A 144179-nucleotide genomic window follows, 5' to 3' on the forward strand; every position below is an offset into this window, starting at 1 on the left:
AGTTCCTGGACTGGATTTATATATGGGAAGTAGAATGACTCTGTGTAAACGAAAGACATAATTAGAAATGGGCTGCCTCAGATATAAACGAAGGCAGAGGAATTGTCTTTGGGCCTGAGTTCTGTATTTGGAAATCATGGAAGGAATCGTTAAAGATAAATTGTAGTTAGACTCTGCATTGCAAACTGGTGAAAGGCCAAACCAAAGTTAAAGGCTTTGGCATTGATGCTTCATGCAAGGTCTTGGTAAACCATCAGGACCCACACATACAAGTGTCTGGTATAATGAGGAGCAGTCTAGTACAGTGGGGTTAAGATGATAAATAATTATCAGAAAATACATGAAGAAACCCTGCAAGTCCTCAAAGGAAGCTAGCAACATTTCAGGATGTATTTAACCCAAGCACATATGAATTCTTCAAAGAGACACAGGAAGAACACAGGAAGAAAAAGGAATTAGAATATATAAGAAACAGTTTTTCATGGGACCACATACTTTCATGGCTAGCATTTTAGTTTTATCTTTAATCACTGAAAATTAGTATTCAAAAGCTGTGCTGGGGTGGGCTAAACTTTCCCAGACTTCCATCCTTAATCCTGTCTGACAGGTTAGTCAGAAGCAGGCACACTAAGAGGGTTGCCTTAAGTGTAGACCAGAACCTACTGGGATTCCTGCTTGGCCACAGGAGGCAGCCTCTCCAGGCTCCATATTCCCAATGCTTTGAGTCACAGCTAAGCACACCCCCATTGATTCTTATCTTAGGACTCTGTCTCTTCTGAGAGATACCTCTACCACCTCTCCCCAGGGAAGATTGTGAGGGAGGGATTGTGGGAAGGAATGAAGGGGAGGGGGGCAGTGAGAGAGATGTAAAGTGAATTAGTAAAAAATAAATTAGTTTAAAATAGAGGCTTTCATGATATAAGGGCGTATGGAAAGGCTGTACGAATGCTTCTGTTTACACATGGACCCTATCCCTAAGACTCCTCATAATGCACACTGGTGTTCCAGAATCCAGTGACTGACATGGTATTTCCTGTTACAATTTTAACCTCTGCATGGTGAATAACCGTTATTACATGTGAAGAATGCACATAATTGGAAGCAAATAGTTTTGATAGCCTGCTTTTTATTGCACCATTGAGCATTAGGCCAAGTTTTGAAATGTTTGCATATTACAGCGGGCGGAATCATTGGTCACCAAAGAGAGACCCTCCATTTCACTTGATGACATGATGTGCAGAATTCACAGTACAACTAATAGGAAACCAACAGTGACAAACATTCTTTTCTATATAATATAGTTTCAAATATGTGTAATAAGGAGTGTGGAATATTTAAGAGTGCAGTACATTCTTAATTGTGTTGTCTTAATCTTTAGGTGAATAACAATAAGCAGAGCTGATATTTATTGCATGGGAATTTTTTTCCTGTTTCCAATATTACAATATTTTTTTCATCTTTATTAACTTGGGTATTTCTTATTTACATTTCGATTGTTATTCCCTTTCCCGGTTTTTGGGCCAACACCCCCCCTAACCCCTCCCCTCCCCTTCTCTATGGGTGTTCCCCTCCCCATCCTCCCCCCATTGCCGCCCTCCTCCCAACAATCCAGTTCACTGGGGGTTCAGTCTTGGCAGAACCAAGGGCTTCCCCTTGCCTGGGAATATTTTAAGATATTGCTGTATAAGGTTAATTTTCTTATTCACAACAACCTTTAGACATGTGTCATATTTTTTTCAGACTTTAGGAATTAAACAGCTAGATAATATTAAGTAAAATCCACGGGAAGTATAAGTAATGGAATCAAACCCAGTGAATTCTCATGACTCCTTAGCCCTTCTAAATATAACTGGTAATTTAGTAAAAACCTAGCAACATCTGAATGAGTTAAATCTTCTACAGTGACTAGAAGAAATACTATGAGCAGTGCCACTCAAAATTCTTTATAAAATTTTACAATTAATATTTCCATGAAATTATTGTAATAGCATTCATTGTTCAATATTGTATTATTTGCAATAACCATTCAGTACAAGCCATATTCAGAAGCAGAAAAGTTATAATATGGAAGATAAGTAAAATACAATTTATATATACATTTGCTGTTTTAAGCAGTACTAACCTTGGATAATAAATACATCCTTAACTGAAAAGACTAAAGCCATTTAATAGACATCAAGGCAAAAGTAAAATGGACATTGCTTGTGATTACTAATGTGATTAAAACTTTTGAAAATTTTGGATTCCTCATGACCCTGAAAAGCATCCATTTACAGAATGTGTTTGCTCTGTGTATTATATATCAAAACACCCCCATGGGTATAGTTTATTTAAAACCACAATCTTTTGGGAGGTCTGAAATCTATACAGGAGCCTTTATGAAGGGCATGTGTTGTATTTATAAAGCACATGCACACATTCTTTCCTATGATCTGTGATCTGTGACTAGATCCCTTTATAGTAGTTTAATGACTCTGAAAAGCATTCTTTAGGCCTTTGAGTTTATTAAATGATGGAAAAGAGACTGATGGATTTAAGAGATTATTCTAGAAATAGGTGAGGGAGAGAAAGGAGAAGAGGGGAAAAGGAGGGTGGAATACAGTCAGTGGGGGAAGGGAGGAAGAGAAAGAGCAATAGAGAGAGGGAGAATTTTTATAAGGAAGCATCTTTGTTTTCTTTTTCATAATTGAACTTTTAAATTTTGGTGATTTCATTCATGAGTACTATATATATATATATATATATATATATATATATATATATATATCATTGCCATTCTATCTCCTCCCCTTTCCCTCCTCCTACATTTTTCCCACACTGTCTCTTGCATTCATGGACTCTTCTTTCTTTATTATTGTTACAGATATAAACATATATCTGTAAGTGTTCAGCCCACTGAATCCATTTAGTTTACTTACATGTACATGCGTTTAATGTTGACCACATGAGAATGGATAATTTGCTATAGGAAATATCACTGAAGAACTGATTCTCCTTTTACTTTTTCTTTTTTTTTAAAGTACCCATTTACTGCCTGTCACTCTTTATTATTTAACTTAATTACTAATTAATTATTAATCTTTATTAATTTTAACTTATTATTGATTCTTTGTGAGATTAACATCATGCACCCCAGTCCCACTCATCTCTCTGTCCCTTTGACTCAGCCGCCCATCCTTGAAACTTCCTTTTCCAAAAGAAAATAAAATAAGTTGGAATTAAAAAAAAAGTCTTGCCATGAAGCTGTAATGTGTCACAGCATATCCCACAGAATACCCTTTTATCTACAGATTTTTACTTGCAGATGTTCATTGCAATGAGTCATTGATCTGGTTTAAGGACTCTGGCTTCTGCTATACCATCAACACTGACTCCTCACTCACTAGGACTCTTGCTGGTTGCTCTTTATTTAGAGGTGAGTCCTTGTGAACACCCGAGTCCACTAATGTTTAATGTTTGACCTGATACTGTCATTGTGTTGTTCTTGTTTACTCAAGCATATTGGGGGTTTCATGTCTCTTATGTCTAGAAGTAATTATCTTGTAGCTGATATCCTGGTCCTCTGGATCTTCCAATCTACATTAACAATGCAACCCTTATACCTGAAGAAGAGGGGATGGGAAGCCTTTAAGTACCAGAGAACATGTGTTCATGAGGAACATGGTTCTTCAGTTCTCATGAGATAACATACAAATCCTTTGAAATGTGCATCGTGCCTATATATACCTTACCTGTCTTATTCACAGCATTTTCTTACAGAAAAACTAGCTCTAGTCATCAGAATCCTATTTGTTCTACACAGTCCTTGAAAAAGAATTCTAACTTCAACTTAATTTAAGATCCTATCTGTTTATCAATAGTCTATAAATTATGTAAACCAAGTCGGCCTTTTTATTTGTTGGACAAGCTTTCTGAAGTTTTTGTTGCTATGACTGTTATTTTCCCAACTATTTAAAGTTTCAGGTACACATTTTCTAGTTTGTTAGAAATTCCTTGATGCTGATCACTTGTCTCTGAATTCCAACATGAAAATATGAGGCAAAAATGAGATTAGAAGTAGACCTTTATTAAAGACATGATTATGCATATTTGCTTGGGAATAAAAGTAATTAAGAAATTCTAATAATTACTTTTTGGCGATTCTTGGAGGACCAGTAATAAAGGAGAAAAAAATACACTGCAGCAAAGTTAGCGGTCCTGTGCTCCTGCTTTGACTCTCACTATACCTCGATGTCCTTGGAGTAGACAGGAAGTTTCCTTGAACTAAAATTAAGTCCTTGATAAAATAAGGATGTTTACTTTGATATCTGAACCTTTGCTTTCTAGATGTAAAGTTAATGAAACTGGGGGCCTATAAACAATAACAAATGTAGGAAATAATTAATTTAACTGTATTCAAACAATTTCCTGTAAGCATTATTTGTGAATGAATAATTCAAAAGTATTATCAGAGGTTTTCACAACTCAAGAGTAGTGTCCTCTGTTTTCTTTTTCTTTCTCTCTCTCTCTCTCCCTCCCTTTCTTTCTCTCTCTCTCTCTTTCTTTCTTTCTTTCTTTCTTTCTTTCTTTCTTTCTTTCTTTCTTTCTTTCTTTGAGGCAAGCTTTTCCTGGAACTCACTCTTTAAACCAGGCTGGCCACAAATTCACAGAGATCTGCCTACCTTTGCCTCCTTGTGCTAGTATTAAAGGTATGCACTTCTGCCACCTGGCTAGATTCATATATTCTAAATCATGTCTTCTACTGTTCTCTCTGACATTTTATCTGAGATAGTTAAATCCTAAAGAAGAAAGACTTTCCTGGGCTCACAGTTTCAGAGATTTCAGTTTATGATCTACTGGTCTGTGGGTAGGCATCGTATCATGGCAGTGTGTGTGTGATGGGGCAAGATTCTCATCCCCTGAAGGCCCAGAAAGGAAAGGGAACAGAGTTCTCTTCTCCACCTCAGTACCTGCTCCCAAGTATACAACTTTCCTGCACTATAACTTGTCGACTGAAGGTTCCACGGCCTCCTAATAGAACCATTTTCAGGGCAGCCAAGTGTTTAGCACATGGTTTATAGATGACAGTTCTAAACTACAATAGTCACATACTAAGCTAAGACATCAATTCTGTAACACCTACCTTCTATTTATGTAAAATTGAAAGGTAGAAGCTTATAAGGCAAAATATTCAATTAGACTCTGGATTTCAACAAAGCTCTTTCCCCCAGTATTTTCATTTATTTCATTTGACAAGCTGTCTTAAATGTTTTACCCCTCTTTCCCACTTATATTCAGAAGCAATTGAGTCAAGAGGAAAGACAGATAAAGAGTAGAACACCCACTATATTATTATTAATATTAATTGTTGAATAATGCTTTTTAAAAATGTTTTCTCTCATATATTACATAGAAGCTCAGTTTCCCTCTCCATTGTCCCCTCCCACTACCCACCCCTCCCCCTTTCCTCAGATTCACTCCTCCTTTGCTTCCAGGGCCCCCAGAATATCAACCAAACAAGGAATATCATGGTTACAATAAGGCCAGACACATCCTTTCATATTAAGGCTAAACAGGGCAACTCAGTTGGAAGAAAGGGTCCCAAGAACAGGCAAGAGAGAGGGAGGGACAGTGAACTAGATTGTTGGGGGGGAGGGCGGCAAGGGGGGGAGGATGGGGAGGGGAACGCCCATAAAGAAGGGGGGGAGGGGGATGTTTGCCCAGAAACCGGGAAAGGGAATAACACTCGAAATGTATATAAGAAATACTCAAGTTAATTAAAAAAAAAAAGAGAGAGAGAGGGAGGGAGACAGCAGAGGGCCTTAGTCAGACCCATATAGGCTGCGTGATTGCCAGTTCATTCTCTGTGAGCTCCTATGAGCCCAGGTTAGCTGATTCTTTTGCTCATTCTCATGCAGTGTCTTTGACCCTTCTGGCTCCTACAGTCTTTCCTCCTCTGAAGTGGAAACTTCTAGTTTCTTTGGAAAGTCAGTTGTGCCAGATGGTGTTTCGCTGGAGAAAACATGTGAAGGAGTGTTTTCCTGAAATGGACGCAATTTGAAAAGATGTTTTACTAAAGCAAAAGAATGGGTGATGACATGTGTGTATTGACTCCCCTTACGTTCATTATTGAACTCCGTTTATTGGGACTCTATAGCCTATTGTTGCTTCCTCAGACTCTGGCCAATTGACAGAGTGATGTCAGCTGATACAGACTCACATGGAGTTTTTCTAAGGCAAACTCACATGCTGAGGCAAGACACATGGTGAGACAAGATCCATAGAGGGTGTGTGGTGTTTGGAAGAGTGTAAATAGGACTCAACAGACAGTGACAGAGGTTGACTTGCTTGTATAGCTAGCTTTGCAAGGCTTCATGATCTTCACTTTGCCGAGAGAAGCACAGCCCAGAACTTCTCCTGGTGTCCCTGGTGCTCCTAATCCTTCCTGCTGACTTATGTTGATTCAACTGAAACCTGACTGTCTCTGTTATGTAGTGCCATGACTGCTCTGTGTTTGGTATTCCAACACTACTGAACTGGATTGCCGGTCTATTTGTGGAGTGTTTGCAAGTGGATCAAGCTGCCATGCTGAATTTTTGTGAACTGAACTGCCGATTTTGTGACAAAGCAAATGGGTTTTGCTCCAAAGAATAATTTCTAAACAGGTCTACTTCCCCCGTATCCTAATAACCTTCCTTTTCTACTACCTGTGGTAGGTGGTGGACTTTATAGAGGTTAAAGGATTTAAGGACCATTATTAAAAGTAAGGGTGAGAAAAATCTAATAGTGTATGCCTCTTCCACAGGAGTAATGGCTTTATAGTCCTTTTAATGTTAGGCAAGTATCACCAGCATTCTAGAATTAATCAAACATTCTCAAAAATACATTGTTAGTGTTGGTAACCAGTAGCTTTTTTCTCTACAGAAATAGAGAAATGGTTGGGCCATTTCCTTCCTTATTTCTTCTCACAAAGATTCTTTAGTATTTATAATTCAGTCATATTCGGTTTATGATTCATGGGACATCACTGTGACATTGGCATGCATATGCAATTCTTCTTTGTTTCTATTCACCTCTGCCAATACCATTTCTTCCTTCCCTTTTCTCCTGCATGCAGAGATATGCAGAGACGAATATTTCTTGTTCCCCAAACAGCAACAATGAAGAAGGTAGGATGAAGTCCGTGTTTCACGCTGATAACCGTTCACATGGAATGAGCGGGAGGCAGTTAGAAATATAGTTGACCTGAAAACCGCCACCTTTGGCCACCAGATATGTACAAACATATTTATAAGAATTATTTTAAGAGGGTAAATCCAAGAACTTCTTTGCTTCTTTGCTCTTCATGAAAATAGAGTATGCAAAATATGATTGGGTAGCTTGATAGGGACCGATCTGAATTTTTTGTGAATTTTTTGTGAATTCTTTCTCTCCTGGTTCATGGTGCAGAATCAGGCAGCAAGAGATGACCCAGTAGCAACAGCAGTGGCCACACAGTACTCAGCGCCCTCCCCATCACTAGTCATCTTTACTCAAGAGTCTATGATTTTAGGACAGTTCTTGGGGGAGAAAATGTAAATAAGAATCTAAAAGGTAAAAACAAGCTATTAACATTCTTTTATTTTTGACGTTTGCTGTAGTAGTCTATGAGATTTTTTTCATTTATTTGCTCTTTGTATATTAGAAACAGAAAATTAGATAATCATATTTTTCATTCCATACCACACTATTATCTCATGTCCATGTAAAAATATTCTTCCTTTATTTATTTCCCTTTCCTTTTTCATAGTCTGTCTTGTCTCTTCTAACAAACCCAATGAGTTTGACTTATTTCACTCAATGCAAGTGGAACATTCTAGAAAAATTTGCTTTTAATGTAAAAGAATTTAAGTTTATATAAATAATATTAGATGGTAAATCTCATTTCACTTATCTTTTTTCAGCTCTGTTTTACAAGTGCATGTTGCTAGGCACCATGAGCTATTTTTATAACAGCGAATCCATTTCCAGCACTTACAGATTGGAACATTTTGGATTCAAATCTAGACTATTGGCTTCTCTTTTAGTCTACATTCCTGCATACCAAACAGTTGTGGGGATTTAATCCACTGTTGTCTTTATGGAGAAAGACACATTCTGTTCTACCTTTAGGGCCTGTGATTCCTTGCTTCTCTCCTGTAAGCATTTAGATTTTCAGTTAGTTGAAACCATGAAACGTGAACGTGGTCCATGGTCCACTGCAGCCTGTTAAACTTTTCCATTTCCTTTTCTCCAGCCTGTCATTTTCCACAACACTGAGCCTCCAGTGAAATCTCCAAGTGCCGATCGTTTTCTTCTGTTATTAACAAGTTTTTGTCAAAATACAAAAAAATGATTTTTTCCAAACTTGCAGTTTTAGTTAACTTTTCCTTTAACTTTACTCTTAGTTTATATAAATGTACGAATGTATCCTTTTGTCCTTATTTATGAGGCATGGTTTCCTTTGCAGTCTCATTTCCTTTATTTTCCATGAGTCCCCACTTTTCTTAATCCTCCACACCCTCAAATAGTAGTCATTTGTGGGTCAAGTGGCACTGTGTCACCAGACAGAAAAACTGGTAAGGTCGAGCAGATTAAGGAACCCTGGTAACTATCATAATTGAGAACGGTAGATGTTTGAATCTGCTCCCGACCTGGTTTCTGACCACGACACACCTCTAAGAGGATCATGAGAACTGGTCACATAGCATACAGCCCAAGTTGCCTAGGCTAATGAAGTATCTGGATGGGCCCTGAGGGTTTAGCCCATAAGTTTCCATTCCTGGGCGTCCTTTCCACAAAAGGTATTTAATCTCTGGTCCACCCTGGGTAAGTCATATGCATTGATTTTCCACCATGAATAAACAGTTTGGACAAGCAAGCACTGTCATCTTCCTCAAGGACTGCTGTGAGGGGAAGCCTTCTTCAGAGTCTAAGTCTCCTGCAAAAGGCCTTCCCACAGTCTGGGTACTCATCCCTGAGCTAAGCCAGATTACGCCCAGTCAAGGGTTCCTACCTGATTAGCACAGTAGTTTGGGAAACACAGCGTCGGTGGGGCCCCCATCTTAGGCTTCTTTTGCCGCCCCTCGGCGGTGTGTCCTTCCAGCTTAGCACCCCAAATGAGGAAAGGGAATGTAGCCAAGAGCTTTTGTGTCTCCCCTTCCGAGTGGTGTTCTGCATCCCTGTGGTGGTGAAACGAAGACACACAGTGCTTTCTAAAAACTTTTCCATAATCAAATACGCTTCTCAGACATTGGCTGTGTAGAGGAACTGGCACTCTCACTATAGGAATGGTTTATTTATCGGCTTCTAACCTTGTATCTCTGCTGTGCGGTTACATTTCACTTGGTTTGTGTGTGATCCCTTCTCCAAGAACAAAACTTCACTTTTTCTCCTCAGCTTCCAATCTGTTCAATCCCACCTTCTGGTGTTTTCACAGCTCTAAAGGCCTTAATCGTTCTTAGCATAAAATAGGGCTAATATTATATACTTGTTCAGAAAAGATACAGATAAGCCATTTCAACAGGAACTTGGATTTTATTGTCAATAATGCTTGATGTTCAAGAAAATAAAAATTTGACTTCAGGGCTGGAGAGATGGTTCACTGGTTAAAAGTGCTTTATCAAGTCTGATGACCTGCATAGACTTCCCTAGAATCCATATGGTGAAAGGAGAGAACTAACCTTTGGAATCCATCCTTTCACTTCTGCATGCATGTCTTGGTGTATGTGCCTACCCACTGCCCCACAAAATGAGTAAATAAACTCATAAAAATTGAACCTCAAACACTATATTTTACTTCATTAGTTCTCTAGCCACCTCTGAATACATAAATTAATTACTAATCAAAGGTTTTATACATTGGCCACTCCTCTTGAAGAATTTTCACAATTTTCATCCAAATGAAATTATTCTTATTCAGCCATTGGGTATGCAGGCCTTAAAAGGCAAACAGTAGACCCTAAAATATGGTGAGACATCGGATGGCCCATCATTTTCTTTAAAGAAACTTCTGGGGGTTTGATTTTCTTTTAGATTTAATTTGACTTATAAACCTTTTAACTTTTGTATAACTTTCTTCTTTCTTGGAATGAGAAAACTGTCAAACACTCAGCCATGAAGTGTAACGTAACTTAGCCAAGACAGTCTCCTGTGTCTTGGAATATTTAAAATCATTTAACATTTTCTCTGTTCTCCTGAGGTGATTGATAATGTTGGGTATGCACGGTTTCTTTTTTGAGATCCATCTGACCTTGAGATTACAAGTATCACAGGAACTGATGATATATCTGATAAATCTGGACTAAAAAGGAGAAGTTAAGAAAGGAAGGAAGAAAAGAGTGAAGCAAGGAAAAGAGAAGGAAAAAACAAGCTTAAGACATTAGAAGATTCTTTTTACTTCATTGGTGAGAAGTCTAGGGTAAATCTGATAGGTCTGCCTTTATATGTTACTTGACGTTTTTCCCTTACTGCTTTTAATATTCTTTCTTTGTTTTGTGCATTTGGTGTTTTGACTATTATATGACAGGAAGAATTTCTTTTCTGGTCCAGTCTATTTGGACTTCTGTCAGCCTCTTGTATGTTTATGGGCATCTCTTTCTCTAGGTTAGGGAAGTTTTCTTCTATAATTTGTTGAAGACATTTACTGGCCCTTTAAGCTGGGACTCTTAGCTTTCTTCTATACCTATTATCCTTAAGTTTGGTCTTCTCATTGTGTCCTGGTTTCCTGGATGCTTTGGGTTAGGAACTTTTTGCATTTTGCATTTTCTTTCACTTTTGTGTCAATGATTTCAATGGTATCTTCTGCCCCTGAGATTCTCTCTTCTATCTCTTGTATTCTGTTGGTGATGCTTGTGCCTATGACTCCTGATCTCTTTCCTAGGTTTTCTATCTCCAGGGTTGTCTCCCTTTGTGCTTTCTTTATTGTTTCTATTTTCAGTTTTAGATCCTGGATGACTTTATTGAAGTCCTTCACCAGTTTGGTTGTGTTTTCCTGTAATTCTTTAAGGGATTTTTGTGTTTCCTCTTTAAGGGCTTCTACTTGTTTACCTGTGTTGTCCTGTATTTCTTTAAGGGAGTTATTTATGTCCTTCTTAAAGTCCTCCATCATCATTATGAGATGTGATTTCATATCTGAATCTTGCTTTTCCGGTGTGTTGGGGTATCCAGTATTTGCTGTGGTGGGAGAACTGGGTTCTGATGATGTCAAGTGGCCTTGGTTTCTGTTGCTTAGGTTCCTGTGCTTGCCTCTTACCATCGGGTTATCTTTGGTATTAGTTGGTCTTGCTGTCTCTGACTGGAGTTTGTCCCTCCTGTGAATCTGTGAGCCTGTGATCTTAGGTGTGTCAGCACTCCTGGGAGACAGGCTGTCTCTGGGCAGGATTTGAGTATAGAGAGCTGTGTCTCAACCTTAGCTTTGTGGCATATGTGGAGACCAGAAGGATCCTGTCTCCAGCTGCTCCAAGGTTCCTGTGTCCTGTGGTCTCCTGGCAGGTCCCTCTTTGGCCAATTTTTGGAGCAAAAGTGGTGGTCTCCTCTGTGAACTTAGGAGTGACAGCACTCCTGGGAGACCAGCTCTCTCTCTCTTGGTGGGATTTGGGTATGGACTGCTGTGGCACAGCCTTAGCTCCAGGGTGCAGATCTCTTTTTTTTTTACTTTCTTAAGTGATTTCTATGGGATTGATCCTCCTATCTCAAAATTTTAATAATCTTTCAGGTCTGGTTTGATATGTCTCTCCACTAAACAGGCAATACACTGAGTAAAGCAGCTGAGGTTATAGCACAGTGATGGTGTGCTTGGCAAGCATGGGCAAGGGCCCTCAGTTCTGCAAAATAAAGAAAAGAGTAAAAGACATCAGATATATCTTAAAGTTGAAAACCCATGCCGTTCAGTACTTGTTGCCTTTCGTTCTCTGTTTGGTTGTGTCAGCAACACCTGTTGTAAAAGACTTCCCCTCATGTTCTGTCTCCTTTAGGGACTGTGCCCTCTATTTGTCACTGTGGGAAATGGGTCCGATCATCAAATCCCCTAAGGTATTATTTATGCTGATGCAGAGCATTGTTTTGGGAATATGGACATTTGACAAAAAATGTATAAAGTGCTAGCAGGTCTCAAGAATGACATCAATGGGATGTAGTTTAATGGTGGCCCCTCTGGTGAGGATTGCAGGGGCTATGATTTTTGTCTAAGTCTTCCCAGTACCCATCAAATCATACCAAGCTACCCTACCAGAGCAGACCAGCCCTGAGGCGAATAAAAGAAGCTGCCTCTTTCATGGAGCACAGTCGGTTTTTATGTGGGGGAAGGGTGAGGTCTGAAATAATATAAGCTCTCTGCCAAGCTCTGAACAATTGGCACCCTCTTTACAGCATGTGAGTATGGCTTTATTAAAATTCTCTAATTGTTGTTCGGCCATGTACTGTCTGAATAATCCTCTTTAGACTAGTTATTCTTTATGCAACTCATTCAATAAAATACCTTCAATTTAACACAAAATAGTTTAGATTATAAGCTAATTACATTCATAATTTAAATTATATATTGACTGATACATAGGGAGAGCCAATAAATATTAGATCTTGAAATTGTAGAAATCAATGTCATTTATATGCCTTGTCTTTTTGAAACGAGTATGCAAGTGTTATATTTACAAATGAAACACAGAAATAATACCAAGTGTACAACTATTTGTTTAAAGAATGAATAAAGGACCATCATGTATAACCTACAAAATTTTGAGAAATCAAATAAGATCTAAAGTGTATAAGATTTCGGTGTCAAGGGATTGTTTGTGTCTTAAATGGAACACAGGTATTAGCCTTAGGGAGGGAGCACCTGCCATCTGACCTCTGGCCGTCTCTCGTAGGCTGTTTCTTGGATGTTTAGCCTTGACATTTCCCGTCTTTAAGTTCCATTTTTTTCAAAGTACTGTTAAAGGAGAGATTGATGTGGATGTTACTTCTAACTCCATGTTAAAACCTGAAGAAGGAAAAAAGTGATTTCTACAGAGCACTACGGATTTTAATTTTTTTTCTTTTTAAATTAACCTTTTTTTCACAGTCCAGATTTTATCCCCCTACTGGTCCCACCCTCTGACTATTCCACACTCCATACCTCGCCCCCCACCAACCCCCTCCCCGTCCCCCTGAGGATGTCCTCATACTTCACTCCCACCCTAACAGACCTCCCCACTCCCTGTGGCCTTCATTCTCTTGAGGGTTACGTTCATCTTCTCTGAGTTCAAACCCAGCAGCCCTCTGCTGCATGTGTGTGTGTGTGGGGGGGGGGGTTCATATCAGCTTGTGTACGCTGCCTGGTTGGTGGTCCAGTGAGAATTTTATTTCTTAACCTGTCTTTAGGTGGGTTAAGTTCCTGGTGTGATGGCTGAAAGTTAAGGACTGAGTTCTACTCACTTTTCACCCGTTGCCTTAAGCTGGAGATCCTGTCTGCCTTTGCAAGCAGAGACTTGCAAGTTGCATGGACAAGAAGTAAAGAAAGGCAAGCATTCAGGTTTGTGAGCATCCTTATCAGGTCAGTATCTTGTTCTGGCAATCACAGACCTTCTCACAACAGCTGCCTCAGCATTGTGTGAGAGTTGGGTAAGAGGTTGGGCTGGATAAGAGGTCATTTCATAAAGTCAGACATGTACTCGGTCTGTCCTCACATGCTGGTGCATTAAGAAAATCATCTCACAGACTACCCGAGACTCTTTTCTTTTCCTACTTTTGATCTGCATTCACGTCCTCTAAGTTCATGAATGGCACTTTAGGAGTGCGGGTAAGATTGAAAATCTATGACACAGTGCTAACAAATGTGTTTGTTATTGCGACACTGAGCTTTTTGACTTTAAAAGCAGCAGTGTGCCTCTGGACACTGCTGCCATTTCTCAAAGCACGGATCGTGAAGTACCTGCCAGATTGTTGGCATGATTCTGTAACCACCATTGATAGACTTTCGTTCTTAGCCAGAAAATAACAGCCTTCAGCTAAGGTTTACAAATGCGAGCCTGACAGTAAATCTATTACCAAAGCCACCTGTAATTCAATGTGAAGAAACTTTCCAAGTTGATAGATGACCTCAGCAGAGCCACAGAGTGTCTCATAAGCTCATTCCATATTCTAAGAGAGAGAGAGAGAGAGAGAGAGAGAGAGAGAGAGAGAGAGAGAAGCGAAACAGTTTTATTCCTAGCTATTCTTCGTTGTAAAAGAAAGGCAAGAATCAAACATACTCACCTCAGTTTCAGAAATATCGGTAGAGCTTGTAAGTTAATGGTGGAAGCTGCGAGGACTCAGGCGATATTTTTTAATGGAGAACTGAGGGATTCTGGGAGTATGCTAACAGATGTCTAGTGACGATCTGTGGACAGTAAACAATCTAGCAAATTACATTACTAGTGAGGAGCAGCTGTTGAATGTGGTCACACGGAAGGCACGAACGGACCCTGGTAAGGACTTTGTGCTTTTGACTGGGATGTGATTTGCTCTCCTCCCCCTCCTTTCCCCCGTCATAACAACCAAGCCTCACTCCCTCTTTTTTTTTTTTTTTTTTTGGTTCTTTTTTTTGGAGCTGGGGACCGGACCCAGGGCCTTGCGCTTCCTAGGTAAGCGCTCTACCACTGAGCTAAGTCCCCAGCCCCTCACTCCCTCTTTAAGGCCTCTCCAATTTGCTCCCTTGCACCCCAAAGCTGGCCTCTCTCTCTTGCTACTTTTTCAGTATTCCTTTATGTTTAGCACATGTTGATTATAAAATTTTATTTAACTGACTCCACTTTTTTGGCAATTATCAGAAGAAGCAACACATTGCTTTTTTCTATTTACTGTGAAATGTTATAACATATGCTGCGGTACAGTATAAAACTTTTCATTACTATGATTTGAATTTCTGCTCTCCCTTCCCTCCAGACACCCATCTCTAATAATTAATTGGAAATTTCAGTCTCGAGATAATTCCTGCCCCCCCACCCAGTCTCCTTCTTTATTTCTTTTCCACATGAGAATACAGTGTTTCTTTCCTCCAGAGAATGTAAAAGAAGCATTGGTTTAAAAAAAAGAATTTTTGGTTGTCAGACTAATATAATAGTAATAATAGTAATAATAACACATATACATATAAATACAAAAAGAGAAGGCTTTCTTGATCACAAATGGGGAAAACAAAACAAAACAACAAACAAACAAACCAAACGAGTAAGTCGTCTGACACAAGCCACTTTGTCCCCATTTATCTACTTCAAGTATGGCTGTCACAGAGAGAACGCTTCTCATTCACTGAAAAGCACCATATGCTTTCCCATGCAAACTTCCAGAAGGTCAGCGTGCGTAGCACTTCCGAACAGTGCTGCTTCACATAGGGCTTCTTGTCCTGGAGCCAGGAAACCCGCTAAGTAAGGACCCAAGGGGACTGTGGGGCCTTTTCTGCTGGATCATACTCCTCCTATCAGTTTCACTGTTTCTGGTCTTGGCAAAACCCGGGACAGACTGAGGGCTGGAATGTGCTGGCAGGCGGGCACAGCACTGCCATCTGTTCCTCAAGTTCCTCCTCTGAACAGCTCGCATCTCACTAAAGTTAGGAAAAATATGGATGCTGGATAAGTTCATTTTCGATTTTACTCATCAGTCTTTTCAAGAGAAATTACACCATAGAACAACAATAAATGTTAAATTCAATTGTTATTTTAAAGGAATGGAGAAAATTATTGATATTAAATAACAAGGCACAGCTAGTTAACAAGCCAGTGAAAGTGAAAGTCTTGATAGCTTAATGAATGGACAAAAGGAAAAGAAGAAAAGAAAAAACAAAATTAGGTATTGTGAAGCTGCCTTTGAGAAGGCAGATGTGGACACTGCCAATCCTCGTGTCTCTTTCGTTAAATACTTTGGCTTCACATTGAAATACCTTGAAGGTATTTACTTTATACATATTACTTTCTAATTTGGACTATACTGCCTTGCATAGAAGCTGGAAAATGATAGCTCCATTCAGAGGAGAATCACTGTCCTTTCTCCTATCTAAAATAATTGCTAAAGCCTGAAAACATTTAGACATTTGAGAAAGGATATATTTACATGAACGTCATAATTATATTCCTGTCATTGATGACACAAATATAAATGCTACTCTTTAACAGATTTTCCCAGACCTCTTGAATGCTTGAAAAGAACTGCCTGATGGGTCATGTCTGATACACAGTCAGCAAAAAGGAGCAGAATGGCTGAAATAGTGACTTTTTCATAGGTGGAATCCAGAGATATGTGGAACATGGAACAAAGAAGTGTACTGGGAGACATAGAGCTGTACACAGGAATTCCCCCACAGCAGTCAGCAGATATTTCAAAGCATTAATGCGCCACTCCCTTGAACTGCTAGACAAGGACACAGGAACTGGCTTAAACCATTGAAGTAGGATGAGCCTGGGGCACACTTGGTGCCCATGAGAAAATCCTCATCACCATCAATTTTGTTCTCTCTCTCTCTCTCTCTCTCTCTCTCTCTCTCTCTCTCTCTCTCTCTCTCGCTCTCTCTCTCTCTCTCTCAAACACACACACACACACACACACACACACACATACACACACCCTTCTCTCTCACACCTCTCTCTCTCTCTCTCTCTCTCTCTCTCTCACACACACACACACACACACACACACACACACACACACAGAACATTTCAGGCTTATTACAAAGAATACCTTGTGGCCACAAAAAGCTCAGATTAAATTAAAAGGAGATAAAAATTCTGAAGGCAGTAAATGTACTTTTTCCATTTCTCTTGGAACTAAGAAGGGAAATGAGAAAAAGCACACTGAAGTCTCTTAGCTACTCTGACCATTCCTTAGCAATTGGAAGTAAGAGTTTACAATTTTGGCTTTAACCCCGAAGGCAACTGCCTATTGGAAATTCAAATATGGCTAATCCCTTCAATTCTTCTACTGGCTAACAGGCGTGGCAAGAACTGCATTAGAACTGCACATCTGTCTAATGACACGGTGTTTAAAACACGGTCACTCTACTTTTCTCTATTCTAGATACCATTGATTTCATTTTATTTTTCTCATTTCATGTCTGTGGAAGATGTAAGAGGATTGATGACTTGGAGGGGGCATTCCTAAAGGGTCAGATTTGAAAGCGGTGCCTGTACAACTCAATGAGATGGTCTAATACAAAAAACCCTGGCAAATCCAGGTTGAAAGAGAAAGAAAAGGCATGTTCCCTGCCACAGGTGCAATTCCTCTTTTCTTTCAAATTCTGGAGGATCTTCAGTCCGAGGGAGGGAATGACCAGTAATCAGCCTTGGATTGGACACTTGAGCCCTGGTAAACATTCTGCATCTCATCAAACATTGAAACTTTCACAGCTTACTATTTTCTTTAAAAGAGACAAATTATAAGAGTTAAACATAAAAATTTATAGAATATAAGTTCCAGATAACACATGGCCTTCAGAAAAGACACAAAGCAAGACTACAAAGGAATGGCAAGAGAAAAGCAGGCTAGGACCTGACAGAAATAGAGAGACCCAGCAGACTGTTCTGTTTCTTTTTGGCTTTGTTAGTTAGCCTTGCCCTCTGGATACAGGGCAGGACACTGGTCACCCAGGATATTTACAGAAGATAAGAAAATGAAGGCTAAGGATATTTTTCCCTATGGTTTGCTTCAGGACAAAAATGTAGAGGAGGAATCTTCCAGTTGAAAAATGCCCTTTTCAATAGCTTCAGGTAGGCTGTGTGTATGTTTGTGTCTTTGTGATATTATAGTTTATCTAGCTATCATCTTTGTATCATCAATCAATCAATCTATTTATCTATCTATCATCTATCTACCTATCTATATATCATCTATCCATTTTCACCTATTCATATGTATGTATGTATATATATATATGGAGTATGTATGATGTATGTACACATGCATATGGGATGCACCAATCTTGTGTGTGCATGTAGAAATCAGAAGTTGATGGTGTTGGGTGCCTTCTTCTATCACTCTCCACATTATTCTTTGAGACAGGATCTCTCTCTAAATCCAGAACTTTCTGTTTTAGCTACCTTGGCTAGCCAACACGTTCTCAACATCCAGCTGTCCCTGCCTTCCAGAGGTGAGGTTATTAATGAAAGTGACAAAGCCCTGCTCTTCCAGCTATGCCAGGGATATGCATTCAGGTCCTCATGTTTAAACATCTAGCACTTTATCCACCGAACAATTTCCCCAGCCCCAACATCCATAGTTTTTGTCATACTCAAGTATTCATTATGCTAAGGTGCCATGTTTGGGGGAAGTGTTTCTTATACTCCCTCAATATCAAATTAAAAGTACGGGTCACCTACAGGCTAAAATAATGAGTGGACAGCAGAATTGCTCTGAATCAGGATGCACATGACAGATGACTGTTCAGCCAAGATGTTTGTAATTGAAGGGTTCAAGTATGACACAATATCCTGAAAATGTGTTAAGGAAGTGGCCATGGTCCCTGAAGAGGACTCACTAAAATGTAGACTCTTTATTCCTCGAATTCTGCATAAGATCCCGTATGTGTATAGATTGCGGTTGCATCCCTCGAGGCTCGACAAAGCATCATCAATTTTTGAGCATCGCTGGGCATCCTGGTATCTCTTAAAATAACTAGCTTTCTATAAAATATACTGAATTCATTCTGATGATGAATCTTAAATATGTCATGTGGCCCCCAACAGCCAGGGAATGGGTCCTTATTCAAATCGTTTCCTCATTTTAATTAGCTATTACTGAATACACCATTTATACAAACAATAGTTAGCAGGATTATTTCTAGAATTTTCAGATTCTGTAATAAATCTTGTTATGCTCTATCATTTCACTTTACAATTATCATAAATATACAGAGTAAACAAAATGTATATATTCACATAATGCATATTTTTTTAAAAAATGACAGAGCTGCAAAGGAGAATTTCTGACAGTAAAGCATTATGAGGAATACATTAGAATCTATAATTACAGTGTTACAGTCAAGAAACACAACATACTAAACTTTCTATAGGAGCCAATTCATATATTCTTTTTGTGTTTCTTATGAAATAATTTGTCTGGACTTTCCCTTAAAAAAAATCACACCTTTATTTCACCAAAGAAGAGATTTTATGGGAATGCCTTTCATAGGCAATTTTACTGCAATCTGGAGTTTAGAGGAGACTATCTTATGAGTTCCTGGTGAGGTGCCCTGAGCATGTAAGGGCTAGGTGCTGACAAAGCACTTTAGTATCTCATAATCACTTCAGCCCTGTCTCTGAGTCCTGCTTCTGGATGAAGCCCTTTCCTCCTGTGCAGCCTACACTTTAGCCAGATTTATGCTTTTTGTCTGGGTGAGGCATTTTCTACTGTGTGCCACAGAGTCTCTCATACAGCTTCTAAGGATTTCACTCTCTTCAAAGCATCTCTGATTCTACATTCGATGAAGTTTCTTTCTTTATCTTATCTATCCTTCAATAAAACATTTACACAGAGATTCACACACACACACACACACACACACACACACACACACACTCTTGGGAAGGTGTAGGAGATACACAAATACACCATACACATCATACAATCAAAACAGTAATTGGGACTCTTTGCAAATCCCAGGCAGGAGATACTAAGAGCTCTGGCCTAATCATAATGACCAGAACTCAGTACCTCATTTTTCAGCCTCCTGAAAAATGCTTTTAATTCCAGCTCTTAAGAATCCAACACCTTCATCCGGCTCCTGTCCACTCCCAGGCATGCATCCTTCGCACATGCATGCATACACTCATACAAATATAAACATGCACACAAACACATACATTAAATTCCAGAGTGTAATTACTCCTCATAAGTACCTCTACTTCTCCAGAATTGAAAAGCTTTATGATACGTAGTAGTGACCGTGCTTTATCAGTTTTTAATGATGTTGCTCAGAATGTTTTCTTTCCAGATGATTGAGAAGCTAATTTAAAAAAAAAAAAAGGTGCCAGGTACCACAAGAGTAGCAGAGCTGTGCTGTTTTCTGGGGTTTTGTTTTTTTACTTTTTTTTTTTTTGTTTTAATGGAGTGTGCTGGATGTCTCTACAGTTTTGTTCAGATGACTGCAGAACCTGCAAAAGCTGTTGCTGCTGTTGATGCGTAACACACTGCTATTATTGGTCTTTTTATATAAAAAATATATATATATATATACAGATATATAATTTGAATTTTTGGAAACTTTAGCTGTGCTGTCAACTTTGGAAAAAAGTATCCCCATTTACTGTGTTGAGTTGGCACTGTACAGAAATTAACAGCCATATTGGTCTAGAAATGTTGAACTTAAGTTTTTTCCATTCTTACAGGGGTAAAATAATATATTATATATTATAATATATATTATAATAATATATTATATTACTGTATTAAATATGTAAGGTCTTATCTACGTGGGTTTGATTACAAAAAATAATAAGGTATTCTCTAAATAAAAAAAAGAAAAAGAAAAAGAAAAAGAAAAAGAAAAGGCTAGTTGAGCTCAAGTAAGTTCAGTTCTTCTGAGGTTTGTTTTAAAGCTCCAGAATGACTTTATAATTAACAAGCTTTCTCTTCCTTGGTCTTTTTCTTCTGAACTTCTTTCTTTTGTTTCATTATTTATATTTTTGTTTACTTCCATGTCTAAAAGTTATTATTTAAAAATAAGTGATGTAAACGCAGCCTAAGAGGTTAAGAAATCTGAAATGACAACTTTCCCATGCAATCTCACCTAGCAATTCTCATGCCCTACCGTCATTCTGAAAATTTTATGCTGTTCCTTTTATTCCTTAATAAAAACTGTAGGTCTGCACACATGAAAGATTTTAATTTTTTTTTATACATATATACAATTTTTTTATTCACTGAATATTTTCCAATGCCAAATATTTGCCAATCCCTCTTTTGTGTATAAACATAATAAACACAGAATCATTCCTCCAGTGTCATACAGTAGAGTGCAAAGAGATGACTCATGGGTAAAAATGCAAGCAGCAAGGCACAGTGGCAGGTGTGTGTAACTATGGTATTAAGGTGAGGGGACACAGACACATCTAGATCCCAGGCGTTATATTATATATGTGTATATCCTATCAAATGCATACAACACACACATGCACACGCCCCTCGCCCCACACAAACACACACAATCTTGTAGGATGACCAGAGGCATTTTGCTAACCACTTTCAAAGACACATTCTTTTTTCTTTTTCTTTTCTTTTTTTTTTTTTTTTTTTTTTGGTTATCTTTATTAACTTGGGTATTTCTTTTTTTTTTTTTTTATTAACTTGAGTATTTCTTATATACATTTCAAGTGTTATTCCCTTTCCCGGTTTCAGGGCAAACATCCCCCTCCCCCCACCCCTTCCTTATGGGTGTTCCCCTCCCAACCCTCCCCCCATTGCCGCCCTCCCCCCATAGTCTAGTTCACTAGGGGTTCAGATTTAGCAGGACCCAGGGCTTCCCCTTCCACTGGTGCTCTTACTAGGATATTCATTGCTACCTATGGGGTCCGAGTCCAGGGTCAGTCCATGTATAGTATTTAGGTAGTGGCTTAGTCCCTGGAAGCTCTGGTTGCTTGACATTATTGTACTTTTGGGGTCTCGAGCCCCTTCAAGCTCTTCCAGTTCTTTCTCTGATTCCTTCAACGGGGGACTTATTCTCAGTTCAGTGGTTTGCTGCTGGCATTCGCCTCTGTATTTGCTGTATTCTGGCTGTGTCTCTCAGGAGCGATCTACATCCGGCTCCTGTCGGTCTGCACTTCTTTGCTTCATCCATCTTGTCTAATTGGGTGGCTGTATATGTATGGGCCACATGTGGGGCAGGCTCTGAATGGGTGTTCCTTCAGTCTCTGTTTTAATCTTTGCCTCTCCCTTCCCTGCCAAGGGTATTCTTTTTCCTCATTTAAAGAAGGAGTGAAGCATTCACATTTTGATCATCCGTCTTGAGTTTCGTTTGTTCTAGGGATCTAGGGTAATTCAAGCATTTGGGCTAATAGCCACTTATCAATGAGTGCATACCATGTATGTCTTTCTGTGATTGGGTTAGCTCACTCAGGATGATATTTTCCAGTTCCAACCATTTGCCTACGAATTTCATAAACTCGTTGTTTTTGATAGCTGAGTAATATTCCATTGTGTAGATGTACCACATTTTCTGTATCCATTCCTCTGTTGAAGGGCATCTGGGTTCTTTCCATTTTCTGGCTATTATAAATAAGGCTGCGATGAACATAGTGGAGCACGTGTCTCTTTTATATGTTGAGGCATCTTTTGGGTATATGCCCAAGAGAGGTATAGCTGGATCCTCAGGCAGTTCAATGTCCAATTTTCTGAGGAACCTCCAGACTGATTTCCAGAATGGTTTTACCAGTCTGCAATCCCACCAACAATGGAGGAGTGTTCCTCTTTCTCCACATCCTCGCCAGCATCTGCTGTCACCTGAGTCTTTGATCTTAGCCATTCTCACTGGTGTGAGGTGAAATCTCAGGGTTGTTTTGATTTGCATTTCCCTTATGACTAAAGATGTTGAACATTTCTTTAGGTGTTTCTCAGCCATTCGGCATTCCTCAGCTGTGAATTCTTTGTTTAGCTCTGAACCCCATTTTTTAATAGGGTTATTTGTTTCCCTGCGGTCTAACTTCTTGAGTTCTTTGTATATTTTGAATATAAGGCCTCTATCTGTTGTAGGATTGGTAAAGATCTTTTCCCAATCTGTTGGTTGCCGTTTTGTCCTAACCACCGTGTCCTTTGCCTTACAGAAGCTTTGCAGTTTTATGAGATCCCACTTGTCGATTCTTGATCTTAGAGCGTAAGCCATTGGTGTTTTGTTCAGGAAATTTTTTCCAGTGCCCATGTGTTCCAGATGCTTCCCTAGTTTTTCTTCTATTAGTTTGAGTGTGTCTGGTTTGATGTGGAGGTCCTTGATCCACTTGGACTTAAGCTTTGTACAGGGTGATAAGGATGGATCGATCTGCATTCTTCTACATGTTGTCCTCCAGTTGAACCAGCACCATTTGCTGAAAATGCTATCTTTTTTCCATTGGATGGTTTTGGCTCCTTTGTCAAAAATCAAGTGACCATAGGTGTGTGGGTTCATTTCTGGGTCTTCAATTCTATTCCATTGGTCTATCTGTCTGTCTCTGTACCAATACCATGCAGTTTTTATCACTATTGCTCTGTAATACTGCTTGAGTTCAGGGATAGTGATTCCCCCTGAAGTCCTTTTATTGTTGAGGATAGCTTTAGCTATCCTGGGTTTTTTGTTATTCCAGATGAATTTGCAAATTGTTCTGTCTAACTCTTTGAAGAATTGGATTGGTATTTTGATGGGGATTGCATTGAATCTGTAGATTGCTTTTGGTAAAATGGCCATTTTTACTATATTAATCCTGCCAATCCATGAGCATGGGAGATCTTTCCATCTTCTGAGGTCTTCTTCAATTTCTTTCCTCAGTGTCTTGAAGTTCTTATTGTACAGATCTTTTACTTGCTTGGTTAAAGTCACACCGAGGTACTTTATATTATTTGGGTCTATTATGAAGGGTGTCTTTCCCTAATTTCTTTCTCGGCTTGTTTCTCTTTTGTATAGAGGAAGGCAACTGATTTATTTGAGTTAATTTTATACCCAGCCACTTTGCTGAAGTTGTTTATCAGCTTTAGTAGTTCTCTGGTGGAACTTTTGGGATCACTTAAATATACTATCATGTCATCTGCAAATAGTGATATTTTGACCTCTTCTTTTCCGATCTGTATCCCTTTGATCTCCTTTTGTTGTCTGATTGCTCTGGCTAGAACTTCAAGAACTATATTGAATAAGTAGGGAGAGAGTGGGCAGCCTTGTCTAGTCCCTGATTTTAGTGGGATTGCTTCAAGTTTCTCTCCATTTAGTTTAATGTTAGCAACTGGTTTGCTGTATATGGCTTTTACTATGTTTAGGTATGGGCCTTGAATTCCTATTCTTTCCAGGACTTTTATCATGAAGGGGTGTTGAATTTTGTCAAATGCTTTCTCAGCATCTAATGAAATGATCATGTGGTTCTGTTCTTTCAGTATGTTTATATGATGGATCACGTTGATGGTTTTCCGTATATTAAACCATCCCTGCATGCCTGGGATGAAGCCTACTTGATCATGGTGGATGATTGTTTTGATGTGCTCTTGAATTCGGTTTGCCAGAATTTTATTGAGTATTTTTGCGTCGATATTCATAAGGGAAATTGGTCTGAAGTTCTCTTTCTTTGTTGTGTCTTTGTGTGGTTTAGGTATAAGAGTAATTGTGGCTTCGTAGAAGGAATTCGGTAGTGCTCCATCTGTTTCAATTTTGTGGAATAGTTTGGATAATATTGGTATGAGGTCTTCTATGAAGGTTTGATAGAATTCTGCACTAAACCCGTCTGGACCTGGGCTCTTTTTGGTTGGGAGACCTTTAATGACTGCTTCTATTTCCTTAGGAGTTATGGGGTTGTTTAACTGGTTTATCTGTTCCTGATTTAACTTCGGTACATGCTATCTGTCTAGGAAATTGTCCATTTCCTGTAGATTTTCAAGTTTTGTTGAATATAGACTTTTATAGTAAGATCTGATGATTTTTTGAATTTCCTCTGAATCTGTAGTTATGTCTCCCTTTTCATTTCTGATTTTGTTAATTTGGACACACTCTCTGTGTCCTCTGGTTAGTCTGGCTAAGGGTTTATCTATCTTGTTGATTTTCTCAAAGAATCAACTTTTGGTTCTGTTGATTCTTTCTACGGTCCTTTTTGTTTCTACTTGGTTGATTTCAGCTCTGAGTTTGATTATTTCCTGCCTTCTACTCCTCCTGGGTGTATTTGCTTCTTTTTGTTCTAGAGCTTTTAGGTGTGCTGTCAAGCTGCTGACATATGCTCTTTCCTGTTTCTTTCTGCAGGCACTCAGCGCTATGAGTTTTCCTCTTAGCACAGCTTTCATTGTGTCCCATAAGTTTGGGTATGTTGTATCTTCATTTTCATTAAATTCTAAAAAGTTTTTAATTTCTTTCTTTATTTCTTCCTTGACCAGGTTATCATTGAGTAGAGCATTGTTCAATTTCCACGTATATGTGGGCATTCTTCCCTTATTGTTATTGAAGACCAGTTTTAGGCCGTGGTGGTCCGATAGCACGCATGGGATTATTTCTATTTTTCTGTACCTGTTGAGGCCCGTTTTTTGACCAATTATATGGTCAATTTTGGAGAAAGTACCATGAGGAGCTGTGAAGAAGGTATATCCTTTTGCTTTAGGATAGAATGTTCTATCAATATCCGTTAAGTCCATTTGGCTCATGACTTCTCTTAGTCTGTCGACATCACTGCTTAATTTCTGTTTCCATGATCTGTCCATTGATTAGAGTGGGGTGTTGAAATCTCCCACTATTATTGTGTGAGGTGCAATGTGTGTTTTGAGCTTTAGTAAGGTTTCTTTTACGTATGTAGGTGCCCTTGTATTTGGGGCATAGATATTTAGGATTGAGAGTTCATCTTGGTGGATTTTTCCTTTGATGAATATGAAGTGTCCTTCCTTATCTTTTTTGATGACCTTTAGTTGGAAATTGATTTTATTTGATATTAGAATGGCTACTCCAGCTTGCTTCTTCTGACCATTTGCTTGGAAAGTTGTTTTCCAGCCTTTCACTCTGAGGTAGTGTCTGTCTTTGTCTCTGAGGTGTGTTTCCTGTAGGCAGCAGAATGCTGGGTCCTCGTTGCGTATCCAGTTTGTTAATCTATGTCTTTTTATTGGGGAGTTGAGGCCATTGATATTGAGAGATATTAAGGAATAGTGATTATTGCTTCCCGTTATATTCATATTTGGATGTGAGGTTATGTTTGTGTGCTTTCATTCTCTTTGTTTTGTTGCCAAGACGATTAGTTTCTTGCTTCTTCTAGGGTATAGCTTGCCTCCTTATGTTGGGCTTTACCATTTATTATCCTTTGTAGTGCTGGATTTGTAGAAAGATATTGTGTAAATTTGGTTTTGTCATGGAATATCTTGGTTTCTCCATCAATGTTAATTGAGAGTTTTGCTGGATACAGTAACCTGGGCTGGCATTTGTGTTCTCTTAGGGTCTGTATGACATCAGTCCAGGATCTTCTGGCCTTCATAGTTTCTGGCGAGAAGTCTGGTGTGATTCTGATAGGTCTGCCTTTATATGTTACTTGACCTTTTTCCCTTACTGCTTTTAATATTCTTTCTTTATTTTGTGCGTTTGGTGTTTTGACAATTATGTGACGGGAGGTGTTTCTTTTCTGGTCCAATCTATTTGGAGTTCTGTAGGCTTCTTGTATGCCTATGGGTATCTCTTTTTTTAGGTTAGGGAAGTTTTCTTCTATGATTTTGTTGAAGATATTTACTGGTCCTTTGAGCTGGGAGTCTTCGCTCTCTTCTATACCTATTATCCTTAGGTTTGATCTTCTCATTGAGTCCTGGATTTCCTGTATGTTTTGGACCAGTAGTTTTTTCCGCTTTACATTATCTTTGACAGTTGAGTCAATGATTTCTATGGAATCTTCTGCTCCTAAGATTCTCTCTTCCATCTCTTGTATTCTGTTGGTGAAGCTTGTATCTACAGCTCCTTGTCTCTTCTTTTGGTTTTCTATATCCAGGGTTGTTTCCATGTGTTCTTTCTTGATTGCTTCTATTTCCATTTTTAATTCCTTCAACTGTTTGATTGTGTTTTCCTGGAATTCTTTCAGGGATTTTTGTGTCTCCTCTCTATGGGCTTCTACTTGTTTATTTATGTTTTCCTGGAATTCTTTCAGGGATTTTTGCGATTCTTTCAGGCATTTTTGCGATTCCTCTCTGTAGGCTTCTACTTGTTCTCTAAGGGAGTTCTTCACGTCTTTCTTGAAGTCCTCCAGCATCATGATCAAATATGATTTTGAAACTAGATCTTGCTTTTCTGGTGTGTTTGGATATTCCATGCTTGTTTTGATGGGAGAATTGGGCTCCGTTGGTTTCATGTAGTCTTGGTTTCTGTTGCTTGGGTTCCTGCGCTTGCCTCTCGCCATCAGATTATCTCTAGTGTTACTTTGTTCTGCTATTTCTGACAGTGGCTAGACTGTCCTATAAGCCTGTGTGTCAGGAGTGCTGTAGACCTGTTTTCCTCTCTTTCAGTCAGTTATGGGGACAGAGTGTTCTGCTTTCCGGCGTGTAGTTTTTCCTCTCTACAGGTCTTCAGCTGTTCCTGTGGGCCTGTGTCTTGAGTTCACCAGGCAGCTTTCTTGCAGCAGAAAAGTTGGTCTTACCTGTGGTCCTGGGGCTCAAGTTCGCTCGTGGGGTGCTGCCCACGGGCTCTCTGCAGCGGCAGCAACCAGGAAGACCTGTGCCGCCCCTTCCGGGAGCTTCAGTGCACCAGGGTTCCAGATGGTCTTTGGCTTTTTCCTCTGGCGTCCGAGATGTGTGTGCAGAGAGCAGTCTCTTCTGGTTTCCCAGGCTTGTCTGCCTCTCTGAAGGTTCAGCTCTCCCTCCCACGGGATTTGGGTGCAGAGAACTGTTTATCCGGTCTGTTTCCTTCAGATTCTGGTGGTGTCTCAGGCAGGGGTCCTGCCGCTCCTGGGCCCTCCCCCACGGGAGCCCAGAGGCCTTATACAGTTTCCTCTTGGGCCAGGGATGTGGGCAGGGGTGAGCAGTGTTGGTGGTCTCTTCCGCTCTGCAGCCTCAGGAGTGCCCACCTGACTAGGCGGTTGGGTCTCTCTCTCACAGGTTCTGGGGGCAGAGAGCTGCTGCGGGCCGGGATCCGCGGGTGTGGGACTTCCGGTAAACACAGAACGTGCCTGGTCCTAGAGGAATTCTGCTTCCCTGTGTCCCAAGCTTACCAGGCAGCTTTCTTGCAGCAGAAATGTTGGTCTTATCTGTGGTCCCGGGGCTCAAGTTCGCTCGTGGGGTGCTGCCCACGGGCTCTCTGCAGCAGCAGCACAAGATTTTAATTTTTCCTCTTCAACTTTATTTTAGTAAAGCAATTAAGGTTAACTTAGCTATGTAGTATTTTAATAGAGAAAGGAAAGTTAGAAGGATTAATTGCATAAAAGCAAATATACTAATATCAGCACAAAATATCAGCATATTTTGGCAAGTCTTTAATTTAATATAAAAGTTATTCTTATGAAGTTATTTCAACATGGATCATCATGACAGATTTCTATAAGAGCAAAAGGCCAAGCTTGTATCCAATTTCGCCTGATATTTAATCCATTTTTTTCTGCAAACAGGTATAACTGAAACATATGTCAATCAACTAATCTAGAGTGTTCTTTACTGGCATCTCAGAATGCTTCTTGGCACACAGAAGTATGTATGTCAGTAACAAAATACAGTAATGACAGACAGAATTTTGTCCCTCAAAAGCTTCTTAGATGTTTAAGATGTATTAATATTGCTAAAATACTTTGTTTTTGAGATTTGTAAACTAAGCAGAAGAGAAAAGAGGAAAAGGAAGGGGGGAAGGAGAGCTTGGAGGAAGAGGAAGAAAACATGGAAAGGGAGGAGGCAGATAAGGAGTAGCAAAAGGCAGAAGTGGAAGAAGGGAAGGAAAACAAGGAGGAGGAAGAAGAATTACTATTACTTGTATATGTTTTGCTAAGTAGACTTGATTTGGACCATTTCCTTTCTTGGGATATTTGAAGTTAGTCCTAACCTATCAAACAAGAAGAGTCTGGTGACTGCCTGAAAACACTGAAAAGTGTTTCTGCAAACTCCTAAAGTTTGAAATGGTGCTATTTTGTTATGATTATTTTGAAGTGGAAATTCTATTCTTTTCAAGACACTTAGTAAGTTATTATGTTCAGTCAGAGTAACTGGCATACCCATGGAACTGTTCTGAAGATAGGACATCCTTATGGACATCTAGAGACAGGGATTTTCACGATCAGTGAGGAATTTAACCAACACAGACCTGAAGTGGACATTTCTGGTTGTGTCATGGGATGCAGACTAACAGTGTGTTTTGCTGAGGCAGATTCATATGACGTTTTGCCAAGGCGGAGGACATGTGATGTTTGGAGAGAGTATATGTGGGGTTCAATGGACAGTGATGGGGAACTTGCATGACTAGCTCTGCACTTCTTTGTTGGTCTTGTGTCTGTGCTTCTGGAGAGAGGCATGGCAGCGATCTCCCGGCATCCTGAGTGGTTCCGGTTGCTACTGCTGACTCAAGCTAATTCGGTGGAGGCCTGGCTGTTTATGCTGAGTTATTATTGTTATTGCTGCTGTTTGTGTTTGATGACACTTCTCAACTGGACTGATGCTATCCTAACAATAGATATTGAAATTGGCCCCAAAGAACTACTTCTATCCCCGAGTACTATTTACCATCCTTTTTCCTCTACCTTTGGAGAGTGGGCTGGAAGAGGGGTCAAAGCATTTGAGAACCATGATCAAAGTAGGTTTTGAAAAATTTAAGACTACATAGACCATCTCTGTCCACTCTAGGTGACCTGTATGCTGATAGCCTTGAGATCTGTAAGCTATTGAGAATAATTAAATTTTTAGTCTCAGCATTCCAAAGGAATGTTTTTATATAAAAATAAAATCTGACAAACTATGGTCTATGCTTTTGATAGAACAATTCTTAGAAAAATTGTATAGTAGAGGAATTAATTTTGCTCTCTCAAGAGTATTACAGAGTGATAACTTATTCATTATAGGATGAGTGAGAATTATTGATGTACATTTTCGTTCACATGTAAACAGGAATCTTATATTCTTTCCTTCCTCTTGAATCATAGGATACATTTCCATATGTCAACTGCTAAAGAAAAGATAACTAACATCAAAGTTACCTTAGGATTTCATGTAGTAGACCTGGTAAGTATCCACCCATTATTTTTAGAAATATTCTTTTTTTTTCTTTTTTTTCCATCTTTATTAAATTGGGTATTTCTTATTTACATTTCAATTGTTATTCCCTTTCCCAGTTTCCGGGCCAACATCCCCCTCCCTTCTCTATGGGTCTTCCCCTCCCCATCCCCCCCCCATTGCCGCCCTTCCCCCAACAATCACGTTCACTGGGGATCCAGTCTTGGCAGGACCCAGGGCTTCCCCTTCCACTGGTGCTCTTACTAGGATATTCATTGCTACCTATGAGGTCAGAGTCCAGGGTCAGTCCATGTATAGTCTTTAGGTAGTGGCTTAGTTCCTGGAAGCTCTGGTTGCTTGACATTATTGTACTTTTGGGGTCTCGAGCCCCTTGAAGCTCTTCCAGTTCTTCTTCCTCCTCCTCTTCTTCCTCCTCTTCTTCCTCCTCCTCCTCCTCTTCTTCCTCCTCCTCTTCTTCCTCCTCCTCTTCCTCCTCCTCCTCCTCCTCTTCCTCCTCTTCTTCCTCCTCCTCCTCTTCCTCCTCCTCCTCCTCCTCTTCTTTTTGTGATAGGTTCTTACTATGCTGACCTGGTTGTGCTAGAACTCACTATGCACTCCAAGTTCGCTTTGAAATCACAAAGATACATGCATGCATGCATGCATGCATGCATGCATGCATGTATGTATGTATGTATGTATTCTTTTTCCACACAATGTATCCCAATCATAACCTTCCCTCCCTCCACTCTCCCCACCCCTCCGTATCTCCTTTCCCCCAGATCCACTGTTCCTCCACTTCCATTCAGACAAAAACAGTCCTCTCATGCTTTTGTCTGAACATGACGTAACAAGATGCAGTACCTATAAGTACCTAGGCACAAACCCTCATCTCAAGGCTGGACAAAGCAAACCAGTAGGAGGGAAAGGGTCCTATGACCAAACAAAAGAGTCAGAGACACTTCTCCGCCCACCGTTTGGAGTCCCCCAAGAACATAAGGCTACACAACCATAGCACATATGCAGAGCACCCAGCTCAGGCTCACATGGGCTCCCTCGTTGCCACTTCAGATGGAGCCCTGCTTAGTGGACTCTTTCCTTGTGACTCTACCCCTCTGGCTCCTAATAGCTTTCTTTCCCTTCTTTCATGGTAACTGAAATATTTGTAAAAATTTATTTTTATAATTTATCTGGGATACTTGCACATTATCCTTCCTTGTTTTGAGACACCGAGCTACTTCCTGGAAAATCATGCATTACTCATCACTTTCCTATTTACCTATTTACTCATCATTAAGCTTCTTAAATGATTTTATATCTTTGTTGATAAACCCTTTGATGTAAAAGGAACTGGAAGCAAGTCTCTCAATCGCCGTCAAAACCTTTAGTTTAGATTGGCATGGATCTGCCTGCAAGCATTTTATATACTTGTTCAACCCTGTAAGGATCCGCCGCATTGAATGATTCAACCCACAATCTTACACACACTCCACTAATGTTGCCACTTGGTTCCTTTTGATCAAAAGGGTTGTTTTTTTTGCTTTGAGTTAAAAGCATTAAATTTATTTTGTTCTGTTTAAATTTTCATTAATAATTTACTTCTGCAATAATTTCATATACCTGAGAGATGTTGTATTACTGTGCTGTATACTAGCCGTTGATTTCATGGATATATTCACGTGGTATGGCCCAATCTTCATAAATGCAAACTGATCCTACTGATCTACAAATTATTTTGTGAACCTTTTCTGTTAAATCATTTAGCAATTTTCATAAGACAGACATCGTATAGATAGTTCCTTGTTATAATAATCTCAAGTTTCCTTTTATTCTGAAAGTTTGAGACATAATTCTTTTTCTTGCCCCCAGGCTTAGGTAACAGATGAGTCTTCCAAAATCCTTCATAGATCATTGCAAAAGTTAAAGCAACACCGGATATTGGGGTTTCCTGTCAGATAGCTATTCTTGTCCAGGTGTCTCAAACTAATTCGTAGTGTGCATCGCTCAGTTCTCTAAGTTATAGATATGCTACAACATATATGATAATAAGAAGGGATTTATTAGGAGGGCTGACATGATCAGAGGCTTTATAAGTCTATAATGAGTGCTTCGAAGAGGGAGAGCCAAGAACGGGAGTAGCTTGCTCACCCCAACAGGCCAGATGCCTGGGATCAAGACGGTCACAATTATAAACGCCCTTTCTGAGTCTGAAGTCCAGCAAACTCCCCTGAGAATCTCTGTGGTTAGTCCACATTCACAGGCTACCGGAGCTGGTGTTGAATTCCCATGATGCTAACCACAGCAGAAATGCACTTGCCTGAGGAGAATTGAGCTTGCATACATGGATGCATGTGTTAGTCCTTGTACTTTCTGTGTTGTCTGAACTTGCAGTTCATATGGTGGTGGGAGGCTACTAACAAGGAGGGTAGACCTTTCCTCATGGCTCACTGACTTTCTTGGAAAATCAATCTCTGGACACCTTCAGAGAGACACATAGAACTACGTCTAGGTGTTTCTCAATGCGGTCAAATTGTTTATCGTGATCAACCATCACAGTGTCGAGATACCTCATACTTTGGACTTCAGATACCTCATACTTTGGACTCTGTCTCCTATCATTTCCACTGGGAAGAGTGCCCCATTTTGATGGAGAACAGCAGTGCTGCAGAATAGTTACTAAAGCCTTGAGCTCTGAAACTAGGTTAATGGAGTTCAGATTCTTGTTTTAATTCATGTATGAGATTGTGGAATCCTCATGCAGCCTCTTGATATCTGAAATTTCTTACTTATGAGTAAAGGTATGATCAAAAGACTCATCTCATGGTTTTGGTTTGGGGCCAAGGTAAATTTATGCACTTAATGTGATTTGGAGATTCTCCCAGTTAACTCAGTTTTCGCAGAAAAGATAAAGGAAAAGCCATGGGCTATCACATTCTCCTTGCAAGATTATTGCTGGAAGGTATAGAACAGTAGGGTTTCTTTTCACTTTTTTCACATCAACCACTGTTATAGAGAACCTACCATCATCCTCAGTACTGCCCATTAGATGATGTTCATGCTTGCCATTGTATTTTGTAGACCTTAGAGGCCGTATCTCATTCATTAAGCTTTCCTTCTCTCTGGCATATGCATGTTTACAAACATGGTGGTTTATCTTATCATTCTCTACACATCCTTCCTCATTACCACATAAGGGGATATTTTCAGGTTAGAGGCCTTATCTTCTAACCTCTAGAAACACAACTTCCTACTGGTGTTAATTCTGACCCAGAAATGCCTTCGTGTCCGTGCTGGCCCCTCTGCATTTACCCAAGGCTTCCAACTCTTCCAGGACCGGGAAGAGCCCATCACGGTTGTTCTGAGGTAGGTCTGTGGTTACTTTGACTCTCAATATATGTTGTCAAAAGCAAAGTGGCCTACAAGGCACTTCAAGGACTTATCAGGCCTGGATTTGACAAGAACCGAATCAATTTTTCTAAAAGATGTAACTGGTGCCACTGCCTGTAGCAACTGTATTCCTGATAGACAGGAAGTTGCTCCATTGCTGCCGGGACAGGGACTCCTTTACTCTTTCACATTTTCGACAGATGAAAGAGATTTGAAATTCCAAAATTAGAATCTGGGTTTCTGTTTATTTATTCCTCATCTTTTATTTCGTCATTCAGCTTCCAGGGACTGAACAGTTTTGTACTAATCTTTTTTTTTCATTTGTTTGTTTGTATCTTCCTGTATAATGTTTGGTAAGACCCTTTTTATTTTGGCACAAAAATACTCTAATACAATACTCTGCACCAGGATGAGATGAACACATTCCTCTTCATTTTATCTAAGGAGACTGGATTCCAAACTAAGAACAATGAACTAATGGGTTAGTGCAAAATCTTTCTCCTCAGCAGATTCATTCTGTTTTCTACCTAGGACCGAGCCATTGCTACATTAGGGAAAAGTGAAGATGGCTTTCATGTTTGATTTGTCTTTTTACCTGAGAGTTCTTACGTTTTCCTTGCTTCTGTATGAAGGCTTGACATTAAGTCTTAAGCTAATAATATAATTGGAGCAGAGTGACTAATTCCCTTGAGAAGTTTACATGCACTTTTGATGCATTTTTGGATGTTTTCAACAATTCTTAAAAATCTTTTTCTTAAAACCAATCGACATGAAAACCATTTTTAACAAATCCCAACTTTTCATTATAATGTACATACTATATATTCATATACTCACGTGTATAACTACATTTGAACCTCTATTTTCAGATATTTTACAACTAGATACTCTTGATATATTAATTTCTGTCCATTGGAACATATTTATTGAGCTTGGAAACTGTAATATCTGAACTCTAGTTAAGGTATTACAATAATTATCTTAATTTTAAAAATGTAATCATACTTTTGTAAAATGTAGTTAGCATATCATATATTGTTTAAACATCAAGTCCACTTCAGACATAAATCCCAATATGATTATACGAAATATAACAAATAAGTTAATTAGTGAGTACTATAAAACAGAGATGTATTCTTTTAAAAGGATAAAATTTTCCAAAAAGATATGAGTGAGACCAATTTATTTAAAACATATCTTTACCATGGTGTGGTATTATCCATTATTATATAAGTTCCAGCATTAAATTCATCATAAGTGAATCACTATCTAATAAATATTCTAATAATTTTAATAGTCTCATGGAAGCTTAATAAATAAAAAATAAGTGGTATCTGTTCAAAGCATGTCATTTGACATATGTGTGTGAGTGAATCCAGAACAACTGTGACAATGAGGATATCCATCATTGTCAAAGGCTTCCTGAAGAGCCTTTATAGTCCCTCCCTCCCACAGCAATACATTCTTGTCCTCAGGCAACCTCGGATTGCTTCCAACGTTTATGGAGTACTTTCCGTTTCCTAACATTAAATGTAAATGAAATCAGGTGGCATATCCCTTTGCTGGGTGTTAAATTCAGTCACTAAACTGCTTTAAGATTCACTGTCATTTCGCCATTGTGTATACTGTTGCTCTACGGTAAAGTCACACACACACATGCACACGCACACGCACATGCGTGAAGAAGGAAGGGTTTATTTTGTCTCACAGTTCCAAGTTACAGTCCATCACGGTGGGGAAGTAGAGGCAGCAAGAACTTTAAAAAGCAGCTGGTCATGTTGCACTGTTAATCGGGACGGAGGACCTGCTGAATGTGCTCAGCGGAATTTCTTCTTTACTCAACTGTAGACCCCATTCTATGGAATGGTATCGCCCACAGTGGGCATTCCCATCTTAATTAATCTAAAGAGGATAATATTTCAGAGGCAGGTGCAAAAGCTCCTCTCGTCAATGATTCTAGATCCTGTCGTGATCTAGACAATCAATCAATATTAAGCATTTCAACATATAGATTCCTCTCTTTATATAAATATCTCTCTGTTTACCTAGTCACTAACTACCTGCTAATGGAATGAACATTTATTTCCAATCTGGAGGCATTTCTGACCACTGTTTTATAGAACATGTGATTTTATGTCTTTGGGGAAATAACCAGAAATTAAATGCTAAATCATGTCTATCTATATATCTACCACATACAACTTATTCTCTTATATCAATATGCAATTGCTTTATTATAAATTTAGAATTTTAGTTATGATTTTTGTCACAATTAATTAGTTAATATCTATATAGCATTATGGACCCAACTTCTTAAGAGAACATTTCTATTTTTCAGGTTGCAGCCGGAAGACACTGTTATAAGTTAAGATTTATGGACAAGGGACAGGAGGAAGGTTGTCTAATGCTCTGATGAAGTTTCAGTCTTTCAGTGCAGCTGAGTCTGAGGACCGTGGTCTTCCTCAGCATGTAATCCTTGTCACAGTGCAGTGACGTCTTCATCTTTTTTTTTTTTTCTGAATTCAACCTCCTATCCTCCTTTTTTTCTTTTCCTCCTATCGGTTGAGATCATAACCCTGGTGGGGAACTGAGGGAGAAAATTCCCTTTACTAGCAGGTTAATTTGTCAGTAATGACTCCCACGAAGCATCATGACACTCTCTGAAGTGGCGGTTTTTTGCACAGAGGACCCTTAAAGTATTTGTTTAGTATGACCCTCCTTTTTCCTGGACTACCAGGACAGAATCTTTTCATATATTCCTGGTGGAAATCCATCTGGAATGGACCTTGTGGTCGTGAGGGATTCATCCATAAGACTGTGTCAGAACTTTCTAGCTCTCATGCTACCTAAAGGCAATGGCCAACAACCCTTCAAAATTAGTGCCCGGCATTTCTGCTGTTTGGAGGGCTTTACTGTTTTTACATTAAATAGATCCTCATTGTGACTCTAGTCATTGCCTGGCTTTAGATCCAAGATGACAGGGCAACATGAGACTTATGGATTGGTTCAAGAGAATCAGATTGGTTAAATTTTCCTTTTAAAGGTAAGAGTAGTGATGTCTAAACTCCTGTGGTGGTTTCAATGACAATGGCTCCCATAGGCTCATATTTGAATGCTTACTAGCCTGGGAGTGGAACTCTTTGATAGGATTTGAAAGATTAGGAGGTGTGGGCTTGTTGGAGGAAGTGTATTCTCTGGGGTGTAAGCTTTGAGGCTTCAAAAGCTTAGGAGAGGCCCTGTCTGTCTGTCCGTCTCTGTTTCACTCTGTCTCTCTTTCATCCTGCAGATGAGGATGTAGCTCTCAATAACTGCCTCCAATGCCATGTGACACCATGCTCCTTGCCAAGATGATAATGGACTAAGCCTCTGAAACTGTAAGCAATAGTTACATGCTAAATGCTGTCTCTTATAAGCCTTGCCTTGGTCAGCAATAGAACAGGGACCAGGACAGGAGCTAAGCTTTATTATTGTTAAAACTAAATTACAACTGTTTGTCCTACTTCAGATCCCCACTGGCCGTATACAGAATCCCGTTTTTGCCCACTTCCTCTCTACTACGTGCAAATCCTAATGTGTTATCTCCTTCTGCTTCTGATTCTGTTTCCCTAATGACTAATGGTGTTGAGCAACGCTTCATGTGTTTATCTGTCATTCTTTCTGCGTTTTGCTGAAGGGGCTGTTTGCCTGTTCCTTTTAAGGATGCCAAGTTTTGATTGCTGAGTTCTGGATGCAATTGTTTCAGGGGACACGTGGTTTACCAGTACATTCTACCAGCCCTTGCTTTGAGGTTTTCTTTTTCTACATCGGATTTCAAAAATAAAATCTAAGTGTTCCACATGTCGGTGAAGTCAAACTTATTTTTCCATTTTATGGGCTGAGCAGCTTCTGGTAACATGCCCAATAAACCGCCTAAAATCACAAAGATTTTCTTTTGTATGTTTGCTTTAGGCCTTTTGTAACTTTAGACCTCAGATTTAGAGCTTTGAAACGCTAGAGTTAATTTTTGGATATCAGTTATTAGAAGTGAGAATTATATTGATGATGACTTCTTGGTGTGTGGATATCAGCTTCTAGCAACATTGGAAGAAAATAATTCCCCATAAACTTGCCTTTGGGACTGCCTGTCCCAGACTAGGTGTTCATGCATATTTGGATGTTCTTGATTTCACTGTCCGACTCTGTAACTCTGGAGTTAGGGATAGCATGCCTAGATTATTGTAGTGCCTAGGTAAATGGAGACATTTCTGCTACTTTCTAATTTAACCCCATTATGATCATAGAGAGTATTTCTGCCGTAGGAGACAATTCATATTTGCTGAAATGTTATGGCCTTGCCGCTGTCTGTTTTGCATTATCAAATACTGAAATTACTACTTTGCTATACTCTCTTGCTATCAGCTGCCACCTCCAAATAGAGGGAAATTTAAAAAAAAAATTCTATTGCTTTCATTGATTTGTCAACAATAGATTTACAGACTATATGCATTCTTATTTCTGAGGTATGTATAAGTTATCTAATCTCTCTCTCTCTCTCTCTCTCTCTCTGAATGGTGACTGACTGCGTTCTCCTTTCGGACCCTGCTGCCACTTGGGTGTTTTCAACGTTTCTTGCTGCTTTCCAGTGCCTTGAGATCTTTCAGAAATATAATTACTATGCGTATCACCCACTTAATAATCTCTTCTGCTCTATAGCAAATAGCTATATGTGGAGATTTAATTAAACTTTCAGTACTGGTGATTGAATGTCGGCTCCACACATGCTAGGCAAATACTCAGCCACTTCAGACTTTTTGAACTTTAAAAGAAAATAAAATCTCAAGAAAGGATCTTCCTAGGTCACGCAGGCTGGCCTTGAACTTACAATCTTACTGTCTCCTAAGCAGTTTGGGTTTTATTAGGTTGTATGTGGAAAATTTAACCAGACTTTATGTTTTTAATTGGTTTAATTTTTTTCTTCACAGATCTCTTGCTTTGTTGTCTCCAAACCTTTCCGAGTGCAGCATCATTTTCTTTCTTCAAGGCAGACGATATGAAAGAACACTGTTTCTAGATGACAGTGGCATTCTTATTTCTGAGTGGGATTATATCTCAAGGAAGGGAAACTTATAGTTCATTCTTTGTCTGAATTAGTTACAATATCAGGAGTCTAACCTCCTAAGAAATTCACAAATTCAAAACAGCACTGACCTAAAGGAGATCTTTAAGGAAAAAAAAAATCTGTATATATAGGGAGATGGTTGTAAAAAGAAAAAAACCTACCATTTCCTGGTCTTCTTTTATATACCTGCTCTGTGATATTTAAAATAAAGTTATAATATGATTCTAAGATAAGTCCATTATATAAGCATCAGAGGTAAAACTCATCTTTTCTAGCTTATAGTCATGAATCCTTTCTTCAATTCTAGTAAAACCACCTCTAACCTGGTATGCATGACTGCCTGTCCTGGCAGTGCATGTGAATTTATATTACTTATAAAATCACAGATGAAATCTTGAGCTTAATACTGCATTCACCTTCAGTGGAAGAGTGACTCATACTTCCATTCCATTGCTAAAAGCCAGAGACTTGCTGGCATCCGTATTACCTGAGAAGAAAAAAATTATACATATTTAAAGACTCACAGGTTATATGTTTCTACTTTCCAATGTTTTCATTTCATTACACAAATTTTCCTATGGAGTTTGTACTTTGCAATCACGAAAACATTTTAATATCTGGTATCATCTTGGTGTTGTTTACATCAAGGTTAATAAATGGAGTTAATCAGTTCTTTTAGTTGTCTCTTCTTAACATTATGAGGAGAAAAACCTTATGGCCATGAGTAGTGTGTGTGTGTGTGTGTGTGTGTGTGTGTGTGTGTGTGTGTGTGTGTGTATTACAGACACACATATCTACATATATGGGGATATATAGACACATGTTACATATATAGGTTTATGCATATGCATATACATATTTATACATATTCACATACACTTTGGTCTCATAAAATTACCAGACAATTTTTGGTCCTGTTTCTGTAGCTGTAGAGACTTGCACAAAAGACAAAGTTTTATTAGTATGAAAAAAATTTCAGTAATTTAAGTACTAATACTCCAGTCTCTAAATTTTTACACACAGACTGCACAGACACATCCATTTATTTATTAAAGTACTTAATTCTAATTACTCAATTCATAAAATCTATAACATTTTTTACTTCTTTTCTTTCTGATGATATATTCAGTTCTTAGCAAAACTATTTCTCTCCTTTCCCTCCCCACCCCCAGATGAGATCTCATAAAATCCTAGCCTAACTACAAACTCTGCAGCTCAGTTTGACTTCTCTTACCTGACTGCTGTGACGTCCAGCATCTCCCTTTTGAATACATCTCATACATGACTGTGTCATTACCTAGTTTCAACCATTATCAATACCTTCTAGCTGGTTTATTGGGACTATACATGCAAATCAATCATTCCAAAGTATGTGATAAAGGTCTTTTGTGTGCTCAGATTATAGACATCATCACTTCAATGGTCTGAAAGAGTTGTGTGGTGAATTCTTATTTATTACTTATTTATTATTGTATTTTCTTCTCAGGTAATTTTGCCTCCGGCAAACCTCTGGCTTTTAGCGATGGAATCAAAACACAAGCCACTCTCCCTCTGAAGGTGAATGCATTATTAAACTCAAGATTTCATCTGTGTTTTACACGTAATTATAATGCTCTAGAAATTAAAAATAACTACATTATTAATTATGTATATCTCTCTCTTTTCTTACTCCATTACAGCTCTACAGTCTTCCTTGTTATTAAAAAAAAAATATCAAGCATGGTCTTGCTGAAGAAGTGTGCACGGGCTGTCTCCCTCTTATCCTTGTGGTGGTTTTGCTCAGGGACACATGTGGTTGGAGCCTGTTCTTGATGCTGGCTCTTCTCTGCCGCAGGCTGAAGTTTCTAAGCCTTTGTTTCATTAGGACCTTTCCCTCATCCTCCTTCCTGAGCTTTCTCGACTGCAGCATCTGTCACCCCATGACGGACACTATTTCCTCATTTTCGCTCATTTGTTTTACAGAGTTTTATGTTTCCGTGTCTCACACTATATCTTCCACACCAGGAGCATATTAAATGATTGGTTGGGTGTTGGATCGATGGAATGAACGTAAAACAATTCCTCCTTTTGAAAGGATGAAGGTGCTTACTTTCAAAAAAAAGATGCGATGGAACCTTTTAATCCGAACTATCTCCAAATTCCTTGAAAAGTCATCACCATGGGGGACAAAAGTTGAAGCCAGAAAGGAAGCAAAGACAAGAACAGGGAGTAGGGGAAAGGTGTGTCACATCCTATGTCTCTTATTCCGTTAATAGAGGTACCGGTTCCCGGATGAGAATAAAAAAAAAAATCACTCTTATGACCTTCTTTATCTTGTATTTCCTTTTTAAAGGGCCGCACCTCCTCATACCATCGTACCGTTGATCAGAGCTTCAGCACATGAATTTTGGGGGAACATATTCAACGCAAACTGCAAGGCTCCATAAAACGAGGCAGTCCAACAGCTGGAGATGGGGGAGGGGGACTTGCTTGGTGGGGAATTCCCAGAACAGATGGGTGCCGTAGAACGTGGGGCCCACGAGAAATCTGATCAATCTTCCAGCACCTGGGCTTCTTTCCCCAGACATTCTCACCCGGCAGCTGCTGCCTGTCATCCTGCCTTCCCCCTCTCAGCTGGCAGAGTTCAGTGACGAGGAGCACAGGCTCTTTTCCCTGACAGTGTTTGGGCACACAAACTTGCAGGGCTTCTCCACGTTTAGTCCTAGAGGCTCTCAGGAAACTCTTGGGAAGGGTGTTAAACCTGTCAGTCTTAGAGGCCTACTTCACACACCCAAAATTTAAACCCCTACTGGGGCTCAGAATCCACTCAGAACAAAATTCAAAAGATACTGTGCGGCTTTACACAATTTACTGTGTTGCCATATTGTGGTTTTAATCACAACAGTCTTCCTTTCTGCCATTCTTTTTAATCTTCCCCTCCCTTATTCATTTGCCTTTTTGTTTCTTCACCTCTCCCCCATACCCCCTCCCCCAGCAGTAACTGAAGCTCCAAATCAGGAGTTTAAAATAGTGCGGGTGCGTTTTACTAGAACAATAGATTAGTATGCGGTGGCAGTGTCCTCGGTAGCTGTCAATATAGGGAAGTGCATGCACTGTAGCAGCTTGGACTGTCACTCAGCAGCTGGTGGGAGAAAAGCAAAACCCACAGTGATGGAGGGGTTACAGGTCATAGGCTCTCTGAGGGCAGGAAGGGAAGCATGGGGCAGTTTTCTGCTTGAAGGATGCTACTATCACCGGTTCTTAAAAGGCTAAGATGCTGTGGGGGAAAATTAATAAGCATTTGGCATAATCCTGTTTCTCTATTTTCTTTCCCCTTTTGTATTTTTGAGCGGTTAAAAGTTTTTAGGCAGGAAAACCCCTTACCAGAGGAAGCAGTCTTTCACTCGCTGCTTTGCAAGACTTCTATTTGCTGTGCCTAAAACCTCAGAACGGTAAGATCAGTTGCCTAAAGGGGTCATTTTGTCCCGTTCCCCATAGGACTAGGAGAAGTAAGCAAGTAATACTTTTCAGAAAATTGAGTTTGGGGAAAGCAGCCTAATCCGTTCATGCATCACACAGAGCTTTCTGAATAAGAGAATTCCTAGATATTGTGTGTGATTCTAAAACACATCATCTGCTTGACGGGCCCTCAAATTTTATATTACTGCAAAATGTCCTTACTGCACAAAGGCTTTTGATGTATGGGTTTATCCAGGCCTGTTAAGCATAATTTGGAAAATAGGACAAGGCAGAAACAGAGGCAATATCTTCTGCTCCTTTTTCTTTTGACCCAGAAAGAAATAGAATTCGAAGTGATCTGGTGACGTGAGGTGAGGGAGCTTTCCTTTCCTCTGTCACCCTGAGTTTGTGGCCTCAATCCTACTTATTAAATGCAGCCCCTGCAGCCTGCCTGAAGGCTGTCAGCTCAGAGTTTATTCAAGAAGGTTCCTCATAAGGAACCACAGACCATGCATATGGTTAATCCTAGATGCCAGGCAAGCTATAATTACACAGCTGGGGTCAAGAGACAAATGCTTTTAGAGCTTCTGTGCCCCAGATGTCCCAGGTTCCCAAGTCATTGATGTTTCACTGACTCCTGGCAGGATCTTCAATTTCCATTTCTCTGGGCTGATTTGGTCTCTAGCCAATGTGTCCTTTATGTTGGTTGGTCTTTGAGGAATCTTCTTAAGGAATTATTCTAATTACTGGCCTCGTCTTTGTCATATACTGAATCCCCAAGGTCCTTCCAAGCCTCTGGACTTTCTGAAAAGTCTAGTGCTTACAAATTTGCCTCACAGGGACCAACACTTGGGAATTTGTTAGAAAGCCACATCTTAGACTTCAATCCAGATCAACCAGCTTAAGAAAGGCAACAAAGCAGAGACACAGCATCAACGAAAGCAAAACAAGAACAGAAACTTTTGAAAGACTGGATACTTTACTGATCTGTGTTTTATCAAAGCTTCAGGTACATCTGTAAGACACTCTTTCTTATGACTTTGTAACAACTGAATTTTCTGAACATTAAGATCGATAAGTGTGACCAGTCATCATTGTCTGAATGATCTTTGTATTCTGTTATTTCCTCATACTTCTGTCTGCATGTTTTACATTGTTGCTGAAGGGTTACCAGTTCCTGAACAATCTTTATACCATTGTACTTTGATAGTTGGGGTCAGGGTAATAATTCGTGTGTGTGTGTGTGTGTGTGTGTGTGTGTGTGTGTGTGTGTGTGTAGATGCTTTCTTTTCCTTTTTCAAGTAGTTCCCCTTTTATAACAACAAAAATATATCTACTCAGCAAAATGTTGAAGAAAATCCCCCTGCTAATAAACCACTGGCTTACCCAGTTATTAGTCCTCTGCCACATAACCCCCAGAACCACGATCAATTCTTATACTCTCTCTGTTTCCAAATAAATTGAGTCTTGATCATTTTGCTATGTCAGAATCAAAGACTTTAGTATTGAAGAATTAAAAAGTGAGCCATTATGTAAAACGTCCTCTATAAAAATGAAGAAGCAAGGTATGGAACTTCATCTTTTGTGCAGTTACTTGTGCCATTTAATCTTTCACTCGGGTAGAAGTACTTGCTCCCTTTCACTTATCATGCTATTTGGCACAGTCAGATTCCCAAGAGCACCATGGGTATCTGTGTGGTAGGAGTGAGCTATTATTCAATCTTCTGCCAATACATGACAGAGAACACGAGAGTGAACAGGGGATCATCATGATTAGAAGATGAAATCTAGTTGAATGAATGGAACATCATGTGTGGATAGTGTGGGACTGTGATAGTTAATTTCATGTGTCAACATGAAGGGTATTTTTAAAAAGGATTAGCATTGAAACTGGTGAATTTTATGAGTAGATGGTTTTCCATGATGTATGGCGCTACTTCTAATCAGATGAATGCCCGAAGAGTACAAAAAGACTTCTGAATTCCAGCAAGAAGTATTTCCCTAGCAGATGGTCAGGAACCTCCTCATCTGCAATCCTGGCTCTGACCACACAGAAGATTTAAGATAGGCTAACTGCTGTAACCACACAATCGAATTCCTTACAGTGTACATGTATGTCTGTAAAGCAGTTGACTCTATCTATCTATGCATCTATCTATGTATCTGTCTATGTATCTATCTATCTATGAGATATCTATCTATCTATCTATCTATCTATCTATCTATCTATATCTATCTATCTATCTATCTATCTATCTATCTATCTATCTATCTATCTCATAAGGAGAACAGGTTACTGAAGCTGGCAGCAGGAATCAGGGGATTTAATATTGAGGGCTCAGGGTATATTGAGAAGGTGAAATTGACTTCCAAAGAATTTCAGAAAGACAAAGCATTTATCATCCAGACATTTGATTGACATTAGTCAACTCCAGCAGGTAAGAATGCTAGTGACTCTAGCTGTCATTTATAGTAATTAGCAGATAAAGCATGGTCATAAATTATTACCAAGATACTAACCTGGATCAGGAAACACTGAATCTTGAATCTTTGAGGAAAAAAAAACAGATTATGTGCCCAGGAATATTTTTTAATCACATGATATTTGAAATACCATAGTTGTTATAAGAACCCCTACAAATGATAATATAAATAGTGACTTTTACAAAGTTGCCATAAGAAGTCATGGATGTGAGTTGAATGAATACATCTTTCTTCAGTGTATGATGATTTTTTTCAGTGGTTGTCTAAGTTTCTCTCTTTTTTTCATGTGTTTTAATGTTATGTATGTGTTTATGTGAGCATGTATGTTTGTGCGTGTATGTATGTGTATGTGTCTGTGTGTGTGTGTGTGTGTGAGAGAGAGAGAGAGAGAGAGAGAGAGAGAGAGAGAGAGAGAGAGAGATTGAAAGAGATTGAGAGAGGCTGACTAGCCAATAAGCTTCAGGGACCCACCCTTCCTTATCTTCCCTCCCCTTAAGCACTTGAGTGACAGAATCCTACTGCTGTAACAGGATTTTACATGGCTGCTAAGGATTCAAACTCAGGTCCTTATGCTTGGACAACTGTTAACTCATCAACTGCACTGAACTGGATCTATGCCGCCAACCAAGGAACCAAGCAACGAAAGCCTAATGTACTTTCTTAGAGGACACAGCAATTAGTGGATAACTTCTTTAGTTCTTTATTCAAAATGTCCTTGTGATTTCTAAAATCACAATCAATAAAGCTCTTTGATAATATTAATGACTTGATTCATCACCATGATGTTTTGAAGCCTGACATAAACACCTTGAAGAAGGAAAGTTATATTTTGGCTCATGGTTTCAGAGGGCTTAGCTGATGGTTATTTGGATACACACACACACACACACACACACACACACACACACATTTCTATCTATCTATCTATCTATCTATCTATCTATCTATCTATCATCTATCTATCTATCTGTTTCAGAGAGCAATGTGGTGGTAAGAACATAAAGGCTATTGAGTATTGTTTGCATGTCAAGAGACAAGAGATAAGGCAATGGAAAGATGGGCCAGGGGAAGTTACATTCCCAAGGATGTGGCTTAAGTGAATCAAGGAACTACATCCTTCAAATGTTTCAACTTCTACTTTCTACCACTTCCTAATAAGCTCATTATATTATAAATCCATTAAAATTAGTATACGAATTAGGATAGAGCCTCATTGTCTTATTGTCTCTAGAAAGACCCCTGCAGATAGACCTAAAGATGCAATTGACTTACTATGATTCTAAGCATTTCTCAGCCTAAGCCAGTTGCCAGTCTAGGTTGACCATCACATACTGCTTTCAAAAATACCAGCTCATTTTATTTGGTCTAGGTATTTTATGCAATGAATTTAATGTATGGTTTACTAGGAAAAGATCATTCTTTGTATGATAGCCTGAAACATAATTAAGGGTGATAGATAAATACAAAACCCAATAATCAATAAGCATATTGTGCACAGCTGATTTTTGAGCACCTTGGACATCTAACAATATCTTTGCTTTGCTTCCTGTCTTCAACAGTCCTATCAAGAAGAGTGTGAACACTTTGATAATTTCCATCTACTTACCTATCTTCCTCCTTAGTTGGGGAATGTTGTAACAATTACCTGTCCATCACCAAGAAATTGGAAGCAAGATGGAAATGGTCCAGATCGCCTTCAAAATTCTGATTCACAGAGCTGGAATGTTTCCAGACATCTGTACTTTATGAAAACACGTTGGGAATATCTGACGGAGGTGGAGGAGATGCCATGGTTTATAAATATGAGAACAGTCTAAGTCCATAACATGCTAATGAGATTATGCAAACTGGAGATGTAATTTAGTGTTATCGATCTCTAGCACAAAAGAAAAAAATAAATTAAAAACATGAAATGTCTCAGACAGACCTTTAAGGCTTTGCTATATAATTATTCTAGATTCAAGAAATGAGTATAGACATTGAAGAACTGCTTTTAATCACCAAATTATCTATTTTACCCCCTGTTTTGAGACCTATCTCTTTTTTTCTTGTTCCAAAGTTCTTCTAATGTGATGGTCTGTATATGCTTGGCTCAGGGAGAGGCACTATTAGGAGGTGTGGCCTTGTTGGAGGGGGTGTGTCACTGTGGGCGTGGGCTTAACACCCTCAACCTAACTGCCACTAGCAGCCTTCAGATGAAGATGTAGACCTTTCAGTTCTGCCTGCACCATGCCTGCCTGGATGCTCTCATGCTCATACCTTGATGATGATGGACTGAACCTATGAACCTGCAAGCCACCTCCAAATATAGATTGTCCTTTATAAGACTTGCCATGGTCACTGTGTTTGTTCACAGCAGTAAAACCCTAACTAAGACATCTAGCTTTCAACAATTAGAAGTGACTTAAATTCTCAAAGAAGAATTAATCAGTATTTTCCAATTTTCATTTCCATTATATACTTTGGATGCCATTATAAAATTTAACCAAATTATGAACTAAACAGCAAGTAGGATTTCCAATTTTCAAAATAAGTGGCAGCGCCCGTATTTCCTTTCTCAACTTGACTGGAACTTTTCCAAGAGGATTCATAGACTACCATTGCATAAATTTAGCATTCATCAGTTTAATGAGTGGGAGGAAAGTATCTAAGTGTAGAAGCCAGAATGTTTTACAGGAAATGAGGAAGAAGATTCTAGAGGTACTGTGACCCTCTTGAGCACAAGGTCCAGGCTAAAGAATGAATAATAGGATTGACCACACTTCCAACAACACAGTAGGAGTCGATCCAGGAAAGCTGTAGCAAAGCAAAAAGAACCATAGGGAATGGCACAAAGGCAGTATACTGAGAAGACCCGAGAACTTTTTAAATAGGCCTATATAAATGTGAGTTACCGAGCGATATGGAGTGATTATAAATACTCAAAAGCAAATGAATAGTTCCCAGGGATTTCAGATGGTGGGTTCTAATAGGAGAGAGTAAACATCAGTTTAGAGGAACAATAAAAATAATCTGTGTATGAGGTAACTCAAGCTTGCTCTTAGCAACAGAACTTTATTTTTTAAGAGATATGGAAGCCAGAAGGTCATGGGTAAGGCGTCCTCATGGTTTCTTTCTTCTGAGGCTTTTCCTTTTTGCTCTGAACAGTCATCTTTTCGTGTTTCTCTGTGGGATTTTTTCCCCTGTACACGTCAGAGCAGAGCCTCCATTGTATTTTTCTTCCCATAAAGACACTTATGGGGATTGCTGTCCACCTGAATAACCCCTCAAATTAATCCAATTATTCCTTTAAAATTCTATTTCCAGGGGACTCGGTGTCTAAGAAAGCTTGTGGAGCAAGCATAAAGGTCTGAGTTCAAAACTGTCCTCAGCACCTGCATGAAGACCTGAACATGGTCCTATGCTCCTGGACCTTCAGTGCCGTGGGGGACAGAGATCAGAGGATATAGGAACCTGTTTGTCAACAGCCTAGCTCCAGCTTCAGTGACTATCAGGACATCTGATTTCCTCCTCTGGCCTCCATGTGTCCCCCGACACACCCATCTTCAAGCACACATATGTATTTGAAACACACACACACACACACAGACACACACAGACACACACAGACACACACACACACACACACACACACCAAACTGAAATAATAAATTTAAAATTTCTATTTCAAAGTAGAATTATATGTAAAAATACCAGGGTTAAGATTCCAGCGTGTAGCTTTGAGGGAGGGCCATAAACTGTGTGTCATAAATTGATTTTTAATTATTATCCAAGTACGCAGAAGCTATGTAAACACAGTGAGAAACACATCTGTCATACGCACTGACACGCTAAGTTGTGGAACATCAGAATACGTGTTAGAATCTCTCCAGTTGCAGCTTCCCTCCATCCCCTCTTGTTCCCATCATATGGCCTGAAAGAAGGATTGGTACCACGGCAGTTTGGCTTCCACCGACAGGCTTGCAGCAGAGAGAACACATGGAGCTTAATGTGCTGCAGCCAAGCTTTAGACAGCATGGCAAGGCGGGAAGATTAGTGTCTTGCCAACAAACCCAGAGTGGTGTTTCCAGGATGACTGGTCTTATGGGTCACGGGGGAAACTCGTGGTCATGTATAATGTGCTCTCCATGGACAATAGAGGGTGGGAAAGAAAGGGGAACGTGACGCCATCTGGAGATGTACAAAGAAGCCTGTGTGTTGAATTCCTCTGAAATGCTAGGTAATGTGTTAAGGGTTTCAAACACAAATTCGCTGTTTAAATAATAATCTTCTAAGATTGGTAAGAGTTCTTATCACCACTCAAAGACAAGTGATATTCAAGTTTCTACCTTCCTCAAAGACACAGAATTTTTTTTCCCATATAGCAGTAATGGCAGTGTCAGCATGTACATTTGATGTGCTTGATAAGTGTGCATATCTATGATGTTTTTACAGGAAAACAGCATTACAACGCCAGTGCTGGCCTACAGATTCTCCATATTCCTTTGTAAACTTTCCTTCCTGCACCCTCTACAACCTTTTCAACTAGGATACATGTTGCAAGGCAACCTCCTACCTCTGTTCTCTCACTATACATTAATGTATGTTTTCTGGAACTTTCTAGATTTAATCTTTTCTCATGTGTCATTAGTACATAGATTAGCAATCCTTGTTTGTTCTCTGTCTCTCTCGTCTGATATCTATCAAAGACCATTTATTTATTAAGTTTACTTGTCTTTATTTCAAATGGAAGCTTAAATCCAGTCTCTGTCTGTCCTGGTCAAGATAACTGGGAACATTTATCTATCTGTGATCCTTAGTGACAGACTGGAACTGGAAGCCAAATGTCTTATGTTCATTGTGTTACATTGACAAGGGATCTCTCGAGTAGCAAAACCAACAGGAGAAATACACACACACACACACACACACACACACACACACACACACACACACACACACACACACAGAGAGAGAGAGAGAGACAGAGAGACAGAGAGAGAGAGACAGAGAGACAGAGAGAGAGAGACAGACAGAGAGAGAGATTAAATTAGCTTTTATTGAAATAGTAATAATAGTATCTTACCTGATACTCTGGGAACCCAGTACTTGCTTGGTCCGTGTTCCTGGGTGCCTCAATAGTACCTACCAACCCAATACTGAATACTTGGAGAGCCAGTGGTCCTTGGTCAATCATGGAAGGCTGGGAAATCTGGTTCTGATTTATCAGTGAGGGAATCAGCAGCAGCAACAATAGGGTAAATCAACTCCTCAGCAGGATGGATGGCCAAGTTAGGGAAAAGCATGTAATTGTCCTGCCATGCCTGCCTCCACTTCCGCCCTCTCCTTCTCTTGCTCCTCTAGGCAACTGCTAAGAGATGACTCCTACATTTACAAAGGTCTTCCCACCCTGATTAACTAATCGATTAGGCAATCAGGACACTTCTTCAGTTGAGGCTCCCTATAATGTGATTCTAATTTGTTGAAAGTTGGCACCAAAACCAACCATCACAAAAACGTAGTAGCATTGTGGAGCCCAGGATTTCACTCCAAGTACTATACACCAACTTTCCATGACCTTTGCTCCCCAAATTGATTCTTGGGGTTTTTAACTATTTGAAATGTAAAAAATACATGTCCTCATATTATCTCTCCATATTAGCTTAAGATCACAATTAGTTATAAATCGGATATGATTAATTAACTCAATAATAGTTTTCTGGGAAATTATGTCATTTTATAGATCTTGCGATGAACTAAGTAATGTAAATAAAGATTTAACAATTTTATGGTTTTTATAAGATAACTTTAACCAATCATTCCCCCAAATTATCCTAAAGTGTTTCAAAGAAAACCATATGAGAAATTAGTTAAACAGTATTTGACAAGCACACACTGACCACAAAAGTACGTGAACTAAAGCAGAACTTATTATGTAAACATCAGGAGTATTTCTTAAATTCAATTTTTAATATTTATCTGCTAGACTCAAGAACTTATATTTTAAGGGTCATTACCATTGCTGTCATGAAGCACAAACACAACTTCTTTATTTTCCAAAAATTAAAAAAAAGTTTATTAAGAGTCTTATTACTAGAGTTCCACAATCTTTCACAAATGAATTGTTTTTCAAAGGGTGAATTTCTTTATTTCTATAAAGACTTAAACAAGAGGTCTGTTTAAGTTCAAACTACCATTGGTGGTCTCACGGGACTTGGAAAGCTTTGAGTGAGAGCAATACCTTTCTGATAACATCTTATTGATCACCAAAGAGACTATAGATGAGACGGGTGTGGTAGCCATTCTTGGTGCCTTTGGGAGTTACCAAGGCCCTTGAAAAAGTACATTCTCACTCTTTGAAATGTTCGGTTTGAGTAAAACAACAAAAGGAGAAAATATTCATGGGTCAAAACATGGTTAAGTGTGAGAAGGACCTACTTGGCCCCAGTAAGGTATATTGTGGGTAGATCTTGTGAGGAGAACTAGAAGAGAGTTCAAATATCTATTGGCATTTACAATCTTAGGTAAAAGCTGAGCATCTTCAAATTTTGACTTCAGTAGGAGGATGGACTGAGGAAACTGATCTGATAGAACATTGTAAACTCAACTTAAACAGGAGTCAGTTGTTTTTGTTATTAACAATTTCTTTCTCTCACTTCATTTACAGCCATTACATAGTGAAGGATGATTCATAAGCCATTGGTCCCATTTATCTCTATCCAACAATTCCATTTCTATCTCTATTCTAGTACTAGTGTGTGTCTACATATGCATGATTGCACATGTGTGTGTGTACCTGTCTGTGAGTCTGTGTGTTTGTATGTGCTTGTGTGTATATCTATGCATGTTTGTGTGTGCACATATGCATGGGTATGAGTCTGTGATACACACACACACATATTCAAAGATATACTGATGATATAATGATAATAGATCTTAACGCTGGGTTATGCTGGAAAATCTTTCCCATCCATTTCTTTATTCCTGTTGGCCTGTATTTCTTCATATTTTTAATACATCTGCCTCTGCCATTTATAACACCCCCTTTGCTCCGATTACAGATTTTATGTATCCTTGAAAATTGAGTGAGAACCCCTCTTTAAGTGAAGATATTCTTTACATTTCTGGCTAATGATACAATTTTCCATTTACTTTGGTACAGGCTTAGGGCCAGTGCAACACAGCTTTATACATAGTATTTACTGCCTGCTTTTGCTCCACATCTAGGTTACTTGGGCATTCCTCCTGAGAAGGTTGTAAATGTATCAGCCGTTGGCCAACACCACTCAGAAATCCCCTGAACACTTTAAACTCAGCAAGAGTACATAAAGTCTCCAAATCAATTTTTCTTTTTTATTCCTTCTCTAGATGAATTGTAAACATATCCCAGTAGCCATGAAACCTCTGGGACACACTTGACATCTTCTTTACTTTTACCTCCTGATTCAGGATGGAAATTGGGATACTTTTTTTAGCCCAGCATGCAAAGTGCTCCATGCACCAACCTCTGATTCTCTCCACAAATCTTTCTCGACCTCATATTATTGCTATGTACTGCAGTATTACCGCTCTGTTGTTGAAGGTTAATCTCCTGTGACTTCCGCTGTGCTCTCTGCCCCGGCCCCATATCTCTGTGAGGTACACTGGGGAGCCCCCTCCTCTGCCTCATTCTTCCTCATTGTCACTCCCATTTAATGTCAATTAACAACTGTCTTAAAAATTGTAGGTAAATTTAGCTTTCCCCCAATATGTGTTATTAAAACAGCTCCCGGGGCAGGAACGATGCCTCAGTGGTTAAGAGCATTGGCTGTTTTTGAGTTGGTCCCAGGTTCAATTCTGAGCACCCCCGTGGCCCTCACAACTGTCTGTGACTCCAGTTCCGGGAGCTCTGACACCCTCACACCAATGCACATGAAATAATGTTAAAAAGAGTTTAAAAAAATACAGAATAATTTTTAAAAATAAAACAACTTACATTTTTTCCTATAATTACTTGTCTGCATTTCATTTCACTTGATTTATTTTAAGTTTCGAGAACTCAGGGCGGAATGGAGAGATGGCCAGGGTTTAAGAGCACTGGCTACAATTCCAAAGGACCCGGGTTCAATTCCCAGGACTCACATGGCAGCTCACAATTGTCTGTAAATTGTCTGTGGGGTGGGGTGCTGGAGAGATGGCTCAGTGGTTAAGAGTACTGACTACTCTTCCAGAGGTCCTGAGTTTGATTCCCAGCACCCACATGGTGGCTCACAATCATCTGTAGGTTCTGGTGTATCTGAATAGAGGGACAGTGTATTCACATACAGAAAATAGATAAGTAATTCTTAAAAAAAAAGAACTAGGGGATTCTTCAATTCATACCATATTCTAGCTCTACTGAGCATGCTAACTTATGGTCACTTTCAGCATGTACTTCTCGAAGAAGGAAGGAGTCAGTGAATACCCAGATGTGTACAATGTATCCCTTGATAACTTTACTCTCTGCTTGCAAACCAATTTCCCATTTTTGAACTCTGTTTTCTCTGACTGTGAAAAGCACCATCTGTTGTAGTGAGTGTTCCTACTGCTTTTATTGGCTGGTTGATGATATCTTTCAACAGGGCAGCTGCCATCTTCTTTTAGGTCTTCTCCCACTGGTCATCAAGTTATCTTTTACTCCCTCTGCTCACTGTGCTTGACATTCAACACTTCTGTGATCGCCTTATTAACTTCAGTTGTCGTCACTTCTACTCTTCAATGTTTGGTTGTCTGTGCTTTCTCTGTCAGTTTCATGTATATGGAGAATAAACTAGCACTGTTTGTTGCCAGCTGCTTCTTCAGAGGCTAATACCAATATTGGTATTTAGACAATAGTCAACCCAGGACTATAATAATAATTAGTGAATAAACAGACTCCTTGACAGAGAGACAATTTGGCTAACACCTTCTGATGGCCCAAGCAGACAAACATGACTCTGGTAGGCCTGATCCTTCCCCAGTTCCCTCTGTCTTGCTAAACTGTTAAACTACATTCCTAAAGCTATCCACGAAGGTCTATGTGATGGTTTGCATGTGGTTGGCCCAGGGAGTGGCACTATGTGGAGGTGTGACCTTATTGGAGGAGGTGTGTTACTGTGGGTGTGGTCTTTAAGACCCCTGTTTTAGCTGCCTGGAAGCTAGTCTTAGAGGCTTCAGATGCCACCATGTGGACTGGAAGTTGCTGCTATGCTCCCACCTTGATGATAATGGACTGGATCGCTGAACTTATAAGACAGACCCAATTAAATGTTGTCTATATAAAAGTTGCCTATGTCATGGTGTCTGTTCACAGCTGTAAAACTCTACTAAGACAGTAAGTAGTTGGTACCAGGGACTTCGGTATTGCTGTGATGGGCCTTTTGTTTGGAAGATGTGGATTTGGGGACTTTGGATTTGGAAAGCAGTGGAATTCCTTAAATAGGACTCAATGGGCTGTCCTAGTATGAATATGGAGGACAATGTTACTCAAAGTGATTTGAATTATGAGGACCTGGCCCATGAGGTTTCAGTCCAGAATTTCAGTATGTGGACTGTTTTTGTGGTATGTTTATGTGGCTACTTTTTTGTCCTTGTCTGAAGAGTCTTTCTGAGGCTAAGGTGAAAAACTCAGATTAATTGCATTGATGAAGGAAGTCTCAGCAACACTCAACATAGACTTTGCTCTTTGGTTAAGTCTCATGAAGAACATTTGAAACAAGCATAGCAAGCTGCAAGCTGAGAAAGGAAAAATATAAAATATATGGTTCTAGTATAAAAGGCAAACCAGGAAGTAAAATTGAACTGAATCCTGTGTTCAAGGACATTAGGTTGAATTAAGGGAGTAGCGACCTTAGGGCATGATCCCACTCAACTAAGTTTAAGTCCATGCATGCTAGTACTAGCCTATAATACCAGGAGGCAAAGAGAAACAGATCTCTGAGTTCAAGGCCAGCCTTGAACAGAGCAAGTTCTAGGTGAAGAAAAGCTTAAATCCAGGCATAAGAGTACACACCTTTAATCCCAGGAGACAGGCATACAGATCTCTAAATTCAACCTCAATCTTTTGAGCAAGTTCCAGGATAGCCAAGTTAAGGCAGTGAAGATGTTGGAAAACAGAAAGCGGGTGATAATGCAATAGAACAAGAGAGCCATGTGCCAGTTCCAGCAAGCAGCAGAACTCCATAGATTTGGCCAAGCAGCTCTGGCTTTAGAGTCTAAACTAGAAGAGACGACTGGGACAATTGATGCTGGGTAGCTGGAGCTAAGAAATTAGTGGTGATTAAGAAGAGATCAGCATCACTGAGGTGAAATCTTCTGGGGAGTGCTTTCTGAGAAAACAAAGGGACTGTGTTCCAGAGATAGCCAAGGTTGTACCTTGTGCTACAGATATATATGGTAATGTATATGAGTCAGCCAGGTGGTACTGATTTTGAAGGCATGAAGGGTCATGAAGAGCAGCTGAGGCTTGGCACTGTCAGAGGTCATGGAAGACCATTGGTGAAGGTGCAGCCTCAGTTATAGTTGACGGCCTGGGAATGAAGGGGTCATGCAACGAATTTGAGGCATGTTGCCCTGAAGAGAGTCTATAAGAGGCTATTGGTGAAGCCTAGTTGCAGCAGAAGACCCCAGTGTATTGGAGTTGCCAGTACCATGGGATACACCAAGAACAGCAGCAGCAATGGATCAACTGGAGCTTAGAGTGCTACAGAGGGCAGAGGAGTAATCCAAGCGCCTTGGAGGAGCCGAGAAGATCATGCGTGGATCCTAGACATTGAAACAAGAAGCTGTAACATTAAAGTTGCCTTGGAGACACCAAGATGTTTGAAGTGTCAGAGCCATGGGATGTCTGCTGAGGAAAGTTGCTAACAGGGAGTGGAACCAACCTAGGAAAAGATATTTGTTGCAGTCAACAAGGATGAAAAAAGGAGTTGGAAATCTGAAGACCACTTTGACATCAGACATGGAGATGCCAAGTTTACATTTACCCAGCTGGTTTCCTGTCTTGATTTTAGTGATTACAGTTAAGTGATTGGATGGATCTCAGAAGAGACTTGGAACTTTGGACTTTTAACATTGTTGAGGCTGCTATAGACTACCAGGACATGGGAAGTTAGACTAAATGTGCTTTTTTATTATGCTATGGCTAGATATGACCAGCATATGTTTGAACAAGTCTATGGGGGCCAGGGATTGGAATGTGATGGTTTATATGTGGTTGACCCAGGGAGTAGCACTATTTGGAGGTATGGCCTTGTTGGAGTAGGTGTGTCGTTGTGGGTTTGGCTTTTAAGACTCTTGTAGTAGCTGCTTGGAAGCTACTCTTCTTTTAGAGGCCTGCGAATGAGGATATAGACCTCTCAACTCCTCTTGCACCATGTGGACTGTATGTTGCTGCCATGCTCCCACCTTGATGATAATGGACTGAACCTCTGAACCTGTAAGCTAGCCCCAATTAAATGTTGTCCATATAAAAGTTGCCTATGTCATTCATGGTGTCTGTTCACAGCAGTAAAACCCTAAGACAGTCTGTTCCCTTATTTAGCCACTGCCTCCCCCTGGGGCTGACTTCCAAGGTCAAAGTATTGAAGTACAGCAATAAAAATCCCCCTTTTATCTACTCTATCATGAATAATCCAAACAACCCAACTTACCATAACACTGGGTTTCCTGTTTTCTTTTTATAGAAGGCCATTTCTTTGGGCCATGCCTGCCTTCTCTCAATACAGATGCAATCTTTGTCCCTCCTGGAACATATCTGTTTCCTTTCTACCTTATTCCTTTTACCCTTCTCCCTCACCCTCTATCTTCTGTCTTTGTCAATATTCCCTACCCTTTGTTCCTCTGGGGCAAATATCCTTGTGTTGAGAACTTGGTCTTTGGGTGTCTGGCAGAATCTTCAAGGTTCTTTCACATCTACCACTAAGTTTGGTGCAGCCCTAAAGAAGGCTATCAGCTAGATTAAATAGCTACTTATGCATTTATGCTATTTAAGTAATACTTGTGAACAGCTTCTTATTTTACTCTTTATTTTCTATGCTTTGATTCTCCAGAGTTTTCAACATATTGCTAAGATCATTATGCTATACACAAATAGTAAAGAAACCAAGTGCCAAGTAACAAGGAATAAAGTGGATAATAATGTAGACATTTGCAGTCTTAGTACTTTTACTGAGTGCAATGAGGTCTTAAAAAGAGATAGAGACTGGGTGTCCATTTATATATCTCATGCCAAATGAAAATGTGTCATTTCCTTTTACCTTCAGTGAAGGCTTTGTGAATATCAACATTTAAAATACAACTGATTAAAATACCCACATGTGTCTTCATGGCACATATTTATTCTACATTAGTGTGTGTTTCTTCTTCCTTTCCATTTGAGAAAGTAATATACATGGGTTAGGAAGTTTTAACTCTAAACTTACAGCTTACATTTTAATTTTTCATATACATACACATATATGTATAATGGCATGTGTTTGATACATTTATAAGATACAATTTTTAGAATTCCAGATTCTATGTATTTTAATATTTTCTGCAAGAAGTTTTCTGCACAGAAAATTTTAGAGGTCATTTTTCTACTCTATATTCCTAGTTCCATTATTCTGCAAAATTTAATTGACTTTTTTTTAATGGATAAGATCTAGCATTGTCTGTTTGAAAGCTCAGGCTCTGGATAAAACAATCTTAAGTTCTCAGATGTTTGATTAGACAGAGTCAATGTTTTGTAGCAAAATATAATAACAGCTTGTTCTCTTTATTTTTAAATATAGGTCAAAGAAAACAATGTGACAAATCTACTAGACTTGTAACATACAATATGAAGATTACAGTTAATAAAAGCATACTTTACCAAAGACCAGCCTGGGCTTGGAGAGGGAGTTCTGAGGAAGGGGTGTCTGGGATCAACAAAACAAACAACTAAAAGTTAAATTGTGGGTAACAAGCTGATGGCCTATGTTCTTTGCTCCAGACAGCTTTCAGATACCTCTCTCTCTGTGTGTGTTCTTGAGACAGCTTTTAAGCCTGCTAGCTCTCTCTCTCTCTTTCTGTGTGTGTGTGTGTGTGTGTGTGTGTGTGTGTGTGTGTAGTGTGTATTATGCTTGAGGCAGCTTTTTCTTGCTATTCTAAAAAACTCTCTTGTTAGTTTATCTCTTGAAGATCAAAATACCAGTCTTTTATTTACATATCAATGCTATCATTACCCCATGTTTCCTTTGATTATCCCATGAATCAGTGTCTCATGAACCCAGCCCCTTGAATCATAAAAAGATACAACAAACACACACGCGGACAATAAGATAGCTGAAATTACCATTCCTACCACAACTGGTACTGGAACTAAACTCCCTCAGTCCTAGGCTGACCTTGAACTCAGGAATCTGCCTGCCTTTGTAAGCATTCAGAAAAAAAACTCAGATGCGTAGGATCTTGCCCTACAATTGTCATTCCTTTAATCAATTTATCTCTTTCCTTAGTATCTTTCTGAGAAGCTGGCTCACAGTGCAGCTACCTCTCTTTAGATCTGTGAAGCTCCATAAACAATTCATATTGCATTCTTATATTTGACATAGGTGAGAAATTATATATTTTCAAGCTCATGTTTTTAGAGCTCTTTCCCCCAGCCTTGAGGACTGTCCTGAAGGTCTCAACATTTTCCATTTTGCTGAGATATTAGCCACACTCTCTCCTCCTGGACTTGTGCTGTTTCTGATTACCATGGAGTCATTTACCTTGGCAGAGAGGACATTCCTCAAAGGAGGAATGTGAAGAAAGAAAAAAGAATATATTTTATACAAACAAGCCTTACATCCACACCAGCCATGGACACTCATGGAGGCCCACATCCTGGCTCTCTTCCAGGGGCAGGAACCATGTCGTGCTGTCCCTTACACATGGGCAAGCAAGACTCAGCAATACCTTATTATTAAGTGACAATTTTTTTTGAAACATAATTATGCTTTCGGAGCAATCTGAGCTGCCCTAAGCAACCTACTAGTGAAGGGGAACTGACATTTTCTTCCCACCTCTCTTCCACCTTCATTAGACCTGTGGATACTGAACCATATAGCAAACTTCCCTTCCTCCATCCATCATCTCTGCTCTCTGAGTCCTCTGGAGCATGGTCAAGCTGCACTGAGCAGCCCAGGGGGACCACCATTCTCCTTCCCTTTCTCCTCCCACCTTCATTAGACTTGCTGAGTCTGAACCATACTGGTAAGCTTCCGGTCCCCTACCCATCTTCCCTGCAGAGTCCTACGGGCACATCAAGCTGATCTGAACAAGCTGATGGCCCAGATAGACCTCCATTAGTTCTGTGGTTCCTGAACCATACAGACCTCCAGATCCTGACCTGTAGATCTGGAACCATACAGTCCAAGGACAGTCATAAAAGGCTGGCCAACCAGAACTATTGAAGTTACCTCTGCCTGCTGCCTGCTAATACCTACTGAAACATGAACATTTTGGGACCAAAGCCATCCAGATGGCTAAAGATCCTCCAGAGAACACAATCAACAAAAGCTGAGGCAATATGACACTTTCAAAGCACAGCTACCCTTCTACAGGATATTGTAATTTACCAACACTACTGGACCACAAGAAAAATGACCTGACACCCAATCTTATAAAGAAGCTAGAGGCCCTTAAAGAGGAAATTAATAAATCCCTTAAAGAAGTATGGGAAAACACAACTAAACAGGTGAAGGAGATAAATAAAACTGCAAGACCTGAAAGTGCAAATAAAAAAAAATAAAGAAAACAGAAACTGAGGGAATCCTAGAGATGGAAAACCTAGAGAAGAGAACAGGAACAACAGACATAAGCATCACCATAGGAGAGGGAAGAGAGAAAAGACATAGAAAGTACAATAGAAGTTGATACATCTATCAAAGAAAATGTTAAATCTAAAAAAAATTTCCAACACAAAACATCCAGGAAATCTGGGATACATGAAAAGACCTAACCTAAGAATAATAGGAATAGAAGAAGGTGAAAACTCCCAGATCTAAGGCCCAGAAAATTGTCTCAACAAAATCATAGAAGAAAACTTTCCCAATTCGTAGAGAGAGGTGCCTATAAACATACAAGAAGCCTATAGAACACCAAATAGCCTGGACCAGAAAAGAAAAATGCTCCTTCTACATAATGATAAAAACACAAAATCTACAGAACAAAGGAAGAATATTCAAAGCCTCAAGGGAAGAATGGCATATAACATACAAAGGGAGACCTATCAGAATTAATACCTGACTTCTTGGCAGAGACTCTAAAAGCCAGAAGGACCTGGATAGATATCTTGCAAACTCTAAAAAACCACTGAAGTCAACCTAGACTATACCCAGCAAAAGTGTCAATCACCATATATGAAAAAAAGATATTTCAATAAAAATCCAAATTCAAACAATATCTATCTACAAATCCAGACTTACAGAAAGAAATACTAAAAGAAAAACTCCAACCCAAGGAGGATAACTACATTCAAGAAAACACAGAATAAGTAATTCTGTATCAGCAAAAATGAGGAGGGAAGCACACATACAGGTACACACACACACACACACACACACACACACACACACACACACACACACCATAAACATCAAAATAATAGGAAATAACAATCTCTGGTCATTAATATCTCTCAACATCAATGGAATCAGTTCCCCAATAAAAAGAAACAGACTAACAGAATGGACAGAAAAACAGGATTCACGATTCTACTGTGTACAGAAAAACATACCTCAGCAATAAAGATATCTCAGAATTAAGAGCTGGAACAATGTTTTCCCCAAGAAGAAAGGTGGAGTAGCCATTCTAATATCTAATAAACTTTCAACCAAAATTAATCAAAAGGGACAGGGATAGACAAACTCATCAAAAGAAAAATCAACCAAGATTATTTTTTAATTCTGAATATCTATGTCTCAAACACAAGGTCACTCATATTTCGAAAAGAAAAATGCTAAAGCTAAGATAACATATCAACCCCCACAACTGCACCAAACTCAAGTAAAAGTAGACCAAGGACCTCAACATAAAACTGGATATACTAAATCCATAGAAGAAAAAGTGGGAAATAACCTTGAACACATAGATACAGGAGACAATTTCCTGAACAGAATACAAATGGCTCAGGTTCTAAGATCAATAATTGATAAATGGGACCTCATGAAATGTACTCACTTATTATATGTACCTTATTATATATACTCACTTATAAGTAGATATTAATACAGGATATCCATGTTACACTCTACAGACACAAAGGAGGTATACAAGAAGGAAGGCACAGAGAGGATGCTTGAATCTCTTAGAAGGAGGAATGAAATAGTGATATTTTAGGCAGATGGAGGGAAGGAACAAAGCGGAAGAGGTGATCAGGAGGGGAATGTGGGGGTTCAGTATCAGGTGAGGGAAGGGAGAGGAGGGATGACCAGATAGCCATGAATGAATGGAAATGTACAACTGACAGGGTTGGGAGGTAGAGGGCATTTCCAGGAAGAGACAGAAATTTGAGATAAAGGAGTCAGTCAAGTATCAATGGAGGAATTCTAAATTGTGACTCACAGCACTGGGGATATAGAGCCTGAAGAGGCCACCTCCTGTAGCCAGGCAGGAACCCCAGTAGAACAGTATGGACACCAAACCACCTACAAAACTTTCAACCCAAAATTCTACTCTGTCTGCAAGAAATTTAGGGATAGAGGATGGAGCAGAGACTGAGGGAATGACCAACCAGTAATAGTCTAAGTAGAGACCCATACCCTGGGCAATTACCAATCCCTGACACTATCAATGATATTCTGTTTTGCTTGCAGACAGGAGTCTAGCATGTATGTCTCCTTTATAGTGTCCACCTAGCAGCTGACTTGGACAGATGCAGACACCCACAGTCAAACAGTGGATGGTGCTTGGGGCCTCTTATGGAAGAACAGGAGGAAGGAGTACAGTCCCTAATGGGATAGGAAATCTACACAAAGACCAACAGAGTCAACTAACCTGGACCCTTGGGCTATGAGAGACTGAACCACCACCAAAGAACATACATGGACTGGACTTAGGCTTAACTGATCATATGTAACAGATGTGCAGCTTGGTCTTCATGTAAGTCCTGGGCCACTGGAGTGGGTTTGATACCAAAGCCTGTATATAGGATATGTTCTTCTAGTTGGGCTGTCTTGTGTGGCCTCAATGGGAAAAGATGCACCTAAGCCTCACAGAGAATTGATGTGCCAGGGTCGGAGGATACACAGGAGGGCTACCACCTGTTCAGAGGAGAAGTTAAGAGGAACTAGGCAAAGAATTGTGTGTGGGGGGGACAGCAAGCAGGGTGTAAAGTGAATATGTAAAATAATAATAATAATAATAATATATTCATTAAAAAGGAAACATAACTATATTAGAAAATGGGTATATTAATCTGGATCAATTATAGTAATTATTTTGCTGCCTAAATCATCCTGTAGTACATTGGGAATCTCAAAAATATTACACAATAATATTTCACTTTAAAACCCAACTAATTGCCTTTGAAATTTCAAAGTACAAACTGAGAGGGCTGAGCATGTTGATTATCAATAATTTTATCCTCATCCATTTAACTCCATCTCATTCTGTCATAATTAAAACATTCATTTGAAATATGAGACATAGAGAACACGGGGAGAACATGGCTCACTGAATCGATCAATCAAAGCTTGTATTAGCTCACCGAAACTGAAGCAGCAGCATGTTTGGGGTCTGCGTGGGTCTGCACCATAGTCCACTGAGAGTTATTGCTGCTGGCTTGATGTTTTTGTGAGATTCCTCACAATGGATGCAGGTGTGTCCCTGAATCTTTTGCTTCTTCTTGGGATTCCTTTCCTCCTATTGGGTTGCCTTGTCCAGTTTGTATATGAGGGCTTTTGCCTTGTATTACTCAATCTTGTTTTGTACTGTTTGGCTGTGTCTTTGTGAGGCCTGTATTTTTTTTTCCTGAAGGAAAAAGAAAGGAGTGGATCTGGGAAAGTTGGGACGTATGGGGTTAAGAGGAATGGAGGGAGGGGGAAACTGTGGTTAGGTTGGGATGTATTATATGAAAGAAAAATCTGTTTTCAATAAAATTAGATATAAATTAAAAAAAAGAGAGATGGTCCAAATAATTTGTTTTTATCTTGTTTCTTCCTTCTTCCCTTCCATCCCCTACCTCTCTCTCATCCCCCGCCTCCCTCTCTCTGTCTTTCTTCTTTTTTCCCCTGGTTCTCCTCACTTGATGGGTCCTGGGAATTAAGCACAGGGAGTCACAAGCTAGCAAACAGCTCTAATGTTCAGTTCTGCTCCCAGTTCCCTAATTATTTCTTAAATAGAAACTTTTATATTTCCCCAGGCAGATTTTAAGGCAAGGGTCTTTAAAGTAATCATTGAGACATAAGGAAACTGTGTGACAAGTCTGTCTACAACTAATAGATAAATTGGTCCTATTTGGTCCAGTATAAATTGACTACAACCCGTCTAAGCACCAGCAAGGATTTTCATCTCAAGTCTCTGATCTGAATTTAGCTGAAGAATGAAATCCCCAAAGTGCACATTTTTTTCCTCCCTACAAAAATCCAGATCAAAAGGTTGTCCCAGATGGCCAGTACTGTTACTTCATATAAGGCTGGATTTTCAGCCCTTGTACATGTGGATTAAGTCTTGAATGAGCACAATTGCCCTGCATTAGTGTGAAATATGTTCACTCTTTGAAATGTTCCCTCAGAGGCATTTTCTTTGCTAAGGGAACGTTATTAAACGAGCCTAGCTATTTGATATTATTAGTTGCATTTTAATGTAGAGCCAACCTAACTCACAGTTCTCAGGTAACCCTTCAAAAGACAAAATGTGTAAGTGGATTAGTAGAATGAGGAATGAGTGTCCACTTTTCCTCATAGTAGACTTTGTTCTTATCGTTCTTTCCCTTATGTACAGGAAGCTGACAAGCCCATGGCTATAGCATCCTCAGCGAATCCACTTGCAATGTCCCACCCATAAAACATTAAGCAGAAGGCCCAGAAACACCTCTATGAACAGAGATGGTAATATATTTTTCAGAGTTAACAGAGGTATGTTGGCCTCAGATGTGTTATCCCTTTTTTTATACAATTGAAAAATTATCAAAATAAATTTCTATATGACTCTTATCCTCAAACATTCTGATATTACTGAAATGATAGCAAACAAAAATGATACATTTAAATATATGATCTAGCACAGCATTAATATATTGTATTTGGTAGGCTATCCACTAATTATTAATGTGTAATACATCCCGGAAGGGACATCTACCATAAAGCCTACTGAGACCTAACAAAATTTGTGTACTAGAAGTAGCAGAAAGTGAAACGGAAGAGACTTATTGGAGCAAGGTTGCTATAGCCTAAATGGTTAGGTCTAAAGTTCCAATGTTTGTGTTTGGCTTCTGATTAAATGATACTAAATAAAGACTCCATCTTCATAACTAGGACTAATATTGCTAAAAAAGGCATTTCAAGAGGTCTTTTTGTCCTCCCATTGTATGAAACGGCATCATAGATTCTAAGTGTGAAGAAGAGGACCCTACTAAATACAAAATCTGCTGGTACCTTTTGATTTCTTGTCCCCTCAAACCATGAGTAAACGCACTTCTGTCATCTTTAAGTTTCCTGTTCCAAGGTGTTTTACGGCTACTACGGAAATTGACAGAGACTCTGGGACATTGTTCCAGGATATGGACCTTTGGATTTATGTTTTTTAGGAAGTGAGAGAACTTTGAGTCAGAAGATTATGACCTGTCCAGAGCAGGTGAGTGTTCCTCATGTTCAATATGTCATGTTCTTTATCATGGTGCTGTGAAGTGTCTGAAAAATTTATTTGGCTCTAGAAACCTCCTGAAAGCACTTGATGAGAATGAGCATTTATTTTTTTATCTTTATTATTTAGATTTCGATTGTTATTCCCTTTCCCGGTTTCTGGGCCAACATCCCCCTAACCCCTCCCGCTCCCCTTCTATATGGGCTTCCCCTCCCCATCCTCCCCCCATTACCACCCTCCCCTCCAACCATCACGTCCACTGGGGGTTCAGTCTTGGTAGGACCAAGGGCTTCCTCTTCCACTTCCCATTCCCCCACCATTGGGGTGTGTCAGCATGGAGTGAATAGCTGTTCTTCAGCTTCAATATCCAGGAAGTTCTCAGCCTCTTCACCTGATTGGAAATTGAATGATCATGGGAGCCCTCACAAGATGCACATAATAAAAGGCTGAGAAGTGAGAACAAGAATTCAAGATTAAGGACTGTATACATGTTGACCTATCACAATGGTAGAAGACAAAATTGTGGTATACAATGACATAACAGGAGCTATTATTTCTGCCAGAAGACAGGAAAACATAATGGAATGAAGTGGTTACGTGCTATAATAGGGATTGTTTAAGTTAAACACAGAGAAAGTACAACAACAAACATTTCAAGAAGTGTTCTCCGGAGAATTTGCAAAGTCACTGTAGGGCTACTTTCAAGCAGGAACTTGGTTTTCATTCTGTAAGGAAGATTAAAGTCTTCAACACACTAAAATGACTCTGGGTGTTTTAAAAGAAAAAGCATACTTCTCTTAATTTTATTTTACTTCCAGTGGTAGGTATGGAGGAGAGAACATGGCACAAAGAAAATTGTTTTTCTTAATTGATTTTTAAAATACATTCTTTTCTCATACAATACACCCTGGCCACAGTTTTCCTTCCTTTATTCCTCCCAGCTTTCCCCCACACAGCCTCTCCCTCAGATCCACTCCTCTGTTTCCCTTTACAAAAGTCCAGGCCTCCAAAAGACAACAGCCATACGGACAAAACAGGATACAGTAAAGACAAGGCAAAAATCCCTCATATAGAAGTTAAGCAAAGTAATCCAATAGGAGCAAAAGAGGCCTGAAAGGAAGCAAAATGACAGAGACACACATGCTCCCACTGTGAGTCCCACAAAAACACCAAGCCAACAGCTATAACAGAAACACAGAAGGCTTGGTCCAGCCGGACCTACACAAGCCGTGTGCTTACTACTTCAGTCTCGGTGAGCTCATATGAGCCCTGCTTAGTTGATTGAGTGGTCTGTACTCTCCTGGTATCCCCCTAACTCCTCTGACCCCTGCAAACTCTCCTCCCTGCTTCTGTTGGGTTCCCAAACTTCTGAGGGAAGGGGCCCTATGAAGATCTCTAATTTAGACTCTGCATAGTGTCTGGCTGTGGGTCTCTGATGAACCAAATAAACTTTCTCTCAAGATGACTTATATCATATCATAACTAATTTATGCAGAATTCACAAGTGGAGGTTGTGACATTGCAAAGCTGCAGTCAGGAAGTTAAAAGGAGAAATTAGAACCATTGCCTGGTGGGGATATGTAATGTCGAATTATAATTTTTAAATATGAGATTTACAGTTTCCAGTGTCTCCTGATCTGATTGGATAGGTTTTTTTCATCCACCGTGATTGACATGCATCTGTATGTAGTGTGGTTTTAAAAGCAGGAATTCTTTGTTTCCTATGATGTATTAATTTCTGACTTTGGACATTTAGTAGACTGTTGGAAAAATTTTTATTATTATTTCTTTTTTTTAACACTCCAGATTTTATTCCCCTCCCGGTCCACCCTCCAACTGTTTCACATCCCATACCTCCTCTCTGCCCCCTGTCTTCAAGAGAATGTCACTACCCCACCCACCACACCAGACCCCTAAACTCCCTGGGGCCTCCGGTTTCTTGAGGTTTAGATGGATCTTTTCTGACTGAACCCAGACCTGAGAGTCCTCTGCTGTAAATGTGTTAGGGGCCTCATATCAGCTAATGCATGCTGCCTGGTTGGTTATCCAGCGTCTGAGAGATCTCAGGGGACCGGGTTAGTTGAGATTGCTGGTCCTCCTACAGTGTCGTCCTCCTCCTCAGCTTCTTCCAGGTTTTCCCTAATTAAGTCACAGGGGTCAGCAGCTTCTGTTCCCTCCAGAATGCTAGTGGAAATTTGTAGCTTTGGTTTCTCTTCAGCCTCCTTCTTGTGCTTGTGCTATACACGTTGGGTGTTGTATATCATTGATAGTTCCTGGATTTCGGTGTGCTCTTGGACCTATGAAGTATTAGAAGTTCTGGTCTGCACAGGTGGTTTTCTCCTCTGTGAGACTTCATTACAGGGCTCTATTGACTAGTTTCACTTCCAAAGGCGAGAGGAAACAAGACTGTGGGGAACAAAGTCCAGATAAGCATCCTGCACTTACTTCTGAGGTAGAAAGGATTGTTGTTAAGAGAAAGAAAGCAGGCTAAAGTGAACAAAAAAAGAGGAAGGAGAAAAAGAGAGTCCTCTAAATGATCTTTCCATAGACCAATCTGCTCATCTGCCTCTGGAAAGAGTCATTGAATTCTGAGTGATTCTGCCTGACAATGACAACGGTAAAGAACAGAATCTGATGCTGAATTTTAGGGAACAATAGCTCAGAATTTACTTCTACACAGGTGAGACCCACACTCCCACCTTTTTTCTGAGACATAGCTTTATTTTGAAGAAGACTCTATTTTCTTTTTACCTGACAATCTTCCAAATACTTTTTTTTTCTAAAGGTTGTACTGTACCATAGACCTTCTTAGGGTTTATGTGGTGGAAATACGGTCTATGAATGTCAGAAAGAAGAAGAAGGGGGAGGAGGGGGAGGGAGGGAGGAGGAGGATAGGGAGGAAAATGAATCCAGGGAATTTCTCAGAATATTTCAAGTCCTGCTTTAATGGTACCATTAAAAACCAAGAGTGTTCTAGGCTCTGTAAATAAGGCACACAAGGCATTTGTTATGGCTTGGGATTTCTCATAGACAAATAGGATAATAAAAAAAAAGAAAAGGAATTGATAGCACTTCCAGGAAAAGGAGTAAATTTATACTTAGGAGAAATTTTTATAAAGTAATTTAGAATCTTAGCACTAAGTGGAATCAAATTATGAGAAACCCCTCAGGCTCTATTTGTATAGAATTATAGATTTTGAATAGAACAAGGTCTCAGAGGGCACTTGGTCCACTGCTCATGTGATGTTTAAATGCCCTTATATCATCCAAAGTAATTATAAAATCATAGCTTGAAATTTTTCATTTGGGGTTAAGTCCACTCAATTTTTAACAGTTCTATTTCTTAGAAATAGTTTTTTAGAAATTATTTAAAATATGCCTTTCTTGTAATTCAATTCATTGGCCTTTACTCTGCCCTCTGGAAGCATACAAAGGAAGTTAATTTCTTTGACACTGTAAGTCGTGTAATTAATTATGGAGTCCTGTTTGACACTCACATATTTCTCAAAAATTGGATGCTTAGCTAGATGGCCTCCAACTGAAGAGATTTATCATGATGACTTGCTCAGTAATACCTCATAATTAATGCTTAGGAAATTGGATGCGGTTTATTATTCTTTTTGCATATTAGTACATCAGTGTGAAATGGATTGTGATGGACGTTCTGGATTACCATTGACTTACTCCCAGGAGCCCGAACAGACGCATCCGTAGCCAGAGATGTGCCAGCGTATTTCTAAGGTGAACTCTTGAAAGCATAATCGTATTTTTGCCAGCTAATTAGAAGGAATATCAGTTCCGTGTGCAAAGGACTATAAGAAGGGAGAAAGTGTCAAATTGTTGCATTCAAAAATCTGAAGAAAAGGAGTCAGGGAGCAGCTAATGAGGGACTCTCACAGTGGTGGCAAACATGATCAGAGTCATTAGGGACCATGGTGTGACCATTATTTCTGTAGTCCCCGAAACACAAACCCAAATATGTTCTTGGAATGGATTCTCAGGGCTGAACATTTGTAAAATGATCTGTGGTTCACAGACCACCAGAGAAACTTGTGTTTAGTAACAATGGGAGTGTTACGATCTCACTTAACTCCTGCTTTGTAAACACTTTTTGAAATACATATTTCTTTTTAAATCCTCTTCCTCCTACTTCTTCCAAAGTGTTTGAAGTATTATAAAGGATTAGCCATTACAACATTTTTCTGCTGCAATCATACACTGGAGATCCAGCGTGCTGCAGGGTGGGAAAGGAGGGGAAGGGAGAATTGTTATTTAGAGTTTAGTAACTTTATATCCTTTCATTTGCTGTCTCAGCACACTTAGCAGATGAAAGAAATACCAGAATACAACGATATTTAAAGAAGGCATTTGTTACTATCAATTTGTGACAAGTTGTTACCCTGTGAATTGTTCTTTTATTTTTTTTTTAAAATTAAGCTACTTATATCTAATGTCTAATGTCTAATGCTCATCACAGAAGACACTTATCTAGCCATATAGGTTCCAGTCGATAAATTCTTATGGTGGCATTATTTTTTTGTGGGTTTATGTAGACCGCCTTACTACTTTAACTCATCATAATATTAGTGAGGTAAAAAAAATGCAATTTCCTTACAGAGACAAAGAGTGGAGCAGAGACTGAAGGAAAGGCCATCCAGAGACTGCCCCACCTGTGGATCCATTCCATATACAGACACCAAACCCAATCACTATTGCTGATGCCAGGAAATGCTTGCTGACAGGAGCCTGATATAGCTGTCTCCTGAGAGGCTATATCAGATTCGAATGATCGAAGCCAACCATTGGACTGAGCACAGTGACCCCAATTGAGGAGTTAGGGGAAGGACTGAAGGAGCTGAAGGGGCATCAATGTCAGGGGAGGCTCTTAGTCCTGTGAAGACTTGATGCCTCACTGTAGGGGGAATGCTAGGACGCTGAGGTGGGAGTGGGTGGGTGGGGGAGCACCCTCATAGTAGCAGGGGGAGGGGGGAAGGGATGGAGGGTTGCAAAGGGGAAACCAGGAAAGGAGATAACGTTTGAAATGTAAATAAATAAAATATCCAATTTAAATAAAACTTTAAAACACTAAGATAACCAAGGTTACCAAGTTATTGGGGGTAGAAAACAGATTTGCCTCTTGCCTAACATTTAAGCACAAGGCATACATACATGATTTGTCTCAGGCGTGCTTGAGTGCCAGGTTTTACTATTGCGTGTGTTGGTTACTGGTGATGACAAAAGTTGCTAACACATTTCGAAATTTAAATATGAGTGGTTTTTATCTAACCTCCTTGTATCCTAAAACTTGGTCAATTTTTATATAACACTATGTATTTTTCTGGAAAAAAGGATATTCCAATAAAGCTGTTTAAAATTTTAAAAAAATGCAATTTCTTATCCTATAGTTGAGCAGTAGCTTGGAAAATACTTTCTGATCACTGTAATTAGGTTGACGCACTGTCTTATACTCATGAGGTATCTTTATCATTTTACAGAAGGGTTACTCATCTTTCAGATGCCTCAACTTACCTGTTTCTATTGGTTTTCTTAGGTTGTATTTCTTTTTTTTTCTTTTCTTTTTTTTCTTTTTCTTTTTTTCAGAGCTGGGGACCGAACCCAGGGCCTTGCGTTTGCTAGGCAAGCGCTCTACCACTGAGCTAAATCCCCAACCCCTTAGGTTGTATTTCAAATGATGATCTCTTTGACTCTATCTTACAATTAAATCAAATATATGATTACATAGTCTTTCTGGGAAATCCAGTAAGAATCAATAAACTGCAACAAAAACCTAGACGTTTAGTGGGAAATTCATGAAATTAATGACTTTAAAGTTAGACAAGTTAGACATATCATTCAATCTTCTGGAGATCTCATCAAAGATTAATGTAATTATTCACTCTAGTTGCATATTAAAGATCATCAAGTCCTTTGCCATATAGTATTACCATCAAGTCTCACAGCATAGGCAGATGAGGACATTTCAGTGACCTATAACCTTTAGATTAGAAGAGTGGTTCTTTACACGTGGTTTACATGGTAGCAGCATTAGCATCTCCTGGGAGTGTCATGGAAATATAATACCATCATGTTACTTGCCAGGAATGCTGAGTCAGTGCTGCTAAGAGGTTCTGTTTTTATTTTTGATATATCAAGATGCTTTTCTGCACCATGTGGTTTGGAAGTCTCTTGGGGATTGGAATAGATGGATGTTGCCTACTGAGTTGCAGTCTCATCTATGCAAGATATTTACTCCCCAGCATTCATTCACGAGCTGCTTTCCCCATTTCTGTCTGTTCTCTGGACACTCCCATCCTCATGTACTTTATGCTCTGCTTCACTACACCACCTTCTGACTCAGACGGGTTTGCTAGATTTACCTAATTCACCCACTATTTTGCCCAAATACAATGATTGGTACGTGGAAAGTGAGGATGGCCAAATAGATCCCAAGCTGTAATAATTAATACTTAAAATTTAATGATTTTTTTTCTGTATTCTATGCGTATACACCCCCACACACACACAGAAAGAGAGAGAGTCATTCTTCACATTTCTTTCTACTTGATATTGAATACTATAGAATCGACCTTCTTTTAAATCTATTTAACATTTATTTTAATTTTTGAGAATCTCACACATGATAGATATCCCCATGTTCTCCTCCTCACTATGGTCTTACATGGTTCCTCTGCAACTGGACTCCTTCCACAATACATTATAGTTTTCTACCTCAAACCCACAGAATACATTTTTCTCTTCCTATATTCTCAAATACTTTTTATTGCTTGTTCATTTATTACATTGAGATCTTTGCTTAAATGTTGCCATAGTTATTATTCATCATTGAGTACATGTCATAAAAATTTATTTTGCCCTAACATTACATTTTCCTCATTCTAGTTTAATTTTCCCAAACTTGGGTATTACCACCTAGCATACTATATAAAGAACTTTTTCAATACTATGTAAATAATTGTTTTGTTTATTGAAGGCTTCTATACACATTTTATGGTGTTAGCATAACTATCAAATAAATGGTAGGTTTTTAATTCTTTTTTCACATTCAATATTTTTAATTATATATTTCTTTACTTACATTTCAAAGGTTATTCCCCTTCCCGCTTTCCTGTCCATAGCCTCCATTCCCTCCCCTCCCCCACCCCCAAATGGGTATTTCCCCTATACATCCCCCTTATTGCCCTCCCCCATATTCCTCTGCACTGGGAGTCCAACCTTGGCAAGACCAAGGGCTTTCCCTTCCACTCGTGCCCCAACAAGGCTATTCTCTGCTACCTATCCAGTTGGAACCCTGGGTCAGTCCATGTATAGTCTTTAGTTAATGGTTTAGTCCCTGGGAGCTCTGGTTGGTTGGCATTGTTGTTTGTATGGGGTTGCAAGCTCCTTCAACTCTTTCAATATGTCCTGTAATTCCCCCCAAGGGCAAGGGGGTCCTATTCTCAGTTCAGTGGTTTGCTGCTAACATTGACCTCTGTATTGGACATGCTCTGGATGTGTCTCTCAGGAGAATCTATATCCAGTCCCTTTCTGCATGCATTTTTTAGTTTCATCAATCTTATCTAGTCTTGGTGGCTGTATATATATGGGCCACATGTGTGTCAGGCTCTGAATGGCTATTCCTTGAGTCGCTGCTCTAAACTTTGCTTCCATATGCCCTCCTATGAATATTTTTCCTCTTTTTAAGAAGGAGTGGGGGGGGTTGGGGATTTAGCTCAGTGGTAGAGAGCTTACCTAGCAAGCGCAAGGCCCTGGGTTCGGTCCCCAGATCTGAAAAAAAAAAAAAAAAAGAAGTGGGAGCATCTGCATTTTTGTCATCCTTCTTCTTGAGCTTCCTATGGTCTGTAGATTGCATCTTGGGTAATTTGAGCTTTTTGGCTAATATCCATTTATCAATGAGTACATAACAAGTGTGCTTTTCTTTGCTTGAGTAACCTCACTCAGGATGATGTTTTCTAGTTCATTCCATTTGCCTATGAATTTCATGAAGTCACTGATTTTGTGTAGATGTACCACAGTACATGGGTTGGTCCACGTGTACTCTTTGGATGGTGGTTTATTCCTTGGGAGCTCTGTGATGCCTGGTTGGTTGATATTATTGTTCTTCCTATGGGGTTGCAAGTCCCTTCAGCTCTTTCAGTCCTTTCTCCAACTCCTTCATTGGGGTCCCTGCTCTCTGCTCAATGGTTGGCTATGAGAATCTGCCTCTGTATTTGTCAGGCTCTGACAGAGCGTCTCAGGAGACAGCTATATCAGGCTCCTGTCAGCATGACCCTCTTAGCAACTCTAATAGTGACTGGGTTTTGTGACTGCAAGTCTCTTTAGGCTGTCTCTCTCCATCCACATTCTCTCAGATTCCTATTATTATTATTTTTGTAAGACTCCCCAAGTCATATGCTATGGTCAATCTTATCCTGTGAGACTTTCTCCTTGCATATCTGTCAAGTTGTTTCTCAGATAAAGGCTCACTATGTTGCTGCCTTCACTTTCTTGTCACTTTCCTTTTTATCTTGAAAAGAAAAAAAATCAGATAAGATCCTGTTGCTGAAGATAGTGCACACCCTTCAGATAGGATTTGGAGAAACTGAGCTGGCCCCAACATGGAAGCCTTCTTCCTCTCTATGCAAGATGCCAAAGAAGAGATACAAATAGTAGTCCTACCCAGTGTCAAAGCTTATTAACCACAACAATGACCAGCTCACAAGATATCCTAAAGGATGCCATAGTGGCACTTGTATTTTATGGATAAACAATACCAATCTAATTGTTTGGAAGGTTTGCTTAATAGCCGGGAATTCATGAATGATACTGCAGACCTAGCCAACTACCCATGATAGATTAGGCCATGGAATCTAGAAGAGAATGCACCATTGGCACTTTTCTAAACCAGTATTCTAACTACATTCTAAGGAGTATCTTTACTATCTTTATTTTTTTACTATCTTTATTTTTTTACTATTTATTATTTTTATGCCCACAGATGACTAGTGTAATTCTCACCCTTCATCGAAATCTTGCAGTACACGGAGAGTGTTAGATAGCCACAATGACTTAAAACAAAACAAAAAGACATTTCTGTCCTGGGAACCCACAGGTTAACGTGTTGGCCAGTGAAGCAGGAAGGATAACTGCAGATTATCACCTATTCCTTTTCTACTCTAGTGTTATCCCCAGTTATTTAGGAGACAACATACTATGGGGGCCCCTCCCGTCCTGTCCCTATCTCTAGCAGAGCTCATAGGTTTTTTTTCCCTCCAATCTTTTTCCAGATTCATGCAGCTGTTCTAGCACCCAACTCCAGTAAGTCAACCAAGCACACAGGCAGCATCAAATGCTCACTGTCTAGCCTCTCCTCCAAATCCAATCTCTAAGCTTCATCACCAGCTCTGTAGCACACTGCCTTCTGTTTCATCTCCTCACACTCTTCTTTTATTATCAGGGGTGACTAAGCAGATTCTGGTGGAACACGTTGCTTTCTTACCTCCTGTGGACCCCTTCACCATGCCCCACTCATTCTAGGCAATCTCCATTGCTAAGTGTCAACTCCCAGGATCAAGAAATATTTTCTATCTGGCCACACCTGTCAGGATCCCAGCTTTTTTTCCTACTAGCCACCCAGTCAATGAAGACAAAATCAAATATCAATACCTATAATCAATTACCCAAAATCTCGATGCACGGACAAGCAATAACACTCAGGACAATATCTCTCCACTAGCACCCCCCAACATAATACTACTACAGTAGGCTCTGAGAAACACAGCATAGTTGACGTGCAAGAGAAGACCTTAAAATAGCCTTTATAAATATGATAGAGGTCTTTAAAGAAGAAATTAATAAACATTTTAAAGAAATATATGAAGTCACAAATAAGCAGTGGAATGATATGCACAAAACTAAGTCTTGAAAGTAGGAATAGAATCAATAAAAAGGCCCAAACTGAGAGAAATATGAAATAAAAAAAAATAGGAACTCAATAAGGTATCTGAGAGGCAAGCTTTACCACCAGCATAGAAAGGTGGAAATCAGAATCTCAGGCACTGAAGACAAGATAGAAGAAATGGATATGTCAGTCAAAGAAAAATTGAAATCTAAAAAAACTCCAGGCACAAAACATCCTGGAAGTTTGAAACACAATGAGAAAACAAAAGGCAAACAACAACAACAACAGAAAACCTACAAATAATAGGAAGAGAAGAAAGACAAGAAATTGAGGTGAAAGGCACAGAATAATTTCAACAAATAATTTCAACAAAATCACAGAAGAGACTTTTCCTAACCTAAAGAAGGAGATGCCTATCAAGGTACAAGAACTATACAGAACACCAAAGTGATTGGACCAGGAAAGGAAGTCCCCTTGGCATATAATAACCAGAATACTGAATGTATAGACAAAGAAAATGTTAAAAGTGCAAGGGAAAAAATGCAAATGACATATGAATGTGGACTGATTAGAATATTACCTGACTTCTCAATGGAGAAGTGCCAGAAGGGCCTGGACAAATGACTAAACAGTCTAAGAGACCGCAGATGTCAGCCCAGACTATACACTCAGCAAAACCTTCAATCACAATAAAAAAGACAAAAAGATACTCTGTGATTAAAAACTAAATTCAAGCAGTATCTATCTATAAATCCATACCCACAGATGGTATTAGATGAAAAACTTCAATCTGAAGAAGTTAATCACATTCAAGAAAACACAAAGAATAGATAATCCAAGACAAGGAATCAAGGGGCAGAGAGGGGAGGCATACAGCAAAATTACAAGACTCAATAAACATTGAATATTGATAAGTCTTCCACAATCAAAGCACACAGACAAACAAAATGGATGCAAAACCAGGATTCATACTTTTTCTTGATCCTTGAGACATGCCTTAACATCAGGATAAGTGTGTGAAAAAAGATATTCCAAGCAAATAGGCCTAAAACAGATCTCAAACAAAACTTAAATCAGAAGAGACAGAGAAAGACATGACAAGCTTATTAAAGAAAAGTCTATGAAAAGGGCATTCCGATTCTTAACATCTGTGTCCCAAACAAAAGGGCATCCATGTTCTTAGAAGAAATACTACTACAGCTGAAATTGCATATTGACTCTCACACATTGATAGTGGGTGACTTCAATAGGCCACATTTATCAATAGGTTTGTCATCAAGACAAAACCTAGATATAGAAGTGCCGAGCTAGCTGTTGTTTAAACAAAACTGACTTAACATATATACAGAGCATTTCCTCCAAGCAACAAAGAATATACCTTCTTCTCGGCAGCTTATGAAATATTCTTTAAAGTGATCACACTCAGACACAAAAACAAGTCACAATAAATACAAGAGAATTGAAATAACACCCCGCATCCTATCTGACCACCAGGGTTAAAACTGGATATCAACAACAGAAACAACAGAAAACTTAAAAACTTGTGAAAACTGAAAAACTCACTAGTGAGTGAAAAATATCACAAGACAGAAATTAAGCTTCGAGATTTTCTAGAATTTAATGAGAATCAAAACACACCATGTTTAAACTTATGGGGCACAATGTAGGCAGTTCTAAAAGATTGCTTCACACTACTAAAAGTGTATGATAGAGAGGAGAAGGGGGAAGAGGGATAGGAATGGGGAGATAGATCTCATTCTGGTAACTTAAGAGCACACCTGAAAACTAGAATAAAATGAAGAAATTAAAAGGAGAAGAGAGCAAGAAATAGTCAAACAACACAAAATCAGTGAAATAAAGATTTATTTCTTTGTGAAAATCAGGAAGAAAGAAAAAGTTTATCCAAATTAACTAAAAAAATCTAACCTAACAAAATTAGAGATAAAAAGGGAGATACAACAACAGACACCGAGGAAATTCAGAGAATCATCAGGCCATATTTTAAAAACATGCACTCTAGCAAATCATAAAAATTTAAAAGAAATAGATGATGTTCTCAGTACAAAGCACCTACCAAAGTCAAGTAAAGTCTAGATAAGCAATTTAAACTCCTAGTGAAACAGCCAATCAGAACAAACAACAAAAGGGATAAATGGTTTAAGTTAAAAATTCTACCATACTTTCAAAGGGTTTTGCCAATACTTCTCAAATTATTCCACAACATAGAAATAAAAGGAACATTGCTCAATTCATTTTATGAAGCCTCAGTTTCTCTGATATCCAAACCCCATAAAGACCTTACAGTTTTTTTCTTATGAACATAGATAAAAGATTTCTCAATAAAATACTTACACATCAAATCAAGGACACATCAAAAAATATCTACCATTGTCAGTTGGGTTCTTTCATAGAACTAGGGATGAAACAACATACACAAATCAATAAATACAGTCCATTATATAAAAAAACTAAAAGACAAAAACCACATGATCATTTCGTTAGCTACAGAAAAGGCCTTAGATTAAAATCTAACACCCATTTGTGATAAAAGTCCTTGAAAAATTATGGATACAGGGGGCTTACCGAAACATGATAAAGGCAAAAACCTACAGGGAACATTGACTTAAATGGATAGAAACTCCTAGCATCTTCACTAAAATCAGGAACAAGACAAATTATGTCCATATATATATTCAATACAGTGTTTGAAATCTTAACTGAGGAGTTAACTGAAGGGGATTAAAGGGATACAGACAGGAAGGGAAGAAGTCGTACCCTCTTTATTTGCAGATGATCTGGTAATGCATATAAGTGACTAAACATTTCACAACAAAACTCCTACAACTAATAAAAACTCTCAGCAAGTTAGCAGAATACAAAATTATCCCACAAAAATCAGTAGCAGTCGTATATAAAAATTACAAGTGATCCGAGAAAGATATCAGGGAAACAATAGCTTTCACAATAGTCTCAAGTCACATTAAATATCTTGGGATAACTCTAACCAGCATGTTAAAAATCTTGTCTCTTAATATCTTTCTTTTTATTTTCAATTTTTATTTTTATTATATTTCTCTCTGTCTCCTCTTCCCTTCCTCCCTCCTTTTCTCCTTCCCTTCTATATGTCCCTTGCCTATGTATTATGGCTTCTAGTTTGGTGGTTTTATGGGATTCTTGAATCACCGAATAGGCAGGTGTCTTTACCTATGTCTTGTTTGTTGCTTTGTGCTATCCTGATGATTTTTTTCTTATTATTTTTTAGAAGCATGTTTGTGTCTTAGTAAGAAATAGAAAGGGTATGAATCCAGTTGGGAGATGAAGTAGGGCGGAACTTGGAGGAATGTGTGTGGGGGGTCATCAGGATATGTTGTTGAAAAAAAAACAATCTATTTTCAATGAAAGAAAAGAATCAAATCGCTCAAACTCAGGAAATGATGACAGTTTAATGATACCATATGTGAAATTCATAGCTACCTTAGTTCTGTTGACTGTAAATTAAGACACTGCTTGGTAATGAGAAGGATTTGGATTCTTAAGCAATGCCATATCAAGACTGGAGGAGTAGGAAACTTTGAAGACCCAACTCCAATCTTCCTTCCACTCAGATGGACTGCACCCTCTATTCTAGCTCATGTATCTGTCTTTTCTCTGCTTATTGGTCCAGCCTATGTCTTATTTAATTATGTATCTTATAGGATGATGATAATTATTTTCATTTCAATATATTTACTTTCCCTTTTGTATACTAATGGAGCAAGGTTTCAGTTTATTCCTTGGAACCAATTACCAAATAAACAAGAAGAAATCAAGTTTCTATACTAAAATAATTGCAAATCTCTGAATGCTGTATAAAAAAAGTCAAGAACTATTTACAAAAACAGAGCCTGACATTCTAGTCAAAAGAAGAAGGATGCCATCTTAGGGTAGAGTTTCTCTGAATAATAGTTTATATAACTAAAGATTCCATAAATATAGATTCTAATTTAGATCTCCACGTCTGGCAGATGTGAGTGAGCCTTTTTTCTTGGGTCAGTTGATTAAAATTTGGATAGGCTATTAGTATATGATGAATAAAATTAAGATACCAGAACTTCTTAATATAGTGTAGGGAACAAAACCCTAAAATTATAGAAATAAGATGAGTGAAATGAATTTTTATAAGCAATTGAGTCAACCATGTTTTTACTCTTAATCCTCTGAGAGAGCCTATCTTGTATTCTTCCTCACTGAAGAGAGATACTAAGATGTACTTTATGATAGATAAATGCATTATTGTCTGTTCTTGGTGAACCCAATAGTGAAGTTAAGAAATGGTGCTACTTACTGGACTACCTGATATCAGTACAGAATCTCTGGGTGACAGGCAAAGCAGAAGCATGCAATGAATAGTGAGTGACAAGACTGTCATAGTTACTTTAATAGAGAGTAGAGCAAGGTAGTTATAAACCTGATTTGGCCTGCAATTAAGTTTTGGTGGTAATTAATTGGTTATGAATTTTTAAATGGGAAAGATAAGCATTTTATGATTTTTACAGTTTATCTGTTTTACCATAGCAGAGAAAGATTACTTTAGGAAAGTCAGGGTAAACATCTTTGCTACTAGAGATATTGTACAAAGTCTAGGTCTATGGGTTTGTAAGTAAGGGTGAATTTAATACATTAGACAGATAGGGTCTCAGAGTGAAGGTTATAAGATTGATGACAAGATTTGTAGAGGAGATTCTGAGAAGATCTCCTGTAATGGTCCCCTTGTAATAAAAGTTTTAAAAATATCTCTGCCAATGATCACCCCAAGGGAGATGTTTTTCCCCATGTAAATGATCATCAATAGTTCGTTCTTTTAAGAAGATACTGGCCAGGTGAACCACATGATCTAATCCATGGATAAGCAATTTTAGCTTAAGGCCTCTTGGGAAACCAACAGGCACAAGAACAGGAATGACATCTTTTTTTATCACTGAAAATTTACCTGGCAACTGGCATCTGGTGTACCATAGAAGAATGACAAATCCTGATGTAACACTGCATCATATAAATCTAACCCGGCCACATAAAGGCAGGTGAATTAATCTAGTTATGTAGGTAGAAATTTTTCTTCTTGGAGTTTTGACTATTTTTGCATATGAATGGAACTATTAATAGATCTATTGTATATCATGCTTTTCACCAACGTTTGCTTAAGACTAACTCATATTCCTTCAAATGTAATAAGCCAATCTTTAACTTATAATCATGACTTAATAGCTAGAGGAGATGTAACTTAGGAGAAGCATAAACATTGAAAAGTGCCTGCTAAAGATAATAACTTTACTTAACAGGATTAGGCATGCACAGCATTAAGAATGCTGTGTGGCACTAACAGAAGATGTCAAATTTTTAAAAAATTAATTAATCAATTAATTAATTAACAGACAAAGTTCTGCTTCCCTCCTGGTACCTCTCACTTGAGACCCTTGCCCACCCCTTTTCTCCTCTGCTAAGGTAGGACCCCTCTCTGTTTCCCCAACCCTGGTCCATCAGGTCTCTGCCGGATTAGCTGCATCCTCTTCCACTGAGGCCAGACAAAGCAGCCCTGTTGGTGAAAGGATACCATAGTCAGGTTATAGCCTCTGCTCCAGTTGTCACGGGGCCCACAGGGACATTGAGCTGCACATCTGCTGCATATGTGCCTGGGGCCTCATTCCAGCTCATGTATGTATTTTGGTTAGTGGATCAGTGGTGACACCAACCCGCCCACAAAACTTTCGTCCTAAAATTGCCATGTCTAAAAGAAATGCAGGGACCAAGATAGAACAGAGACTGAAGGAATGGCCAGCCAATAACTGGCCCAACTTGAAACCTATCCCACGGGCAAGCACCAATCCCTGACATTATTAATGATATTCTGTTATGCTTGCAGACAGGAGCCTAGCACGGCTGTCCTCTGAGAGGCTCTATCTAGCCACTGATTGAAACATGCAGATACCCACAGCCAAACATTGGACAGAGTTCAGGGACTCTTATGTAATTTTTGGAGAAAGGTTTGAAGGCCCCAAAGAGGATGGGAACCTTGCAGGAGGACCAAGAGAGTCAACCAACCTGGACCTCTTGGAACTCTCAGAAGATGTCAACTTTTATTTCTGTTATTTAAACCAGTAAAGTTTCGGGCTAGTGTGATGGCTCAGAAAGTAAAGACAGCTTGTCAGTAAGCCTAATGATTTGCGTTCAATACCCAGGACCCACTTGATAGAAGGAAATAACTAACTCCTGCTATCTACACACATACAGACACACAGACCCAGACCCAGACACAAGCACACGCACATGCAAACACGCGCACGTGCACACACAGACACACACAGACACACACACACACACACACACACACACACACACACACACTACATGAGCTAAAATAGGAAAGGTTTATTCTTTAGCCATAACATTTGACAATTGCACTTTGTCCTGTATACATTATGGATATTTGAATATGGGGGCAAATTGAAAACTCAACCAAAATAAAATAAAATAATTGGTGCTTGCCCAGGGGATGGGTTTCAAGTTGGGCCAGTTATTGGTTGGCCTTTCAGGTCTCTTTGGAGAATCTCTACAGCCTGCAAGCACCACTTTTCAGTTTTCCTCACAATGTATTTACCATGCTAGTTCCACTGCCTCTGGGGAAGCCTCAAATCATGAAGTACAATCCTGTAATGAGGAAGTAGGACAAGGGCTGAGAGATGAAATCATAATATCTATCCAGAAATTCTGACAAACTTTTTTTAAAGAAATTGTTTTGTGGAATGACTGAAAAATTCATTTTTCTTATTTTCCTAAGGATTTTCATGAGAAAGGTTTGTTCCATGAAACCTCCCTTTTCTTCCATTTTGTCCCCTCCCCTTTGCCTTGGGCAAGCATGCCAAGAATAATAAATTCAGTGTGGAACTGTGGCTCTTAGTAAAGACAAAGAAAATGTTTCCATTGGGAAAAGTTCAAGGGCTTTTGGAAGATGATTCCACAATGCACTTTGTTGAATGATGAAGAACATTACATAAAATTTATTTCTATTTCATCTTTTCTGAAGTTTTTCCAAGGATGAAGAGTTAGAAAATGTGGCAAGGGAATGACTTGGAGAAAAATGTGGCGTCCATCATCCACTTTGTAAGAGCTCAAGCAGAGAAGGGGATATTAGAACCTGGCTTTGTACATAGCATTGGGAAATGCTACCCAGGCCACCTCGGTTATTTCAAAGGGCCATGGGTCTCTTCTCCATCTGACATCCAGATGGCCAGGAAGGGCTACGCAGATGACATGGTAAATGAGAGTTGTTTTACAGTCTATTTCCGACAGTGCGCGGGTAGTGATGACATTCTGAAATATATGATGTTTTTGCAGGCTGACTGCATTAACAGAAAGGAACAACCTTTACTTACTCATAGTACAGTCGTCTAGAATCCTTTAACTTCGGGCTGGAGAGATGGCTCAGCGGTTAAGAGCACCGACTGCTCTTCCTGAGGTCCTGAGTTCAAATCCCAGCAACCACATGGTGGCTCACAACCATCTGTAATGAGATCTGATGCCCTCTTCTGGTGTGTCTGAAGGCAGCTACAGTGTACTCATACAATAAAAAATTAATATATTAAAAAAATCCTTTAACTTCATATTCTCTTTAATTAGTGGGTTCACTAGCACCTTTGAGGTTTGTTTTATATAAAACACAATGGCTGCAAGTGTTTCAGCTCGATGCAGAAGTTCTCATGAACTTCACAGGGTCTAAGAACTTTTCAAAGGTGATTGCTATAGTAAGAGAAACTTTACTGAGTAAGTGGAAAAGAAGGTAATACCGGATGTATGCTTGCACATCTAAGAAAAAATGTGATGGGAATGTGGAGCTCAGTAAGAGGCTGTTGCCAGGGAATGACACAATTTTCCAACAGATTCAGAGGACAGTGGCTTACCGTGCTAAAGTGGTCATTTTCCTCCTCCTCCTCCTCCTCCTCCTCCTCCTCCTCCTCCTCCTCCTCCTCCTCCTCCTCCTCCTCCTCCTTCTCCTCCTCTTCCTCCTCTTCTTCTTCTTCTTCTTTCTTCTTTTATGAAAATGTTCACCAAAAGGTATCATGCTCCAAGCTCCATTCATGACTACCACCTGTTTTTTAAGACTGATGCTATCTTGTCTTAGAAACTCTGTTTGCTCACATTTTATTAATGCTTGCTCACAACAATCCCACAAAGCAGAAAAAACATAACCTAACCTTCTAGTATAAGACAGAATTCAAACCAGAAGAGAGGGTGGCTTGTGCTCAAGGTAACGAAAGCAGCATTTAAACTCTAAAGTGAATTGAGACTTATTTCCCAACCAGTAATCTTTCCTACATCATGTTGTCTATGCAATTCTCTGTGACTCAGTGTTTTGATAAGCTGAACTAATGTTAGATCATGTATAATTATGCTAACTGGGCAAAACTTCACAACAGCGTGATATCTGCCCCTGTGGGGATAATGAGGAGAGGTCATTATCTATTTAGCTAATTACGAAGCAGCAACTCCAAACAAATCAAATGCCGAGTGGCATATTTTGAAGTTGGTACTTTTCAATTCTGTAGAACACTTTTCATTTCTCACCCTCAAATGTTAACTGACATGAGAACGAAAATAGTTGCCAAAACAGTTTGTAAGAGACTGAAAGGTATTGTTCTAATGAAAATAAAGCCTGAATCAAAAACTGGAAAAAGCCAGCATGATACTCCATCCACTAAGTAAAAAGAACTTTTAATTAGTGCTTTTTTCTGTACACCCAGAATAAATACCATAGTACATGTGAAGTTATAAAATTTGTTCCTTTCTAGATTTTGAATTGCTTTTGCATAACTTGCATATTTCATAAAGAAAGATTAGATGTAGCTGATCCTTCAGTCATGATAAGTCCTCATGAAAGCGTACCAAGGAGCCTGACACCTTGGAGATTCCCAGTCATTAAGTAATGTGTGTGGACACATTTGTACAGATCACACGTGTTCAGTAATCTGTAATTATGCAGTCAACTGAATTACAATGAGACATGAAATCCAACTGCTGTGTGGTAGGTTGAGTTCAATGACAAAAGTCATTAAATTTGTAGTGATAAGCAGTGACTCATTCAGAAAAAATATTTGCCATCATAAATGTAAAATTCCACCCTCAGTTCAAGATAGATATGTAATGGTGCATGAATAAATACTTTATAGTCATAAGTGGAATTAAATACTGACAGTTGGTAAGTGCTTTTAGAATGTGAAAGACATCCCTAAGTCTATATAAATATATCTAAATTAATAAAACCTAAGCTTAACTCAATGAGCCTTAAGCCTAAATGAGTATATTTTATATTCTCCCAGAAAAATTATACAGAATTCCTGTCTTTTTAGTGGTAACAAGGTTTATCTTAGGTATCATAAGGTTATAGAGAAAAAGAAACAGTAGATGCAAAATCTGTGTTTAGTTGGGATTTTAATTATCCTCATGCTTTACTTATCTATAACATGGTGATAACCACTATGAGAGAACTGCAAAAATAATAAATACATAAAAACTATGCAAATGCAAAATGCAATTATAGTAATAAAATTCACTGGTAGTGATTCATATATTAATGTGTAGTCAACATAATTATCTGTTAGTGTTTGCTTATATTCTTTTCTCTGTTATAATTGCATTGAATGTACTATTTTGAAAAATATTCTCCAGAGGAGGAAAAGAGTTGTAGTAATTGATACTTGCATATCTATATATTGTAAAAGCATTGTATAAAAATAGATTGTGTATTGGTTATGCACACTCAGTTGTTGTTTGCATATGGTATTGTGGAACTGCAATGTAATACGAAATGAACAAATACAGGTCTGAGTGTTTGTCTAGCATGCCTGAGACCATGATTCCTTCTCTAGCAAGCCCTGTGCACAGTGATACATAGCTATAATAACAGCCATCATGTTGTCACCACACAGCAGTATTCTGGGAGCTCTCAGCTCAAACACTTGGAGAGTGATATGTCCCAAAGAGGCATACTGACTTTGTCCCGTTCTCTTCACGTTGAATACCTGTCATCAGGTTGTTCCTGATAAAATGTGGGAACAGCAAACAAAGTGCTTATCTACTACCTATAGACTACTCCAGTAAGGCATTAGAGGAATGAGTTGTGGGAACATCACATGGGTAGTCAACATGGATAAAAGGTGAGAGAAACTCAGAAGCCCAATCCATGCAACTGGTATCTGACATAGGACAGGCTTCTCATACCGAGCTTTTTACCCATAGGATCTTAAGCAATTCAACTCATTAACATCAGGTTGAATTAAATTTTGGACCAGGGAAAGACTGAGAATTTCTTGGTGAGGAATGTTCTACACATATTGGTGACTAAAAGAATTTTAAGATCATTACAGTTTTTTTTTTCATGCATGTGGACAGACAGTGGGATGCTATTATAAACTCAGAATGTTAGTAAACTTCAGCAAACTACTGGTTTTCTATGTAGTTAAAATCACCATCAACTCAGGAAAAACTGCATTCCTCTTACTTGTCAGAGTCTAAGGCTGTGGGAATCTGGCTCTGATGTTTTGTAAATTGCTCACAGTAAGTGTTTTTAAATTTTCAAATTAGAAATAAGAGTGTCTGATTGATGAAGCATGGCTCTGCAGTCATGTGATTTATGGGTCACGCCACTTATTCATATATCTGGCAGTGACTGATTTATTCATCTACACAGTTGCTTCTACGTCATGCAACTGCTTTGTGAACATGACTGATTTAGAATCTCAGGAGAGGATAAATAGCTTATGCGCTTGATTTATAAGATGTATTACTGACTTATAATTCCTCCAGCGGAGGCAGGAGCCAGTGCTTTATACCTGGGGATATAAATATCCATTTTATTAATAAAATAAGATTGATTTATTCTGCTTGTTTGTATACATAGAGTTTAAGTTTAACCTGTAGCCATCTCCCTGGTTCCCAAATGGGTTCCTTCTCAGAGGTGTAGATTATGTGATCACAGATTCATTTATGGAAACTTCTGCTGAACACTGGATTGTGCTCTCTGACCAAGATGAATTCTTTGCTTACTTCATTTTCCTTTTAGGATCAAACACATAAGGTTTTTCTTCTCATATCCATCACTCCCTATTCACTGTTTTCACCTTTTTTTTTGCATTGTTTTATTTTGTCCAAAATCATAACTATTGACTTGGGGTTTTAGTTGTCACTTTGGGGAATCCAATATTTAGTCTCAGTGTGGCCTTGTGAGGATTGCCACTGGGTGCAAGGCCTTCTTGTAGGAGTTGGTGCCAGTCATCAAAGGCACTGGGTCACTTGAAATTGTTCTCTTGTAGTCTATGAGGATAGTGACTGAGCTTGTAAACAGGGCAAGATAACATTTCCTTTCAGGCCTTTGATGACCTTACTATACACCTCTTCATTTGTTCTTGATTTCTGAATCTTATTGGATGCATTTCAGGGTTGGAGGGAATCTTTGTTTTTTTCTTTTTTCAGGGGTACTCATGGTCAACAGGGCCTCCTTTAGAACTCTAAGCTTACACACTTCATTCTGATATTAGAGAAAATAGTATTATCGTCTAATATATCTTCCCACTGCTTTTTTCTCTGGGCCCAAAACTGTAGCAAGGAGGGGTTTCACAACCTACAGGTCAAGAAACTGTCTAAGCTTCAGACGGCTTAGAAGGTTTCATTTTTTCCACATTTAAGGAAGACCTTTTCTTTTAAGATCTTGTACAACCCCCAGGTTTCAGGTTTGGTGAACTCTTGCAAATAAAGAAATATGAGAGAATTTATAGAAACCAGGATTTCCTCAGATCTGATTTTTCTTCTGAGAATTTCATCAAAGCTATTTAATGAATACAAAGTGAATAAAATTGACTTTCTAAGATGCTTTCTAAACTTCCTTTTTATGATTTGTTAGTATATATATCAGTATATGCGTTTCATCTCATATCATTTTACCATAGTAAGTATTAATGCAAAATGGAACACAAAAATGTAAAAGAATATCTAAAATATTAAATAGACTCATTAGTAGAAATATTTAGGGTAAATATTACAAAATTTATATTAAAACTGACGTGTACTTATTGCTTACCAGAAGAAAATAAACATCCTCATAGGACTGAATATGAGAGTTTATAGGTCATTATTTTTGCTAGCCCCAACTTAGAAGTAATCAAATGTCCATAAATAAATTGTAGGATGTTTCCACAAGGCAATTGCATTGTGGTAAATAAAAGAAATCGAAGTCTGATACATCTGACAACAAGAATGAATTGCACTATTATGCTGAGTAGCAAAGGGAGATCCAGAAAATCTATGTAGTGGTGTGCCACTCACTCTTGTGGGCTTTCAGAAGGGCTAAAGAAACTCTATAGTGATATAGTTGTCCAGTCACTGTCTAGGGTTATAGGACGGAGTTCTTAAAAGGAGAAGTGATTAAAATACATATAATCTGATTAAGATGATGATCACAAAAGGGGACCTATTTGTCACAACTCACAAAAAATGAAATTTTAAAGAGAAGCAACCGGTGACCAAAAGAATGATGCTGGCTCTTTTAGTTTAAAATTTCAAGTATTTAGAGTTCAAATGCATTACAGAAGAGCTGATGCTAAGGTTGGTGCTAGACAGGATTGTAGTAAAACCATCAGGCAGGGCATAGTGACTCTGTTTCAGTGACTTGTGGTTGGTGCCCTAGGATTCAGGCTGTTTGTTTAGTAACTCAAAGAGTGATTTTGTATGTATGATTACTTCTGCTTTAAAACTTTGTGTCTTTCTGTATAAAATTTGCTGCTGTTGTATTAAAATCATGAATGGAAGCCCTCCCACAAACAGCTTAGCCACACACACTTTCTAAGAACTATCACCTCCATAACTCAAGGGAAGCCATTCCTGGGAATAATATGATTTTACTGTAATTTTCATTTCAATAAAGGCCATGTTAAGCATCCTGAAGTTAAAGACTGCCTTTGGTAGTCCCTTACTGTAGGACACCTTGAAGTCAAGCGCTGCTGAAGACTTGCTTTTTTCTTTCTTTCTTTCTTTCTTTCTTTCTTTCTTTCTTTCTTTCTTCCTTCCTTCCTTCCTTCCTTCCTTCCTTCCTTCCTTCCTTTCTTTCTTTCTTTCTTTCTTTCTTTCTTTCTTTCTTTCTTTCTTTTTTTATTAACTTGAGTATTTCTTATTTACATTTCGAGTGTTATTCCCTTTCCCGGTTTCCGGGCAAACATCCCCCTAATCCCTCCCCCTCCCCTTCTTTATGGGTGTTCCCCTCCCCATCCTCCCCCCATTGCCGCCCTCCCCCCAACAATCTAGTTCACTGGGGGTTCAGTCTTAGCAAGACCCAGGGCTTCCCCTTCCACTGGTGCTCTTACTAGGATATTCATTGCTTCCTATGAGGTCAGAGTCCAGGGTCAGTCCATGTATAGTCTTTAGGTAGTGGCTTAGTCCCTGGAAGCTCTGGTTGCTTGGCATTGTTGTTCATAAGGGGTCTCGAGCCCCTTCGAGCTCTTCCAGTTCTTTCTCTGATTCCTTCAATGGGGTCCTATTCTCAGTTCAGTGGTTTGCTGCTGGCATTCGCCTCTGTATTTGCTGTATTCTGGCTGTGTCTCTCAGGAGAGATCTACATCCGGTTCCTGTCAGCCTGCCTGAAGACTTGCTTTAACTGTGACTCTAGCCTTCCTGTGAGAAAGCTGGCCATTTACAGTTTATGCTGGGCGCACCCCATTAGGCCTTCCAGATGCTAGCTTTCTTCTTTTCATCATTATCAGACTGAAGAGAGAGGCCTCACAAGAATAGTTGTGTGGCTGATTTATTTCATGCCTGTTCAGTGAAGCTTTTACAACAGGGAGAAGATGGGCGTCTTCACTGCATATGATGAGTTTACTTTACAGTCCCTCAGGTTTTCTGATCAATATCTTCATTCTACAAATCATGCTGCAACTCAATAAATCCTGAGTCTGTAGAGCTGCCCTGTGTTTTGGATATCTTTCCTCCAAAAATGAGAGGAAAGAATGCACTTCTTCTACAGCACAAACTCCTCTAAACTCATCTTGATATACAGGGTTAGAAGTTAATTTCTCCATACATATTTTTCTGTTGCACATATTGCTGGCATCTTAAGATTTCCTAAAATGATATTTGTTCCCTTGGTAGCATAGTGGAAAATGTTAAATATTTTGTGACTTTTTATATGTATGAGATATATGAAACATTTATTAAAAGATCAGAGAGTAAATATTTTAAGCCTTTTGGTCAAATGATCTCTTTTGTCACACACTAACTCTCTTGCTATAAATATGAACCATAAATAGAACTTAAATGAGTGGTTGTAACTGGGTTCTAGTAAGCTTTATTCATAAAAATTAGTGTTTGCTCCCCAGATCATAATTTGTTTGCCCGATAATATTTTATATTTCCCTAATAATTTAATATTACTATAATAAAACAAAATTTTCTACAAAATCAACTTGATTTGAATAATGTATCTAACAAGTTCAATAACAGAAATCTGGAATTAGTCTCTTTTAAAATAGCAGATATTTATACTTTATATTATTTCAGAATATTTAAATTATTTCAGAAGCTATATATATATATATGAATGTATATAATTATATATACTTCTTATCTCTCCAGCTTAGTAAACTATGAGGAAATATGGTCTATATATTTCTTTAAAATTAGGAATGTGTATACCAGATTAAATGAGTTTGAAGTGCAAAGTGTATTTAAAAAGACTCTTATCAAAAGCCATGTAATATTAAAAAGGTAAGATGCTATCATGAGTAATTGATGGAACATGAATTTAATCCTTCAGTATGCCAAATTTAGGACAGAACTTACTTGACATTGTCACACGCAGAAGTGACCTTTCTGGGGTGGTATTTTCTTGATAAAGTATTATGAAAATATATTCTGATCTTTGTAAAATGCAAATTCATTTCAAAGCACATTAAACTTGAATAAATACATTTTTAATGAAACAGCTGTTTAGAAACCCACTCTGCTCACTGACCGACTCTCCATGGCTTCATTTCTCTGTGCTTATCCCTTTTTCATAAGGTCTGTGTTACCATTGTGGACAGCCCAGTGAATCTCTTAGGGCAGTAGAAAAGGGAACCAATGAGCAACCAGCCCACTGGTTACTTGTTCAACTTCTCCTGTAAAGAGAGCTTATCGGGAGTCACCCACAAACAGCTGTGGCCATAGTCCATCCTTTACAGTCAGCAGTGGTGAGGAAGGTGAGATTCCCAGCTAGTGTACAAGCAGTGTGACTTCCCAACTGTGATGTTTTCACTGTGTGAAAAGTTACTTTAAAGAGCTCTATCATCATTAAGGGATACAGAATATCCCAAGATATGGTTCATATGCCTCATAAAAATCCCGGTACTCTCTTCCCAGCAGTAGCAAGGCCTTCTCTGTTCTTAATTCTCCACCCAAATATGCACTAATCTTTGATGTAAAGAGAGAAGGCACATCTTAACCAGATTCCAATCCCAGGAGACTTGGAGGGAGAGCTGCAGATGGCAGTACTGTTGGCAAGTAGTAACTGTGAAATTGGCTCGAAAAGCTAGACAGCCATGTTTAAAACTTTTACTACTGGTTCCAGTCAAAGAAAGAAACATTCACATTTGCCAAACTGTGTTTGACACATTCTCTTTCAGTTCTAGCTGGATTGGGTACCATATAAAGCTGAAAAAAAATTAATAATAAAAATTTCTGATTTCCTTTCTGTTTATTTAAGTCATAAAGGTGTAGTTGCTTTTCCTGGGAAAACACACACATTTTATTTTATTTTATTTTTTTTATTAACTTGAGTATTTCTTATATACATTTCGAGTGTTATTCCCTTTCCCGGTATCCGGGCAAACATCCCCCTCCCCCTCCCCTTCCTTATGGATGTTCCCCTCCAAAACCTCCCCCCATTGCCGCCCTCCCCCCAACAGTCTAGTTCACTGGGGGTTCAGTCTTAGCAGGACCCCGGGCTTCCCCTTCCACTGGTGCTCTTACTAGGATATTCATTGCTACCTATGAGGTCAGAGTCCAGGGTCAGTCCATGTATAGTCTTTAGGTAGTGGCTTAGTTCCTGGAAGCTCTGGTTGCTTGGCACTGTTCTACATATGGGGTCTCGAGCCCCTTCAAGCTCTTCCAGTTCTTTCTCTGATTCCTTCAACGGGGGTCCTATTCTCAATTCAGTGGTTTGCTGCTGGCATTCGCCTCTGTATTTGCTGTATTCTGGCTGTGTCTCTCAGGAGAGATCTACATCCGGCTCCTGTCGGTCTGCACTTCTTTGCTTCATCCATCTTGTCTAATTGGGTGGCTGTATATGTATGGGCCACATGTGGGGCAGGCTCTGAATGGGTGTTCCTTCAGTCTCTGTTTTAATTTTTGCCTCTCTCTTCCCTGCCAAGGGTATTCTTGTTCCCCTTTTAAAGAGGGAGGGAAGCATTCACATTTTGATCATCCGTCTTGAGTTTCATTTGTTCTAGGCATCTAGAGTAATTCAAGCATTTGGGCTAATAGCCACTTATCAATGAGTGCATACCATGTAAGTCTTTCTGTGATTGGGTTAGATCACTAAGGATGATATTTTCCAGTTCCAACCATTTGCCTACGAATTTCATAAAGTCATTGTTTTTGATAGCTGAGTAATATTCCATTGTGTAGATGTACCACATTTTCTGTATCCATTCCTCTGTTGAAGGGCATCTGGGTTCTTTCCAGCTTCTGGCTATTATAAATAAGGCTGCAATGAACATAGTGGAGCACGTGTCTTTTTTATATGTTGGGGCATCTTTTGGGTATATGCCCAAGAGAGGTATAGCTGGATCCTCAGGCAGTTCAATGTCCAATTATCTGAGGATCCTCCAGACTGATTTCCAGAATGGTTGTACCAGTTTGCAATCCCACCAATAATGGAGGAGTGTTCCTCTTTCTCCACATCCTCGCCAGCATCTGTTGTCCCCTGAGTTTTTAATCATAGCCATTCTCACTGGTGTGAGGTGAAATCTCAGGGTTGTTTTGATTTGCATTTCCCTTATGACTAAAGATGTTGAACATTTCTTTAGGTGTTTCTCAGCCATTCAGCATTCCTCAGCTGTGAATTCTTTGTTTAGCTCTGAACCCCATTTTTATTAGGGTTATTTGTTTCCCTGCGGTCTAACTTCTTGAGTTCTTTGTATATTTTGGATATAAGGCCTCTATCTGTTGTAGGATTGGTAAAGATCTTTTCCTAATCTGTTGGTTGCCGTTTTGTCCTAACCACAGTGTCCTTTGCCTTACAGAAGCTTTGCAGTTTTATGAGATCCCATTTGTCGATTCTTGATCTTAGAGCATAAGCCATTGGTGTTTTGTTTAGGAAATTTTTTCCAGTGCCCATGTGTTCCAGATGCTTCCCTAGTTTTTCTTCTATTAGTTTGAGTGTGTCTGGTTTGATGTGGAGGTCCTTGATCCACTTGGACTTAAGCTTTGTACAGGGTGATAAGCATGGATCGATTTGCATTCTTCTACATGTTGACCTCCAGTTGAACCAGCACCATTTGCTGAAAATGCTATCTTTTTTCCATTGGATGGTTTTGGCTCCTTTGTCAAAAATCAAGTGACCATAGGTGTGTGGGTTCATTTCTGGGTCTTCAATTCTATTCCATTGGTCTATCTGTCTGTCTCTGTACCAATACCATGCAGTTTTTATCACTATTGCTCTGTAATACTGCTTGAGTTCAGGGATAGTGATTCCCCCTGAAGTCCTTTTATTGTTGAGGATAGCTTTAGCTATCCTGGGTTTTTGTTATTCCAGATGAATTTGCAAATTGTTCTGTCTAACTCTTTGAAGAATTGGATTGGTATTTTGATGGGGATTGCATTGAATCTGTAGATTGCTTTTGGTAAAATGGCCATTTTTACTAAATTAATCCTGCCAATCCATGAGCATGGGAGATCTTTCCATCTTCTGAGGTCTTCTTCAATTTCTTTCCTCAGTGTCTTGAAGTTCTTATTGTACAAACCTTTTACTTGCTTGGTTAAAGTCACACCGAGGTACTTTATATTATTTGGGTCTATTATGAAGGGTGTCGTTTCCCTAATTTCTTTCTCGGCTTGTTTCTCTTTTGTATAGAGGAAGGCAACTGATTTATTTGAGTTAATTTTATACCCAGCCACTTTGCTGAAGTTGTTTATCAGCTTTAGTAGTTCTCTGGTGGAACTTTTGGGATCACTTAAATATACTATCATATCATCTGCAAATAGTGATATTTTGACTTCTTCTTTTCCAATCTGTATCCCCTTGACCTGCTTTTGTTGTCTGATTGCTCTGGCTAGAACTTCAAGAACTATATTGAATAAGTAGGGTGAGAGTGGGCAGCCTTGTCTAGTCCCTGATTTTAGTGGGATTGCTTCAAGTTTCTCTCCATTTAGTTTAATGTTAGCAACTGGTTTGCTGTATATGGCTTTTACTATGTTCAGGTATGGGCCTTGAATTCCTATTCTTTCCAGGACTTTTATCATGAAGGGGTGTTGAATTTTGTCAAATGCTTTCTCAGCGTCTAATGAAATGATCATGTGGTTTTGTTCATTCAGTTTGTTTATATAATGGATCACGTTGATGGTTTTCCGTATATTAAACCATCCCTGCATGCCTGGGATGAAGCCTACTTGGTCATGGTGGATGATTGTTCTGATGTGCTCTTGGATTCAGTTTGCCAGAATATTGTTGAGTATTTTTGCGTCGATATTCATAAGGGAAATTGGTCTGAAGTTCTCTTTCTTTGTTGTGTCTTTGTGTGATTTAGGTATAAGAGTAATTGTGGCTTCGTAGAAGGTATTCGGTAGTGATCCATCTGTTTCATTTTGTGGAATAGTTTGGATAATATTGGTATGAGGTCTTCTATGAAGGTTTGATAGAATTCTGCACTAAACCCGTCTGGACCTGGGCTCTTTTTGGTTGGGAGACCTTTAATGACTGCTTCTATTTCCTTAGGAGTTATGAGGTTGTTTAACTGGTTTATCTGTTCCTGATTTAACTTCGGTACCTGGTATCTGTCTAGGAAATTGTCCATTTCCTGAAGATTTTCAAGTTTTGTTGAATATAGGCTTTTATAGTAAGATCTGATGATTTTTTGAATTTCCTCTGAATCTGTTGTTATGTCTCCCTTTTCATTTCTGATTTTGTTAATTTGGACGCACTCTCTGTGTCCTCTCGTTAGTCTGGCTAAGGGTTTATCTATCTTGTTGATATTCTCAAAGAACCAACTTTTGGTTCTGTTGATTCTTTCTATGGTCCTTTTTGTTTCTACTTGGTTGATTTCAGCTCTGAGTTTGATTATTTCCAGCTTTCTACTCCTCCTGGGTGTATTTGCTTCTTTTTGTTCTAGAGCTTTTAGGTGTGCTGTCAAGCTGCTGACATATGCGCTTTCCTGTTTCTTTCTGCAGGCACTCAGCGCTATGAGTTTTCCTCTTAGCACAGCTTTCATTGTGTCCCATAAGTTTGGGTATGTTGTACCTTCATTTTCATTAAATTCTCAAAAGTCTTTAATTTCTTTCTTTATTTCTTCCTTGACCAGGTTACCATTGAGTAGAGCATTGTTCAATTTCCACGTATATGTGGGCAATCTTCCCTTATTGTTATTGAAGACCAGTTTTAGGCCGTGGTGGTCCGATAGCACTCATGGGATTATTTCTATCTTTCTGTACCTGTTGAGGCCCGTTTTTTGACCAATTATATGGTCAATTTTGGAGAAAGTACCATGAGGAGCTGAGAAGAAGTATATCCTTTTGCTTTAGGATAGAATGTTCTATAAATATCCGTTAAGTCCATTTGGCTCATGACTTCTCTTAGTCTGTCGACATCACTGTTTAATTTCTGTTTCCATGATCTGTCCATTGATGAGAGTGGGGTGTTGAAATCTCCCACTATTATTGTGTGAGGTGCAATGTGTGTTTTGAGCTTTAGTAAGGTTTCTTTTGCGTATGTAGGTGCCCTTGTATTTGGGGCATAGATATTTAGGATTGAGAGTTCATCTTGGTGGATTTTTCCTTTGGTGAATATGAAGTGTCCTTCCTTATCTTTTTTGATGACTTTTAGTTGAAAATTGATTTTATTTGATATTAGAATGGCTACTCCAGCTTGCTTCTTCTGACCATTTGCTTGGAAAATTGTTTTCCAGCCTTTCACTCTGAGGTAGTGTCTGTCTTTGTCTCTGAGGTGTGTTTCCTGTAGGCAGCAGAATGCAGGGTCCTCATTGCGTATCCAGTTTGTTAATCTATGTCTTTTTATTGGGGAGTTGAGGCCATTGATGTTGAGAGATATTAAGGAATAGTGATTATTGCTTCCCGTTATATTCATGTTTGGATGTGAGGTTATGTTTGTGTTCTTTCATACTCTTTGTTTTGTTGCCAAGGCGATTAGTTTCTTGCTTCTTCTAGGGTATAGCTTGCCTCCTTATGTTCGGCTTTACCATTTATTATCCTTTGTAGTGCTGGATTTGTAGAAAGATATTGTGTAAATTTGGTTTTGTCATGGAATATCTTGGTTTCTCCTTCTATGTTAATTGAGAGTTTTGCAGGATACAGTATCCTGGGCTGGCATTTGTGTTCTCTTAGGGTCTGTATGACATCAGTCCAGGATCTTCTGGCCTTCATAGTTTCTGGCGAGAAGTCTTGTGTGATTCTGATAGCTCTGCCTTTATATGTTACATGACCTTTTTACCTTACTGCTTTTAATATTCTTTCTTTATTTTGTGCGTTTGGTGTTTTGACTATTATGTGACGGGAGGTGTTTCTTTTCTGGTCCAATCTGTTTGGAGTTCTGTAGGCTTCTTGTATGCCTATGGGTATCTCTTTTTTTAGGTTAGGGAAGTTTTCTTCTATGATTTTGTTGAAGATATTTACTGGTCCTTTGAGCTGGGAGTCTTCACTCTCTTCTATACCTATTATCCTTAGGTTTGATCTTCTCATTGAGTCCTGGATTTCCTGTATGTTTTGGACCAGTAGCTTTTTCTGCTTTATATTTTCTTTGACAGTTGAGTCAATGATTTCTATGGAATCTTCTGCTCCTGAGATTCTCCCTTCCATCTCTTGTATCCTGTTGGTGAGGCTTGTATCTACAGCTCCTTGTCTCTTCTTTTGGTTTTCTATATCCAGGGTCGTTTCCATGTGTTCTTTCTTGATTGCTTCTATTTCCATTTTTAATTCCTTCAACTGTTTGATTGTGTTTTCCTGGAATTCTTTCAGGGATTTTTTGTGTCTCCTCTCTATGGGCTTCTACTTGTTTATTTATGTTTTCCTGGAACTCTTTCAGGCATTTTTGTGATTCCTCTCTGTAGGCTTTTACTTGTTTATTAATGTTTTCCTGTGTTGCTCTAAGGGAGTTCTTCACGTCTTTCTTGAAGTCCTCCAGCATCATGATCAAATATGATTTTGAAACTAGATCTTGCTTTTCTGGTGTGTTTGGACATTCCATGTTTGTTTTGGTGGGAGAATTGGGCTCCGATGATGCCATGTAGTCTTGGTTTCTGTTGCTTGGCTTCCTGTGCTTGCCTCTTGCCATCAGATTATCTCTAGTGTTACTTTGTTCTGTTATTTCTGACAGTGGCTAGACTGTCCTATAAGCCCGTGTGTCAGGAGTGCTGTAGACTTGTTTTCCTCTCTTTCAGTCAGTTATGGGAACAGAGTGTTCTTCTTTCGGGTGTGTAGTTTTTCCTCTCTACAGGTCTTCAGCTGTTCCTGTGGGCCTGTGTCTTGAGTTCACCAGGCAGCTTTCTTGCAGGAGAAAAGTTGGTCTTACCTGTGGTCCCGAGGCTCAAGTTTGCTCTCAGGGTGCTGCCCACAGGCTCTTTGCGGCGGCAGCAACCAGGAAGACCCGTGCCGCCCCTTCTGGGAGCTTCAGTGCACCAGGGTTCCAGAGGCTTGTCTGCCTCTCTGAAGGTTTATCTCTCCCTCCCACGGGATTTGGGTGCAGAGAACTGTTTAGCCCTTCTGTTTCCTTCAGGTTCTGGTGGTGTCTCAGGCAGGGGTCCTGCCGCTCCTGGGCCCTCCCCCACGGGAGCCCAGAGGCCTTATACAGTTTCCTCTTAGGCCAGGGATGTGGGCAGGGGTGGGCAGTGTTGGTGGTCTCTTCTGCTCTGCAGCCTCAGGAGTGCCCACCTGACCAGGCGGTGAGGTCTCTTTCCCACGGGGTCCACTTTTTTTTTCTTTTTAAATTAAACCTTGAGTCTGTTTTTGAGAACTTGGTGTCAGGATTTTGTATAGTGCAAGAATGGGTAGAATCTGTTGAGTGTGGAGTCTAAATACAGAGCTGGGAGAAAGGAGACTGCCCACGGACATTTGTCCCACTTTCATCTCATCCTCACTATGACAGCAGAGTTCAGTCATGAAAGCCAGATGGGACCATGCATGCTGTTTCCTGTGTTACCTGTGTTCTCTCTCATCAGATCTGGAAATGCTACTTTTCCTTTATAACTGTCAAGGAGCATCTGTGGGACCATCTTCTTGCCAGCGGTTACCCATAAAAGCCGCTGGGAGAAATTGAAGAAAATAAAAATGTCAAAAGGTTAGAAAATAGACTAATTGTCTTATAAAATCAAATATATATATGGTAGTATAACTCAACAATACCAGTCTTAGATACACACACACACACACACACACACACACACACACACACACACACGTCTTCACTAAAAATCCCAGGCACTGAAGAACAGCAGCATTTATCATTATATTCCCAACTTAAGACAACCTACATGACCCAGTTGGTGATATAAGAAACTCTCTACAGTGGCAAAGTGAAATCTTTCCCACAAACAAAATGAAGTGTCAATGTTTGGTACACCCTCACAATATGGAAGAATGTTGGATGATCATTATAAGTGAACGAGTTTCAAGAGTTTCCAGGTTATTTGATTCAGTTTGCATGGCATTCCAGAAAAGTCTAAAAAGAGAGAACAGATCCTGGGGGATGGATGAAGGAAACTGACAGAGAAGATGTGTGGAATTCTGGAGACACATGTGCTCTGTCTCGATGGTTGGTCTTTGTATTAGCAAGAACCGCCTGGCTATAACGCATCTTATATATTAAGAAAATAACTTGGTGAGCTAGACCAGAAAGGCTTCAAGAATGCAGACAGAGGAGAATGGGAATGTAGATTTGAACCCATCTGGCAGTTGACGGAGACAAAAAGCCTTTTCACTCATGGGGTTCTCTTTGACTCCAAAGAGACAAGGAAGAGGATATTTCAAACCAAAGCAAGAGATCCTTTTTACTAAATTGTTAATATGATTTTCTTCTCTAGCCCAAGTATTTTTTTCCCAAAGCATGCTTTGTTCCTATTAGCATCTATGTGCTGCCTCTTACCATTGGTTCTTGTTCCTCTGGGGAAAAGTTGCTATTTTCCCATTATAAATACCCATTGTTGTCACAGCACAAAACCTACTAGGTGCTTTGATGACATTAACAAGATCAACGTCTAGAACAACAGAAGATCCTCAAGCACCTTTAACACCACTTCTACATTTTCAGAATCTCTTACATAAATGAAGAATGAAGTCCTTCTTGGAGAACACAGTTGAGTGGTCTTTTGTCCTGTTTTGTTCTGTTTTGTTATTCTGCTAAATAAGAGTAGAAACTGCTGTGCTGTGAATCATCACATTCGTTCAGATTCATATTTTGTTACTCTAGTCCAGTGCTTCTCAGTCTTCCTAGTGCTGTGATATTTTAATACACTTCCTCATGTTGTGATGACCCTCAACCATAAAAGTATTTTGTTTACTATATAACAGTAATTTACCTACTGTTATGAATTATAATGTAAATATCTGGTTTGCAAGCTATCTGACCACCAAAGGGATCAGGACCCACAAGTTGAGAACCATTGCTCTAGACTTTAATGTAATAATATGGAGACATAAGGCTTGAAGTGGCCATTAGTTCATGAGAAGAGACCTTAACTATGGGATTAGTACCCTTGCAAAAGAGGCTTTTCCATTAGTCCTCAGAGACTACCGTGTCACAGGCCTTCAACAGACAATGGGTGTATTGGTATCTTGATTTTTGAGGGACCAACTCCCTAGAATTATGAGCAATAACCTTTACTATTTATAAATTAACAAATTTAATACATTTTGTTTCAATAGCAAGCAAAGACCCTATAATAGCCTTGCAAAGTATCCCTGCTGAACTACAAGCATGATCTTATGTATGGCCTAAGCACAGTGGAAAGGTCCTTAAATGTCTTCTCTGTGGTCAAACATAGGGCATTCAGGTAAGGATAAAGCCCTTACTTCTATCAGAAACCATTTTGAAATTTGACAAAGAACAAACAAACAAGGACCACCATCAACACCAACAAGACAGCAAAACCATACCCCACCCTCCAAAAACAAAAACAAATAACCAAAAAAATAAAAAAATAAAAAAAAAAACCAAAAAACAAAAAACCCTCTGCAGCATCCAAACAGAATGGAGAATGGTCTACTGATGAGATCATTACAATTCCCTTGCATGGAAGATGTAGAAACAGAGGTAGAAAGTTGCGTTTCAAACTAAGCAGCATGGGATTTCTGAGTAGCCCTTTATACAGCATACATAGAAGTTAGGAGCAAGAGTCTAAGGAACATGGTGGTTCCACTGGAATAAGAAACTAGATGTCTTGTTTGTTTTTCCCTTTCATTAAAACATCTAAAACTATATGCACATGTGCATGTTTAGGTATGCTGTTTGAGTAGTTGCACACAGGGACTGGAAAAAGCTGTCAGATGCCTTGGAGCTGGAAATATAGGCAGTTATGAGTATCTGATATCTTTGTTGGAAACCAGCTTTGGTTCCTTGAAAGAGCAGCGAGTGGCTATCCACAGAGCCATCTCTGCAGCTGTTGTTTTAGATTTTGTTCTTTGTCTTATTCTGGTTTGTAATCAATAGTCTGTTTATTGAACCTTGCTTTCTCACTCCTCCCTTCCTCCTTCCCTTCCACATGATTTCCTTTTCTCTCTGTCTCCATATATCTGTCTCTCTGTCTCTGTCCCTTTCTGTGTCTCTCATTCTCTCAGTCTTTCTGTATCTCTGTCTCTGTCTCCTTCTCCCTCTCCCCTCCTCTCCCCTGCTCCCCTCTCTGTCTCTGTCTCTGTCTCTCTCTCTCTCTCCTCTGTGTGTGTCTGTCTCTGTGTGTGTGTGTGTCTGTGTATGTGTGTGTGTCTGTGTCTCTGTGTGCATATGCACGCATGCATATGTGTAGCATAACAGTGACTTAGTTCTGTCACGTTATCCTATTTGAACTCGGGCAACATCTAGGAAAAGGCAGATAAAATATAATAGGCCTCACACATAGAATACATGGAATACGTGATGGCTGAAAACCTGATGACACAGATATGTGTTTGAAATATGGGTAACTACATTGAACATTTTAAACATCTACATACCCAATATTTCATTTACATTCCCTAGATGTTATGAATTGTAAAATGAGTTTTATAAATATATAGAAAAATAAACAGAAACAAGCAAAATGACTTAATGTAAATTTTTAAATGCTACAGAAAATCTGCTAAGCAGTAAGGATACATTTGAAGGAACAAAGTGTTACATGGTACTCCCTTTTCCATGGGAAGCCTGTCAGTATCTCCATCTATCTGCTGAAGACACTGGTCTCTATCTTTGCATCCAAGGAGCAGCCAAGTCCTTCTGCATGCAGAGAGGCTCTGTCAGAACCTGACCAATACAGATGTGGATGCTTGTAGCCAACCATCAGACAGCATGGGAATTCCAATGGAGGCATTAGAGGGAGGACAGAGGAGGTGAAGGGGTTTGCAACACCATAGGAAGAACAACAACATCAACCAACCAGACCTTCCAGAGCTCCCAGTGCAGAATAATCACTACAGTATCCTCTTCTAATTTCCCAAGCCTTTCCAAATTTAAGTTTTCTTCTATTTTATACTTTAAAAGGGGTTATATTGCCCACACCCGCGGATCCCGGCCCGCAGCAGCTCTCTGCCCCTAGACCCTGTGAGAGAGAGACCCAACCGCCTGGTCAGGTGGGCACTCCTGAGGCTGCAGAGCGGAAGAGACCACCAACACGGCTCACCCCTGCCCACATCCCTGGCCCAAGAGGAAACTGTATAAGGCCTCTGAGCTCCCGTGGGGGAGGGCCCAGGAGCCGCAGGACCCCTGTGCCTGAGACACCACCAGAACCAGAAGGAAACAGACCGGCTAAACAGTTCTCTGCACCCAAATCCTGTGGGAGGGAGAGCTAAACCTTCAGAGAGGCAGACAAGCCTGGGAAACCAGAAGAGACTGATCTCTGCACACACATCTCGGACGCCAGAGGAAAAAGCCAAAGACCATCTGGAACCCTGGAGCACTGAAGCTCCCGGAAACGGCGGCACAGGTCTTCCTGGTTGCTGCCGCTGCAGAGAGCCCGTGGGCAGCACCCCACGAGCGAACTTGAGCCCCGGGACCACAGGTAAGACCAACTTTTCTGCTGCAAGAAAGCTGCCTAGTGAACTCAAGACACAGGCCCACAGGAACAGCTGAAGACCTGTAGAGAGGAAAAACCACACGCCCGAAAGCAGAACACTCTGTCCCCATAACTGACTGAAAGAGAGGAAAACAGGTCTACAGCACTCCTGACACACAGGCTTATAGGACAGTCTAGCCACTGTCAGAAATAGCAGAACAAAGTAACACTAGAGATAAGCTGATGGCGAGAGGCAAGCACAGGAACCCAAGCAACAGAAACCAAGACTACATGGCACCATCGGAGCCCAATTCTCCCATCAAAACAAACATGGAATATCCAAACACACCAGAAAAGCAAGATCTAGTTCCAAAATCATTTTTGATCATAATGCTGGAGGACTTCAAGAAAGACGTGAAGAACTCCCTTAGAGAACAAGTAGAAGCCTACAGAGAGGAATCGCAAAAATGCCTGAAAGAATCGCAAAAATCCCTGAAAGAATTCCAGGAAAACATAAATAAACAAGTAGAAGCCCATAGAGAGGAGACACAAAAATCCCTGAAAGAATTCCAGGAAAACATAAATAAACAAGTCAAACCCCATAGAGAGAAGACACAAAAATCCCTGAAAGAATTCCAGGAAAACACAATCAAACAGTTGAAGGAATTAAAAATGGAAATAGAAGCAATCAAGAAAGAACACATGGAAACAACCCTGGATATAGAAAACCAAAAGAAAAGACAAGGAGCTGTAGATACAAGCCTCACCAACAGAATACAAGAGATGGAAGAGAGAATCTCAGGAGCAGAAGATTCCATAGAAATCATTGACTCAACTGTCAAAGATAATGTAAAGCGGAAAAAGCTACTGGTCCAAAACATACAGGAAATCCAGGACTCAATGAGAAGATCAAACCTAAGGATAATAGGTATAGAAGAGAGTGAAGACTCCCAGCTCAAAGGACCAGTAAATATCTTCAACAAAATCATAGAAGAAAACTTCCCTAACCTAAAAAAGGAGATACCCATAGACATACAAGAAGCCTACAGAACTCCAAATAGATTGGACCAGAAAAGAAACACCTCCCGTCACATAATTGTCAAAACACCAAACGCACAAAATAAAGAAAGAATATTAAAAGCAGTAAGGGAAAAAGGTCAAGTAACATATAAAGGGAGAGCTATCAGAATCACAGTAGACTTCTCGCCAGAAACTATGAAGGCCAGAAGATCCTGGACTGATGTTATACAGACCCTAAGAGAACACAAATGCCAGCCCAGGTTACTGTATCCAGCAAAACTCTCAATTAACATTGATGGAGAAACCAAGATATTCCATGACAAAACCAAATTTACACAATATCTTTCCACAAATCCAGCACTACAAAAGATAATAAATGGTAAAGCCCAACATAAGGAGGCAAGCTATACCCTAGAAGAAGCAAGAAACTAATCGTCTTGGCAACAAAACAAAGAGAATGAAAGCACACAAACATAACCTCACATCCAAATATGAATATAACGGGAAGCAATAATCACTATTCCTTAATATCTCTCAATATCAATGGCCTCAACTCCCCAATAAAAAGACATAGATTAACAAACTGGATACACAACGAGGACCCTGCATTCTGCTGCCTACAGGAAACACACCTCAGAGACAAAGACAGACACTACCTCAGAGTGAAAGGCTGGAAAACAACTTTCCAAGCAAATGGTCAGAAGAAGCAAGCTGGAGTAGCCATTCTAATATCAAATAAAATCAATTTTCAATTAAAAGTCATCAAAAAAGATAAGGAAGGACACTTCATATTCATCAAAGGAAAAATCCACCAAGATGAACTCTCAATCCTAAATATCTATGCCCCAAATACAAGGGCACCTACATACGCAAAAGAAACCTTACTAAAGCTCAAAGCACACATTGCACCTCACACAATAATAGTGGGAGATTTCAACACACCACTCTCATCAATGGACAGATCATGGAAACAGAAATTAAACAGTGATGTCGACAGACTAAGAGAAGTCATGAGCCAAATGGACTTAACGGATATTTATAGAACATTCTATCCTAAAGCAAAAGGATATACTTCTTCTCAGCTCCTCATGGTACTTTCTCCAAAATTGACCATATAATTGGTCAAAAAACGGGCCTCAACAGGTACAGAAAGATAGAAATAATCCCATGCGTGCTATCGGACCACCACGGCCTAAAACTGGTCTTCAATAACAATAAGGGAAAATTGCCCACATATACGTGGAAATTGAACAATGCTCTACTCAATGATAACCTGGTCAAGGAAGAAATAAAGAAAGAAATTAAAGACTTTTGAGAATTTAATGAAAATGAAGGTACAACATACCCAAACTTATGGGACACAATGAAAGCTGTGCTAAGAGGAAAACTCATAGCGCTGAGTGCCTGCAGAAAGAAACAGGAAAGCGCATATGTCAGCAGCTTGACAGCACACCTAAAAGCTCTAGAACAAAAAGAAGCAAATACACCCAGGAGGAGTAGAAGGCAGGAAATAATCAAACTCAGAGCTGAAATCAACCAAGTAGAAACAAAAAGGACCATAGAAAGAATCAACAGAACCAAAAGTTGGTTCTTTGAGAAAATCAACAAGATAGATAAAACCATAGCCAGACTAACGAGAGGACACAGAGAGTGCGTCCAAATTAACAAAATCAGAAATGAAAAGGGAGACATAACTACAGATTCAGAGGAAATTAAAAATATCATCAGATCTTACTATAAAAGCCTATATTCAACAAAACTTGAAAATCTTCAGGAAATGGACAATTTCCTAGACAGATACCAGGTATCAAAGTTAAATCAGGAACAGATAAACCAGTTAAACAACCCCATAACTCCTAAGGAAATAGAAGCAGTCATTAAAGGTCTCCCAACCAAAAAGAGCCCAGGTCCAGACGGGTTTAGTGCAGAATTCTATCAAACCTTCATAGAAGACCTCATACCAATATTATCCAAACTATTCCACAAAATTGAAACAGATGGAGCACTACCGAATTCCTTCTACGAAGCCACAATTACTCTTATACCTAAATCACACAAAGACACAACAAAGAAAGAGAACTTCAGACCAATTTCCCTTATGAATATCGATGCAAAAATACTCAATAAAATTCTGGCAAACCGAATTCAAGAGCACATCAAAACAATCATCTACCATGATGAAGTAGGCTTCATCCCAGGCATGCAGGGATGGTTTAATATATGGAAAACCATCAACGTGATCCATTATATAAACAAACTGAAAGAACAGAACCACATGATTATTTCATTAGATGCTGAGAAAGCATTTGACAAAATTCAACACCCCTTCATGATAAAAGTCCTGGAAAGAATAGGAATTCAAGGCCCATACCTAAACATAGTAAAAGCCATATACAGCAAACCAGTTGCTAACATTAAACTAAATGGAGAGAAACTTGAAGCAATCCCACTAAAATCAGGGACTAGACAAGGCTGCCCACTCTCTCCCTACTTATTCAATATAGTTCTTGAAGTTCTAGCCAGAGCAATCAGACAACAAAAGGAGATCAAGGGGATACAGTTCGGAAAAGAAGAGGTCAAAATATCACTATTTGCAGATGACATGATAGTATATTTAAGTGATCCCAAAAGTTCCACCAGAGAACTACTAAAGCTGATAAACAACTTCAGCAAAGTGGCTGGGTATAAAATTAACTCAAATAAATCAGTTGCCTTCCTCTATACAAAAGAGAAACAAGCCGAGAAAGAAATTAGGGAAACGACACCCTTCATAATAGACCCAAATAATATAAAGTACCTCGGTGTGACTTTAACCAAGCAAGTAAAAGATCTGTACAATAAGAACTTCAAGACACTGAGGAAAGAAATTGAAGAAGACCTCAGAAGATGGAAAGATCTCCGATGCTCATGGATTGGCAGGATTAATTTAGTAAAAATGGCCATTTTACCAAAAGCAATCTACAGATTCAATGCAATCCCCATCAAAATACCAATCCAATTCTTCAAAGAGTTAGACAGAACAATTTGCAAATTCATCTGGAATAACAAAAAACCCAGGATAGCTAAAGCTATCCTCAACAATAAAAGGACTTCAGGGGGAATCACTATCCCTGAACTCAAGCAGTATTACAGAGCAATAGTGATAAAAACTGCATGGTATTGGTACAGACACAGACAGATAGACCAATGGAATAGAATTGAAGACCCAGAAATGAACCCACACACCTATGGTCACTTGATTTTTGACAAAGGAGCCAAAACCATCCAATGGAAAAAAGATAGCATTTTCAGCAAATGGTGCTGGTTCAACTGGAGGGCAACATGTAGAAGAATGCAGATCGATCCATGCTTATCACCCTGTACAAAGCTTAAGTCCAAGTGGATCAAGGACCTCCACATCAAACCAGACACACTCAAACTAATAGAAGAAAAACTAGGGAAGCATCTGGAACACATGGGCACAGGAAAAAATTTCCTGAACACAACACCAATGGCTTATACTCTAAGATAAGAATCGACAAATGGGATCTCATAAAACTGCAAAGCTTCTGTAAGGCAAAGGACACTGTGGTTAGGACAAAACGGCAACCAACAGATTGGGAAAAGATCTTTACCAATCCTACAACAGATAGAGGCCTTATATCCAAAATATACAAAGAACTCAAGAAGTTAGACCGCAGGGAAACAAATAACCCTATTAAAAAATGGAGTTTAGACCTAAACAAAGAATTCACAGCTGAGGAATGCCGAATGGCTGAGAAACACCTAAAGAAATGTTCAACATCTTTAGTCATAAGAGAAATGCAAATCAAAACAACCCTGAGATTACACCTCACACCAGTGAGAATGGCTAAGATCAAAAACTCAGGTGACAGCAGATGCTGGCGAGGATGTGGAGAAAGAGGAACACTCCTCCATTGTTGGTGGGATTGTAGACTGGTAAAACCATTCTGGAAATCAGTCTGGAGGTTCCTCAGAAAATTGGACATTGAACTGCCTGAGGATCCAGCTATACCTCTCTTGGGCATATACCCAAAAGATGCCTCAACATATAAAAGAGACACGTGCTCCACTATGTTCATCGCAGCCTTATTTATAATAGCCAGAAAATGGAAAGAACCCAGATGCCCTTCAACAGAGGAATGGATACAGAAAATGTGGTACATCTACACAATGGAATATTACTCAGCTATCAAAAACAACGAGTTTATGAAATTCGTAGGCAAATGGTTGGAACTGGAAAATATCATCCTGAGTGAGCTAACCCAATCACAGAAAGACATACATGGTATGCACTCATTGATAAGTGGCTATTAGCCCAAATGCTTGAATTACCCTAGATCCCTAGAACAAACGAAACTCAAGACGAATGATCAAAATGTGAATGCTTCACTCCTTCTTTAAATGAGGAAAAAGAATACCCTTGGCTGGGAAGGGAGAGGCAAAGATTAAAACAGACACTGAAGGAACACCCATTCAGAGCTTGCCCCACAGGTGGCCCATACATATACAGCCACCCAATTGGACAAGATGGATGAAGCAAAGAAGTGCAGACCGACAGGAGCCGGATGTAGATCGCTCCTGAGAGACACAGCCAGAATACAGCAAATACAGAGGCGAATGCCAGCAGCAAATCACTGAACTGAGAATAGGTCCCCCGTTGAAGGAATCAGAGAAAGAACTGGAAAAGCTTGAAGGGGCTCGAGACCCCAAAAGTACAACAATGTCAAGCAACCAGAGCTTCCAGGGACTAAGCCACTACCTAAATACTATACATGGACTGACCCTGGACTCTGACCCCATAGGTAGCAATGAATATCCTAGTAAGAGCACCAGTGGAAGGGGAAGCCCTGGGTCCTGCTAAGACTGAACCCCCAGTGAACTAGACTATGGGGGGAGGGCGGCAATGCGGGGAGGGTTGGGAGGGGGACACCCATAAGGAAGGGGAGGGGGGAGGGGGATGTAGAAAAAGAAAAAAAAAAAGAAAAAAAAAGGGGTTATATTAAAATAAACCAGGATGCATTTCTGACCATGATTCAGAAAGAATATATTTTGAAAACCTAGATTTTTTTCTTGCATAGGATCATTTTTTTCTCCACTATGCATTTTTTTAAACTTAGTATTTCCTGTTCCTAGAAAAGAGAGGTTTTCCAGTGTTGCTTTCCTCTCTGGAGGCAGGATACTTCTGCCTTCTCAGGCACAGAGAGGAAGAGGAAGTGCGTACAATTGGGATTGTGCTGTTTTGGACACCTTACCACATCCGATGAAAATAATATGAACAGAACGCCAGTGTTTGCTCATCAACAACTTCCTTGAGGTAAAACACAGCTTCATAAATAAATCCAAACATTCTAAAGCCCTACCTTCACCTTTAGCACAGAAACATGACACCAAGAAAAATAATTTGTGCTTACAGCCAAGTTGTTTAAATACATTTAAAGATAAACATGAGAGCATTGCATAAATGGTCAACGTATTCACTTATTTACATGTCTCAAGCCTAATCAATGCTTGTAACATAGAAAACATCTTTCTACTATAAGGGCATCACTTAAATCAAAACAATGTACTGGAGTTAGAACAGCACAATACTTGTTGGAAAGAACAGGTAGCATCAGGTATGGGAGGAGACAGGGGACATGTACAGAGATAGGGTCAGGAAGTTGGACAGAGGTGTGTAGCAATGGGGGATGGGGAACTGGGGGTAGTCACCAGAAAGTCCCAGATACCAGGAAAGCAAGAGGTACCCAGGACCCAAAGGGGATCAGATTAGCTGAAATGCTCAACAAAGGGAGGGAGAACCTGTAGAGAACATATTCAGAGGTTAGGCAAGGCCCTCAGTTGAAGGATGGGACCACCCACTCGTCTCCAAAATTTTAACACAAAATTGCTCCTGTCTAAAGGAAATACAAGGACAAAGAGTGAAGCAGAGACTGAAGGAAAGGCCATCCAGAGACGACCCCACTTGGGGATCCATCCCATATCCAGACACCAAACCCAGACACTATTGCAGATGCCAAGAAGTGCTTGCTGACAGGAACCTGATATAGCTGTCTCCTGAGAGGCTCTGTCAGAGCTTGACCAATACAGATGTGGATGTTTGTAGCCAACCATCAGACTGAGCATGGGAATCCCAATGGAGGCATTAGAGGGAGGACGGAGGAGCTGAAGGAGTTTGCAACCCCATAGGAAGAACAACAACATCAACCAACCAGACCCTCCAGAGCTCCCAGGGACTAAACCACCAACCAAAGAATACACATGGAGGGACCCATGTCTCTAGCTGCACATGTAGCAGAGGATGGCCTTATTTGGCATCAATGGGAAGGGAGACCCTTGGTCCTGTGGAGGCTCGATGCCTTAGTTTAGGAGAATGCTAGTGTGGTGAGGTGGGAGTGGGTGGGTGGGTGGGTGAGGGAGCATCCTCATAGAAGCAGGGGGAGGAGGATGGCCTAGGGGATTTGTGGAGTGGAAACCGGAAAAGAAGATAACATTTGAAGTATAAATAAATAAAATATTCAAAAAAAGAACAGGTGTTCAGATACTAGTGAGTGAACAGACAGCACGGAAGCTGCCATCATATTTCTCTGTAATGATACTGTAGTATCTTAGTGTTATCTAGTCCATCTATGGCAAAGTTTTTGTCCAGTAGCTCACCAATCTCTCTGTTATCTGTATTTCCTTCTCTTTTTATTTTAGCAAGTAAAATGCAATTTGTGCATTCACACTATATTTAAATAAGGAGACATTCTTGTAGATAAGCTACAGCAATCAGTGAATACTGGACAAAATAAAGACCCTCTCTCAAAATATTGGAAAAAGAAAGAAATGTAAGTGACTTTTTCCTATATAGCCTTATCATATTTACATTTTGTATACTTAATATATAGCCTAGAAATTGAACAAAAGCAATTTATTGAGCCAAAAATGCCATTAATAATTTAACATAATGAATGCTCAAGGAAGGACAGGCAAGACTTTCTATGTATGTGCCAGTGTGTACTGGTGTGCATATTATATGTACAAGTATGTGTTTGTATGTGTAGCTATAGAAATAGATTTAAACCAACCTCAACTAAGCACTTCTTGCCATATTTAGTGCTATAAAACTGGATGCATTTACCCTCCTATGTTTATAGTGAAATACATTTAAAAGGAGAACTTGTGTATTATATTGTAAAACTTCTGCTAATACATTGTAATTTACTAGAAATATGTTCATTACCTACTGAGTTAAACATAATTGTGAAGGATCAAATAAACACTCATGCTGATTGTGTTGTTTCTAACTATACCCCATGGTTTGCTGAATAGATTGTTTTATTTTCCTGAACTTTAGATTTTTGTATTTATCCAGGCTAATTTTTTAAAATTTTCCCTTTGAGGACTGGATGGATGGTACAGCGGTTAAGAATGTTTGTTCTTGGTTGGGGATTTAGCTCAGTGGTAGAGCGCTTGCCTAGCAAGCGCAAGGCCCTGGGTTCGGTCCTCAGCTCAGAGGAAAAAAAAAAAAAAAAGAATGTTTGTTCTTCAGGACCCCTGTTGAAGGAATTAGAGAAAGGACTGAAAGAGCTTGAAGGGGCTTGAGACCCCATATGAACAACAATGCCAACCAACCAGAGCTTCCAGGGACTAAGCCACTACCCAAAGACTATACATGGACTGACCCTGGGCTCCAACTGCATAGGTAGCAATGAATAGCCTAGTAAGAGCACCTGTGGAAGGGGAAGTCCTTGGTCCTGCCAAGACTGAACCCTCAGTGAACGTGATTATTGGGGGGAGGGCAGTAATGGGGGGAAGATGAGGAGGGGAACACCCATAAAGAAGGGGAGGGGGAGGGGCTAGGGGTATATTGGCCTGGAAACTGGGAAAGGGAATAACAATCGAAACGTAAATAAGAAATACCCAAGTTAATAAAGATGAAAAAAAAATGCTTGTTCTTGAAGAGCATGAGAATTTGGTTCACAGTACCCATGTCTGATGACGCAGAGACTTGTAACTCCAGCTTCAGGGCCTCTACCGCCTTCTTCTGGCCTTATCAGTCATTTGCACTCATATGTATGTACTCATACGCTGACACAACACATCCCTAAATAGAAAACTACCCTCTCCTTCTATGCGGAACAATTAAGTGTTTAAATGAAATGATGCATAAAAAGTGATCATACGGGGGATGTTTGCCCGGAAACCGGGAAAGGGAATAACACTCGAAATGTATATAAGAAATACTCAAGTTAATAAAAAAAAAAAGAAAATCGCAAAAAAAAAAGTGATCATACTACTGTTTTATACTGTAGACACTCGACAAATATTAGAGTGACTCCTGTGTAAATTATGCAAATTCATTATCTGTGGCCCTTACCTTATTTATAGGAAAAAACCCAGGCCTCTTGGATGAGAGAAAAGCTTCAGACACTTAAACACCATAAAATAGAGTATTAAAGAAAACATTGGTCAGTTTTGGGGGGTAATAAAGGATTAATCGACTTTCTTGAGAATTAGTTAGTCTTAGACCAAGGCCACAGTTATCTACTAGTTGTGTAGTATACATATGGGTCCAGAGATCTTGCAGGACACCATATAAACTTTAATTCTTTTAAAAATTAGGAGAATAAAAACTGCATGATGTTGCTACAAAAACCAACAGATTGATCACTAAAATTGAATCAAAGGCCCCCCAAATAAACCCACACAGCTAAGGACACTCGATTTTTGACACTGTAGCCAAAGCCATACAATGGAAAAGGGAGAACACCTTCAAGAAATGATGCTGGTCTAACTGGATGTCTGCATGTAGAAGACTGTAAATAGATTCATGTTTATCACCCCACACAAAACTCAAGCCCAATGGATCAAACACCTCTACATAAAACCAGATACAGTAAATCTAATAGAACAGAAAGCAAGGAATCGCCTTTAACTCATCAGTTCAGGAGACAACTTTTTTTTTTCTTTTCTTTTTTTCAGAGCTGGGGACCGAACCCAGGGCCTTGTGCTCGCTAGGCAAGCGCTCTACCACTGAGCTAAATCCCCAACCCCAGGAGACAACTTTCTGAACAGAACACCAAAGGCTCAGGCACTAAGGACAATCCTTAATAACTGGGACCTCACAAAACTGAAAAGCTTCTGTAAGTCCAAGCCCACTGTGATTAGAACAAAACAAACACAGCAGATGAGCAGCTTGGGCTTAGTGAAGTTCCCAAGAACTGAAGTAGGGGCCTTCCCAAACTGAATCTGAGCTTAGAGCTAATGGAAACTCTGCGTTTAGGTCTTCGATGTGATTACAGGAGGGGAAGCCATTGGTCCTACCAAGGCTGGACCACCCCAGTGTAGGGGAATGTCAGGGGCAGGAAAGCAGGTAAGGGAGGTGGTTGTGGAGGGGGAACACCCTTATTTAAGAAGGAGGAGAGGGGATGGGATAAGGGGCATATGGACGAGAAACTGGGAAAAAGAATAACATTTGAAATGTAAATAAAAATAGCCAATAAAAATAAATTAAAAATTAAATTAATTTTAATAAATAAAATAAATTAAGATATTTAAGAATCAAAAGAGAGGAAAAAAAAGAAAATTTTGGACATCCATGTTGTCATACTTTGTCAACAATTAAAAAAGATACTTTCTTTTGATTAGTTTTCTGCTGTAGCACAAATTATACCTATAAATCATTTCCATTATCATTTTTGAAGATTTTTCAAATGAGCTGTGATGCAGTTGACACGAGAAACCGTACAAGATATTTTTTCAGACTCATTTTTGATATCACAGGTTTCCATTATGAATCAGAAGTATGCATGCTGGTTGTAGTAGACAGCATGGGTGTTCTAAGGTACTTTGGAAATACAATGTAGAATTGTAATTTACTTAGTTTCTTGAGTCTTCCACCACATAGGGAAAGCACAAGAAGTGTCGATAATGCCGTGTTTGGTGCTAGGAATCTCGGTTATCTTTGCCAAGTGCAGATTATCTGATGGAGAGCTGAATTACAGTTGGGCCTGGTTTCTTAGCTGTGTGCTGGAGTAGCATTTTGTACTCCATAGGTTTATTGCGAGCCTCAAGTCAGATGATTCCTATAAAAGTACTTTGGAAACTGTAAGAGATGATGGAAATATAGGATAGAGTTATTAATATCCTTTGGGCTCAATTTTGATACAGCAGCAATTACTTGTAATTAGTTAAAGCGAATATGGCAAGGGATTTGGGCTAATTTATGAGTTTGAATGTATCTGTGCTATGTAATTTAAGATTTTGTTTGATGGTGGTATCCAGGGCCATGCTCTCTCTCTGAGGAATAATAAAAGCCAACAACTTTAGAGAGCAAAAACTCTTTGCTCTTTGCTGCCTACTTAGCCATTCTGCAAAGCCATTTGTTTTGCTCTTTGCCAAACTGTTAGTTCACAGAGCCCTCACTTAGAACTAATTGTCAATTAAAATAGTGGATGTGCATTGACAATGAGTTTATTCTTTTTCTTTGACTTCAGGGGCTACACCGTTAAGCCAAGCCTACGCATATTTCTATGGTTTCATCTGAAGTCTTGGTCATAAAGTCTTTGCACTGGAAGTACTTGTAAAAACTAATGATCACATGTCTAATTTTGTGCTTAGTAGCACAACTTGTTTATCCAGGTTATGTTTCTGGCCTTTATAACCAAGAAGGTGGTGTCTTTTTGGTGATTAATGTTTCTCTTTTATTAACTTTCTTTTAACTAATATTATGTAATATTCATGAAGATTCTATTTTTGAAACCAAGAAAAAATATTAAAGCTTAAGAGGGTCTAGCTGTTGGCAGCAACTTTTCCTCTTTGCTTTCCTTCAGACCAGTATTATCTCAAGAATAATATAATTTGTCCTCCAAATTTCCATTCTAGGCAAAATAAGGCCTCATTTATCTTGGGCTACAGTTCTGGAAACTTACAGACCAGGGACAGCATCAAATGATGGCCATCACTTTCAGAGTGCCCAAACAGCATAGGGCAACATTAGCTGTAAGGACACAAGGCCTGCCCACAGTATGTGTCTTTTGGTCTCTATTATTCTTCCTACAAAACTATTACAATTCAATGATGGGGACTCTATCCTAAAAGCACTATTTAATTCTAAGCACCTTCCAAAGACTCTGCCTCTAAACAGCAAAGATCTATCATTTCTAACTTTCATTCCTTACAGTGGTGATCAAATTTCAATATGTGAAGTGTTTGTACATAAATACAAACCATCTTCAAATCATAGCATTTTGCCCTCTTGCCCTCATAACACATACTCTTCCACCCTGAGTACTGGCAGTCTTATCTTAATCTAGCAGTAATCAAAGTTATTAAGCACAAAAGCACATTTGACACGCAACATAAAAACAAAGGAAGTGATGTGTAAAAGTGAAACAAGTTATAAGGGCAGGTATATGTAGGTTAATATAACAATATGACCAAGGCAACTTATAAAAGAAAACTTTTTATTTGGGGCTCATGGTTTCAGAGGGCTCTTGTCCATGAGCATTATAGTAGAGGCATGGCAGTAAGCAACACAGGGCAGCACCAAGAGTTTATGTCCTCTTCTACAAGCATGAGGCAAAGAGAGCTAACTGGGAATGGTATGGTGCCAAGGATCAGTGTCAGCTTGGGAGAGGATCCTGAGGAAGGTTGTTTGGGAGTGAAAGACAAATAACTCAGAGTCACTGATGAATGCAGGCTGACAGCCCTTTGTTCTGCTTGAGACAGCTTTCTGCTGGATACACCTCTCATGCAGACCAAAGCCCCCTCTTTCATAGTGCATAAACTACTTCCTTAGGAATTGTATATATTTTTTTAAAGATTTATTTACTTATTTTATGTGAGTACACTGTCTTCAGACACACCAGAAGAGGGCATTGAATCCCATTACAGATGGTTTTGGGCCACCATGTGGTTGCTGGGAATTGAACTCAGGACCTCTGGAAGAGCAGTCAGTGCTCTTAACCACTGAGCCATCTCCCCAGCCCAGAATTGTATATTCTTAAAGTCTGTCCCAAAACTCATAGCTTTACCATTTTGCTGAGCAACACCAGACACATTCTTGATTTTTGGAATCCTGCTGTTTCTGTTTATCATGGGTGGAGTCATTACATTGGCGGGGAGAACATTTCACAAGGGAGGAACACAAGGAAAATGCATTATTATACAAACAAGCTTATATCTACAGCAACTTGCAGCACTAGAAAAGACCCATGCCATTCTGGCTCTGTTCCGGGCTGGGAACCTTGCAACACTGTCCCTTCCAAGTCTTGCCTGACCTGACAGGTATGGGATTTTAAACCTAAGAGCCCATCATGGTGGCACATCTCCTTCAACAAGGCCACATCCCCTAATCCTTCCCAGAAAGTTTCATCAACTGGAAAACAAGTATTCAAATCTATGAGTCTATGGTGGTCATTCTCAAATAAAACAATACACCCTCTGATGTCCATTCCTATTAATATCATACTCAGATCAATTCTATATATTCTTAATGAATCACAGTAAAGAACAATTTATAATACTTTAGACTGGAGCCATATTTCAACTACCACACTTTCTAATTGAACCTTAATCTCAGGAAACCATTTATTAAACAGTAACATAGGATCTAGGCCTTAAGCCATGAACCTAAAATCCTGTTAAACATGAAAAATGCACTATATCAAAAGAAAAGATAATAATCCACGTCAGAAACTCTTTCTTAAATTTCAGACATTATATTATGAATGAATTAAAGGAACTAATCAATGCTGTGAAACCATATAGCATTGGTTAAGCTCGCCAGTCATTTGGATAGATGCCGCCCAGAACTTCAAAAATGAGTATTTGCTCGCCTAGCAAGCGCAAGGCCCTGGGTTCAGTCCCCAGCTCTGAAATAAAGAAAAAAAATGAGTATTTGGCTAATGCTTTAGTTCTTTTAAAAGTTTATATTTTAATCTGTAACTGTTATTGTTGGTCTTTGGAAACATAAACCACTTTAATAAAATTGCCCTTGAAAGTGGCACTCGCAGCTGACATCAATTCTTCCTGTGGTAATTTTTAAAACCATGGCTACAACCAAAGCAAAATGAATGCCTTTAAAGAGCAGAAGTAGAATAAAAGCACACAATAGCAAATGTGGTTTGACATGGCATAGGTTAGTTGATTTCCAGAACCATAAATGAATAGAAATATCTGCATTATTCAAATTCTTAGGATCAGAATGGTGATAGAACAGACTCAGAATCAGTCTGTGCTTTGTGCTCTTTGTCCAGAGCACCCACGCTCTGAGGCGAAGCTGAATCTAATAGCAGAGTTGCCTAACGAAGTGGGAAGAACCACAAATAATTGCTTTACTTTGGTTGGGCCAAAGCTTCCCAGCAGCGTGGTAACATGCATGCAATATGCTTGTGGTTTAAAATTGCTTGTTTGCAGTAAAAGAATGAAGCAGGTATCAGCATCCATAAAACTGTCACACAGGGAAAGATGAGAAAGAATGCTCAGATAAAAACAAAGAAGGAAAGTAATATTTAAAAGCACTAAAATTTGAGAGCGTTCCAGGAGCAAAAAAACGCTAGAGACAGCCATCAGATAGCTATAAATTGGATGGCATGATTGAGTAATTTGAGGAAGATTTAAAAACTTTAAGGTTTTAAAATGCACAGGTGACAAGAAAGCAATTAGTGATTATAATAGTAAAATATAATACTAAAATGGCTGGGAATTGAAATGTGGGCAAAATCAAGCAGAAATTTTAGAAATAAAGGGTATAGTTGCAGGAATGAAAATGAAAAACTGCAAGAGAGAGAGTGTGAGAGAGTGAGAGAGAGTGGAGGAGGAGAGAGAGGAGGGAGGGGCCAGAATGGGGAAGAGATAGGAGAGAGAGCCAAATGAGCAATCAGTGTTAGTTTGGGAACTGAGGGGAAACTAATTATTTAGAAATAATGATGATTAGCCTACAACATGTAAATGAAAAATTCTGGAAGGTCAACTGATTAACCAAGGACTAAGCTGGATGAGAATTTCAAAAGCTCAGATGCAATAGAGACCAGAACAAGATACCAGTAGTCACTTCAAGGTAGTAAATTAAGCAGCATTTATGTGCACCTCTAAATGGTTGTTTAATAATAAGGACACTAGGAAAATATAGTATATGCATGAGTAATAAATTTTACCATTTTCTCCAAAATTCAGAGAGAAAATTCAGTTCAGAGAAATTTATTTTAGCTCAAAGCAAATCATATTCAGGAGGCAGGTGTAGAGTAGGGAGAAATGAGGGGAAAATGAAATGTGATTATACATTTGATCAAATCACATCATTCTTTGCTACATTTCTATTACTTTTTTTGAAAAAGTTGCTCTTCTCTTTCTTCTCTTGCTCTCTTCCCCATTGTCCCTTCTCTCCCTATTCCCCTGCCCCCTCCCTCAGCATGTTCATGGCCAGCCTCTATTCCTCTCCTCTTCTACTCTTCTCTCATTAAACCTTTCCATGTTGAAAAAAAAGTCAAAGCTACAATTCTAGATAATACGTGGAAATAAAGTGGATATGATCTGATATGACAGGAAGATATACAAAGTAGCTTTAAATGGATTGAAAAGCCTAAAGATAGTATATACGACTAATGGTAGCAAGTGTGTTGTGTGGAACGGGGTCCTATCTGAATGATAAATAACAATAACTGATGTCAAGTTCCTTGGCTTTCCCTTTTCTGTTATCAACAAAAGCAAATGGTTAAAAAAAAAGCTGGATATTGATAATAATAAAGAATATGTAAATGTAGAAAAAGTAGGAATTATTACATGGCTTTGTACAGAAAACATTCACAAAACTACATAAATAATAGGGATATAATAATAATATTAATAGTGATAATAAATATAGTAATAAGAATAATAATGCCATACAAAGGATGTAGGCCTAAAAAATACCATTTTTACAGTAAAAAAAAATGAAAAGAAGCCATGGAAAGTCAAGAGAAAATAGAAACAAAAGTTGCCAATATAAGTGAAGTTCAGTATTAGGATACAAGGAGGAAGTGGTATCAGGAGCATGTGTGAAGCCTTAGCCTCTCTTGGGGACCACATCACTAAGGTGAATGGAACATAAGAGGTCAGCCTTCTTCAATGTCTCAGCACTGCTGGCTTCATCATTTGACAGCATTGTTTTAAGTGGTGGAAGGGAGTTCAGTTGGAAGATATAAATATTGGATGCATGTGATAAAAAATCATGTTTCCTGTTCCGATTCTCCCCCTCTGTGTCTTTCATGTTCCCTGCCATGGTGTTTCGCTCTGCCTTGGGCTCACAGACATGGAAACAGGCAAACGTGCACTACAAACACTGACTGGGAGCGCAGATCCCCCTTCCCTTCTTTAAATAGTTTCCACTGGGTATCTTTTACAATGATGTGGCCACTAATACTGAGTAACTCACACAATTAGCAGCCCGCTTAGCTGTGAAAACAAAGAATTTGTCAAAATATGTGTTATTTTTCATTATTTATCCTTGTTAGCATAGAATATTGCTGTGTATCTAGGCTTACACTGACCTTCTGTTTCCTTTGTCCGTGCCTTCTGATTGCAGGGATTATAGGTGTCCACCAACGTGCCTGGCTGAAAATGGAGATTACGATATTTATTTTAAATCATGTTTTTAAGAGGCAGAAACACTGACAAAGAGTAACTAAATTTGGAAAAAAAGGACACATACACAGATATTATTTATTAACCATGTTAACCAAGAGTTGGCTATAGTGTAATACTTAAAAACCCAATTGTCATGGTCAAACATGGTGTGACAACATGTATATAATTTAGACTCTTGCGATTATGAGGTTCAGCACTGTAGCACTATAGACTGAACCTATGAAATTCATATGAAAGAAACAAAAATGAAAAAAATTAATATCTGCAGAAATTAAACTGGAATTATTAAATCAGATTCGAGGCAAATCCCCCAAACTTGGTGACCACTGTAATAACAAAAGTATATACCAGTATCTAAGAGTTGTGGTGCTCTATTGTAACTAAAGTATATAAAGATGATAATTGAATAGATATCATCAGTCAAGTGTGAGATGTTGAAGTATTCTCTGTGATTCTTATTGACAGAACATAAAAATAATAGAGAATCAAAGCAACACACTTTATAGCAATACTATCAGCAAGGCAGTTAGAGTTCGAGTCATTAAGTTGGGGCTTGCATGATGATAAGAAAAATAAAATAGGGAGAGACCTGACTTGGTATTTGGATCGTATTTGATATCTCCTGACGTGCTGTGAAACAGCAGGAAGATTTTTCCTGGGTGCTCATACCACGTAAGACATTACCTTGCCTTAGTTTTTTTGTTTAACAACAAAATACACATTAAGAGATACTCAGATTCCAGGCCAGTGTAACCATAAGAGAAAAATCAGATAAAGACATTGTGAGAAAAGGAAATTTCTAAGATGAATACGAATAAAATACCTTGTACTGACTTGTAAACCCTAACCTCAAATTATTAACCAAGATGCTAACAAATTTTAATATATATTGACCAATTAGGGCCATTTCAGATTAATATAGCAGCATAATTTTTGGTGAAGGAATAGATGTTGAGATGATTTGACACATATAAATTGACAAAAACTTAATACTGCTTTAAGATTTTTTTAGATCTTGACATATTTTAGTAGATTCTTATTTAAAGTAGATGCATGTCATTGCTTCATTTCAAGCAGCAATTTTTTAATCATTAGAAGTTTGTTTTAATTTCAAACAATATAATTTGGTTCATAAAAATACAGACGTCTCATAAAATGAGTAAGAATGTATTAAGCTAATTAGGTATAACACTGATACGTATAATATGATTGCTATAAGACAGTAAATCAATTAGAATATAAAATATTTTACTAATACTAAATACTAATGAGATATATTTTATACAGAAAATAAACAGTGAAGATAAATGTTGAAGCAAGTGAATCGTGATATGGATCGTTTTGACAAATAGGAAAACAATATCATAATTCTCTTCATCGTATTAACTCCCATACTTACTGTAACTTCTGAAGTCTCAGATCCTGGTCAGATCTGAAAAATAGAAAGAAGAATGACATGATTGATTATCTAATACTTCTTTATGTCATGCTATTTATGCTGACATAAACAGAATCTCAACAGAGAGCTGAATTCACATAAGAATGCCAAGGCAACAAGTAGATTAGCCATGCAAAGATGGACCTCAAGCTGGGTCAGCTTGCTCCGTGTAAGAAAAGAGCAGAATGGCATTCTTTCTTAAAAACCATATGCACCAAAATAATCTTGCCAGATCCAAGTCCTAAACCTAAAAACAAAGTCACACAGCCTTTAGAAACACAGCTCACACGCTGTGGTCTCTGTGGTATGACTTCTGCCAGATGCCAGCTTCATGCTGTTTTGCTTCCCTGCCTCTAAAACCATAAGCTTATTTTCCAACTTGACATGCCAGCGTGAATATGGGAAGTGTCACAAGGTCCCATGCCTAGATGAATAGCCTCAGACAATTAATGACTGAAGAGAGAAGAAGAATCAGTCTTTTCTAGGGAAGGCATCCTGATAGTTTATCCAGTCACAAGCAGTCAGACCTAAACACATATATTCATGAGAAACAGTAAAGGGACAGCAGACATATGTATAAGTGTAAATGTGTGTGTGTGTGTGTATGTGTGTGTGTGTATATGTGTGTGTGTGTGTGTGTGTGTGTGTGTGTGAAACAAGATAAAGAATAAGAGATCATGAATAAGCGATGGTAAGGAAACATGGGAAGAATTGGACAAAGAAAGCAGAAAAGTCTCAAAAAATTCGAAGAAAATATTAGTAAATTTGTCATAAAAATTTGTAGATAAAAGATGGTTTTTTTCACTATGTAACCAGTTATAATGCTAAAAATAAAGTAAGAAAAACAACTGATCTGATTTTTTAAAAAAAAGTAAATGCTGTATATTTACAGTTTAGAGAAGAACATTATAATCTTAGATGGACATAAGAGAATGTTTAAATGTATGTTATAGAAAATTATTATTTTCACAATATCTCACTCATAACTCCAGGCTAATCTTAAACTCCTGGTCACCTTCCAGACTCAACATTTCCTGTGCCTGAATTACAGACGTGGACCCCGACAACTGTTCCTCCATATCTACCGTCCACCCTTGCAACCTCCTTCCCAAAAGAAAACAACAAATAAATAAATAAATAAATAAGCAAATAAATAAGCAAATAAATAAGCAAATAAATAAGCAAATAAATAATGAAATAAAACATCTCAACAAGGGAGCTGACGTGTGTCATAGTTTATCACACAGTATTGTTCATTGGTTTGATTCCAGGTTTCTGGCTTCTGGAGCACCATTAATATTAGATCCTCACTGGGACTCCTTTTACACTAGTTAATGGACTCAGCACTTTGTAGTTACATATACACTTTGATATGTAACAATAATAGTTAAAAAAGAATAGGTCCATAACCTGTCGTTGCCCTGTGCCATGGCGATCCTGCCGCTTTGTATACATAGGACCTGCCCTTCATGTGTTCCAGCAGTTCGTAGATATTGTGCTGGGCCCACTGAAGCCCTGGATCTGGGCCTGGGTCGTAGCTGTGTTGGTCCCACTTTGCCCAGGTTTGGTGGGGGCAGCTCTCTTGCTTAAGGCAGCCTGCAAGGGGCTGGATTAGCTCTCCCATGTTTATGCCGTGGGGGTGGGGGTGGCTCTCCAGCACTATGTAAGCAAGAGGTGGAACCGGCTCACCCAAGTGCCTACCATTAAAAATGTAGTAAACCATTGATCTTTCTAAGTATGACTTAGTATACAAGTAAATAATTGACTGCCACCACAGTTTAGAACCAGTATAATTTCTAATTGTATTCTAAATAGTTACCTCACCCTCACCAGAGAAGCATGCTCTAAGAGCAGATAAATACTATCTCAAAAATCCATGACGAGTCAAAATTCGGTGGGGTTGCCAACCCCAAATGATATATCTTCAGTATAACTTCTAAACCTAATGCTAAGGGAACGTCACAGAAGAGGGGGTAAAAGATATTAAGGGCCCAAGGACCAGAATTTCTGTAGTAAGATAGTGTCTTCTAGATATGATGAGGAGGCTGCAACCATGGGATCTCAACAACATTGCGTGCCTAAACATTATCTGCACAATTACACAGTTAGCTTGTTGTCATACCAACAAGAATGAAAAAAAATCTTACATAGCCCCCCCCCTAGATGAAAACCTACAGTCAGTTAATGACTGCTGGGAGAAGGAAAGTGAGATTTCTCTCAAGGGCAAGCCCAGGATAGGTTATTGTGGTGGTTTGAATAGGAATGGCCCAATAGACTCAAGTGTTTGAATTCTTGGCTCACAGGGAGAGGCACTACTAGGAACTGTGCCATATTGGAGGAAATGAGCCATTGTCGGGGAGGTCTCCTATGCTCAAATTACCCTCAGGGTGACGTAGTCTCCTTTGGATCGAGGTATAAGATGGTCTCCAACTAAATGTTTTTTTTTTTATATGAGTTGCTGTGTATCCTAACAGCACTAAGACCCTAACTAAGGAAGTTATCTAACCCCTGAGCACTTATATACAGAAATACTAGTTAATGGAATCGGCACTTTGCATTCATATACATTTAGATATGTAACAATAATAATTTAAAAAGAATCGGTCCATAATTTTTCAAGGTCTTAGGGGACATAAGACGAGTTGGGGTTGGAAGAGGGAGGGGAGGATATGACATACATGAAAAAAACCCTTATTTTTCTCAAAAATTTTCAAAAAGTTTATAAAATTTGAATTCTCAAAAAGTTTATAAAATTTAAATAAAAATAGTCATATATCTAAGAGGCAACAGACAGAAGGGTATTTGGGCTAAGTGTAATTTTCATTCAGTTTTGAATAGTATGGTTTTTTAAAAATTATTTTACTTATTTTCATTCCAGTCGTTTCTTCTCTCCTAGTGTTCCCTCCCACAGTTCTTTATCCCATTCCTCTTCACCCTTGCCTCTGAGAGGGTGTCCCCCCGCCCCCCAGACCTCCCTTTCCCTGGGGCCTTAAGTCTCTTGAGGATTAAGCTCATTTTCTCAGACCAGGCAGACCTCGGCTATATATGTGCCAGGGGCCTAGGACGGGCCCCACTATTCTCCTGGTCCTTGGCTCGGTCTCTGGAGCTCCCTGGGCTCTGGTTTATTTGAGACTGCTGGTCTTTCTGTGGGGTTGTTCTCCCCTTCAGCTGCTTCATTCTGGACCATAATTCAATCAAATAACCCAATTAAAAATGAGGTACAGAGTGAAACAGAGAAAAGAGATTCTTAATGCAAATAAAAGTCTTTAGGACTAAACAAACTTAGTCCAGGTTTAGAGAGAACCTCAGTAAGTGTCGGCACTGCTTTTAGTGACTTTCTAAAGGTTGTAGTTAGCTCATGTAGGTAGCACAAATGGAAATGTGGAAGATTTATGTAATGTGAATAGTAGTGTGCTCTGTAATCACTTCCTGTAAAATATTTGCTTTATTTCATAAGCAACATTTTCTTAACATTAAAAACAATAGCAAAAATAGAAGGAATATTTTATGGTAATTCGATTTGATATGTTTTGCTTTAGTATGACAGATTCAGATATAAAGGTTAAGAAGTACTATTATAAAAGTGGAATACTTGGCAGGAAATTTATAATAGTTTATTTGAAATCTCTGCTAGCTGCATAAAGTCATTTGAGAATTTGCATATGAACCCTTTCACTCTACCCATAAAGATAAAGCCTATAATGTCTGTATTATCAAAAATGAATGATTAGATATGAGATAAGATATCAAATTTCTTTGCCACTGAATTTGATCAGAGTGAAAATGGCTTTAGTAGTTCTTCTAGATAATTCAGTGGCTTAAAAAAAAAAAGCAACTGCTATTTTGTGTAAGAAAGCAACATGCATTCAAGTGGTAAATATTTCCCCACTGTGATACAAATGTAGCACTGTTGTAAAGAAATATGAACATGTGGTCCACCCACCTCTTTCTGTTATCTCCTCGCCCAGAGAATCCTGGCAAAGGTATCTATGGTGCTGTCTGCATGATCCTACCAGAAGAGCTTTCTGATCCTTCTGTATGGTTGGGTTGTGTCGCTCTGCCAACCCACATGTGCCAGGCTTCGAATATGCACAAGAGGTAGACACAGACTAGATATGCTACACGAAGATCATTCCCTGATCATTTTATTTTCTCCAATATTGATTGCCTCACCCTGATAGTGTGCCAAAAGAATGCTAATTCTTTCAAGATCTGAGTCTCTTCTTTTCTTTGCCAGTTAACATAGAGTCCCACTTACAATAAATCCTTGATAAGAGTTCTGTGAAAGCTCAACACCCATGGCACTGCACACAACCCTGTGAGTTAAGTTTAAATGTCAGTTTTCAAAGATTTGGACTCATCTGAGAAGAGCTCTTCAGTTGAGGAATTGAATCTTGAGTGCCTTAATTTACGCACAGATGTGGTTAGCAGCATTTGGTAGCAGCCCAGATAAAAAGGACGCTCTATTCTGAAAACATCTGTGAATGATTTGAGCACACTACTTGGATTTTATTACTATACTTTTTATTTTATTTTATATTTTATATTTATCATTAAAATTATTATTTTTAAATGTTTAGTTGTTTTAAAATGTGAGTTCCAATAAAATTTAAAAAAATTAGATTCCAACCTGTAGGTTAAAATGAATTAAAAAGTACAAAATCATACACAACGCTGTCTTCACAGGGGTGGTACATGCCATGAGAACAAGCTTCTTTGTCATGTGATATGAAAAAAAATCTGGCTTGGTTGTTTTGGATTCCTTTGGGTTTTGTTTTGTTTTGAAGATCAGATAGTGATCACTCTGAAGGGTTGAAGCCAAGAGTTTGTAATTATGGTATTTACTGTAAGCTGTAGAACATTCAACAACTATTAAAAGAAAATTTCCAAAACCAAACCAAACCAAACAAAACCAAAACCCCAAAAAACAAAAAAAAAAAAAACCCAAAAATCACCATGACAACAAAAATGTACACTGTGAAGACGGAAGATACTGCTGGCTGACCTTATTTCTTACTGCCTAGTTAATTTATCTTCTAGCTGTGGCTGCTGCTTCTTCCACTGATTGTAGAATCAAAATTTTCAGGCTTTCTACTTGGACTGAGGACAATGGGCCCTCCCAGAATCCTCCAAATTTTCCATAGTACATTGAGGACACTGAAGCCCCCACCCACTGGGGCCTCTCCCCAGCAATATGGGATTCTTAGCTTCTGTGATGTTGCTGGGCTACTCTGAAGGCCAAGAGTACTCTCTCCCTCTCTCCCTCTCTCTCCCTCTCTCCCTCTCTCTCCCTCTCTCTCTCTCTCTCTCTCTCTCTCTCTATATATATATATATATATATATATATATATATATATCCATTTAACCATTCAGAGTCTATATATAAATTCTATAGTTTATGCTCCTCTAAAGATCCCTAACCCACATAAAACCCCACTCTAACTCTTGCTTTACCTTTTCCAGTGAGCAAAACTCCTGCACACAGTGCCCTGGTCTTCACCTCTTAGCCTATGTTTAACTTTCTTTAAGTGTCTATTCCCCTATTTGCCTGATTTTGAAGGTCCTATACTTTCTTCCTTAAGTAAAATGGTGTGTGTGTGTGTGTGTGTGTGTGTGTGTGTGCGCGCACGCACACGTGTGTGTTCATGAGAGTTTGCAGGTGCATGTGCCCTTCATGTGTACTTGAGTCTTCAGAGGCATGCAGAGAGTCTCAGTTCCTTGAAGCTGGAGTTATAGGTGGTTGTGAACCACCCAACAAGGTGCTAGGAACCAAACTTGGTACCTCAAGAAGAACAGGATGCTGTTCTTAAGACAGCGATCTCTCCAGTCCATTTCCATATGTTTCTAACAAAACATTAACTCTTCAACGAAGACACTATTTTATCTGTGATTTTTCAACTGATGGTTGTTTCTTTTTCTGTTTTCTCCTTAATTGTCCATTTATCTATTTTTTTAAAAAAATTTTTATTAGATATATTTTTTTACTTACATTGGATATGTTATTTCCCTTCCTGGTTTACTGTCTATAAGCCACCATCACCTCACCTCTCCCTCCCCCATACAGGTATTCCGCCCATACATCCCCCTTACTGCAAGCCCCATATTCCCCTGCACTGGGGGTCCAACTTTGCCAGGACCAAGAGCTTCCCCTTCCACTGGTGCCCCAACAAGGCTATTCTCTGTTACATATGCACTTGGAGCCCTGGGTCAGTCCATGTATAGTCTTTTGGTAGTATTTAGTCCCTGGAAGCTCTGGTTGGTTGGCATTGTTTTTATGTGGTTGCAAGCCCCTTCAATTCCTTTAATACTTCCTCTAATTTCGCTCAAGGGGCTCCTGTTCTCAGTTCAGTGGTTTGCTGCTAGCATTGACCTCTGTATTGGACATGCTCTGGATGCGTCTCTCAGGAGAGATCTATATCTGGTCCCTTTCCGAATGCATTTTTTAGCTTCATCAATCTTATCTAGTTTTGGTGATATATATATATATGGACCACATGTGGGGCAGGGTCTGAATGGCCATTCCTTGAGTCGCTGCTCTAAACTTTGCTTCCATATCCCCTCCTATGAATACTTTTTCTCTTTTTAAGAAGGAGTGGGAGCATCTGTATTTTGGTCATCCTTCTTCTTGAGCTTCCTGTGGTCTATAGATTGGATCTTGGGTAATTTGAGCTTTTTGGCTAATATCCACTTATCAGTGAGTACATAACAAGTGTGTTTTTCTTTGAGTAACCTCACTCAGGATGATATTTTCTAGATCATTCCATTTGCCTATGAATTTCATGAAGTCATTGTTTTTGATAGCTGAGTAGTACTTCATTGTGTAGATGTACCACAGTTTTTGAATCTGCTCCTCTGTTGAAGGGCATCTGGGTTCTTTCCAGCTTCTGGGTATTATAAATAAGGCTGCTATGAACATAGTGGGGCATGTGTCTTTGACGTGTGTTGGAGAATCTTAACTTTAACCCTAACCCTAACCCTAACCCTAACCCTAACCCTAACCCTAACCCTAACCCTAACCCTAACCCTAACCCTAACCCTAACCCTAACCATAACCCTAACCATAACCATAACCATAACGCTAACCCTAACCCTGAGCATGGGAGATCTTTCCATCTTCTGAGATCTTCCTCAATTTCTCTCTTTGGAGACTTGAAGTTCTTGTCATACTGATCTTTCACTTACTTGGTTAAAGTCACACCAAGATACTTTATATTATTTGGGACTATTGTGAAGGGTGTTATTTCCCTAATTTCTTTCTCAAATTGTTTATCCTTTGAGTAGAGGAAGGCTAATGATTTGTTTGAGTTAATTTTGTACCCCAAAACTTTGCTGAAGTTGTTTATCAGGATGAGTAGTTCTCTGGTTGAACTTTTGGGGTCACCTAAGTACACTATCATATCATCTACACATAGTGCTATTTTGATTTCTTCCCTTCCAATTTATATCCGTTTGTCCTTCTTTCATTCTCTAATTTCTCTGGCTAGGACTTCGAGTATTATATTGAATAAGTAGGGAGAGAGTGGGTAGCCTTGTCTAGTCCCTGGTTTTAGTGGGATTGCTTCAAGTTTCTCTCCATTTAGTTTGATGTTAGCTACTGTTTGCTGGTTAGCTACTGGTATATTGCTTTTACTATGTTTAGATATGGGCCTTGAATTCCTGATCTTTCCAGGACTTTTATATAAAGGGGTGTTGAATTTTGTCAAATGCTTTCTCAGCATCTAATGAAATATCCATGTGGTTCTTATCTTTGAGTTTGTTACATAGTGGATTACATTGATTTCCGAATTTTTTTTTTTATTTTCTTGAAATTTTTTTTTTTTTATTAACTTGAGTATTTCTTATATACATTTCGAGTGTTATTCCCTTTCCCGGTTTCCGGGCAAACATCCCCCTCCCCCCTCCCCTTCTTTATGGGTGTTCCCCTCCCAACCCTCCCACCATTGCCGCCCTCCCCCCATAGACTAGTTCACTGGGGGTTCAACTTAGCAGGACCCAGGGCTTCCCCTTCCACTGGTGCTCTTACTAGGATATTCATTGCTACCTATGGGGTCAGAGTCCAGGGTCAGTCCATGTATAGTCTTTAGGTAGTGGCTTAGTCCCTGGAAGCTCTGGTTGCTTGGCATTGTTGTACATATGGGGTCTCGAGCCCCTTCAAGCTCTTCCAGTTCTTTCTCTGATTCCTTCAATAGGGGACCTATTCTCAGTTCAGTGGTTTGCTACTGGCATTCGCCTCTGTATTTGCTGTATTCTGGCTGTGTCTCTCAGGAGCAATCTACATCCGGCTCCTGTCGGTCTGCACTTCTTTGCTTCATCCATCTAGTCCAATTGGGTGGCTGTATATGTATGGGCCAAATGTGGAACAGGCTCTGAATGGGTGTTCCTTCAGTCTCTGTTTTAATCTTTGCCTCTCCCTTCCCTGCCAAGGGTATTCTTTTTCCTCATTTAAAGAAGGAGTGAAGCATTCACATTTTGATCATCCGTCTTGAGTTTCGTTTGTTCTAGGGATCTAGGGTAATTCAAGCATTTGGGCTAATAGCCACTTATCAATGAGTGCATACCATGTATGTCTTTCTGTGATTGGGTTAGTTCACTCAGGATGATATTTTCCAGTTCCAACCATTTGCCTACGAATTTCATAAACTCGTTGTTTTTTATAGCTGAGTAGTATTCCATTGTGTAGATGTACCACATTTTCTGTATCCATTCCTCTGTTGAAGGGCATCTGGGTTCTTTCCAGTTTCTGGCTATTATAAATAAGGCTGCGATGAACATAGTGGAGCACGTGTCTCTTTTATATGTTGAGGCATCTTTTGGGTATATGCCCAAGAGAGGTATAGCTGGATCCTCAGGCAGTTCAATGTCCAATTTTCTGAGGAACCTCCAGACTGATTTCCAGAATGGTTTTACCAGTCTGCAATCCCACCAACAATGGAGGAGTGTTCCTCTTTCTCCACAACCTCGCCAGCATCTGCTGTCACCTGAGTTTTTGATCTTAGCCAATCGCACTGGTGTGAGGTGAAATCTCAGGGTTGTTTTGATTTGCATTTCCCTTATGACTAAAGATGTTGAACATTTCTTTAGGTGTTTCTCAGCCATTCGGCATTCCTCAGCTGTGAATTCTTTGTTTAGCTCTGAACCCCATTTTTTAATAGGGTTATTTGTTTCCCTGCGGTCTAACTTCTTGAGTTCTTTGTATATTTTGGATATAAGGCCTCTATCTGTTGTAGGGTTGGTAAAGATCTTTTCCCAATCTGTTGGTTGCCGTTTTGTCCTAACCACAGTGTCCTTTGCCTTACAGAAGCTTTGCAGTTTTATGAGATCCCATTTGTCAATTCTTGATCTTAGAGCATAAGCCATTGGTGTTTTGTTCAGGAAATTTTTTCCAGTGCCCATGTGTTCCAGATGCTTCCCTAGTTTTTCTTCTATTAGTTTGAGTGTGTCTGGTTTGATGTGGAGGTCCTTGATCCACTTGGACTTAAGCTTTGTACAGGGTGATAAGCATGGATCGATCTGCATTCTTCTACATGTTGCCCTCCAGTTGAACCAGCACCATTTGCTGAAAATGCTATCTTTTTTCCATTGGATGGTTTTGGCTCCTTTGTCAAAAATCAAGTGACCATAGGTGTGTGGGTTCATTTCTGGGTCTTCAATTCTATTCCATTGGTCTATCTATCTGTCTCTGTACCAATACCATGCAGTTTTTATCACTATTGCTCTGTAATACTGCTTGAGTTCAGGGATAGTGATTCCCCCTGAAGTCCTTTTATTGTTGAGGATAGCTTTAGCTATCCTGGGTTTTTTGTTATTCCAGATGAATTTGCAAATTGTTCTGTCTAACTCTTTGAAGAATTGGATTGGTATTTTGATGGGGATTGCATTGAATCTGTAGATTGCTTTTGGTAAAATGGCCATTTTTACTATATTAATCCTGCCAATCCATGAGCATGGGAGATCTTTCCATCTTCTGAGGTCTTCTTCAATTTCTTTCTTCAGTGTCTTGAAGTTCTTATTGTACAGATCTTTTACTTGCTTGGTTAAAGTCACACCGAGGTACTTTATATTATTTGGGTCTATTATGAAGGGTGTCGTTTCCCTAATTTCTTTCTCGGCTTGTTTCTCTTTTGTATAGAGGAAGGCAACTGATTTATTTGAGTTAATTTTATACCCAGCCACTTTGCTGAAGTTGTTTATCAGCTTTAGTAGTTCTCTGGTGGAACTTTTGGGATCACTTAAATATACTATCATGTCATCTGCAAATAGTGATATTTTGGCCTCTTCTTTTCCGATCTGTATCCCTTTGATCTCCTTTTGTTGTCTGATTGCTCTGGCTAGAACTTCAAGAACTATATTGAATAAGTAGGGAGAGAGTGGGCAGCCTTGTCTAGTCCCTGATTTTAGTGGGATTGCTTCAAGTTTCTCTCCATTTAGTTTAATGTTAGCAACTGGTTTGCTGTATATGGCTTTTACTATGTTTAGGTATGGGCCTTGAATTCCTATTCTTTCCAGGACTTTTATCATGAAGGGGTGTTGAATTTTGTCAAATGCTTTCTCAGCATCTAATGAAATGATCATGTGGTTCTGTTCTTTCAGTTTGTTTATATAATGGATCACGTTGATGGTTTTCCTTATATTAAACCATCCCTGCATGCCTGGGATGAAGCCTACTTGATCATGGTGGATGATTGTTTTGATGTGCTCTTGAATTCGGTTTGCCAGAATTTTATTGAGTATTTTTGCGTCGATATTCATAAGGGAAATTGGTCTGAAGTTCTCTTTCTTTGTTGTGTCTTTGTGTGGTTTAGGTATAAGAGTAATTGTAGCTTCGTAGAAGGAATTCGGTAGGGCTCCATCTGTTTCAATTTTGTGGAATAGTTTGGATAATATTGGTATGAGGTCTTCTATGAAGGTTTGATAGAATTCTGCACTAAACCCATCTGGACCTGGGCTCTTTTTGGTTGGGAGACCTTTAATGACTGCTTCTATTTCCTTAGGAGTTATGGGGTTGTTTAACTGGTTTATCTGTTCCTGATTTAACTTTGATACCTGGTATCTGTCTAGGAAATTGTCCATTTCCTGAAGATTTTCAAATTTTGTTGAATATAGGTTTTTATAGTAAGATCTGATGATTTTTTGAATTTCCTCTGAATCTGTAGTTATGTCTCCCTTTTCATTTCTGATTTTGTTAATTTGGATGCACTCTCTGTGTCCTCTCGTTAGTCTGGCTAAGGGTTTATCTATCTTGTTGATTTTCTCAAAGAACCAACTTTTGGTCCTGTTGATTCTTTCTATTGTCCTTTTTGTTTCTACTTGGTTGATTTCAGCTCTGAGTTTGATTATTTCCTGCCTTCTACTCCTCCTGGGTGTATTTGCTTCTTTTTGTTCTAGAGCTTTTAGGTGTGCTGTCAAGCTGCTGACATATGCTCTTTCCTGTTTCTTTCTGCAGGCACTCAGCGCTATGAGTTTTCCTCTTAGCACAGCTTTCATTGTGTCCCATAAGTTTGAGTATGTTGTATCTTCATTTTCATTAAATTCTAAAAAGTTTTTAATTTCTTTCTTTATTTCTTCCTTGACCAGGTTATCATTGAGTAGAGCATTGTTCAATTTCCATGTATATGTGGGCATTCTTCCCTTATTGTTATTGAAGACCAGTTTTAGGCCGTGGTGGTCCGATAGCACGCATGGGATTATTTCTATCTTTTTGTACCTGTTGAGGCCCGTTTTTTGACCAATTATATGGTCAATTTTGGAGAAAGTACCATGAGGAGCTGAGAAGAAGGTATATCCTTTTGCTTTAGGATAGAATGTTCTATAAATATCCGTTAAGTCCATTTGGCTCATGACTTCTCTTAGTCTGTCGACATCACTGTTTAATTTCTGTTTCCATGATCTGTCCATTGATGAGAGTGGGGTGTTAAAATCTCCCACTATTATTGTGTGAGGTGCAATGTGTGTTTTGAGCTTTAGTAAGGTTTCTTTTACGTATGTAGGTGCCCTTGTATTTGGGGCATAGATATTTAGGATTGAGAGTTCATCTTGGTGGATTTTTCCTTTGATGAATATGAAGTGTCCTTCCTTATCTTTTTTGATGACTTTTAGTTGGAAATTGATTTTATTTGATATTAGAATGGCTACTCCAGCTTGCTTTTTCTGACCATTTGCTTGGAAAGTTGTTTTCCAGCCTTTCACTCTGAGGTAGTGTCTGTCTTTGTCTCTGAGGTGTGTTTCCTGTAGGCAGCAGAATGCAGGGTCCTCGTTGCGTATCCAGTTTGTTAATCTATGTCTTTTTATTGGGGAGTTGAGGCCATTGGTATTGAGAGATATTAAGGAATAGTGATTATTGTTTCCCTTTATATTCATATTTGGATGTGAGGTTATGTTTGTGTGCTTTCATTCTCTTTGTTTTGTTGCCAAGACGATTAGTTTCTTGCTTCTTCTAGGGTATAGCTTGCCTCCTTATGTTGGGCTTTACCATTTATTATCCTTTGTAGTGCTGGATTTGTAGAAAGATATTGTGTAAATTCGGTTTTGTCATGGAATATCTTGGTTTCTCCATCAATGTTAATTGAGAGTTTTGCTGGATACAGTAACCTGGGCTGGCGTTTGTGTTCTCTTAGGGTCTGTATGACATCAGTCCAGGATCTTCTGGCCTTCATAGTTTCTGGCGAGAAGTCTGGTGTGATTCTGATAGGTCTCCCTTTATATGTTACTTGACCTTTTTCCCTTACTGCTTTTAATATTCTTTCTTTATTTTGTGCGTTTGGTGTTTTGACAATTATGTGACGGGAGGTGTTTCTTTTCTGGTCCAATCTATTTGGAGTTCTGTAGGCTTCTTGTATGCCTATGGGTATCTCTTTTTTTAGGTTAGGGAAGTTTTCTTCTATGATTTTGTTGAAGATATTTACTGGTCCTTTGAGCTGGGAGTCTTCACTCTCTTCTATACCTATTATCCTTAGGTTTGATCTTCTCATTGAGTCCTGGATTTCCTGTATGTTTTGGACCAGTAGCTTTTTCCGCTTTACATTATCTTTGACAGTTGAGTCAATGATTTCTATGGAATCTTCTGCTCCTGAGATTCTCTCTTCCATCTCTTGTATTCTGTTGGTGAAGCTTGTATCTACAGCTCCTTGTCTCTTCTTTTGGTTTTCTATATCCAGGGTTGTTTCCATGTGTTCTTTCTTGATTGCTTCTATTTCCATTTTTAATTCCTTCATCTGTTTGATTGTGTTTTCCTGGAATTCTTTCAGGGATTTTTGCCATTCCTCTCTGTAGGCTTCTACTTTTTTATTAATGATTTCCTGTGTTTCCCTAAGTGTGTTCATGTCTTTCTTGAAGTCCTCCAGCATCATGATCAAATATGATTTTGAAACTAGATCTTGCTTTTCTGGTGTGTTTGGATATTCCATGTTTGTTTTGGTGGGAGAATTGGGCTCCGATGATGGCATGCAGTCTTGGTTTCTGTTGCTTGGGTTCCTGCGCTTGCCTCTCGCCATCAGATTATCTCTAGTGTTACTTTGTTCTGCTATTTCTGACAGTGGCTAGACTGACCTATAAGCCTGTGTGTCAGGAGTGCTGTAGACCTGTTTTCCTCTCTTTCAGTCAGTTATGGGAACAGAGTGTTCTTCTTTCGGGTGTGTAGTTTTTCCTCTCTACAGGTCTTCAGCTGTTCCTGTGGGCCTGTGTCTTGAGTTCACCAGGCAGCTTTCTTGCAGCAGAAAATTTGGTCTTACCTGTGGTCCCGAGGCTCAGGTTCGCTCGTGGGGTGCTGCCCAGGGGCTCTCTGCAGCGGCAGCAACCAGGAAGACCTGTGCCGCCCCTTCCGGGAGCTTCAGTGCACCAGGGTTCCAGATGGTCTTTGGCTTTTTCCTCTGGCGTCCGAGATGTGTGTGCAGGGAGCAGTCTCTTCTGGTTTCCCAGGCTTGCCTGCCTCTCTGAAGGTTTAGCTCTCCCTCCCACGGGATTTGGGTGCAGAGAACTGTTTATCCGGTCTGTTTCTTTCCGGTTCCGGTGGTGTCTCAGGCAGGTGTCCTGCTGCTCCTGGGCCCTCCTCCACGGGAGCCCAGAGGCCTTATACAGTTTCCTCTTGGGCCAGGGATGTGGGCAGGGGTGAGCAGTGTTGTTGGTCTCTTCCGCTCTGCAGCCTCAGGAGTGCCCACCTGACCAGGCGGTTGGGTCTCTCTCTCACAGGGTCTGGGAGCAGAGAGCTGCTGCGGGCCGGGATCCGCGGGTGTGGGACTTCCGGTAAACACAGAATGTGCCCGGTCCTAGAGACATTCTGCTTCCGTGTGTCCCAAGCTCACCAGGCAGCTTTCTTGCAGCAGAAAATTTGGTCTTACCTGTGGTCCCGAGGCTCAGGTTCGCTCATGGGGTGCTGCCCAGGGGCTCTCTGCAGCAGCAGCAACCAGGAAGACCTGTGCTGCCCCTTTTGGGAGCTTCAGTGCACCAGGGTTCCAGATGGTCTTTGGCTTTTTCCTCTGGCGTCCGAGATGTGTGTGCAGGGAGCAGTCTCTTTTGGTTTCCCAGGCTTGTCTGCCTCTCTGAAGGTTTAGCTCTCCCTCCCACGGGATTTGGGTGCAGAGAACTGTTTATCCGGTCTGTTTCTTTCAGGTTCCGGCGGTGTCTCAGGCGCAGAAGTCCTGCCGCTCCTGGGCCCTCCCCCACGGGAGCCCAGAGGCCTTGTACAGTTTCCTCTTGGGCCAGGGATGTGGGCAGGGGTGGGCAGTGTTGGTGGTCTCTTCCGCTCTGCAGCCTCAGGAGTGCCCACCTGACCAGGCGGTTGGGTCTCTCTGTCACCGGGTCTGGGAGCAGAGAGCTGCTGCGGGCCGGGATCCGCGGGTGTGGGCTGATTTCTGAATATTAAGCCATCCCTGCCTCCTTTGGATAAAGCCAACTTGATCAGGATGGATGATCTTTTTGATGTGCTCTTGGATTCAATTTGTAAGAATTTTATTGAGTATTTTTGCATCAATATTCATAAGGGAAATTGGTCTGAAGTTCTCTTTCTTTGTTGGGTCTTTGTGTGGTTTAGGTATAAGAGTAATTGTGGCTCCATAGAAGGAATTCGGTAGTGATCCATCTGTTTCAATTTTGTGGAATAGTTTGGATAATATTGGTATGAGGTCTTCTATGAAGGTCTGATAGAATTCTGCACTAAACCCGTCTGGACCTGGGCTCTTTTTGGTTGGGAGACTTTTAATAACTGATTCTATTTCTTTTGGAATTATGGGGTTGTTTAGATGATTTATTTGTTCCTGATTTAACTTTGGTACCTGATATCTGTCTAGAAAATTGTCCATTTCCTCCAGATTTTCCAGTTTTGTTGAATATAGGCTTATGTAGTATTATCTGATGATTTTCTTAATTTCTTCAGATTCTGTTGTTATGTCTCCCTTTTCATTTCTGATTTTCTTAATTTGGATACACTCTCTGTGACCTCTTGTTAGTCTAGCTAAGGGTTTATCTGTCTTGTTAATTTTCTCAAAGAACCAGTCCCTGCTTTTGTTGATTCTTTCTATGGTCCTTTTTGTTTCTACTTGGTTGATTTCAGCTCTGAGTTTGATTATTTCCTGCCTTCTACTCCTCTTGGGTTTATTTATTCCTTTTGGTTCAAGAGCTTTAAGGTGTGCTGTCCAGCTACTGATATATGCTTTCTCCTATTTCTTTTTTCAGGCACCCTAAGCTATGAGTTTTCCTCTTCGTATTGCTTTCATTGTGTCCCATAAGTTTGGGCATATTATATCTTCCTTTTCATTAAATTCTAAGAAGTCATCAATTTCTTTCTTTATTTCTTCCTTGACCAAGTTGTCATTCAGTAGAGCATTGTTCAACTTCTATTTATATGTGGGCAGGCCTTCTGTCATTACTGTTGTCATTGAAGAATAGTCTTAGTGTGTGGTGATCTGATAGGATGCATGGGATTATTTCTATCTTCCTGTATCTGTTGAGGCCTGTTTTGTGACCAATTATATGGTCAATTTTGAAGAAGGTTCCATGAGGTGCTGAGAAGAAGGTATATCCTTTTGATTTAGGATGGAATGTTCTTTAAATATCTGTTAAATCCATTTGGGGTTCATAAATTCTGTTAGTTTCTCTTTGTCTCTGTTTAATTTCTGTTTCTATGATCTGTCCATTGATGAGAGTGGGGTGTTGAAATCTCCTGCTATTATTGTGTGAGGTGCAATGTGTGTTTTGAACTTTAGTAAGGTTTCTTTTATGAATGTAAGTGCCCTTGCATTTGGAGCATAGATATTTAGGATTGAGAGTTCATCTTGGTGGATTTTCCTTTGATGAATATGAATTGTCCTTCCTTATCTCTTTTAATGACTTTTGGTTGAAAAAGTCAATTTTATTTGATATTAGAATGGCAACTCCAGCTTGTTTCTTTGGACCATTTGCTTGGAAAATTGTTTTCCAGCCATTTACTCTGAGGCAGTGTCTCTCTTTATCTCTGAGGTGTGTTTCCTGTATGAACCTAAATGCTGGGTCCTCTTTATATATCCACACTGTTAGTCTATGTCTTTTATTGGGGAATTGAGTCTGTTTATGTTGAGAGATATTAAGGAATAGTGATTGCACTTCCTGTTATCTTCATTGTTAGAGGTGGAATTATGTTTGTTTGTCTCTCTTTTGGTTTCATTGCAAGGATATTATATTCTTGCTTTCTTTATGGTTTAATTTCTCTCCTTGTGTTCAAGTTTTCCATCTATTATCCTTTGTAGGGCTGGATTTGTAGAAAGATATTGTTTAAATTTGGTTTTGTCATGGAATATCTTGGTTTCTCCATCTATGTTAATTGAAAGTTTTGCTGGATACAGTAACTTGGGCTGGCAAATGTGTTCTCTTAGGGTCTGTATGACATCTGCCCATGCTTTTCTGGCTTTCATAGTCTTTGGTGAGAAGTCTGCTGTAATTCTTATAGGTCTCGTCTGTCTCTTGTATTCTGTTGGTGATGCTTGTATCTACGGCTCCTTATCTCTTCCTTAGGTTTTCTATATCCAGGGTTGTCTCCCTTTGTGCTTTCTTTATTGTTTCTATTTCCATTTTCAATTTGTTCACCTGTTTGGTTGTATTTTCCTACAGTTCTTTCAGGGATTTTTGTGTTTCTTCTCTAAGGGCTTCTACTTGTTTACTTGTGCTTTCCTGCATTTCTTAAGGGAGTTCTTTATGTCTTTCTTAAAGTCCTTCATCATTATAAAAAATGTGATTTTAAATCTAAATCTTGCTTTTCTGGTGTGTTTGGATATCCAGTATTTTCTTTGATGGGAGAACTGGGCCCTGATGTTGCCAAATATTCTTGGTTTCCATTGCTTAGGTTCCTGCGCTTGCCTCTAGCCATTGGGTTGTCTCTGGTGTTTGCTTGTCTTGCTGTTTCTGAGAGTGACTTGACCCTGCTGTAGGCCTCTTTGCCAGCACTCCTGTAGACCTGTTTTCCTGTTTTCTTTCAGCCTTTCCTGAGAACAGGTGCTCTGATTTCAGGTGTGTCAGCGCTCCTGGACACTGTCTTCCAGCTCTAGGCATGGGCAGAAATCACAGGGTACAGCTCCTGATTTCTCCTAGGTCCTTGCATCCAACAGGCCCAGTTTGCACTATGTGATTCCCTCTTGGGTCTGGACTGTGGGCAGAATGTATTCTCCTCTGACTTCTCAGGAGTGTCCACACTTCTGAGCGTCCAGCTCTCACCCCCATGGGATTTGGGTGCAGGGAGCTGTTTGACCGGTTCAGTTCGGTTCTGGGTGCAGACCAGAACCACAGGTGCAGGTGGCTGTCTGTTCCTATACCCCTGTGTCCAGAGGCACTGTGCAGTTTCCGCTTGGACCAGGGAGGTGGGTTGATGTGTGCAGAGGTGGCATTCTGTCCTGTGGTCTCAGGATGTCTGTACTCCTTGGTTTAATTTTCCATTTATGAAGTATTCCCCCTTTCTTTATAAAAATTTACATCTTTTACACCAAAATAATACTGAGCTAAAGAGACTAGAACAGGTATGAAGGCTCAATGCAGATAGTGGCTGGACATCTCTATGTTCAAAGAGCTATGAGGATGTTGTCCTTTGTAATGGCACACCCATCCCAGTTTTCAGAGAGTAATATCAGTCTGGATTGTTTAGAGATCTTCATGAGGTCTCATGTCAATGACTCTGAACCGAGTCCCACCATTAGATGCCTTGCTTAGCCACTAAAGATAGCCAGCTAAGACTCTATATCCTCCAGTACTAGTAGTCATCACTAGGCTGAACCTCATAGATTACAGAAAGTTTCCACTGTACTAGGTTTCCACCCCCACCCCAAAATTCCAGCCTTCTTTCTCCATATTCTCCATCCCTGCTCTCACCTGATCCTTCCAACTCTTTCTCTACCCACCCCCAGTCCACCAGAAAATCTATTCTACTATTTCTACTTCCCACAAGATCCATTTATCTCCCCTATAGCCTTCCTTTATGTAAACTCTCTGGGTCTGTAGATTGTAATTTGATTATCATTTACTTAAAAACTATAGTCATTGTAATCTCCCTTCCTCTGTTGATACAAAATCATCATTCCAACATTGATCACGTACCTCCTTTGGGCTTTGCCAAGCTCCACAGTCTCTCTGGAGTGTCAGTTCAATTCCAGCTCATTCTACCACATTCCACGATATGTGCTGGGTAGTCTTTGCCTTGCTGACCCCACCTACATTCTTGGTGGATTGCTACATCTCTATCTTTGAAGAGGAGGGTCTCTTCTGCACTCCTCAACTAGAGGAAGAGTGGAGGTGAAAGATAACAGGAAATACAAGCATTTGTTTATTCTCCCAGTTCACAACCTCAAACTATTCTTTCTTTTAAAAAATCTTACAGGTAAGCCTTGTGTACTAAATGCAGACGTTCTCTGTATGAGTTGCACTTCTTTGCCCCTTTTCTTGCCTTCCCTCTTGATCTTCACCATCCAGAATTTTCTCAAACTAAATAAAAGATAAGTACTTTAATCCTTGCTTCAAGCTGGATTTTCTGAAAGCCTGGAGCAGAGAAAAATGGTTAATATCTGTTGAATATTGTTCATGGAAACCAGTGAGATAAAAATGAATCCTCCAAGGTGAAGCAAAGAAGGTACAATATTCTAACTCAGGGGAGTTCTTTCGATCACCTGTTTAAGAAAACTGATGGTGAATTTATGTTTAAAGATCCACAGGACATCACATTTTGTTTCGTTTATTTCTCCTTGTTTTTAAAAGTAAACATACTCAGTGATTGATCTTTTTCATCATCTCTTGGGATTATGTTTTATTATTATTGCTATTTTTGTTTTTCTTGATCAAGAACAGAGCGAGAGTTTCACATGGAATGAATCAATGAATCAGTGTCTGGTCACTGAGGTGAGTCCTTGATTTCCAGCTCCCAAACAACATAGATATTGATAGAGCCATTTGTGACTGAAAATTTTATTTCACAGACAATGCTTCACTTCCTGAACTTCCCCACAGCTGTCCTGTTGAAATTCTTATGGTGATGGATTTATTCAATACAAAGAAGACACTGACTCTATGTGGGCATTGAAAACTTAAAATGTGGCAAATAAATCTAAGAAAGAAAATGTTGGACTTTTCAAAGGAAATGTAGATGGTTACATGTAACTGGTGGTTACCATACTAAACTGTACAATTCTCATTTTCCTTTTTTATTGGATATTGTATTTGTTTACATTTCAAAATGTTATCTATTTTTTTTGGGTTCCTTCCTCTCCCATCATCCCTCCCCCTGCTTCTATGAAGATGCTCCCCCTCCCACCCACCCACTCCCACCTCACCACCCTGGCATTCCCTTATAGTGAGGTATCAAGCCATCACAGGGCCAAGGACTTCTCCTCCTGTTGATGCCAGGCAATTCCATTCTCTGCTACATATGCAGTTGGAGCCATGGGTCTCTCCATGTGTACTCTTTGGTTGGTGGTTTGGTCTCTGGGAGCTCTGGGGATTCTGGGTGGTAGATATTGTTGTTCTTCTTATGGGGATTAAACCACATAGGAACTGCAAGTAGTAGTTTACAAGCAACTGTCGAATACACATCGTTTTTCACTAGGAGAGGCCACAGTCTGGACCACCAAATGCTTTCAATCATATTTAAAATGTCTGTGTGATTTATTTTAATAAATGGTAATGAAAAGTGAGGGAGCTGTCCCATGGGTCAGCCAAGGGATAGTTACCCTATTTTCATTTCAATCATCAGCACATTTATTATGTCTCCATAAAAAGCAGTGAACTTCTATCTATCTATCTATCTATCTATCTATCTATCTATCTATCTATCTATCTATCTATCTATCTGAAAAGGACTCCAACAGTGAAGGAACCTAAATGTGGGAGATACTGAGTAAACAAATCAATATTGTACTTCACCAATGCCTGGAATGTTTGAACATATGGAAATGCTCCCCACATAAAATGGAAACACATAAGCTTTTTACTTTGTCCTCAATCACTATTTAAAGATGATAACCCAATATCTCTTTAGCTGTCATAAGTAAGGCAAAATTGACTTCCAACTAAATCCATGGTGGAGACTGATTTCCTTTCTCTGGTCAACCATAAACCGCCTATAGTTCTTCACCTAGGGGTAGAGCCTGGTGATATTTTCCCCATTAGCTTGTCAGCTTGTATTGTGTTTTGTCTGCATGTACGTCTATGTACTGCTGCACTGTGCTGTGACAGAGGAGGTTATAAGATGGCATCAACACTTCTGGGACTGGACTTAACCATGGTATTGAGCTCATGCAGATGCTGGGAATTGAATCAGGGTTTCCGCAAGAATAACGTATTGACAAACTATCTCTGTAGAACCCTGTCCTCTACATTTTAACAAGCGTGGACTTCTGTAACAATCTCCATCTGCAAAAAGAAACTTTTTTTTGAGAAGATTTACACTCATCTTTGAGTATAAGGTTAAGAACTTAGAATGTGGTCGAAATTATGCTGTTTTCTTTCTCAGCCTGTTTACCTTTTGAGTAGAGGAAGGCTACTGATTGGTTGAGTTAGTTTCATATTCAGCCACTTTGCTGAAGTTGTTTATCAGGTTTAGGAGTTCTCTGGTGGAATTTTGGGGGTCACTTAAGTATTCTATCACATCATCTGCAAATAGTGATATTTTGACTTCCAGAAGTTCTGCTGTTTTAAAAGACTGGCAGTAGTAGGTTCTTTTGTAAGTTCCATGTCATGGTACCAGGGAAAACTTTCCCCTATCTAGTGGGCTTTAAGTCCAACTGTTCATATGATGTGGATATCATCCAATCCAGTAAAGACCTGCATAAACTCAGACACTGAAAACTGGGAGCTTCTGTGGATTGCCAGTTACAGCAAGACGCTTGTTCTTTTCTTGCCCTTGAGCTGGTCTTACACCACTGGGTTCCCAAGCTTTCAGATTTGGGGGTTCAGATTAAAAACTATACCAGTATCCATCCTTGATTTCCAGTTTACCAACTGAATATCCTAATATGGATGACTCAGACTTCATAACTATGTGAATCAATTCCTTATAATCATTATTCTTGATAATTCATTTTATTCTATTTTTATTTTTATTCTCTCTCTCCAGCTATCTATCTCTAGCATATCTATCTGTCTGTCTGTCATCTATATTACAATTGTAATTTACTTTAAGTTTTAGAAGGCAGAAACTGTGCCTCCATTCTTGTTCTTTGGTATACTCCTCATATGGTGTCTAACACACAGTATATGCTGAATAGTGTATTAAAATGATTGAGTAGGTTGTGTAGTAGTTTTGCTCTGAAAATTCTTAACTTCCCTAAACATACTAAGAATTTTCATAATTTTACATATATTAGCTTTAATTGTCCCATGGATTAATAAATTCTAGTCAGAAATTACTGTTGTTTTTGCATGACTAAATTCTCCAGGCTATATATATGTGAAGATATACTTGTTTCTCTTTGTCATTTCAGTTCATAAATGTCTGAGAAAAATGGAATCTTGATGCATGATATTCATGATGAAACAAGACATTCTGATGTAACTGTGTTTTTCTGTTCTTGGTTTTATACAAAATCAACCAGGAAACAGGTATGGAGGGAATAAAAGACCATCAACGAGGGAGAAAGTTTCTTCTATGATTCTATGTAACTGCTTGTTTCGAGTGAGACAATGAGGATCCCATGGCAATCAAAGGCACACAATGCTATTGATAAGCAATTATAAGGGCTGAACTGTCTTTGTTCAGAACATAAACACAGACGGATATCTTTTCATTTATCGCCATAGAAATAATGAAACAAACATTAGTAAGTGTTTTGTCATGCACACAGTTTTCAGCACTTCTTTGTTGGGGTGCACACACTAAGTGAAGAATTTCAAAGTAGGTCAAGAATGGCAATATTTTCTGCTTTTTCTCTTATTCTTTCTGAAAAAAAATCCAAACAACACTTAAAGCCAAATGTCTAGGTTTTGTACACATCAATAGAAACACAAACAAGAAACAGAAAGAACACAGAGACCATTATTGATCCTCTTTACACAAAAGGAGTTGTTTTCTTTGGTATTGGCTTTTAGAAGTGCCCCCCCCAACACACACACTTTCAATAAAGAAACTAACAATTTATTGTGTATGAACTGGAGCTGCAAGGAATTATTGAAAAGGAACTTAAAAGAAGAAAGCATTCTACCAGAGAGTAACACATTTCAAGTCAGACTTATCTACTCTCTTGGATTTAGACACATGCATCTTTCACTTTGTGTTCAATGGATTCAATTGAATGCAAGCTTGCATTGACGGTGCCTTGCACCCACTACGTTAACTAAAATCCTTTTTTTTTCCCTATAGAAATCTTCTGCTGTTCCAATCCTTTTATTCTCTGCATTGTTGCACCGCAAACACCTAGTATAAGCTGACACACAATGCTATTTTTGAAAGCCTCTGGAGAGCTATTCATTTGAGTACATGTTATAGCAAAGGGAACAACGTGGCACCCTGTATCCAAGCATACTGTCCTGTGTAAACAATGACATTTATAGTGATTTCAAAACTGATATTTGAGATTCCAAATTTTTAAACTATATCTGAAAGAAATAGAATTCTTTTGTTCTAAAGATTAGTACCACATAAACTTTATATATTTAAAAAATCATCCTTGTAGTTTAAAAAAGATAGCTGTAACATGTCATAATCAAAATATACATTTTTAAAAAGCTTAGCATAGACTACTATTTTATTTTATTATTCACTCCAATAAGAATAGTTTTGTATCCATCTTTCTTCACATACTATAGAGCGGGTAGACAATCATAGCCGTGTCACTTATGTTTTGTTCAACTTTGACATCTTTCTTTGCCACCTGTTTTATAATTTTCCTACTATTTTTCTCACTATAATTCCTAGTGTAATGAACTCTTGTATATACATTTGTTTTTTTTACATTTAATTAACACAAACTCTTTACAATACAGTGTTATTCTCTGAACTTTTCCTTAATTGAATTGAATCACAAATCCTAATTTATTTAATTGATTTTGGAAATGGTGAGGTTAAGAATATGACTCAGTGGTTTAAGAGCACTTGCTACTCTCTCAGAGGACCCTGGTTCAGTTTCTAACTAAAATCCATCTGTTACCTCCAGTTGTAGGGGACTCAGTGATCTCTTTTGACCTCCGTGGGCATCAGGCATGAACATGGTACACATACAAACACACAAGCAAAACACCCATACACAGATATAACAAAACAAGCATAGAACATCTAAAGGTATGAAACATAATTGGTCACAACTGCAAGGAGAAAGAGATGAATATGCTGTTAGAATCTTAGTACCACTCTATCAGAAGCAGGTGCATCCACTTAGTGGAAAATTATTCAGGACAGAGATTTAAACTGAACATCCTTTAACTGACATTTACTAACCCCTTCAGCAATAGTAGAATACTAGACACAGTTCAGGCCACAAAGAAACCATTGTAACAATTAAAAAAGACTAGATATCTTGCCCTGTCTCATCTCAAGGCACAGTGAAAATCACTTAACAAAATAATTAAGGTAGAAACCTATACCAGAAAGATACAGAAAGGAAATCCTTAACACAGGGACATTAAGCATGAACCAATAAAGACTAAATATTTTGAATTAAATGGAAATTATATCCAGTTATTGACATGTGTGGGATGTAGGCAGGGCAGTCTTTAAAGAAAATCTGCAGCATTCAGTGCAGACATCAGAAAGAGGAAATATCTAAAATGTGTAACCCAAGATGCTACTTTAGAAAGGTGAAATTTCAAACAAGACATCAAACAGGGAATGTCAACAAAATTAAAAAGATCAATAATCATTTAGCCAAGCTAATTAAGAAAAAGAGAAAGGTTATAAATATTAATATATAGGACAAAAGAACATTGCATACTGCACAGATGGTAAAAGAATAATAAAGGTGTAATATTAACAACTCCCTGCGCACTGGTTTGATAACCTAGATAAAGTGGATCAATTATTGGAGAGGCACCATCTGCCAATATTCTGGAAGGAAGAAATAGGCAGTCTATATTTGTTAAAGAAATTAAGCCAGTATTTAACAATCTTCCATGGGAGAGGTAGGTTTAAAAGAATTTTCTGGTGAGATCTTCCAAATATTTAAGGAATAAACTGCTCATTTATCTGCCAATAATAACAGAAAAGAGAAGTAGAGCCAATTCCTTGAAATCGATTCTATTCTCCTACACTAGTACTAAGACATGCAAGGAAATCATGACTGATGTCTATCAGGAGCAAAGATGCATGAAAACTCAGAAAAATATTACCAAGTAAAATGTAAGCAGTTTTTAAAAAGTGTACACAAGATTTAATATGGTGTTAATATGCAAAATTGTTTTCATATAAGAAAAATAAGCATTGTGTCTTATGTGGTAATAACAAGTTAATGATTAAAAATTTACACTCAGATATCAGTGCATGTGGGAATGTATTCAACAAAAGTATAGCATCAATTTATGATAAACATTCTGAAAATACATGGAAAAGGCGAAACTAATTCAACCTGATAGTGGAACTCTTGAAAAAGTTGTAATTAAGATTGCATCTATTGATGATAATCTCATAACTTCTTTTTGAATATCAGCAGTAAAGCATGGATCTTTCAATCTTTTCAGAATTGTGCTTGAAATGCTACATGGGGAAAAAAACAAAGAGAAAAAGTTAGTCTTAGTTCACTCAGAGAAACTTAAACAAATGAAACTAAATAGTTAACAAGATTGTTGTAATTAAAAAGCACCTGATCAATACAGATGCAGATACTCACAGCCACCCATCCAACTGAGACCAGGGACCCCAGTGGAAGAGCTAGGGGAAGGATGGTAATGATGTCCCAGCATAGGGAGGTGCTAGAGCAGTGAGGCAGGAGTGGGCGAGTGGGTGGAGGACAACCCTCACACAGGCAAAGGGGACAGGGAATGGGATGGGGTGTTTGTGAGAGGAAACCAGGAAGGGGATATCATTTGAAATGTAAATGAATAAAAGTTATTATTAATAATGATGATGATGATGATGATGATGATGATGATGATGATGATGATGATGATAACAGTTAAGTGAAAGTCTTACTATCCTGGAAAAAAAAATACAACCCAAAACCAAAACAAACAAACAATTGTAAAGGAACTGGAGAGGGGACTCAGTGCTTAGGATCAATAATTGTTCTTGCACAGGACCTAGGTTCTATTCCCAGTTCCCACATGGCATGCTCAATCATCTGCGGTCTCAGTTCCAGAGCATCTGATGCCTTGTTATGACAATGAGGGGGA

At 39.1% G+C, this 144179-nt stretch overlaps 2 long non-coding RNA genes across 2 annotated transcripts; one reads left to right on the top strand and one right to left on the bottom strand.

The window, feature by feature from the left end:
* Positions 1-6793: 6793 nt before the first annotated feature.
* On the bottom strand, positions 6794-14361 carry LOC134480989 (uncharacterized). Its single transcript, XR_010056116.1, has 3 exons — positions 14230-14361; positions 12845-12976; positions 6794-11822 (listed from the first exon to the last, which is right to left on the bottom strand). It is a non-coding gene; the product is annotated as an uncharacterized LOC134480989 (long non-coding RNA).
* On the top strand, positions 14311-44916 carry LOC134480988 (uncharacterized). Its single transcript, XR_010056115.1, has 9 exons — positions 14311-14441; positions 29733-29811; positions 35525-35655; positions 36473-36560; positions 39771-39841; positions 39964-40503; positions 40617-41715; positions 42562-42731; positions 44737-44916. It is a non-coding gene; the product is annotated as an uncharacterized LOC134480988 (long non-coding RNA).
* The last annotated feature ends 99263 nt before the right edge of the window (positions 44917-144179 follow it).

This window comes from Rattus norvegicus, chromosome 11 (assembly GCF_036323735.1).
Source record: "Rattus norvegicus strain BN/NHsdMcwi chromosome 11, GRCr8, whole genome shotgun sequence".
Lineage (NCBI taxonomy): Eukaryota > Metazoa > Chordata > Mammalia > Rodentia > Muridae > Rattus > Rattus norvegicus.